The sequence below is a fragment of the Myotis yumanensis genome, unplaced genomic scaffold, assembly GCF_028538775.1.
Source record: "Myotis yumanensis isolate MYYU_CA2020_CCGP unplaced genomic scaffold, mMyoYum1.0.hap1 SCAF_12, whole genome shotgun sequence".
In the NCBI taxonomy this organism is placed as follows: domain Eukaryota; kingdom Metazoa; phylum Chordata; class Mammalia; order Chiroptera; family Vespertilionidae; genus Myotis; species Myotis yumanensis.
Window position 1 is genome coordinate 2,041,593 of NW_027223763.1, and position 104,301 is coordinate 2,145,893.

Here is a 104,301-nt window from a genome sequence, read left to right on the forward strand (position 1 = left end):
GGCGGAGTCGGGCCTCGTGGGCGGGGCCTGTCGCTGGCGGAGGAGGCTGGAGAGCAGTGGGCGGAGTCGGGACTCGTGGGCTGGGCCTGTCGCTGGCGGAGGGGTTGGAGAGCGGTGCGCCGATCCCGGTTCTCCCACCTCATTGTTGGTCCTAGCATTCTATTGACGGTACATTTGTGCAGCTGCTTGTGTACTTGAGCTGTTAGCATTCTCACTCCTGTTAACTGATGCAATTGTTTTTAAATAATTTAGTGCTGTCCTGGGCACACTGTCAGAAATGGGTCCCCACCCACCCCACATCCGGTCCTGCTCCAGTGACACTCTTGGGCGGTTCTGTCCTTCTCGGACCGAAGTGGTGTTGAAACGCTTCCCGCCGGTGCTCATTAGGAAATGACGCGAAGGACGTCCACGGAGCACCGAGCCCGCAGCTGTGGGAGTCATTCTTCACAAGGACACAGAACATTGACAAAAGCCGGCCACGTGCCAGGCCCTGCACCAGTTTCAACACATTTCTAAGCATGTAAATCGTACACAAATAGGTCACAGGAAAGAAAACTAGTCCATAAAACAACAACAAAAACGTAATTAGAAGCCCAGCAGGCATGGCTCAGTGGTTGAGCCTCCACCTATGAACCAGGTGGTCACAGTCCGATTCCCAGTCAGGGCGCATGCCCTGGTTGCGGGCTCCATCCCAGTGTGGGGCGTGCAGGAGGCAGCTGATCCATGATTCTCTCTCATCATTGATATTTCTCTCTCTCTCCCTTCCTCTCTGAAATCAATAAAAATATATCTTTAAAAAATTTAAAGGTGACTTATAACAGAAGCTGTTATAAGCCCCTGTAGCGCCCCTGCAGGCAGAACCTGGGGGTGGGGGGTGTCCAGGAACCCCGCATCAGCAGCCCCGCATCAGCAGCCCAGTTCACCAAGGTGAGTTTGGGGCTGGCTCGCTCATTTATAGGTGGGCAGGTCTCCCGACAGACATACAAATGTTTCTGCTACTTAGTAAGAAAAAGAGACAAACCGATAGTTTTAAAAAGGTAATCAGGAAAATCCACATTAGAACAATGTGAACCACTCACACCCACAAGGAAGTCTCAATGCAAAAACATTGCCCAGACCAAGTGCCAGCGATGGCAAGAGTGTGGGGGCTGGTCACTGCCTTCCACTGCCCGAGGCCATCGGCGGAACCACTTTGGAAAACAACAGCACGTAAACAGGCCACAGGAAAGAAAACTAGTCCATAAAACACGTCATTTCCACTAAACGTGTCCTTTTCCACTAAGTCTGAGGGCTCCCATATCCTGGATCGAGCACTTCCACGCCCAGGGACACATCCAGGAGAGCTGCGTGCACGCACACACTGCCAGGATGCGCAGGTTTTGTGGGGACACAGGGAGCATGATCAGCTCTGTGGGTTAGAAAGGTCACTCTCTCGGGGGCAGGGGGGCTGCAGGGGCCACGTGGGGAAGAGACCCGAAGGCCGTGGTCACGCCGTGGGGAGTGTGACACCGCCCTCAGTGCGCAGACTCACACCAGAGCGTCCGTTCCTCCTCTCCCGGGAACAGGTGAGATGCGCCCGACTCTGAGACAATGGGGGAGAAAACTCCATCGTACGGTCCTTGCTTTCCTCCATGAGCCCATGGGACCCTGACCCACTTCACAGGCCAGAGCACAGAAGACGGCCCAGCCGGTGTGGCTCAGTGGTTGAGCATCGACCCATGAACCAAGAGGTCATGGTTCCATTCCCAGTCAGGGCTCATGTCTGGGTTTCAGGCTTAATCCCCAGTTGGGTGGCGTGTAAGAGGCAGCTGGTCAATGATGTTTCTCTTTCATCACGTTTCTATTTCTCTCTCCCTCTCCCTTCCTCTCTCTCTAGAAATCTAATATAATAATAGAGGAATATGCAAATTACCCAGGACACCATAACGTCATGACTGATCTACAAGCCGTGGAGAGCTACAGGAGGGCAGGGCAGCGAGCTACGAGTGCACAGATTCATGCGCAGGGCTACTAGTCAGTAATAAAAAACACAGAAGACGGCTGGGGGACAGCCCCTCGGCCCCAGTGTGGCAGCAGCCACTGAGCCACGTGAGGCTACGGAATTTTTAATTGCATTTAGTTTTAATTAACTTAAAATGTGATACTCAGTTCAAGGTTGGTCAAACTTGTACATATATTTGGGTCTACTTCTTCAACGATATATTTTGTGACACCTGAGTACACATCCAGTGTGTCTGGTGACATGTGCTCTGAGTGTAAAATACACAGTGGATTTTGGAGACTTTAACCTGAAAAGTGGAGGGTAAACTATCTTGTCAGTAAGTTTCCAGGCTGACTGCACGTTGAAACGACACTATTTCAGATACACTGGATTGAATAAAATGTGTCACTAGGATGGATCCCACTCACCATGAGCCACAACAGGAATAAAGTCCTTGTGGATACTGGACAACATGAGTGAGAAGAGCCAGACACAAGGCCACATGGCATTTGATCCATTTATAGAAACGTCCAGAACAGGCAGCTCCACGGAGACAGACAGGAGCCTGGTGGGCAGGGTGTTGGGGGTGACAGCTAGGGGTGTGGGTATATTGCAGGGTGATGGGCATGTCCCAGGATTCAGGCCACTGGCACTGGGTCCGGCCGGGCAGCAGGGCCAGCGGGCACCTCCCCTCGGCTGTGCCCAGCTTTTGCTCCAGGAAGGGCCCCAGGATGGGCTGCCTCCCGCCAAGGCCAAGGGCAGTACCGACAGCTCTGGGCGGGGCGGGCTGCGGAGTTCTCTGGGTTCTGTGTTCTGACCCCCGAGGGCCTACGCTGCGGGCATCACAGCCAGAGCCCTTGGGTCAGCCACCGGGCACTTGAGAAATGGAAGCCGCCCGGCCGGTGTGGCCCAGTGGTTGAGCATCGACCTATGAACCAGGAGATCACCGTTTAATTCCCAGTTAGGGCACATGCCCGGGCTGTGGGCTCGATCCCCAGTAGGGGGCCTGCAGGAGGCAGCCGATCCATGATTCTCATCATTGGCGTTTCTGTCTCTCCCTCTCTCTTCTCTCTGTAATCAATAAAAACATATTATAAAAATAAAAAAATATTTTTAAAAAAACCAACCCAAAACTGGGACTCAGGGAAGTGCTGTGATTGGCTCAGGACCACACAGTGGGCAGGCTGGGTCTCACGACTTGACGATTCCAGGTGGAGCTGGGCAATGGCACTCAATAGGGGCAGCCAGGTGGCGACAGTGCCTTCCAAAGCCACCAGGGGGCAGCAGAGGGCCGTGCGCATTGTGGGCTGCCTGAGCCTGTGTCCCGGCCCGGGCTCATCATTTAGGTTGGTCCTCTGCCCAGGCAGGAAGGCCAAGGGCAGTGAGGACAGAGGCCCCTTTCTTTTTGGGGGAGCTACCTGTGGGAGAGAGACACGGGCATGTCTGGGGCACCACGGAGTGGGCACCTCGAGGGAGGGGCTGGGGAGCGCGTTCTGCCACAAGCACCGTGCAAAGCCTCTGGGTAATCAGTGCTATTCATTCTCCCCAGGGTTTCCCGCCGGGTGGGTGCTCTCCCTTCTGCAGGGCAGGAGCAGGCATTGCCAGGGCAAGATGGTCGAGCTGGCTCTGGGGGCGGAGGCTGGAGGGGCTGGGGTTCAGGCTCTGGGCCCCGCTTTGCAGTGTCTCGGAGCTGCGATGACACGGTCTGCTTTTGTCTCTGTCAAGGCTGGCGTCTTCCACCCAGAGGCAGATTCCTTCCTGAGCGCGGCCACCATGGTGCCACGCCCGTTTCCTCCGAGGCAGGACGCTGGACAGGAGCGGGGAGCGCCCGGCCCCTCGGCCCCACTCTCCCTCCTCCTCCTCCTCCTCCTCCTCCTCCTCCCCCCCCAATCCTCCTCCTGGGCCCTGTGTGCCCTCAGAGGCCAGCCCCCGCCCCCTCCGGCCCCCAAGCTTCCTCTTTAGTCTGGGAAGGGGCAGGTCTTAGAGCAGAGGGCCCAGGGGACCTCTCTGGTCGGAAATGAAGAGGGGGTGTCACTTTGCCCGGGCGATGCCCATACTGCCCCAGCGGACACAGGCGCAGGGCCAACCACAAGTGTCCAAGGCAGGGGGCCCCTGGACATTGTTCACCCCACACCTGCCTCTCAGAGAGGGGCTCAGACTTGTCCGGGGTGACCCATCCATCAGTGGTGAGGACCCAGGGCTCCTGACAGCTGAGTCAGAACCCACTTCACGGCCAGATGGTCTCTTTATGTCCCCAGGCCCCCCTCCCACAGCCGCAGGAGGCCAGCTTCGGAGGACACGCCCCCCACGCCCCTTCCCATCGTGGCCCAGGGAAGAGTTCAGGGCAGGGTCAGGGGACCCCGCAGCGGGCAGGGGAGGGCGCGGCCCCAGCAGCCCCAGGCCAATTACTTATCTCACATATTCCAGCCCGGACCCCAGGCTTGTCCTCGGGGCAGCTGCGAGTGGCCAGAGCTGGCCTCTGGGTCATCAGGCAGGGAAATCCCTGCCTTTGTGGGGGTCGGAAGGGGGGGCTTCCTGCCGGTCCCCACGCTGGGAGGATGGGAACGGAGCTGTGGGTGCGTCCGCGCACCGCCGGCCTCAAGTCATCCCGCGGGGGCCGCCTGATGGGCCGAGGGGTCCCCTCAGTGTCTGTCCTTCCCGAAGGGCCGCGCGGAGCAGCCCAGCGCGGCCGGGGCCACCGCAGGTTTCCAGGGGCGGAACGAGGAGAAAGCAGAGCAGCGACCGGCCATCGGTCCACCGGCGAGCCCGCTGGCCCCGGGCGCAGAGCTCCCGAAAGTCCGGGTGCAGCTGGCGGGCGGCCGGCCGGCCCCGCGCCCCCGCCCTCCGCAACTTTTTGCGGGCGGCCGCGGGGCAGGAAGTGGAGGGGCGCGGGGGCGGCGCTCGGTCGGGGGAGGGGCCAGGCCCGCGCCCCGCCCCCGCCCCGCCTGGCTGTGGCCGCGCCCCCGCGCCCCCCGCGCCCCCCGCGCCCCCCGCGCCCAGAGCCGCTGCGCCTCGGAGTCGGAGCGCGGGTCGCGGAGCGCGGAGCCCGCAGGCGGCGGGAACAAAGCGGCGGCGGCGAGGCGGCCCAGGCTCGGGACGCGCGGAGCGAGCGACCCGCCGGGCCTTTGTCTCGGGCGGGGCAGGCACGGCGGCGGCCGCGGGGCGCCCCGAGCGCAGAATGCGGCGCGCGGCGGGGCCGATTGCGGAGCGCTGCGGCGGCGGACGGCGTGGAGCCCGGCCCGGGGCCCGCGGGGACGCGTGTGTGTGAACGGGGGACCCGGCGCGCCGCCTGGAGCCCACCCCGCGGCCGCACGTGGGCGGGAGCCGCGGCCCGCGCGGAGCCGGAGGAGGAAGCGGAGGGAGCGCGGCGGAGACCGGGGCGCCCGCTCGAAGCCCCGCCCCGGCCGCCGAGCCCGGCGCGGCCGGGCGGGATGCCCCGGGGCCGCCGCACTTGGGCCCGCGCGCGGCGCTGAGCGGCCGGGGCGCCATGGAGCAGTGGCGGCAGTGCGGCCGCTGGCTCATCGACTGCAAGGTCCTGCCGCCCAACCACCGCGTGGTGTGGCCCTCGGCCGTGGCTTTCGACCTGGCGCAGGCGCTGCGGGACGGGGTGCTGCTGTGCCAGCTGCTGCACAACCTGTCCCCCGGCTCCATCGACCTCAAGGACATCAACTTCCGACCGCAGATGTCCCAGGTGAGGGTCGGGGCGGGAGGGCCGGGTCCCCGGGCGCGCGGGCGCGCAGTCGGAGGTCGCCGCCGCGGGCAGTCCCCGGACGGGGGCCGGGCTCGGGGGCTGGGGAGCGGGGCGCACCCGGTGACTCGGGGCCGGCTCCTCCGAGGGGAGACTGAGGGAGGCGCGAAGTTGGCCGAAGTCCCTCCAGCTGAGGGCGCGCCTCCGCCGCCCGCGGGCACTGCCCCGGGCGAGGAGAGACTCCAGCCGGGCGGGTGGCCCTCCACTGCCGCCCGCGCTCCCGGAGGCGGAGGCGGAGGCCGGCCAGGGTCCCGTCCGACCCCGGGGAGCTCGCTGCGCCTGGGGCCTCGACAGGAGGATCCGGCGCCGCACCGGGGCTGGACGCGGAGGAGGACGGGCGCGCGCGGCGGGGCTGGGGCGCGGCCTGGGGGCCCGCAGGGAGAGGAGCCCGCGGGGCGGGAGGGAGCGGGCGGGTCCGGGGCGCCGCCCCCTCTGGGCCTCCGCCTCCTCCCGGAGCAGCGTGGGCCGAGCCGGCCTCCGGCCCCCAAGCTACTTGGCTGCAGGCAGCCCCTCGCTGCTCCCGTTGGAGCCATCGGTGCGCGCCCTCGGGGTGGCTTTGTGGTGGCCGAGGCCCGCGTGGTCGCTGTTTGGTAGGAAAATGTCTGCTCCGCCGGCAGGAGCTGCCTTTCTTGGCCCTTTGAAGGGAACTTGGCTAAGACTTAAGCGGAATGGAGGCTCTCCCCCGCCCTTCTGGGGTCCTGGAGCCCCCACCCCAGCTTTGAGGGGTCCCCAGCCTGGGCCTGGCCACCCTGTCCTGTCGCCCCTGCCTCATGGCCCAGGGTGAACCCAGGGCGAACCCAGCGGACAAGGGCCATTCACAGTGTGACAGCGGGAAGGGGCCGGGGTGAGTCACTGCTTTTCCAGGCTGGGCTGTGGCCTCTGACCTTTGGCTGCGAATGTGTCTCCACGGAGACGGGGAACCTCCCCCTCCAGGGAGCAGGGTGAGCGGCCTCTGACGGAGCCCTGGGGGGTCCTGCCCCCTCTCAGTCCGTCATCTCCACCCAGGACCACGGAGATGGGCAGCCCGGAGGGAGCCTTGTGGTGCCCGCCCTGCTGCCTGGTCCTCAGAGCTCCCTCGAACCCACCTTAGCACCGTCAGTGCCGCGGCCCGAGGCCCGGGGCCTGGGCCCTGCACAGAGTGTGGTCTCAGATCCAGTCCCCTCCTCTGTCCACACCCCACCCCCCCAAAGAGGAGAAGGAGGGCTGCTGAGGCAGAGCAGGGCCCTGAGTGGGAGGGCCTGCCCCTGGCTAATGGTGGGGCTGCCCAGGCTTGCTGCTCCTGGCGGGTTTCCACCTAAGTGGCTGGGTGACCAGGGCACAGGGCACAGCATGGGGTGGGTGGGTCCACATAGCAGGGCCTGGGTCTGGTGGGCCACTGGGTCCTGGAGCTGCCCCTCCCCAGCTGGGGTTCAGGCGGGATGGGGAGAGGGCGCTGGCGGTGCAGAGGCCTCCCGGGTCTCTGGAGCCGTCGGTGGGCACCCCCCTGCCCCGGCCCGGGTGAAGGGGTGAAGGGGGCTGGGTGGTAGGAGAACCAGGTGGGTGTCTGTGTGTCTTTGTGGCCACATGCTCTGCTTGAAGCCTGACACTGTCACCTCCCAGGTAGGTGACCGGCTTTGAGGCCTCAGTTTCCCCACCTGTATAATGGGGCTAAACTAGTAGCCACCTCACACCACGTTGTGAGGGTTCAGTGAGGGAGGACAGACGTCCTCGGCGCAGTGCTGAGTAAGCGGTACAATCTCAGGACGGTCACCCGGACACTGTGACTACGGTCCCTCGTCGGACGATGAGGGCTGGCCTCTCCGACCTGCCTCAGAGCGTGGGGCTCGTCACACCGATCTCCGCTCGGCTGTTGCAGGCGCAGGGGTGGCTGCAGGTGCTCCGGGAACCTGCGTTTTGGGTCGGGGTTAGATGTGGCTCCGCCTGGGTATTCACAACGAAAGAGACCCTCGTCTTTACCACGAGGGGCTGTGCAGGGACTGGGAGAGGCGCTTGGCGGCCTCTGTGCGGCTGCTCTCCGTCATCTGGGGAGAAGCTGTCCTCTGGGCCCCCGTGGTGGGGTCACGAGAAAAGCCTCAGCTGCCCTTTCTGACGGGTCCTGCGCCCTGTGCGGGGCTGGGCCGGATCCCGAGGGCGTGCCCTCCCTGTTTCACAGACAGGCAGCTACAGCTCAGAGAGGTCGAGTGACTTGCCTCAGGCCACACAGATGGTCAGTGGCAAAACGAACTTGAACTTAGGTCTCCCGTCCAGGACCGTTTAAGCAAATTACGGTTTCCGGGCTGCCCTCGGCGTTTCCAGACTGCCCTGGGCCGTCCTGCTGGCTTTCTGACGGATGTTCCCGGCCTGTTTCTTGGGCTGTTCATGGCGAGCGTCTCTTTCCAGGGGATGGGTGGGTGGGGAGCGCGTGCCTGTTTCCCTTGGGGGCCTGGCTGCTGTGCCGCCGGCATCAGTCTGCAGTCCTGCTCGAAGGCCTCCGTGGTGTCCCTTCTGCTCAGAAGGCCAAGCCGGCTTCCCGTGGTGACATCATCTTTCAGAAGCTAGCTTTTGGAGTGACCCCATCACCCCCCTTGAGTTGATCTCAGCTGGATTATTGGCCCTAAAGGAGCTTAATAGCAACGTGCACTTACTGAGCACCTGCTGTGTACAGGGCCAGGCCCGCGGAGGCTGTCACAGAGGTCCATGCTGCCTCTTTGTCATGCCCTCCTGGGGTTGGCAGGGTCTGCTTTATTTTTTTTTTATTCCAAATGCCTGGCAGCCACCTTGGCTTTAATTAAACTAATTAGGTCTGGCCACAATCTGCTGATCGTAGGAAGGGAGCGCAAGCGGCCGGAGCGGCTTCGGGTGTGTGGTCCCGAGGTTGCTGATGCCAGCAGAGAGCCCTGGCGTTCGGTCCGCCGTCTGAGCCTTCAGGGCACCACCCACCCCGCCTCGTGCCCACACCACCCTGGCGGGTGTCCTGAAGAACAGATTGGGCAGCCGGGCTGTGGGGACGCAGCACAGACAGGGGCCACCGGGTGTTCCTCCGGCCCACGCCTCCAGCACAGTGCGTCCCATCCCCGTGTCCTGGATGCTCCAGCCTGCTCCGCCCCCGCACCTTTTCTGTCCATCGTGTGCTGTGGCCCTTGCTGGAAGGCTGGCCCTCCTCTGAGCCTGTTCTTCCTGGAGGAGCTAGTCTGGAGGCCCCCTCCTCCGGGAAGCCCCCTCTGATTTCCCTCGCTTCCATCCTGCTGGCGAGCCTGCTGTTACCCCTAACCCTGTCCTTCCCCACTGTGGTTCAATTTCCTGACCACTTGGGAGCCATGCTCCTGCTGGATAGATTTCGAGTGAGGGGCGCCAGCACCCGTGGGTGGTTGTCTGTCCCCTCCCTCCCGGCTGAGTCTTCATCTCTGGGTCCCGCAGGGCCTGGCGTCCCTTGGTCCCTTCGCTCCTTGATCCTTCTTTTGAAGGGGTCACTGTGAGGCCCTGTGCTGCCTGGCGAGAGGCCGGGTGGGCCGGGCCCAGGAGCTTCCGGGCCAGCAGGGACCCGCAGCGGGTGCTGGCCAGATGCCTGTTGACCAAAAGAGTGGCCTTCAGGTGGCCAGCGAGTCCCCGAGCGCGAGCAGGAGGCTCCTCGGTCCCGAGGCCGGGGTTTGTGACACTGGGCGGCCGGGAGCGGAGACAGGAGGGCTGATTCCAGGGCAATAAGGAGCCTTCTCTTCTCTTGTAGGCAGATTAAAACAATATGTAGGTTTTCTTTGAACTCAGAGAGGAAGGGAGAGGGAGAGAGAGAAACATCAGTGATGAGAGAGAACCATGGTCGGCTGCCTCCTGCACGCCCCCAAGTGGGGATGGAGCCTGCAGACCGGGCCTGTGTCCCGACCGGGAATCGAACCGTGACCTCCTGGTTCATAGATCGACGCACAACCATTGAGCCACACCAGCCGGGCAACATTGATTTTAAAAATACATTTTGTTATGCCCACGTGCGCTCCGTAGGGGAGTGGAAATCAGCTCTTTGGGGTGAAGAGAATTATTCTTTTTACCGTAAAGCGCAGATGCACCCCGAGTACAGACAGACTGCTGTACGTCTGCGGCATTGAAGTTTCACGCGGGGAGGTGTGTAGGAAGAACGCCCGGAAAAGCTCCTTCGGGGGGCGATACTGAAAAGAAACGGGATTTCCCGGGCATTAGCGTCTCCATGCGGCGCCGAGCGCGCAGCAGCTGCCCGAGTCCCGGGAGCCGCCGGGGCTGGAGTGGGAGAGCAGAGGCTGATGGGCCAGGGTCTGGCTTTAGCACCGACCCATCAGCCGGCCGCCTGGAGCGGCTTGCAGGGCTGTGTGGAGCAGGGCCCCCAGGCGTGGGTCTGGACTCAGCTGCCCAGGTCCCGCAGGGCGGCCCGGCCCTGGTGTGGGGTGGGCTGCTTGTGCGGTGTGTGCGCAGCAATGGCGAGGTCCGGCCGTGCACGGGCCTCGGCTGAAACCGAGAGCGATGCTGCGTTCTGGGTGGGAGGCCTTGGTGAGGGACGGGGTCTGGGCCCGGGAAATGGGCGTCTCTGTGCCGGGACTGGGGGCTCAGCTGGGCCTGGGCCGGGGGTGGGGGCAGAGCCTGGATGGGGGCCTGACAAGGGGAGGAGCCACGGGGAGCCCCCACCCCAGGCCTCATTTGAGCCCTTTCTTGCCACGAGGCCCTCCCTGGAGGAGACCCCCTCCTCCTCCCCGTCCTCCTGTGTTCGGGCTGCGGCTGTGGCCGTGGCTGCCCGAGTCTGCGGGAGGGTCACCCGGGACAAGCCAGTGCTGGTGGGGCTGGTGCGGGGCCCTGATTGAGGCAGGTGCCCAGCCCCCAGCCCTGTGGCTGAGGCCCACCGTGGCCCTCCCTGCTGACTGCCCCTGGGGCCAGCTCCTCCCGCACCCCAGCTGCCACTGCCACCCCTCCCGGAGCGCCCGGCGTGAATCCGTGTCTCAGGCCTTGGGGGCCAGGCGGGCTCTGTCGCAACTGCTCAACCCTGGCCTCACGGTGGGAAGCGGCCGTGGACGGGCTGTGGCCGGTACAATGTGCTTCGGAAAATGAAACTGGAATTTCATATAATTTTTATGTGTCATGAAACACCATTCTTTTGATCTTCCCTCCCCAATCGTTTAAAAAGATGCAAACCTGTCTTGGCCTATGAGCTGTGCTAAGCCAGGGCTCGGTGCGGCCCGGCCCACATCCTCTGTCCTGGTTCCGGGCGCACGGTGGCCCCCCCCTTGCGCCCTGGGACCCCACCTGGGACTCGCTGTCTCACCTGCACGTGACCTTGGGTGCTGTTGCTCAGTGGGGTGGCTGTCAGCTCGTCCCTGGGATGGAGCGGGGTGCAGCCTTGGACCCTCTCAGACCTGGTTCAAGTCCTGCCTCACCTGGCTGTGCAAGCCCCCACCCCCACCCCCGGGCGTGTTAGCTCGTCTATAGAAGGGGGTGTCTGACCGAGGACAGAGGTACGGGGGCCCAAAGCTCCCAGCCCAGTGTCTGGCTCTGATAGGTGCTCGGTGGACGGAGCACCCCCCAACCCCACCGTGGGGTGCTCTCCTCTCCCTGGACACCCTCACTTTGGGCATTTTGGCTCTTCGAAGCCTGGGGCTGCGGCTTCTCCCCGTGAGCGCCCTGAAACATGGCGGGAGGGAGAGACCTGGATGAGCCCCCTGCCCGGGGTCCCTGAACCTCCCGTCTCAGGGCCTCAGGCCAGCAGCCTGGAGCTGCTACGACTGTTTTGGTTTCTGAATCCAAAAGAGAAAGAACAGCAAACACGGGCGCGGCGGGAGGCGGCTGTCCGGGGTGTGGACTGCCAGGTGTGGGGACTGCCAGCCAGGCCGGGGTGGCGGCGCCAAACCAGGCTCCCCACCTGCCGGCCGCAGGTTTTGGGGGTGTCCGCGCTGCTAAGACACAGCATGTCTTTTGTGGGGTTCGCTGTCGTGTACATAGGATTAGCATGATTATTTTTCACGCGCCTACTCCGTGTCTGCCGAGCCAGCGGCAGCTTCTGCTGGCTTGTTTTGTTTGGCTTCAGAGGCAGCGTGCACTCGCGGTGTCGGTGAGAGTGGCTGGGCAGGCGGGGTGCTGGGGACAGCTGCCACCCGTCCTCTGTCCCTCCGTCCCTCCTCGGGGCCTGGACTTGCCCCGCCTTCCCCACGCCAGAGCTCCGGACCCTCAGCTCCGGACCCACACCTGTGCCCCCTGGGGAGGGGCTGGCGGATGGTCCTGGTCCCTCACGCTCATGACACCCACATCCTGAGACCCTCCTCTGACTCTTGGTCTGCCCCCGGTCCCAGAGTCAGGGGCACCTGACTCCCTCCCCCGGGCCGGCCTGCCTGCTGCTGAGACGGGAGAGGAACCCTTGACAGTCACGTGGGCGAGAGACAGGGCCCTTCCAGGTCTGAGCTGCTGCTCCCGCCGGCAGGATCACGGGGTGCAGGTCTCTGTGCCTGCAGCACCTGTCGGCCTTGCTCCTGACACCTGGAGCCCAGCCCCCATCTCTGCAGGCGTGGCCGGGCCGCGGGATGCCTCCGACTTCCTGTCTCCAGGAGGGGGCTGGAGGGGTGATGGGCCAGGAGAGGCCTCCCCTCCAGGCTCTGGACTCGGTGCCGGAACCAGGGCCCGCCCCCTCCCTCCTGTGCGGAGCCAGCACCTGATCCAAGCCTCGCGCCTGCACCTCAGCTGCCCCACCTGCAAAGTCGGCCTCATTTCCGCTCTTGCTGCCTCCAGGGGGGCTGGGAGGAGGGCGGCGGGGTGTCTGCGTGCCCCTTGCAGGCGCAAATGACAGCCCCAGGGCGTCAGGAGGGGAAGCGAGGGGTTTGCGTGTCACGCTCTTGTGGGGAGCGCCTGCCTCTGACTCCGGGGGTCCCTGCGCTCTGGTGACAAGGCCCGTCTCTGGCGCTTCTTTTTAAAAAAAGTTAAAAAAATAGGTTTTTATTGACTTCAGAGAGGAAGGGAGAGGGAGAGAGAGAGAAACATCAATGATGAGAGAGAATCATGGATCGGCTGCCTCCTGCACGCCCCCCACTGGGGATCAAGCCTGCAACCCGGGCCTGTGCCCTGATTGGGAATCGAACCCTGACCTCCTGGTTCCTAGGTCGATGCTCAACCACTGAGCCACTCCGGCCGGGCTTCTGGCCCTTCCTAAGGGGTTGCTTCCCCACACGGCCCAGGGGCTGCACTGTCCCCGGGAACCAGCGCCGAGGCAGCCTCTGCGTTCGGTGAGACGTGGGTTTTCTGCTGTGTCTTTGGGAGAATCTGTTTCCCGACGTGAGCTAACGACGCGTGGCTGCTGAAACCTTCCCCGCCCGCTGCTCCCACCCCGCTGCTCCCACACAGCCTGCCGGCCCGCAGGCTGGAGAGGGAGCCTGCAGACATCCCATGAAGGGCCGAGCGTGGGGCCGGGCGCGTCCCGATGGTGTCGTCAGCAGGAGCTGAGGGCTGGGCAGCGGAGGACAGGTGCCTTGTGTGGGAGTCAGTAATCCCAGGCCATGGCCCTCGCCGTCCACCGTGGGGGTGTGTGCGTGTGTACACGTGTGTGTTCATGTGTGTCCATGTGTATGTCCGTGTGTGTGTGTGTGCGTGTGCGCATGCATGTGTGTTCACCGTCTGCCTGGCCTCTGCGGGGCTGTGCGGCCTGCTTCTCGGCAGCAGGATGGCATCTCATTTCGGGACTTGGTGTATGCGTGACAAATTGGAGTGGACTCGGGGTCAGGCGGCCAGGCGGGGTCTGCTGTCTGTGCTGTGCCCTCGGCCAGAGACCGCCATCTCTGTGCCCGCCCGTGTCCCCGTAAGGCGCCGCCATCAGCTCCTCTGTGCTGTCTGGGGCTGTGTCCACGCTCCTGCAGCGGCTGAAGCCCCGGTGGCCTTGCCCGCAGAGCTCTGTCCACCTGTCTGCTTGGAGAGCCTCGGTCACCTGCCGGCCAGGAGTCAGGACACAGGTGTCCCCCAACAGCAGGCTCTGCTGGTGCCGGGGACCCATGGCTGTGGCTTGAGCCGTGCCCTGGACCGGCTCTTCAGCCCCTGTCCTCTCCCTCCCTCCTGCTTGAGCCTGGGGCTGCGGGTGGTGGTCTCCTTCCGGGTGGGAAATGGGCAGCCCGGCAGAAGGCCAGTGTCACGGCCACATCGCCCCTCGGCCAGCAGCGTGGCTCTGGCCCGCAGCCTTTCTTCTGCGTTGCCGTCGGGTGGCCCGGGGTCACTGCGGGCCAGCACCTGGGCTGCCTGTCGGTGGTGGTGGCCAGCGGGTCCGGCCAGGACAGTTTCTCCTTCGAGGGCGCTCAGCCCCCTCTGCCATTCTTCCTGCACGCGGAGTCCCCTGCCATGCGGTGCCCGCTCCTGGCTGCCCCGCGGCCTGGCGATGCCGAGATGGTCCTCATTAGTCACACCGCTGGAGGCTCCCGGCCCGAAGGTGAGGTGTGGGGGGGGAGGAGTCATTGTCACCCACTTGGACACTGAGGCTGGGAACCGAGCACTGCGGCAGGCGCAGCACCTCGCGGGCGCCGAGGGCTCCTGGGTGCGGATTTGTGTCCCTGCGAACGCTCCCCGGTGGTCCCTGTGCCGGCAGCCACTCTTTCTTCTTCACCCGTGTAATAAGGCATTTTTTCTCGCAGAAAAGGGAAGGTAGAATTTTCGCACTCCACTCCCTTCTCATGCAGATGGGCCCCGGGAGAACCTGACCTGTCATCTCTTCGGGTGTACTTTGTGCTAATTTAGCTGCTTAAACGAAACATCTGTTAGCCAGCCAGGCCCGGGAGGGCAGCGCTGCAGGTGGGACCGGAGGTGGGCAGGCGTGTCTCTCCCGCGGTCACAGACTCGCCCGCAGACCGCCCCCCCCCCCCACCCCGTGCGGAGGGTCACTGGGCACCGAGAGGCCACGCCGCCACCCGGGGTGCAGGGGCGCCCGAGCATTTGTACTTGTCCCCTCGGGCCCCTGAGGACAGCAAGAACTTGCTTGGTTGAGGTTGGACCAGAGGCCAGTGGTGGGCCCCCCAAAAAGGGAGGCACCCGGCCCCTCACTGCCAGTGTTGGGGCTTGGCCACGGCCAGGGCTTAGGGGAGAAGCAGCTTCTGTCTGCACAGCCCCCACGTGCCCAGGGGACCCGGAACCCGAGCCTGTCAGCGTGGTGGGCAGGAGCCAGGCGGGGCCGGGGCCCACTGTGGCCGTGGCTGTGGCTGTGTGGCCCTGAACAAGCTGCTGCTTTTTTTTTTTTTTTTTAATGCATCTTTATTGATTTCAGAGAAGAAGGGAGGAGAGAGACATAGAAACATCAGTGATGAGAGTGAATTATGGATCGGCTGCCTCTTGCACCCCCCACACTGGGGATGGAGCCCGAAGCCCTGGCAGGTGCCTTGACTGGGAATCGAACCGTGACCTCCTGGTTGCTACATAGGTAGATGCTCAGTCACTGAGCCACGCCGGCCGGGCTGACCAAGCTTCTTAGTCACCCCCTCCCCCCAATGCCCAGGTCTCAGTAGCTCCTCTGTGCAGGGGCTGCTGTGTGACCGCTATGGGCCACCCCTGGCTGCCGCGGGCGTGGGCTCCTGCTGGCTGGTTCCCACCCTTCACTCTGGAAACGGCTGCTCTGTGTGGCATGCACTTTGGGGACCAGCAGGCACTGGTTTCTGAGTCGCTGCGTGGTATAAAGGGACCACGCCGGGCACAGGTGGGCTCCTGTGGACACCGGGTCCCAGGGTCACTTCAGTTGTGGTCGGACTCTGGTGTGGGGGAGCTGCCTCTCTTCTCCAGGGCCTGCCTTCCCCACTGCCTTTTGGAGCTGCTTCTTCCTTTAAGGTTGGCCAGGCCTCTCACCTCCCCCAGGGAGGCTTCCAGGATTTCACCAGCTCTCCCTGCAACTCCTATAGGTCCGTCCTCTGGACCTTCCAGTTCTCGAGGAACATTTATTGAGCAACTACTCAGGCGAGGGAAAGATGGGCGAGACCTGGCAATTCCTTTGAGGGGTCCAGAGCCCAGGGTGAGGGAGCAGAAGGGGTCTAGGACCCCTGGAGCAGCTCTCACTGCCAGGGGAGGGGACAGGAACTCGGAATCATGGCTTCCAAAGGCTCTAGGGAAGCAGGGTGGTGGGGGTGGGGGTGGCTTCATCCTGGGGTGCTGAGGAGCCCGGGAAGCGGGTAGAGGACACTGTGTGCTTGGATGTGGCTTCAGGAAGTCCTGAAGCGGCTGTGGTGCTGGGAATGGGTTGGGGGCCGGCCTGGAGTCGGCGTCCGGGCGGCTGGGAGGATGCGGTCACCAGGCAGGAAAGCTGATCAGCCCGCACTGAGGGGCAGGGGGAGCGAGAGGAGCGGCTCCAGGGACGGCCGGGCTCGGCAGAGCTAGCACCCCACCGGGCATGGGCAGTGAGGGGGTGCCCGAGGCTGGGCCGGGGCAGTGGCCCTCCAGCTTCAGCCCTCGGGCTGCGAGTCTGCTGTTGGCCAGGGGCCCAGGGAGGGCGGCCCTCCCAGCTGTCCTCGGGATCCGCCCTGACCGGGAGGAGGGACCCAGCCCCGCCCGCCGTGTCCTCCGTCTGCCTTGGGGCTTCCTGCTGCCTTTCCGGCCTGGGCTGCAGACCGCTGACCCGGCTGTCCCGGCTGGACTCTGCCGAGCGCGGACTTAGCTCCGGCTTTCCCTCCTTTGCTGTCTCCTGGACGCACCCTGACCGGGATGGAACCTGAAACCTGACTGGGAATCAAATCGGTGACCTTTCTGTGTACGGGACGGTGCTCGAGGCAACTGGGTCCTGCCAGCCTGGCCAGCCTGCCCGCTTACAAAGCCTGCGCTGTTGTCCCCGCCACGGGGACGGCCACTCTCAATGCTCCCTGTGGGATGGCCGGCCCAGCTGGCCGACGGCGTGGGGCCCTTTTCCAAGGCCAAGTCTGAGGCAGGGGCCCCTCCCTTGGTGGGCCGGGGCTCAGGAGGCCAGGGCTGTGCTGTCAGGGTCCACCCCGGATCCTCACTGCACGCTGGTCCTCACGCCAGCCCTTCGCCCCCCGCCCCCTTGTGGGTGGTCCGGCCATGCTGGTCAGCTCTGGCCGCTGACTGTGCTGAGGGCTGGGGTCCCCAAGGGGTCAGTGGTGAATGGATGCGCCGTGGGAATGGCTCTTCACCGGGCTCGTGGTGGGGCACCTGTGAAGCTGGCCTCGCCTCCCGTGTCCCCTGGACCTGCAGGTGGAAGGGCCAGCCCTCTGCGTCATCCGGTCCGCGCTCTTTCTGCCCCCAGTGCCAGGGCCTTTGCTCCAGGAAATAAACAGTTGCCTTTAAATAATCCACAGGCTGCTTATCAGTGGGAACGATCAATACAAAAATAAAAGCGGCTGTCGGGCCCGGCTGGTGTGGCCCAGCAGTTGAGCGTCAACTGGGAAACAGGAGGTCCCGGGTTCGATTCCAGTCAAGGTCACATGCCCCGGTTGCAGGCTCGATCCTCAGTAGGGGGTGTACAGAAGGCAGCCAATTGATGGTTCTCTCTCATCCTTGATGTTTCTATCTCTGTCTCCCTTCCTCTCTCTCTAAAAATCAATAAAAACGTATTTTTTTTTTTAAAAGTGGCCATTGGCAGAAGCCAGACACAGGAAAAATAATGGTACTTTGTCATCTAAGCCACAGTGAAGGGAGGCGGGGCGTTCTCCCCACAAGGCCCTCACCCCAATGCAGCGGGACTGCGCTAAGGTCACCAGCTGGAAGGGACCACGGGACAAAGCGAGCAGCCGCCCAGAGGCATGGGTGCAACAGCAAGACCCCTATCGTCTGGGGGTGGGGGGGGTGGGAGGAGGAAGCGCATCAGCGCAGATGGCACAGGGTGAGGGGCCACAGGGTAAAGGAGACACAGGCTGTGGGCAGCCCAGGGTTCCATTTTTATGTTTTTTGTTTGTTTTTTTGTTAATCCTCAGATGAGGATATTTTTCCATTGATTTTTAGGGAGAGTGAGAGAGAGAGAGAAACACATCGATGGGTTGCCTCCTACATGAGCCCCGACCAGGACCCAGGCCGGGGAGGAACCTGCAACCCAGGTACGCGTGCCCTTGACCAGAATCGAACCCGGGACCCTTTGGTCCGCAGGCCGACGCTCTATCCACTGAGTCGCACCGGCCAGGGCCAGGCTCCCATTGTTAGCTCTGCTGTGTGCCCTCGAGGAAGTCGCTTGCCCTCTCTGCGTGCAGTGCCCTCACCTGTGTGATGGGCCACAGCTGCTCCTCGCAGGAGTGCGGGGTGATGGTGTGTGCGCCCCACGAGCTCCCTAGTCAGCGCCCTGCCTCGCCACCCTCCCCTCCCCCAGCCTCCAGGGCCGGCACAGGCCCCTCTGGACCTCTCGCACGGACCCCGGACGGACCCCTGCTCTCCTGTCTCCTTTCCATCCCAGCATCACATCCAGCAGGAGGGGTGGCACACACAGCGATTTTCCGGAAGGACTCTGGCAAAGGGACTGTTGACAGGTGTGAGAGCAGGGCCAGACCAGGGAGGTGGCACCATCCACAGGGGTTCTCAACCTTCTGGCCCTTTAAATACAGTTCCTCATGTTGGGACCCAACCATACAATTATTTTCGTTGCTACTTCATCACTGTCATGTTGCTACTGTGATGAATCGTCATGTAAATATCTGACATGCAGGATGGTCTTAGGCGACCCCTGTGAAAGGGTCGTTCGACCGCCCAAGGGGTCGCGACCCACAGGTTGAGAACTGCTGATCCAAGTTCTCAAGGGGGCGGGGCCACGTGATTGGCCAGAAAGTGCGCACGTGAACAGGGCGGGACCACGTGATGAGCCGGAAGTGTGCACACGAACAGGGGCGGTGCCATGTGATCACCGGAAGTGCGCAGTGAATAGGGGCGGAGCTACGTGATTGGAAGTGTGCATGTGATTCGGTGGGGGGGCACGTGATGGCCGGAAGTGCACCTGTGAACAGAGGCGGGCCACGTGATCAAGCAAGAGGGGGCAGTGAAGGAGGGGGTGGCGCCATGTGACCAAGCGAGGGTGGGCACAGGAACAGGGTGGCGGGGGCCCTGTGAACACGCGCGAGAACGGGAGGACAGAGTCGGGGCGCGTGATCCCCCAGAAGCTGACGAGGCAGGAAGAACGCTCCCTGGAGCCCTCCGGGAGCACAGCACAGGCACCCTGATTTCAGATTCTGGCCCAGGACGGGGAGAGTGCATGTTCCTGTTGGTTGAGGCCAGTCTGCAGCCATCGGAGCAGCAGCCCCAGGACTTGGACCCCTCCCTGCCCCTCCTTTTGGGGCTTTGACTGGGTTCTGGGAACGGCTGAGCCCTGGGTGGCAGGGCGATCCCCGAGACTTCTCGCCGCAGAGCTCCCAGGGAGACCCCTCCCTGTGTCTGTGCCTCGGCCCTGCCTCCTGCTCCCCCGGGCTCCCCGGCAGTGACAGTGCAGTGGGTGCACCAGGCGGGCTGCTGGGTGGGAAGTGCAGGCGCCTTGCGAGCCCCCAGCTGCGGGAAGATGCAGACCCCCCCAGCCCCGCCCGCACCTCCCCGGCCTCCCCCTCATGAGTCCAGCCTGGGCCTCGGCTTCCTGTAGCGCCTGGGCTGACAGGAGCCAGCACCTGGGTTGTGGTGTCCATATTCCAGATGCAAACTGAGGCTCAGAGAGGGGGAGCAGAGGTCTCTATCCCCCAGCCCCCCTCCCCCGTAACTCAGCCCAGCTCACAGGCGGCTCCCCCAGCTGCCGCCTGGTTGCCATGGTGTCGGAGGAGGAGATTTCTGAGAAGCGATCCAAAATACAAACCAGGGCCCCGCCTTCCTCATCCCTCTCCTGCTTCAAAGCCTCCTTTTGTGCAGGTGGGCGGGGCCTCTTCCTGGCCAGGCAGCCGGCAGCAAAGGAGGCCAAGGAGGCAGAGGGTCCAGGTAGAGCAGCGGTTCTCAACCTTGGCTGCACATTAGAATCACCTGGGAGATTTTAAGAAGATTCCCAGGTGATTCTAATGTGCAGCCAAGGTTGAGAACCGCTGAGGTAGAGGGTTCTGTGCCCACCCCCCCCACCCAGGAGGTTTCCTGGACCCGGGCTCCATCGCCCCCACCGTTCCCAGGCCAGGCGGGCTCTGTCCTGCCTCCTGCGCACAGGCAGTTCCCTCCACTTGACCCCAGAGAAGTGGCTCCGATGGAGTGAGCGGCCTCGAGAGCCCCCGGAGGAACCCCAGGAGGACGGGACGGGGCCTGAGCCACGAGTCAGACCCCGCTGCACATTACCAAAGCAGAGAGGATAACTTTAAAAAGAAAACTGAACGTTGGCACAAAAAGTTCACCATCAGACGAGGACTCCGCGAGCTGTTCAAGGCGGCGGGCCCCCCCAGCGTTCGTCCCAAACGGTGTCCAGTGTCTCCCATGGGGGTGAGGTCATCGCTGAGCTGGGGTGTGTGTGTGTGTGTGTGTGTGTGTGCGCGCGCGCGCGCTTGCAGAGGCCCAGCTGGAGCCGCCGGGGTGGGTGGGTGTGCTCCGCTCTGTGGGTGGAGGGATGGGGCAGGAGGGGGCCCGGCAGGAGTCCTGACCTGTTACTCACCTGGCAGCCCAGGTGCCCAGGGGAGGGTGAGTGGCCAGCCCCGCTCTTCAGAGGCCCCGCCGCCCCTGTGCCCCCAGGGGAGGGGGTTCCTTTTTGCTCGCCCCTCTGCCCAGCTGTGTGTTCCGGAGCCTGTGAGGGTCAGAGCGGGGCTGGTGGGCAGTGTCCCAGGACCGGGCTGTCAGGAGATGGGGGTGATGCTGGGGCTCTGCACGCACCCCTGTGGGGTGAGGAGTCGGGGGGGGGGCTTCGGGGGACACCCTTTCCCACTATAGGCCCGGGGGGTGGGTGCCCTGGCACGCTGCTTCAGGCTCGGGGGTTCGTGAGTGGCTTTTGGTGGCCCAATCCCGAGAGCTCGGGGGTGACCTGTCCGCGTCTCTTAGAGGAGGTGCTGCTGGCCGAGAAGTTCCCCAAACGCTCAGCATGGGATGGGAAACAGGAAACGCAACCCGCGCCGCCCTGGCCTGTGGACACCAGCTGCGGGGCCGCCGCGCCCCCCTGGCCACTCTCCTCCCCGCGGCCCTTCGGCTCCGCGTGGGGAAGGGGAGACGCATCGGTGGCCCCTGCCTGGGTGGCGGTCCTGGGGGAGGGGCCGGGCACCGTCCCTGGGTGTCCCCGTCCCGGGTCTCCCGAGGCCGGGCCAGAGCGGATGCGGGTCCCAGGAATTCCATGGGGTCTGAGACCCGGACACCGGCCTCCCAGACCCAGGCTCTGCCAGGGAGACCCAGGCCACCCGCACGAAGCCGTGGGGAGGCCACCGCCCCGTGACAGCGCCGTCTGGGCTCCTCGCCGGGACCCTCGCCGTCCCAGCCGCCGCCCGGCCCAGCAGCCCTGGCCCAGCCGCCTGGACGCACCCGGGGGAGGACGGGGAGGGGCACGTGGGGTGGCTGCTGGGGCGCCGGCTGGGATAGTGATGTCAGCAGGGGGGGGGGGTGATGAGGGGACACGCTTGTCCGCCCCCTGGGGGGCGTCTGTGCTCAGCCTTGGAGCCTGCGGGGCTACCCCACCGGGGGGCTACCCCCTCCTCTGCGCCCCCCAGGCCAGCGGAGCAGCCGCGCGGAGGCCCTGCCCGCTCCCACCCCCTTGGTGCCGCCCGGGAGCTTCACTCCCTGGACTGGCGGTGCAGGCCCCAGGGGCCCGTCTCCCCAGGGAGCAGCAGCTCGCTACCCTCCAGCCCCCCTGGGCCGGACCCCTTTGCTGACCGCGGTGCTGCAGGGTCAGGTGGCCAGTGCCGCGGGCTTAGGGGCGCATCTCCCTGTCAAGCAGCGGGGGAAGCCCCGCCCTCCCCTGGGCCCCGCCCTCTCCTGGCCCCGCCCTCTCCTGGGCCCGCCCATCTCGACCCCGCCCTCTCCTGGCCCCGCCCCTAGGCCCCGCCCTCCCCTCGGCCCCACCCTCTCCTGGCCCCGCCCTCCCCTGGCCCCGCCCCTCTCGGCCCCCGCCCTCCCCTAGCCTGCCCCTCGGACACGTGGGGAGTCACGGGCACTGCTGTGGAGTGGACCCCCCCCCCCAACACACACCCGGGGGCCGCCTCCCCATGTCCCCAGGCGCCCGCCGCTCTGGGCTGTGTCCAGTGACCGAGGCCTCTCCGGGGACAGGGAGGCAGGGAAGTGAGTCCTGAGTTTCTTGTGATTTACGACCTAAATTCCCCACACACCAGAACCTTCTCCCCTCTGAGCTCCCGGCGCACCATGACGCTGGCTTTGAGCAGGCAGGGTCTCCCCGAGAGGCCTCAGAGCACCCCCACCCATTCCTGGGGTTCTTCCCTGGGGTAGAGGAGCAGGGAGCAGTGACCTGCTGAGGAGTGTCTGCAGGTGAGGGCCCAGGGCTGGGTCATGTCTGCTCCCACCACGCATCCATCTCCCCGCCCCCCACCATGCCCTGGAGTGGCCCTAACGAAGTTGCTACAACAGAAATTGTTCTGGAAGCCGGAGTGGAGGAGGGGAGGGTGGAGGTCCAGGCCTTGCTTACTCCAGAGGCTCTCGGAGGGACCCGCTTGCGTTCCTTGGCTTGTGGCCACAGCACTGCAGCTCTGCTCTGTCCTTGGCGGCCTCTTCCTCACTGTGTCTCTCTCCTCCTCTGTCTTTTAGAAAAATACCGTTGCCCTAGACAGTGGTTCTCAACCTTCCTAATGCCTCGATCCTTTAATACAGTTCCTCATGTTGTGACCCCCAACCATAAAATTATTTTCGTTGCTACTTCATAACTGTAATTTTGCTACTGTTATGAATTGTCATGTAAATATCTGATATGCAGGATGTATTTTCATTGCTCGCGACCCACAGGTTGAGAACCGCTGATGGGCTCAGTGGGTAGAGCAGCGGCCTGCGGACTGAAAAGTCCCGGGTTCAAGTCTAGTCAAGGACACCTTGGTTGCAGGCTTGATCCCTGGCCCTGGTCATCGCGTGTGCAGAAGGCAACCAATGGATGTGTCTCTCTCACACCCATGTTTCTCTCTCTGTGTCTCTCCCTTCCACTCTCTCTAAGAATCAATGGGAAAGTATTCTTTGGTGAAGATTAACATAAAAAAAATTAAAAAAAGACACTGCTCTTTGGATGTGGGCCCCCTCGAACACGGGATGATTCCATCTTGAGATCTTTATCTCCATTCCAAGTGCAAAGATTTTTTTTAAATAAAGTCCGATTCTGGAATCCCAGGAGTGGTGATGTGGACATATCTTTGGGTTTTCCTGGGGCGGAGGGGCACTTTAACCCACTGCACCCTCCTTCCTCTCTCTTCTGTCCGGCATTCTCTGGGTGCTTGGTGCCTACTAGCCAGCCTGGGTTCCTGGCGGGGCGGGGCAGGGCGGGGTGTGGGGGTTCGGCCATGCTGAATGGCCGAGCTAGGGGACGGCTTACCACCCTGCTGTGGGCGGTGGGGACGGCGCTGCGTGCTGTTGGACCGGTGGGGTCAGACCGGACCTGGGTTCAGCAGCTCGGTACGTGGGTTCTGGCTAAGAAAGAATTCAGAGCCAAGACTCCGGCTATAAGAGAACATTTATGGGTAAATCACGGGGATAGGAAAAGTGATTCCTAAGAGAAATGGGCTTAGGAAACAAGGTACAGAGGTAGAGGAAGGGCCCTTGGAGCTTGGGAGTCAGGAGGAGAGCTCAGTAGCACAGTCAGCTGTTTCCAGGTGTGTCCATTCAGGGCCTGGTCTCCACTGATTGACTGGCGTCTCCACTGATTGACAGGTGTCTCCACTGATTGACAAGTGTCTCCACTGATTGACAGGCGTCTCCACTGATTGGCAGGCGTCTCCACTGATTGACTGGCAGGCGCCAGGGCAGGGTCATTACAAAATGCAGCTGGTCCTGAGGCAGCGGGGGCTGGTTTAGCTGCTTTTCTGGGCCTGGAGCTGCCCAAAACCGAGGCCTCGATGTTATCTCCGGGGGAAGGTCAGGGGGTCCAAGCCGCAAGGCCAGCCTCGTGCTAGGGGAGAGAGAGTCACCCTGGGCGGGGTCCCACCCTTCAGCCTGCGTTGCTAGGCACCTGGGGCTTTCCACCCCGTGACCTTCCGTCCCGGCCAGTCCGTGTACCTGGCTCTGCTCAGGCCTGTCTGCCTGCCACACCCCGGGGTGGAGCGGTCTCAGCAGTTCAGTTGGGCCGAGGAGGGTGGGCAGGAGGGGGCGGGGGAGCGTGGAGGAGAGGCGGGTGGGGTCTGGACCCCGGCTCCCAGCTGTGCCCCTGGCCGGGCTTTCCACAGGTGGCTGCCTGAGATGGCGCCCGATCCTGGGCGGTCAGCCTGGGTAGTGAGGGCCCATCTGAGGGCCCCGGGGGCAGCAGGGTCTCCCTGGCCCCTGGGTTTGCCACTTCCATCCCCACTCCCCACTGAGGAGGCTCCCCTCGGAGTATTTAGTCCCCGCTGGGGCCGCCTGGGCTGCCCCTGGGTCTGCAGCTGGTGAGCCTCGCTCAGGTTCCCACCCCACCCCACCCCGAGCCGCTCCGCTGCCCTCTCACTTCCCCTGGCCAGCCCTGTCCCTCATCTCGAAAATAACTCGGGGCCGGGGGGGTGGAGGGTGGGGGGCAGGCACGTTGCAGGCTCAGCCAGGGAGCCCCGTGTGATGGCTTCTGTGGAGGGTGCGCAAGGGCAGGCCTCTGCCTTTTTTTTTTTTTTTAATATTTTTTATTTCAGAGAAGAAGGGAAGGGGAGAGAGAGATAGAAACATCAGTGATGAGAGAGAACCATTGATCAGCTGCCTCCCGCACGCCCCCTACTGGGGATCGAGCCTGCAACCCCCGCCGGCATGTGCCCTGACTGGAACCGAACCGTGACCTCCTGTTCATAGGTCGATGCTCAACCCCTGAGCCACGCTGGCCGGGTGCCTCTTCCTTCTTGGTGTCCCGAGGCCTGACAGCTGCGTGAATGAATGGAGAATGAATGAATGAAGGAAGGCGGGTGATGGGTGCCCAGGGCTTTCCGAGGTCCCTGTGGCTCAACCATTTCTACTACAGGGTCCTGTTGGGGCTGAAGGCTCTTGGACTGGGAGAGGGTATCTGGTGGCCCCCACCGCGGGGCCTTGAGCAGAACAAAGCTGGTCACTCTCCTGCAGATGCGATAGTGAAACTGGAAGCTGCCGGAATGCCCGTCGGGAGGGGAGGGGTGAGGGATGCGCGGCCCAGGGCTGGGTGTTATTCCCAGCAGTCAGTTGTCTAAAAAACAAACAAAAAAACCACACAAAAACCCCCCAAAAGAACAAAAACCCCCAAACCTCTGCAGAGTCAAGAAAATGGTAAGTGTTGCTTTAGGGAGGTTTTTATTTGATTCCACCTTCCCCCTTATCTAAAGAGGAGTTTCTACCTGGGGAGAAAAGACAAAGAAAGGTTTTATGCCCTGGGGCGATTCCTGGGCACACCTGCTGTTAAAATCAACAGGGACTGCCCTGGCCGGTGTGTGGCTCAATGGTTAGAGTGTCGGCATGCCCACCGAAGGGTCCAGGGTTCCATCCCCGATCAAGAGCAGGTACCTGGGTTGCCGGTTGGATCCCCAGCCCCAGTCGAGGCACGTGCGCGGGAGGCAACCAATCAATGTGTCTCTCTCACATCGATGTTTCTCTCTCTCCCCCTTCCTTCCTCCCTCCCTCCCTTCCACTCTTTCTAAAAATCAATGGAGTCCGGCCGGTGTGGCCCAGCAGTTGAGCATTGACCCAGGAACCAAGAGGTCACCAGCTCAATTCCCTGTCGATCCTCAGTAGGGGGGTCTCTCCATGTTTTTTATCTCTATCCCTCTCCCTTCCTCTCTAAAAAAAAAAAAAAATTAAAAGAATTTAAAAAATCAGTGGAAATAATAACCTTGGGTGAGGATTAACAAACAAATCAGACCTAACTCGTTGGCAGCTGGTGCAGGGGGAGGCCCCCAGTGCCAGTCTGGGCCCCCGTTCCCCCACCTAGTGAAGTGGTGATTGCTATCCCAGCCCAGGGAGCCCCCGAGGGGCAAGGCCTGGATGGGAAGACCAGACAGACCCCCGGAGACCCCGGCAGCAGGAGCCCCTGCCGCCTGCTGAGCCCTGGGTGCCCCTGTTCCCCTGAGGACTGCCGTCCCCGCACGCTCTGAGCAGGTGGGGCCGGGCTGGGGCCGGAGCTCAGCTCCCCGAGCTGAAATACCAGCTCCGGCTCCGTTTTCTGTGCAAAAACAACTGGGGGTGTTTCCTGCCCCCTCCTCCCCTGGCCCGGCTCTGTCCCCAGGCCCCAGCCCAGCCGCCCTCCCCCGCTTGGCTCCCACCCGGTGGGTGGGGGCGGAGGGCGAGTCTGCAGCTGTGAGCATTCCTGACCTGCGGTTCAGGGGAGAGAACCCAGCTGCTTGCCAGGCAAACAATGGAGCCTGCTCCCCACTCCCCACCCCCCTGCACTGCCCTGGGGCCTGGCGCTGGTTCCGCCGGAATTTCCAGAAAGTGCAGCTTCTCCAGTTGATCTTCACTTTTCTGACTCATTGGAAAAAATAAAAACGTGAAACAACTCAGGACAGGCCAAGTTCCCCGGACCCCGCACCCCGCACCCTGCAGGCCGGCGGCGCCCCTGTGCCCGGCACGGAGGTTGTATTTGCTGCTCCTGCGAGACCAGGGACCCTTCCAGGAGCCCCCGCGCTGGGGGTGTGGTGTGGATGGTGCGGGGGAGTCCGGGATGAATCATAACATGACGTTTATCGTGTTGACCGTTTCAAGTGCACAGTTCAGTGGTTGTTAAATACATTCCCGTCCATCACCACCATCGTCTCCAGAACTTTCTCATCTTCCCAAACCGAAACGGCACCATTAACCAATCACCCACTCCCCTCCCCTCGCCTCCAGCCCTGCAGCCACCGCTCTACTTCCTGTCTCTGTGACTGTGACCAAGCACCTCACAGGAGCAAAATCATACAGAACTGGCCCTTCCGTGACTGGCTGACTAGTCAGCACCCTGCCCTCCGGGCTCATCCACGGGGTAGCAGTTTGGATTTTGTCCCTTTTAAAAAAATATACTTTTATTGATTTCAGAGGAAGGGAGGGGGAGAGAGAGAGACAGAAACATCAGTGATAATCACTGATCGGCTGCCTCCTGCATGCCCCCTGCTGGGGATCGAGCCCACAATCCGAGCATGTGCCCCCAACTGGAATTGAACCTGGGACCCTTTAGTCCGCAGGCCGATGCTCTATCCACTGAGCCATACCAGGTAGGGCATGGATTTTTCTCCCTTTTTAATGCTTTCCACCAATGAGCGGATACCTGCCCCGTCCAATGGGAGCTCTGCATTGAATCCTCATTTGCATATTTATTGACCAATCAAAGCAGCTCCATATTGACCAGTTAGGGCAGTGCTGTTTGGGCCAATCAAATTGTACACGTTTGGATTCCTTATTTGCATGAACATGGACCAATCAGGGGCCAGGGTGGGCACTTCTATATGAATGACCTCCCCGGTGCCTTGAAGGGGGACCTTTGTTTCCTGGGGGGCCGGTGTTTCCCTGGTTTGTAGAGCCTTTACCTGTTAAGTTTCCCCTTTACCGCACCCCAGATTGGGGGCTCCCGTTGGCGCTGGGTGGTGGCGGCGACCTCTCGTTGACAATACGCAGAAGTGGAGCTGGTTTGGAGGTAGCTCTATTTCTTGTTTTTTGAGGCATTTCCACACTCACTGCTTTCCCCAGCGGCGGCACCGTTTTCCATCCCCACCCACGGCGCACGCACGAGGGGTCCCTGTCTCCACATCATCCACGGCACAGGCTGCTTTTTGTCCTTCCCACAGTAGCTGTTCTCATGGGCGGGAGGGGGGGACACGGGGGAGGACGCCCTCCCTCCCCTCTGCCCCCAGGAACTGGGAGGGGTCTGCCTCCTCGGGACTCCCGGGCTGCGTTCAGGTTCACTGACCTGGGGAAACAGGCGCTGAGGGGCAGAGACCCGGTCAGGGTGCCGGAGCTGTGCTCTGAGCAGACGTGTATTCCAGCGTCCCTCTGTCCTGCGTGGCCAGCAAGGCGGGGCCTGGGTTCGGGATAAATTCCTGGGGTGCATTTTACGCAGACGGGGAGCCTGTGGGCAGACAGTTTTGTCCCCACGTGAGTGGGAGGGGAGTGACTTCGGAAGCCAAGCCTGAGATTTCATATTGAAAGGGCGTCCCTGGAGCAGGGGAGGCCCGGGGAGCGGAGAGGAGGGTGGGGGCACCTGGTGTTGGCGTCAGGGCCTGGACCCCCACCCGCCTCCCCAGGGAGGGTGTGGCTCCCCCTGCGGTCCCTGCAACCGGGGACGTAGATGACACCTGGATGCTTGGGGCTCGAGTGAGTGAATATTTGACTGAAGGATTGTGACCCCAAAGGAGTGGGGTCCTGATGGGTTGCAGGAGCCAGAGGAGGGCCCCGGGCGGTGGATTGGCCTCCACCTGGCTCGGCTGGGCTCGGCTGGGCTCGCCAGGTGGCTCCTTGCTGTGTGGATGGCGTTGGGGCAGCGGCGGGAGGAAGTGCCTTCCTCTTTCCTCATCCCGTTAAACGTGCTTTAATGACGCACCACCGCTGTGATGAGCATGAAGTGCAGTTAAAAACAGGAAAGTGTGTTTGCGTCTTACCCGCCCCCTGCTGGGACGTCAGGCCCTTCTCTGGGGCCTGGTCCACCTGCAGGCCTGCCGGCCCCGCTCCTCAGCTTAGTCATCCTGAGACGCACACATGTGCGCACACCTGCACGCCCACATGCACCCCCCCTCCCCCCGCCTTCCTGGAACACCCACCCTTAGGCGCTCAGTTGTTTCTTTAAAAAATATATTTTTATTGATTTCAGAGAGGAAGGAAGAGAGAGAGAGAAAGAAACATCAGTGAGAGAGAGAATCATTGATCGGCTGCCTCCTGCACGACCCCTACTGGGGATCAAGCCTGCAAAACTGGGCATGTGTCCTTGACCGGAATTGAACTTGGGACCCTTCAGTCCGCAGGCCGACACTCTATCCACTGAGACAAACCAGCTAGGGTTTGGTTTAGTCACTCCATTTTCCTGAGCACCTACTATGTGCTTCTCCTTCCTGCCCTGGGCACTTGGGTCCTTCCCAGCATTTGTGCCTGCAGAGCGAGGCAGCCGGAGGCCTCCCCCAGGGAGGATGGCCCAGGCGCTGCAGCCGCCTCCTGCCCCCAGGCGGTGACTCAGCGGGTGGCCTGCAGACAGACTGGCCGGCCTGAGGCGTGTCTGGGGGAGGGGGGAGCCCGCAGTCACTGGGGCCCACGCCCCTTCTCAGAAACCCCCGGGAGCCAGGGGGGTCACTGAACATGACATTTTCTTCTTCTCGAAATGCTGTGACTGGGGGATCCCCACAGCCCCGAGTTTCTGCAGCAGCCCCTGGAGAAGGCTGCTCTCTGTCCCTTGATGTTCCTGGTGATGAGACGTAAAATCGCCACGCGTCATGGGTTGGGTCACCGCACGCACGGGAGGCCGCTTACATGATCAGACTGTAAAGGGCGAGGGCGTCTCGGCCGCCGGCAGGTGCTGGCTCTGGCCGGCAGGTGCGGTGGAGGTGGCCCCATGGAGGGGGGACACCTGGGGTGACCTGATTTTGGGGTGCTCAAGTTGGGCACCTTTCCATAGAGCCACTAGACAGGCCGAGCTGGGGGTCTGAGCCCCGGGTTCACCTGGAGCTGGGGTCACGAGGGGCGGCTCCCAGGGCGGGGGTCAGGGAGGGTGTGAGTGCGAACCCATGTAGCTCCGTGTGAAAGCTGCCTGGGTCTGCCTGAGCCCTCCACCCCAATTCAGGGGCGTCTGAAGCATGAAGGGCCAGAAGCAAGGGGCGACTTCACAGACGGCTTGTGGCCAGGGGAGAGAAGAGGGTGTCGCATCCGTTGCGGATCCTGGGGTGGGGGGGCACCGCGCCAGGCAGCGCCCAGCTAATCCCGCTGAGCCTGCCAGCTGGAGGAGGCCTGGGCAGGCGGTGGGATGGGAGCCCTCGAGCGTCCAGGAGCCGGCTTAGGGGAGGTGGCTGCACAGAGAGACGCCAGGAAAGCAATTTCCTGCTGGCTTTGTAGAAAACCTCTGCTTTGACCCGACCTTGAAGTCTTGATAACTCCTCCGGCTCAGACAGCAGCAGCCGGAGCCTCGGGTCTTTCCAGGGCTGCTGGGAAGTTTCAGGCCTGGTTCTGCCCCGGACGGGGGACGCTGTGGGCTCAGAGGGGTCCCTGCCTCCCCCGGCTGCTCTCTGAGCCCGGGGCCCGGCGGGGCCTGGGCACCCTGGGCACCTACTGAGTGTGTGGGGACCGGGGCGTGAACGGACGCAGAGTTGAGCGTGAAGCGCCCAGCCGCCCCTCACCCCACTTCCAGGCCGTGCTTTTCCACAATTGTTTTTCTTGGCGCGTTTCCCTCCAGCGTCGATGAGGAAGTGCTCCGCGATCAGGACAGGGGTCACCGTTTTGTGGCCGTCACCCGCTTGGCACGGCCTGGCCCTGCGTGGCTGCCAGCGAGCCGCCCTGGTGCCGGAGCACGACCCCTCACCCTTCAGAGCCTGCCTCCGCGGCTCCCTGAGCCCCTCCCAGTGTCGCTGGGAAGCCCCCTCCCATTTCACGATGGCAACTGTCCATAGGGGCGAGCAGATGGCCCCTGGAGCCGTGACCACCTTGGGAGGCCATGTGGTGGGCAGAGGGGGAGCCTGCTGGTGAGCACAGGGCCCTGTGGAGCCGCGGGAACACGGGGCCAGGGCCCCGAGCCCAGCGGAGCCCGTGTCAGCCGTGTCTGCAGCGTCCATACAGCCCGGCCGCCTTCTCAGGAACCGAAGGGGAGAGGGGAGTGGCCGGGCCGAAGGCGGAGGCTCCTGCGAGTTTTCCCGGAATTGGCCAGAGTGCGCCAGAAACCCGTCAGGGCATCCTTGTGGGAGGGGTCCTGGGAGGGGGTCAGGGGTCAGGGGTCTGGAAGCTTGCTGAGGCTGGACTTGTCTGCCTTGGAGGCTGGGTGCCTTTTGAGTCACTCTGGTCGTCAGGGCTGGAGGACAGTCCCCTGGGGGTGGAGGAGGCACCGCCTCGCTGGGGAGCACTTGCCCCGCAGGAGGGCTGGGACCAGAGGGACAGAGCCTGCGGCCCCAGGAGACCCTGACAGCTGTCCCCACCCCACAGCCTGGCTCGGCCTCCTCGGATGTCGGCCCCTGAGGGGGCTTCCCCGTCCGTGGCTTTTGGGGTCTCTCATGGGAGGAGCCTTGCATGGTGGACAAGACCATGAGGACTGGACCAGACCCACCTGGGTTAGAGCTGCGTCCTCCCCCCCTACGTGTCCACGTGGCGGTCCCCAAGCCCTTTTCCCCGCGTGCGAATTGGGATCCGTGATTGTGTTCGAGGAATGAGCCAGGTGTGAGTGCCTGGCGCCGCCCGGGGCTGCTGGTCATTGGGAAAGGGAGGCTGTCGCCTGTCTCAGCCGCCTGCGTGCTCGCGGGCTTGGCTAGAAACCTCACCGATGGGGAAAGGAAGCGCCATGCTGACGCGGTCCTTTCTGGGTGACAAAACCTAGCAGCCTTGGGCTAAGCTGTCTCGTGGCGAGCGGTGGGCACGGTGCTGCCACGCCCGACGTGGCATGGCCCCTGGAACACCAGGCCGCACAAAGAAACCCCCCCCTCCCCAGCAGCCCAGAGGCCGGGGGCCCACCAAGGCGGCTCTCATCCATCAGCGGCTGGCGGCTGGCGCCCGGTCGCGCCCCATCTCTCAGCGCGCGTGCAGCCGGGGAAGTGGCCCGAGTGCAGGAAGCGCTCATGTTCAATTGTCCAGACATAATCGAATCCCAACTCCTCAGATCCCCGCTGGGCTGTGCGCTCCTGCCTGGGGCAGCGGATGGGCGAGCTGGGTCGGTCTCCCCAGGCGCCTCCTGGCGCTCGGCGCCGGGGGCAGTCACCATGGCTTCCGTGGCTCTGGTGCCAGCGTGGAGTTCCAATCCCAGATCCGCCTCCCGAGCCTCGGTTTTCTCACCTGTAGAATGGGTGGTCAAGGACACTGCCGGTGGCGTTGGTACGCCAAGCGGATGGCCCCGACTGGTTGGTGCACCGAGGCCCGAGGACAGGAGTGGGGTTCGTGCCCAAACCCCACGTTCCACCTGCCTGCTTGTTGGTGGAGGAGATGCGTCAGGAAGTGAGGCCTGCCACCCAAGCAGCCGCTGTTCATGGGGACCCGGCACCTCCGAAGCCGTCGTGGGGGACAGGGCCACCCCAGAGATGCCAGCTGGGGGTTCTCCGATACAGCCCTTCCTTCCTCCGTCACTTGCCCGTTCATTCACTCAATCTCAAACCCCTGGGGTGGGCCATTGTCCAGGGTGTTTGGGACGCAGGGGGAGAAGAAGGTCAGAGCCAGCTGGTCACCTCAAGGCCACCTGTTTACCCCAAGGGCCCTGAATTCAAAAGCTTTATTCCGGCCGGCTGCCTCTACTAACTGAGAATGAAGATGTTTTGAATGTCCTTTGGAATCAGCAGGGCATAAACAAGACAAACAATTAATTCACTTTTCCATTTTGATATTGATCACAGACCTGGTCAGCTGCCAGTCCGAGCGGGTGATTGGCAGGCCCGGCAGTGCGGCCCCCGGGGTTCCCGTCACCGTCACCGTCACCGACGGCGTGTGATTGTCGGAGGGAAGCGGGGTTAGTGCCGCTTGTTGACGAAGCTCAAGGACACGTGGGCGTCCGTGGGCGCGTCGGGCCTCTGCTGTCCCTTACGGAGTTCTGATGTGGAGACCCCACCTCTCGGACGCTGCAGAGGTTTTAAGAGAATCCTGTTCTCTCGAGGCTGGGATGCCGCCTGCCCCATCTGTCTCCGGGGCTGTGCGGCCAGGGGTCTCTCCTGAGGCTGGGGGTTAAGGGCGCATGCTGTCACCTCCCCGTTCTCTCGCCGGCTTGGCTGTGAGCAGAGCCTCCGACAGATCTTCTCCCGGGGTCTTTGGTGGCCTGCGGTCTCCCAGCCCAGCCCCCGGGCAGCGCCCTTGAGGAGCAAGGCCGGTAATTAGAGGCCTGCGGAGGTGTGGATGGAGGGCCAGCTCCAGCTGACCGGGCCGGGGTCAGTGCCCCGAGTAAAGATCACAGCCCCCTGCCTGCGCTCTGCCAGGGCGTGATGTCACAGGGGGCTCTGGGGATTTCAGGACCTCGTGGGGGAGGTAGCCCTCGTGTCAACTGTGGCTTCTTAAAGCAGGTGTCTCCCAGCATCCCGGAAGTCAGAGGGCAGAGGTTTCTTCCCCCATTTTACAGATGGAAAAACTGAGGCTCGGAGAGTTGGATCAGGTGCAGCCCCGGGGCCAGCCCAGGGCTCTCACCACCAGGCTTGCCGTCTGCGGGGTCTGGGCTGGAATGTGGAGGGTGTGACTTCAGGCCAGTGGCTTCTCCTCTCTTTGCCTCTGTTTCCCATTTTGCAGCTGCCTCTCCGTGCTGGGGTGTGTGAGGTAGCGTGGGGTGAAGCGTGGCCCTGGTACCCCTGTGTGTATTAGCTGCTGGGGGCCGTGCGCTCCGAGGTGCTCCGCCTAGGCAGGGAGGGGGCCTCAGAGGCGCCCCCTCGGTGGGACAGGCCCCCGTGGCACCTCGAGAGGGGGAGCTGTCCCTGGCAGTGTCTTCCCAATCCGTAGGCGGGCACTATGTGGCCACAATGGCGCCCCCCCCCCCCCACTGTGCCCCCGGGACTCAGGGTCCTGGCTCTGGCGGCAGGCTCCCCGCGGGGCCTCCAGAGCTGAATGACAGCTGACAGAGAGCAGCAGGCCTGGCGGTGCTGCCCGCAGCCCCGGGGAGCTGGGCGCTGGGCACGGAGCCTGAGTCCTCAGCTAATCTCATTTCAGGCCATTAGGGCCGAGGAGGCCGACGTGTCCGGCACCGCCGCGTGCCCCGGGCGCCCGGCCAGGCCTGAACGGGGCCTTGTTTGGGGCCAGGGGCGAAAGGCCTCCCTGTGGGCGGGGGCTGGGGGCGAGGTGGGTGCCCAGGCCCCAGGAGGCCCCTAAACAAGCCCAGTGGGTCTGGCTCAGCCCCGGGCCGCTGGGCAGGGGGCCAGTTTTCTGGAGACAGACGCTCATTGTGGCCACAGCCCGGCTCCCGAGGCCCAGCATCGGCCTCAAGACGCTGGCGAGGCCGTGGCCGCCCTGGTAGGGAGCCCTGCGGGCCAAGGAAAGGGACGGTGCCGCTGCCCCGAAGCCGCAGGGACGCCGCCGGCCGGCCTTTGCCGGCCACAGGACGAGATGGGCAGCTCTGGCCTGGCACTGGCCAGGGTCGGGCTTCACCGCCCTGTCACTCAGCCTGTGGCTGTGCCGTGCCCCACCTGCTTCCCACCTGCGTCCTCTCAGTCCCACCTGCAGGGTCTCCTGGAACCGGCACCCATCCCTCTGGCCTCAGTGTCCCTAACTGCCCCTCCATCTCTGGGCCTCAGTGTCCCTTACTGCCCCCTCCAGCTCTGGGTCTCAGTGTCCCTAACTGCCCCTCCATCTCTGGGCCTCAGTGTCCCTAACTGCCCCCCTCTATCTCTGGGCCTCAGTGTCCCTAACTGCCCCCCTCTATCTCTGGGCCTCAGTGTCCCTAACTGCCCCTCCATCTCTGGGCCTCAGTGTCCCTAACTGCCCCTCTATCTCTGGGCCTCAGTGTCCCTAACTGCCCCTCCATCTCTGGGCCTCAGTGTCCCTAACTGCCCCTCCATCTCTGGGTCTCAGTGTCCCTAACTGCCCCTCCATCTCTGGGCCTCAGTGTCCCTTACTGCCCCCTCCAGCTCTGGGCCTCAGTGTCCCTAACTGCCCCTCTATCTCTGGGCCTCAGTGTCCCTAACTGCCCCTCCATCTCTGGGCCTCAGTGTCCCTAACTGCCCCTCTATCTCTGGGCCTCAGTGTCCCTAACTGCCCCTCCATCTCTGGGCCTCAGTGTCCCTAACTGCCCCCCTCTATCTCTGGGCCTCAGTGTCCCTAACTGCCCCCCTCTATCTCTGGGCCTCAGTGTCCCTAACTGCCCCTCTATCTCTGGGCCTCAGTGTCCCTAACTGCCCCTCCATCTCTGGGCCTCAGTGTCCCTAACTGCCCCTCTATCTCTGGGCCTCAGTGTCCCTAACTGCCCCCCTCTATCTCTGGGCCTCAGTGTCCCTAACTGCCCCTCCAGCTCTGGGCCTCAGTGTCCCTAACTGCCCCTCTATCTCTGGGCCTCAGTGTCCCTAACTGCGGTGAGGGTAGTGACCACATCACTTATGAAAGAAACCAGCCACTTAGGAGATGGAGGGGATGCTGTGGACGGTGCGCAGGACAGGGGACCCGGCTCACGGGCCCCCGGCGACCGTTCTTGCGAGGGGCCTGCACCGCCCGGAAGCACGTGGGTTCCAGCCTCAGCTCCGCCACCTTCTCATTGGGAGCCAGCGTTCTGAACTGTCCGAGCCTCGGTGTCCTGGCGTCGGCGGGCAGAGCTGCAGCCCAGCGCCCAGCGCCCAGGAAACTCCATGAACGGATGCCGTGTGGGCGCGGAGCCGGCTCCTGGCGTCTGGGTTCTCCCTGGACGCGCCGTGTCCCTTCCCCTGAGGCTGGCGGGTCTGTGCGCCCCGCAGAGGCTGGCCCGGGCGGCGGGCGCTGACCACAGCGCTTCTGGAAGGTTAGGGGCCCGGGCGGCCACGGAGGGAGTGGGCCAGGCCGGGCCGACGCTGCGTCCGGCCCTGAGCCCCGAAAGGAAGCCTGGCGTGCGGGCTGCGATTATGGTGAGGCGCTGTGTAATTAACTCTAAAAATGGAGGCCGAGGAGGAATGAAAATAAATGCTTAGTGGAAATTAGAGACGGGCGGCGTGCAGAAAATAGTGGAGCCGCCGGCAGCTGCAGCGTCCGCGGTGGGAGGGGCGGGGCCGAGGGGCCGACACAGGCAGGGAGAGGGCGGCCGGTGCACCCCTCCCCAGCCGTGGCCCACGGACCGGACCGAGGGGTGCTTAAGGCCGCAAAAGCGTCTTCTGTCCCACTCCCGCTCCGCAGGCCGCAGGTCCAAGGTCCAGGTGTGGGCAGGGCCGGCCTTTCTCGGGCTCTGACGGAGAGTCCGGGCCTCGCCCTGGCGGTTCCCTGGCCGCCTCCGCCTTTCTCAGCTCCTGGGAGCAGCACCCTGGTCTCTGCCTCCTCCCTGGGGGCTCATGTCTCTGACTTTATGCGCGCGCACGTGTGTGTGTGTGTGTGTGTGTGTGTGTGTGTGTGTGTATTTATTTATTTGGTTAATCCTCACCCTAGGATATTATTTCCATTGGTTTTTAGAGAAAGTGGAAGGGAGAGGGATGGACAGAAACATCAATAAACATCAATGTGAGAGAGACACATCAATTGGTTGCCTCCAGCACGCACCCCAACTGGGGTCGGGGATTGAGCTTGCAAAGGACTCATGTGCCCTTGACCGGGAATCGAACCTGCGACCCTTCAGCCTGTGGGCCACCACTCTAACCACGGAGCCGCACTGGCTAGGGCCCCTTAATTTTTAAATCAATGTTTTTATCACGGTGAGTTCTATAGAGCGTAACTATTGCCATTTTAGCCATTGCAAGTTACACCAGAGGGTGAAGTAGTTCCCAGGGTTGTGTAACCATCACACTATTCTCTCTAGAACTTTTTCATCTTCCCAAACAGAAAGCCCAGCCCCCCCCCACCCGCTCCCCCCCACCCCCCCCAGCCCCGGCACCGTCGCTCTGCTGCTCTTCCCGTCTGTGAATTTACCTGACCCGGTGCCGCGTACTCGTGGGACCTACAGTGCGTGTCCCCATGTCCGCATTCTTAAAAATGTCAGGTCTTGGGTGAGAGGCGGGGGTCTGCTAGATCCACATGAGGGTACTCCGTTTAAATGAATTAGAGTGAAATGAAGGTAAAGGTGCTGCTTTTCAGCTGGTGTGGCCGCATTTCAGGTGCTCAGCGGGCAGACAGAGGGCATCTCCATTGTTCCAGAAGGTTCCCTGGGCGCTGCTGTTAGGTTCACGGAGACAGACATGGCAGCTACAGGCGCGGGCGCGGTTTTTACTCTGTGCTCTGATGACACCTTGGTTGTCCTTTATGGTGAAGAAATGAAAGCAGGTGCGCGGGAAGGTGGGCACGGGTGGGACCCAGTTCATTTCCCGGTTTGACGTGGGCGCTGGCCTGTGGCGGGGGGGGGGGGGGGTCCTGTTCTTAGGAAATACACTCGGATTCAGGTGTTTGGGGTGCGGGGGGTTGAGTCTGCAGTTTTCTCTTACAGTTCAGAAAAAATGATACACACAGGCCCCCCCGCACCCTCCCCCCAACTCAGACTCAGTCTCCAAGTGACCAGGGACCAGCCCAGGTGGGACGGGAGGAGTGGCCTGAGGCAGGGGCAAGGCCTTGGAAGGTGGGTGGATGGGCAGAGAGTCGGGCTGGGCTGGGCTGGGCGTGAGTGCTGCAGGGTGTTCTCAGGCAGCTTGGTTTTGGGGGGCTGCCGGAGCTCCGATCTGGCCTGTCCTTCACCTGAACCGGCCATTGGTCTGAATTCCGGGGAGCAGGCTGGCTCTTTGCAGCTCTGGGCATGGAGCCATTGGGCGCCTAGTGAGCGGTTACCAGGGAGGATGACTGAGACCCTGTTGTTCTCCGCTGTGTGTGGCGTCTCGCCCGTGGGCACCCACGCGGAGCTTGACGGGGTGAACGTGGTGGGCCGGGGGCTCCCATACACCGAGCACCACCCATGCCCTTAGGACACAAAGTTAACCCAGTGAGGGGCTTCATGTTAGGAGCCAGGTCTCGGGGGCCGAGCCACTCCCCCTGGTCCCGCAGGTCAGGATCAGCGACGGTGCCACCAGGGCCAGTGACTGGGCTGAGCTCCGGCCACCTCGCCTGCCGCCCTAAGTTCCCACCGGCTCCTCCTCTCAGGGCTGCAAGCCGGCGACCCCTCCCCCCATGCCTCCTCCCCCATTGCGGAGCCATGCCCAGTGCAGGCTGGAAGCCCAGATGTTGGGGTACGGGGCGGGGTGAAGGGGGAGGAGCCGCCTGGATGTTGATCTGGGGGTTCTGGCCTCTGTGCCGGCTCCGCCCCTACTGTGGCGGCCTGTGCTGCTCTGTTTATGGGGTGCTTCCCGGCTGTCGGCTTTGTCGCTTGTAAAGTAACTGTGGCCAGTCTGTGCCCAGGAAGGTGCAGATGTGTGTACCTGTGCACGTGTATGTGTGTGAGCTCGTGCATGCATGCATGTGTGTGTGCGTGTGCACACTCCATCCTTGCTCACTCAAGGCCAGCATCTTTGTTCCAGTCAAGATGGTCAGGTTGAAATGTGCTGCGTCCCCTTGGGCGGGGGTTGGGCATATGGTGGTGAGAGGCCGAGGGCTGGGCCGTCTGTGACTCTGGGCGGTGGGACGTTCACGGTGCGTCTCCTGAGCAGGACTGTGCTGGCCCCGGGGCCGCGGAATCTGCCGTCGGCCCCAGGGTTCACGCTTTCCCTTCTCTCCCCAGTTCCTGTGCCTGAAGAACATCCGCACGTTCCTCAAGGTCTGCCACGACAAGTTTGGGCTGAGGAACAGCGAGCTGTTTGACCCCTTCGACCTCTTCGATGTCCGAGACTTCGGGAAGGTGAGTGACCTCCTCCCGTCTCCGTCCCCCAGGTTGGTGGCCGAGGGCCGGCTCGGCGGCCGGGGGGCCAGGTAACCAGACGGGCCCGGCCCTGCAAAGCCGAGGAGCGGGCTGTCCGTCCCCCGTCCGGCAGGTGCAGGCGGGACTGTGTGCCAACAGGAGGGGCGAGTCGGGGGCCGGGACAGCAGGCCAGCCCGTGCTCAGACCATTCGGGGTGAGGCCAGGAGGTGGAGGGACCGCAGGGTGTGGACAAGGACAGAACCGGTGGAGCCCTGGCCCTGCCTGTCCAGCTGGGGACCCGAGAGTTTACTTCCTGCCCCAGGTCTTCGTTCTCCAAGGGAGAGAGGGCTGCTGCCCGGCCCCGCACCTTAGGAGCCAGCAGGGGTGGCGCTGGGTGGGAGGGGCTCCCTCAGTGACCTTGAAACAGCTCCGGCAGGTGTGAGGCAAGGAGGGGTGACCACCTGAACCCCAAGGGTCCCCTGGGTCCATGCCTCGGGGAAGTCTCTCTGGCAGCTGTCCTGGGAGCCTGGCTGGCACGGGGAGGGGACCCGAGGCCGGGCCGTCCAAAGGCTGATTCCCGGCTTCCTGGTGAGCCCGGGTTCGGGGTGCACGTGCCAGCAGGTAGCACCACAGGGCCAAGGTCACCCCTTGTAAATCGCTGGGTCAGGACCAGGACAACCCCTGGGTGGCCCGGGGCTGCGTGCGGGGCTGAGTACAGACCTGGTGCGGTGCTGCCCGAGGCCCAGGTGGCCCGTGTCCCCTCCAGCGCCTGCAGGATCCCCAGGCCGGCCCTGCCCTCCGCCGCTGGCACGGGCTCTGCGGGACCGAGCTTCCCGGACGGCCTGGAGGGCGGCCCCACCTCTGATGGGAACTCTGGGAGGCGTTTATTGCCGTTATCTGAGGACCAGGGTCAGGGCTGGGGCTCGGGGAGTGGCCGTCGCCGGCGCATGGTTTATGCGGGGCAGTGACAGATGCTGAGAACTGAAGGGCTGAGAGGCGTCCGGTTGGCATCGAGGCCAGGACTTTCCCATCAGCCACCTGGGCTTGACGGTATTCCTTCTTCCTGAGATTCTCCAGAGAGGAGGTCCCGGGCCTGTTCAAGAGCCCGTCGATTTGTGCAACCACCTGGGTCTCTGACTCAGCGACGTCCGCTGGTGGCCCCCCCGGGACTCGGAGGTACCCCCTCCCCGCTGCCCAGGGGCGCGTCTGCCGGCACAGCCGCTGCAGCTGGACCAGAGCCACGTGGGTTCCTGGCCCGTCAGAACTCCTCAGTCCCCACGGGTCTGCTCTCAGGTGGATGGAAGCTCCGCTCTCTCTCCTCGAACCGCAGTGCCTGGGCAGGGAGCAGCCGCGTGGGAGGGCAGCCCTGTGGTGGCGGGTTCTCTCTGCACCCCCCCCCCCCCCCCCCCCGGCTCAGGGCTCCTGGGAGACCCTTGGCATAGGCGTGGGGGGCAGCAGGCAGGTGGCCCCTGAGGGTGCAGCCAGACACCGGGTGAGCGGCCTCATCGCCAGGGAAGCTGCCGGCCGGCTGCTCCACCGCGCCGGCATTCATTCTGTGGGAGGGAGGGATGGGGCGGGAGAGGGGCTTCGGTCACTAGACCTGGAGTGAGGCCTGCGGAGCTGACCACCCTGCCAGCAGCTGTCACTTGGCCTAGGGCAGGGGCCCGGCAGGACACGCCGCCAGCAGGACCTGACTGACCCCCAGTTCCACCCTCACTGAGGGACCGAGTGTGACTCGCCTTCCTTGTAGGCCTGGGTTTCCTTCCTCCCTCCTTCCCCTCCCCCCGCTCCCTCCCTCCCTCCTTCCTGAGGTCCCTGGCCGAGGCCGGGGCTTGTGGACCGAGGGCACCTGTCTGTCTGCCTGGACATGGATCTCATGGGAGGAGCGGGGAGGGGCCCTCGGTGGGTCAGGAGGCTCCGGCTGGCCCAGCCGCCTTGCCGGGCCTGGGGAGACTGGACATCCTGGGCCCCCCCGCCCCCCCAGGTCAGGGACCCGTTCCAGGGAGGCCCCAGCTGCTCCCCTGCATGGCCCAGCCAGGCTGCCCTGCTCCAGGGACCCGCCGGGTCCTGGGCTCACGGTCGCCTCCATTTCGGGCAGAATTAACCCGAGAGGAAGGCCCCGCGGCTGTGTCTGCGTGTGAGTGAAAGAGCGGCGCACAGCCTCTGGTGAAGGGCTTAACGCTCCTATTTATTATTCATTAAACATTTTGCCGGCTCAGAACCTCTGAAGCGGCGAACCTGGCCGTGAGCAGGGCGGGGCGACCGACAGGCGTGTAGTCATTTAGCGCGAAGAGGCCGCGCAGCCCGTTCACCCGAGTGCACGTCCGTCCGCCGCCTCCGGCCTCCCCTCCACCCACAGCGCTCAGTGTGGGCTCCCTGCGCTGTGTGCGGGCTCTTGGTGCCCACAAGCCCTTCAGGGACGAAGGAAGGAAGGAAGGGAGGGAGGGAGGAAGGGAAGGAGGGAGGGAGGGAGGGAGGGAAGGAGGGAGGGAGGGAGGGAGGAAGGGAGGAAGGAAGGAAGGGAAGGAGGGAGGGAGGGAGGAAAGAGAAGGCAGGTCTCTCTCATGCCCCACAGCGACAGTGGAACTGGGGGTCCCGTCGGGTCCTGCCGACGGCAGAGGTGGAGTCTCGTGTTCGGCTATGCCCCCGCCCTCGGCCAGGTGGGCAGCTGTCGGCAGGGACAGGCACGGTCAGCACGTGGCTCTCCCATCACTGGGAAGCGAGGAGGAGGCCAGTGTGGAGCCCTGCCCTCCCGCGGACACCCCCCCCAAACCCCCCCACCATCCCCGACGTCTTGAGGCAGCTGGTGCTTCTGGAAGTGACAGTGGCCAGACAGTGGCGGGTTGAGACCCTTTAGGGGCTCAGGACAGAATGTGACGCTGGGAGCGGGCGAGTCAGTACCAGACGGCACTGGCTGGGCCCTTGGTCCCGGTCCCCTCCCTCTGGGGCGTCTGTAGAGGCCTCTGAGGACGGCTGGAGGGTCTAAGGCGGTGCGCTGTGCTTGGCCATGCCCTCGGGCGGTGGCCTGGAGGCCCTGCACTGAGCAGTGGGCGTGGCCTTGGCTGTGGGTCGGTGCCGCGGGACGCCGCCTGACCAGCCTCCGGTCCCACCTGACCTGCGTGGAGCTGTCACCCATCAGGCCATTGCTTTCCCGAGCATGCGCATCACGGGCATCGCTGGGCCGTCCCGGCTCGCTCTGGGCCGGGAGGAAGGGAGTGCAGCCTCGGGCGTGGATCCGACCCGTGTGTGTCCCCCGCCCGCGGCCTGTGTTTGCTCTTGTGTTTGCTCGCCTCCCTTAATGTTTGCTCATCCGCTGGCTGAGTGGACGCCTTGGCTCTGGAGGCCTCGCTGCTCCCGGCTGACGGCTCAGAGCTGCCGCCGCGGGAGCGTTGGCTCATGATGCAGCGGAGACGCTCGCTCCCCTCGCAGCCGCCCCTGCTAATGGCTTATTCCAGCGGGGCCGGGCCGGGGCCGGGCCTGGCCGGCAGCCTCCAGGGCCCACAGGCTGGCTCGGCCTCTGAGCTTCTTCACAGCGCGTCCTCCTTCCATCTGCTCCTTGTCACTCGAGGGCACTGTCAGCCACCCGCTCTCAGAAGGACCGACAACCAGGCACACGTATGCACACAAGCACCTGCAGACATGTACACAGTCCACACGTGCACCGCACACACATGTACACAGTCCACACGTACACCGCACACACATGTACACAGTCCAATGTACACTGCACACACATGTACACAGTCCACCACACACACATGTACACACCAACGTGCAAACACCTGCACACGTGTACACAACACACACATGCACACACATACATGTGTCTGTACACGTGCGCGCGCACACCAGCACACATGCACACACATACATATGCCTGCACACCTGTGTACATAGTCCACCCACATCTGCCCACACATGTACACAGCCTGCATCCATGTGCACACACGTGTACATAACCTGCACACACACTTGCACACACACACGCACATGCACACACATGCACAGAGTCAGATAAGCCCGTGAGCGCTGACCTGCCATTTTCCAGGTGTTCTGTCTGCGCCCTCTCCCCGGAACCGTGGCCATCAGCAGGCCTTCCCAGTGGACGGTGGTGGAGGAGGCCATGGGTTTCAGTAGCCGGGTCCCTGCAGACCTGAGGAGCTGAGCGCCGGGCGCTGTGGGCCTCCCTCCCGTGTGGGGTGCGCACAGCGTGTGTGTGAGGCCGGGGAGCCTCGGGGGCTCTGTTTTGGTGCCTCAGTACCCCTCGGTGGGCCCCAGGGACGTGGTGATTCCCAGACCCGGGTCAGGCCTGAGGGGCTGTTGGCCCAGGAGGTGAGTCCCTGACCCCTGGGGAGCGATCATACCCGTCTTCTCCCTTCTCGCTTCCGATTGATTCCTGGGGAGAAGGGACTCGGGCCTGGGGTGCAGCCCTCACGCTGGTGGAGAAGCCTGGGATGGAGGTGACGGGGCAGGCGGGGTGCGTCCAGGCTCGGCTTCTGCTACTGGTCCGCACCGCACAGGCAGGTCACGCTCACCTCGCCAGGCCTCAGTTTCCCGTCTGTCAGCTGAAGGACTGGCTGGGTGGCCTCTTGATGGCGGCCGTCAGGGGCGCCTCTCTTGTCCCCATGGGCTCACATCTTTGCCACCTCTCTCTTCCGTGTCCTTCACCCTGCGGGTCCCACTCAGGTGGCTGGGAGCTTGCATTTTCCCAACTCGACCTGGTGTGAGCATGCTTTAATTTTTTTTTTTTTTTTTGTGCTGTGTCCACAGTTAATTAAATTTTAATGGCTAATTGTTTCTCCCCAGGCCCCAAGACATTAATGGTTTCTATTGAAGCCTGGCAATTTGATGTTTGTTGCAAAAAAGGCGGGGAGGGGAGAGGAAACTAGGAAGGGGAGAGGAAACAAATACCAAAATGTAACGAGTGCATCGCAGCTAGCGTCCTTTCATGGCGCCTGGAGGCCGGGTGCTCGGTGGGGGCAGCCCCTCCGCATCACAGGGTGCAGCTGTGACGTCGTGGGGCGGGGGAGGCCCTGCTGCAGGTCAGAAAGCCTCTCCCAGGCCCTCCGAGCCCCCTCTGCCTGCAGCTCAGGTTCGGGAGTTTGGGCGGGAGCCCTGGAATGTTTATCCTGGGGGATCCTTTTTTGACTTTCATGAAAAAACAATTATTGTGATAAAATGGAGATAACCTAATAGTGATCATTTTAACCCTGGAAAAGTGTGTACAGTTCAGTGTCGTTCACTGTATTTATTCGGTGTTGCTCAGCCCTCACCACTGTCTAGTAGTTCCACAATTTAAAAAAATATATTTTTATTGATTTCAGAGAGGAAGTGAGAGGCAGAGAGAGAGAGAAACATCAATGATGAGAGAGAGAATCATCGATCAGCTGTCTCCCGCCTGCCCCCTACTGGGGATCGAGCCCACAACCCAGGGATATGCCCTTGGCTGGACTCGAACCCGGGACCCTTCAGTCCGCAGGCCAGTGCTCTATCCGCCCAGCCAAACCGGCCAGGGCTAGTTCCACACTGTTCATCCCCCAGAAGGAGAGCTGTTTCTTCTCTCCCACCCCCAGCCCCTGGCAGCCCTTCACTTGTTTCCCTTCCATGCGCGGACCTGGGCCTCGTGCACACGGAGTCACAGAGCAGGCGGCCTGCGGGGCGGCTTCTCTCCTGAGCACGTGTGTTCGTGTGTTCGAGGCTCACCGTGTTGCCGCACGGGTCCGAGTCGCACTCCTTTTCCTGGCGGGCTCATGTTCCGTGTGCGCTGGACCCGGTGGGTTAATCCATCACCCGCTGGCGGACGGTGCGGCAGTTTCTACCCTTGGGCTGTTGGGGTAGCACTGCTGTGGACGTGCGCGCGCGCGCGGGGGAGGCTTTGTTTGCTGGCTTTAGAAAATACGTATGTTTTTATTGATATTAGAGAGGAAGGGAGAGGGATCGAGAGCTGGAAACATCGATGATGAGAGCAGCATCATTGATTGGCTGCCTCCTGCACGCCCCCTACTGGGGATGGAGCTTACAACCTGGGCATGTGCCCTGAACTGGGACCTCCTGGTTCATAGGTCGACGCTCAACCACACCTGAGCTTAAAGCCGAGAGCGAGACCCAGCTTCCCCCCTGGACATTCAGTGGTCTGAAGGAGACGCTGCTCATTCATTCATTCATTCATTCATTCAACAGACACTGTGAGGTGCCCTGGGGGCCACGTGCAGGGGACAGAGTGGTGAGCAGACAGACCCCGGCCCCTGCTCTCGATGGGAGTGGGGCACCTCTCCTGCGTGTCAGCCTGGGGGCTGAGGGCTGAGGTCTTGGGGAGCCTGCCGAATCTGCACCCCAGCTGTGGCCCTCACGGACCCTCTTACATACCCTCCCCTCTCCTCTTAGGACTGCCCGTTCTCAAAGATTACTCGTATGAAACCAAGGACATTTATTAGGTAATTAGTCTTCCCATCTTTAATTAATCAAGGACTAATTATGAGTTACTTCTCCAATTAGCACTTCCTATCCATCCACACCTGACAATGGTTCGCCCACACAGGAGGCTCACTCACCGAGAGGGCCGGCAGCGAGCTGAGCTGCGTGTGTTCAGTTTGGGTGAGTTCAGGGCACTTGGCGACCTCTGGGATGACCGTCACCTGGGACGATGACCTTCGAGGACCCCAGTTCGGGTACCTTGCACTGTGGTCACCGACAGGCGGTGTGGTGGGCAGGTGGCACCTGCCTGCTGTGGGAGGCGGCAGAGGGAGCCAGAGTGCGACAGGCAGCACCCCAATCCCAAGCCGGCCCAGGGCTTTTCTGTGCTGTGGGGCTGGGGAGGGTCAGCCATCAATTGGGGCGCTCAGAGGGCGGGCATCTGGGGAGGAATGACCCCCTCCCGCCCCCATTCACTGGTGAGTGTGAGGAGCTGCAGCCTTGGGGCCCAGGCCTCGCCGGCTGGTGAGCAGGCAGAGGGGACACTGGGCATCTCTGCCCAGCCCCCCTGACCGCCCCAGCAGCAGTCAGCCCACTGCCTCCTCCTCTGAAGCTGCTCTGGTGGCCCAGGCCTACAGGTTCAGGAATGGGGGGCCTTGGCCATCTTCCAGTCGGAACCCTTGTTGTGCTGGGGGGACACGGAGGCCTGAGGGGGCCACGGAGGCCTGGCAGGACTGGGCCTGTTTTGTGGCTTCTCTCCAGGCCCCTGAAGCCGGGCCCCAGGTGACGGTCGGCCGAGCATGGCCTGGGGTTGACCAGCCTGAGGCTCTGGGCTCAGCCCCAGACGGCAGCCCTGCCCTGTCTGAGCGCCTGCTTTCACTTCGGGGTGATGGTGTGGAGGCAGATAGTAGGGAGGATGCACAGCAGCACCTCTGCCCGGCGCTGTGGCCTTCTCCAGGGCCGGGCACAGCACCAGGCCCAGGGCGGAGCGCCCAGGTGCCAGCAGTGCCCGGCAGAGCAGGCCGAGCACAGTAAGCGCCGCCCCGGGGCTGGGGCCGGCAGCTCTCAGGGCTGCGACGAGGGACGGAGGACGCAGGGAGAGGGTGGACAGGCCCTTCTCTGCTCCGCCCGTGGACGCCAGGAGCAGGCTGTTTGGCCTCCCTGGCCACATCCGTCTGTCTCCGGCTTCGGTGCCGTTTCCGGCTCGCATTCCTCTTGGGTCTGAGACGGACATATTTTGCTCACTAGTAGCTGGTGGCAGAGATGGCTTGGAGCCCCTTCTCCCTCCCGAGACCGGAGGAAAGTCCGGCATCTGGTGCCTTCCCTCCCCGAGGGCAGCTTTGACCGGGACGTCGGCCGGCCGTGCTGGCCATGGGACAGCAGGGCCCTGGGCCGGGGGTCTGGGTGCCGGGTTCCAGGAGCCTCCTGGCCAGGGCTGTGCGGCGTCAGGGCGGGTACCCCCCGGATCGCCGAGTCCCGGAGCCCTAGGCTCAGAGCCCCGCTGGGTCCGCCCTCTTTGCCACCCGGAGCCGTGCCCGTTAGCACCAGCTTCTCAGGTGGGTCTGGGAACCCGGGGGAGGGGTGGCCATGTGCTCGGGGTGGCTCTGCCCTTCAGCGGGCAGTGGGGCACGTGTCAGAAGTGCAGGGCCGAGGCCTGAGGGAGGCCTGAGGGGTGGACAGTCCAGTCTACACCAGGGAGCGTGGCCAGGTCAGGGCGAGGGCAAAGGTGAGGCAGGGGCTGGCAGTGCCCGGCAGTGTGGCTGTTGACCTCCGTGGTTGCGGGGCCCGGGGGCCGGTTTGACTCCGCCTCTGAGCTTATTGAACCCGTGACCTTGGTGCGGCTCCACGCCCTCCAGGACCCCAATCGTCTCATCTGCAACACAAGCATCGGGCATCGGAATTACAGCAATTACGTCAGCCTGGCGGAGCTGTGAAGGGCGCCCGTCCCGTTCCGACCACAGTGCCCGGGGCAGGGCGCCCTCTAGGGGCTGGCCTCTGGCCTGGATGCCTGGACGCTTCCCAGTCCCGGTGGGTCCGGGTGGCCACTGGACGTGCACCAGAGACTTTCTGCCCTGCTAAGAGCACGCTCCCCTCTGGTTTTTGGTTTTGTTTATTAATCCTCGCCTGAGGATATTTCCCCACTGATTTTTAGGGAGAGTGGAAGGGAGAGAGAGAGACAAACATCGATGTGAGAGAAACGCATCGATGGGTTGCGTCCTGCACGTACTCCGACCATGGCCTGGGCCGGGGAGGAGCCTGCAACCAAGGTACATGCCCTTGACCAGAATCGAGCCCAGGACCCTCTGGTCTGCAGGCTGACGCTCTATGCACTGAGCCACGCCGGCCAGGGCTCCCCTCCATTTAAAGACAGCCCGTCGCTGAGCTGGAGGCACCCCTATTAATTTAACTGCAGAAACTCACCCGCATATCTTCCAAGCGGAAAAGGAGCTGTCCTGACACCGTGGGCATATCATCGGGGAAAGCAAATTAAATCGTTCTCGATGGCGGAGACTCTCAGTCGCTCTGGGGAAGGGAGTCGGTGAAGCAGGGAAATGAGAAATTGCAGACGTCCTTGGGCGGGAGGTCGGGGAAGGGGGTCTGGGAGCCCTTGTCGGGTAGGCGATGGGGCAGGGACGGGGTCTCGGTGGCCGAGGCGGGCAGCCGGTGGGACCCGGCGTGCTCCCAGTGTCCCACGAGTTCTCTCGCCGCCCGGTCACTGCCTGCAGGCTTCCGGCCGCCCTGGACGGAGTGCTGTGTCCCCAACAATTCACGTGCCGAAGCCTTCGCCTCCGTGTGAGGGGTCACGGGTGAGCCCTTTGCAGAAGGTTTCTGTCATGAGGCCAGAGCGTCATGGATGCGATCAGTGACTTTATTTTAACTTTTTTATTTATTTGAGAAAGGAGGGGAGAGGGAGAGAGAGAGAAACATCAGGGATGAGAGAGAATCATTGATCACCTGCCTCTTTTATGCCCTACTCTGGGGATCGAGCCCATACCCCGGGCATGTGCCCTGACCGGGAAGTGAACTGTGACCTGACTCATAGGTCAACGCTCAACCACTGAGCCCCGCCGGCCGGGCCCTCCTCTTTAATTCCGAATGAGCAGTGGCTTTGCACCCGCCTCGAAGCTTGGGCGGCTGTGGGACAGGACCCCAGGCCCCGGCGGTGGAGGGACCGGCTCCCGTCGCACAGACGGCGCCGTCGGTTGGAGAGCAGGGCCCTTCACCGGGCTCTCCCTTCCGGCCCCACCCGGCCTGCCTGTCTGCACGCGGGAGGCGCCCAGTCAGTGCTTTCGGCTTGACTGCGTGCTTTGCGGGCGGTGGACAAAGCTGTGGCCGCTCTAGGAAGTCCAGCCGTGGCCAGAGACGGGGCTCCCGCTGCCGGCCGTGGGGTTCCCCTCCTGAGAGAGAGACAGGCAGACACATCGATATGCGAGAGGCACAGCAGTGGGTTGCCTCCCACACGCACCCGGACCTGGGCCTGGGATTCAACCTGCAACCCAGGTACATGCTGCCAGAGCTCAACCTCAACTTGTAACAAAACACTCCAACATATGTTGTTTTTGATGCTGTTTTTAAACGAGAATAATGCAAAGCCAGAATGAAAGAAAACTTCAAATTTGAGACATAGGCACTCACTCCCCCATCCCATGCTCCAGTGAACCAATCACGGGAAAAACTTGGGTCAGGAATAGGTAACAATGAACGGGTTCTCCCGCTGCCCCCTCTCTTCCTCCTCTCTCTCCACCCTCCTCCGCCCTCTCCCTCGGGCATGAGGCTCCCCCTCACCCACTGCTCCCTCTCACAGGCCGTCCTCCCCATGACACGCCGCCCACCCCCAGCTCGGCGCCTCCGTGGCTCAGCTGACAGCTCTGAGCGGCCGGTGGGCACGTTCTGGCGGGTCCCGGGCGCGCCCTGCCAGGCCACGCCCGGCCTTTGTTGGCGGCGCCTGCCACCTCGCCCCTGCACAGGCCTTTCTCCCGGGAGATTTTCCGAAGGCATCCCTGTCAGTTAGCATTCAGCCCAAGCGTGGGCTCGGCCGGCAATTCATCTTGTCTTTTCTTCCCTCTTATCTCCGTGGACCAAGCCTGGTGCCGGCTGCCTCTGGCCTCCTCCACGGAGCAGGTGCCCCCCGGGAGGAGCAGAGAGGCGTCTGGAAAAGACCCCTTTCCCCTCCTCCCGTGGGCCGGCGTGGCCTGTGCCCACCTGCCAGGCTCGGGAAGGGAAGAGGGGGCGTGCCTCTGTGTGTGGAGTGCCTGCCAACAGCCTGCGGGCGCGGGGCTTGGGGTGGACCCGACAGGCGGTGTGCTCCTCCCGCAGGCAGGTCCCGGGCCGGCCTCCTGGGCTGCGGGTGGATTTCGTCCCCGTGGTGGCAGGAGCCGGAGGCACGAGTGGTCACCTGGCTGACATTCAGTGAGGGCGACTCGTGTGGCCCAGAGCTAGGCAGCATTGTCAGGCCCCACAGACACCCGTGGCCGTGGACCAGCCGGCAGAACATGCCCGGAGGGGAGGCACGCCACTTCCTGCGCCCACCCTCCACGCTCACCGCACAGTCATCCGCCCGGCTGTGCCCCACCCTCGGCCAAGTCAAGAACGAGAAATGCGGGGGGGGGGGGGGGGGTGCGGGGGGCGCGGAGGTCTTGCTGGTCTGGCGGTCTGTCTGCCTGACCCGTGGGGCAGGAGAGGAAACGGAGGCTCGGAGGTTGCCCGTTGCCCGCGGTCACACAGCTCAGCAGTGGAGGAACGGGGTCTTGGACCCGATGCTGGGCTCCGGCTCAAACCCAGGCAGGTGAGGGGCTCTGAGGCCAGAACTCTGAAGAGGCGCCCACGCCCCACCCCGTCCCAGGAGGCAGACGCGGAAGCCAGCCCAGCCTCCCGAGCCAGCGGGGCCCCTGCCCCAGCCCAGCCTCCCGTGCCAGCGGCCCCCCCCCCCCCCAGAGACACTGCGTTGGAATCAATAACCGCTTTCACAGGCGCTCCCTGCGGGAGGGGCGGCAGGTTGGTGGCGCAGCCGATCGCAGCCGCCGCCTGGATCCGGGCCAGCGCTGCAGTGTGTGACTCCGAGTTCTTTTCCTTCTGTTTCTGTTTTGTTTTTCAGGGAGGGGAGAGACAGAGAGAGAAAAACACATCGACGTGAGAGACACATTGATTGGTTGCCTCCCGCACACACCTCGCCCGGGGCAGGGATTGACGTAAGTGACCTTGATCGGAATCGAACCCTCGACCCTTCAGTCCCAGGGCTGACGCTCTGACCTCTGAGCAAACCAGCGAGGGCGCCGAGTTCATGTTGTGACCCCGATGCTCCTACCAGGTCCCCGCAGGCTCCTCTACTCCCGTGCCCCTCCCCTGGGGAAGGCGTGTGAGCGCTCGTCTTGGGGTCCGAGTGGAGCTCCTTGGCCAGCCCTGCTGGGCTGCGGTGACCTCGCCTCCGGCACCTGCCAGGGCTGGGCCCCCCACACATGGTGCCCTCGGAGCTGTGGGGGCGGCGAAGTCCACGTGGGCGAGTGGCGTGCTCCCGCTGCCCGACGTGCGCTCTGCTCCCACCACGCGTGTGGGTGTCAGAGGGCCCAGGACTGGGAGAGGCGCCCTGTGCTCCCCCCACCCCCCAGGGCTGCAGAACCCCCTGCAGCTGCCTCCACCCGCCGTCCTGGGCCTTCAAAGCTTCCAAACTCTTCTTCCTTTTTATTTAAAAAAAATATTTTTACTGATTTCAGAGAGGAAGGGAGAGGGATAGAAACATCATAGACTGGAGATAAACATCGATTGGCTGCTTCCTGTACGCCCGCCGTCCCACCCCTCCACCCCCCAATTGGGAACGAGCCACAATCCGGGCATATGCCCTGACCGGGAATCCAACCGTGACCTCCTGGTTCATACATCGATGCTCAACCACTGAGCCACGCTGGCTGGGCTGGCACCCATCTCTGAGGGCCACTGGGTGCCCGGCTCTGGGGGAGAGGCCGACTTGGCTGTGCCCGCAGAGTCCGGAGTTTGCATCCTGGTGGCACCAGCCCCGCCGGGATGTGCTCTGTGTGTGGCCCCGCCCCCTGCTTCCCCTCGGCCCAGCCTGCATCCTGGGGCCTGTCCTCTGTCCCCGAGGCAGCCTGCCTCCCAGCAGCTCATTCTGCGCTGGCGGCTCCCTCGGCTCGGACACCCAGGACAGCAGACCCTCAGCAGCCCTGTGCCCGGCCCGGCCTCAGCCGGCGGCGACCCTCTGCGTTTGGCGTTGGTGACGGGGGCCCACTCACTGGTGGCGTGACTTCATTCCATCCCGCGCGAGCGTGTTTACGGACTATGGTGTGAGGGTCCCAAAAGCGTGCCCGCTTCCCTCCACTCGGCCGCCTGCCCGGTTCCTCTGCTTGTGAGCTGGACGGCCTTGAATCCAAGCTGCACGGCCCCGAGACGCACCCCAAGACGCACCCCAAGACGCGGGCTCTCCGTGGCCCCCTGAGACGGGCCAGGCGGCGCCCCCCTCGGATGCTCTGGCACGTGCAGGGGCTCTGCGGCTGGCTCCTGCGTGGCGCCCGCAGGGACACACTCCGACCGTCACATATTTAAAGGCTCGGGTGTGCCTCCTTGTGAAGGACTCACCGTCGCACCAGGCCGGCGTCCTTCCATCAGGAGAGGTCCCTTTGGCTTGTGCTGGGGAAAAGCATCACCTGTGTGTGTGGTTAATCTTGCCAGTGGCGGCCTCCGGGCTGCGCGCCCGAAGCAGCTGACGGAGGGGACGGTGCCCTCGGAGCAAATCAGTCAGCCCCGACCGACCGGGATGCTGACGCCCTGACCCTGGGAGGGACGGCGTGGCCTCATGTGGCCGCAGCAAGGCTGGGGCTCGAGATGTGAGGCCCCAGAGCCTGCCTTGGTCTCCCGGATGGGACGGACAGATGGATGGATGCCGTGGTTCCTATGGGAACCGCTCTGGGCGACTCGGCCGGTCGCAGCGGGCCCACCCGGGCCGTCGGGAAGCGGGCGAGCGCCTCCCGGCCTGTGTGCCAAGGGCCGATGGCTTGGATGCGAGGGCGATCTGGCTGCGACATCTGTCACCCATTGATGGCCAGGGTTGATTCGGCTGATGGGGCCGGCTAGGCGGTGTCCCCCTCCTCCCTCACCGACCCACGTGCGTCGCTCCTGAAGCTGCGCGCTCGGTGGAAGAGGTGGAGGAGGGGGACCTTCCCCCCAGAGGGAGGACCGGTCTTCGGTCAAGGGGTACGAGTAGCTGCGCTCCCCTGCTCGAACCTCCCAGCAAGCTCTCGAAGGGCCGAGGGCAGGCCCCGTGTGTGTTCCCTCAGAGCGGCCTGTTTTTATTTTGGTAAAACACCCGTAGCATCACTCACCTGCTAACCCTTAGCACACCACCGTGTCGTGCAGCCACCCCGTCTGTCCAGGCAAAACCAGAGCTGGAGGAGTTGCTGCGGGACAAGCGGGCTGTGCGGGGCGCTAGGACTGGTGGGGTATTGATGAGCACGCCCTGGCGCCATCGCGGGCAGGGGTGGGGTCCAGGAGCAGTCGCCTCCCCTCCAGCCTCCACTCCCCCATCTTCCAGCCGGGGCTCGTCCCACCTCCCCAGCCGGGGGTGGGGGTGGGGCACATGGGAGGGTGAGGAGGGCTGGCAGGCCGTGCCACACACCCACGGTGCCCTGGTCAGTGCTCGCTGCCGAGTCCCAGCACTCTCCTGCCGTTGGGGTCCCGGGGTCCCGGGGGTCTCAGTTGGTCTTCAGCAGGTGAGTGGGCTCCTGGCCCCTCCTGGGGTTGTGGTCTGGGAGGGGTCTGGTGGGACTAGGGGTGCTGCTGTTTGTGGAGAGGTGGGTTCACAGGACCCGGATCCTCTCCTGAGCCCAGCTGTCCGCATCTCTGAAAAGCCGGCTCCTCCCGGCGCCCGTCCTTGGGAATGGTGGGTGGTGGGCTCCCCGAAGCTGAGGCTGCTTTGTTCCCCATTCCCAGGGGCCTGTGGGGCCTCGCTGTCCCCGCCACCATATCCCTGCGGCATCATTTACATCCAGGGAGGCCCCCAGGGCTCTGGTGCGTGTGTGTGTGTGTGTGTGTGTGAGAGTGAAGGTCACTTCCCACAGAACAGGCCTGGCAGATGGCCCGTCCTGCCCCACCCCACAGGGGGCTCCGCTTGTGGTGGAACCTGCTGTCTTGGGGCCGTGCAGGCGGCTGGCTCTGCCCTCTGAGTGGGCCTGAGCCCAGGGAACCCTCTAAGGATCACACCCCCTCCAGGAGACCCCCACTCCGCAGAAGAGAGGAGACCTGGTGCCTCAGCATCTTCCTCAGTCCCACCTGGAGCCCTGGGGTTCCCCGGCTGCAGCCGGAGCTCGCGTAGCCTGGGGGGTAGGGAGGGCAGAGTCGGCCTGAACCAGCTCGGTGGCTTGGACACCGAGCACACCCGAGCGCCCTGCCCGGGGCAGGTGGTTTTCCGGGGAGCGGCTTAGGGGAGCCTGGCAGGCAAGCGGCGGTTGTGCCGGCTGAACCCGCTGCTCTCCGTGACCGGAAGCTTGACCTCTGTTGGTGGAACCGCCGGGTCGGTTGCCCGGTCGGTGTCGGGGGTGTTCCAGCGGAGAGCTGAGTTATTGGGGAGCTGTCAGTGAGGGCCCCAGGTTCAGGGCCTGTGTGGTTCCCTTGTCTCCAGTAGGAGGAGGGGCTGGCGCCCACCAGACCCTGACACGGGCCCAGGCGCCCGGGGAGAGAGGGCGCACCTCAGGTCGGGGGCTGCCCCTTCCGTGTCTCCTTATAAAGACAGGGGCTCCACTCACAGGACACAGGATCACCCACAGCGCCACGCTCCCCCTCACCTGCTGCCCATGAGACAGGCCGGGGAGAAAACACACACGGGCGTGGGTGCCGGAGGCTCCTGGGGCTCCGGGCGCTCCGGCCTCAGCCAGCTCCCCGTGGGCCAGGAGCAGGGAGCTGAGCTAGCGGGAGAGGTTCCCGCCCTCGTGCGCCTGGGCTGTACTTGCCCGTAAAAGCCGGGTCCCTAAGCCATCGCGTCAGAGACAAGGGTGCCGACTGAGAGTTACTGCCGAGAGCTGAGATACAGTTTTTGTTCCCCTTCCCATGAAAGCGGCCATCAGTCAGGGAGGGCGATGAAGCAGCTCTGAAACCCATCCGCCTCCCCAGGCGGTGGCTGCTGTCGCTCTCCTATTAGCAAGCCGGCTTGACGGATAGGGCCGCCCGGAGCCTGGAGCGGCTGCGCCAGAAATGCCGCGGGAGGGGGCTCGGGGGAGAAGCTTAGCCAGGAGGCTGAACTGTTCTTCCGGCCACTTCCCCTTGAAGGGCACTTGGTGCTAGTCAGACCATCCAGGTTCTCAGCCCTCTCTGCTGCTGTGGGCAGGTGACCACTCTGACCCTCGGTATCTTTGTCTGACAAGTGACAGTGCCAGGCTCACGGTCAGAGTTCGGGCTCGAGGTCAGAGTTCAGGCTGAAGGTCAGGGCTCAGGCTCAAGGTCAGGGCTCAGGCTCAAGGTCACTTCAGCTCAGTTCACTCAGGGAGGTTCCTGGCGGGCCTGGTGCTCTGAGGGCTGCTCCGGGCTCTGACCCGGGGGGATTGCCAGTCTGGCCAGTAAATGGTTGTGTGCCCAGGGCTGCGGGTCCCCAGCAGCTGGGGGCTGTGGCTTGGCTGTTCTCTGGCGGATTGCCGTGGGGGGTGGGGGTGGGGGGAAAACAGAATCCACCCCGTCTCTGGCATCTTTTCACGTCTTCGGGAGGCTTTCACTCCTCAGTGAAGATGCAGACGATGCCCGAGAAAGGGCTGGGCCAGAAGGCTGGGCTCAGTTTCCTCACCTGGGAAATGGGAGGATGGTCCTGACCCCACACGCTGAGTCAGGAATCAGCGTGCCAGGCAGAGGCGGGCTGGGCTGGGGCGGCCGGGCCCACTCGGGAGCCAGCTGTGTGGACCCTGGTTCAGTGTCCCCTACAGGGAGAGGGGAGGGCCACGTGTTGTCGGGCCTCTGGGAGCGGGGAGGCTTCAGGTGGGCCTGGGGCCCCGCCCCGCCCCGTCTGCACTGCCCGTTTAGTACCCCAGGCCTGGGCGTGGGCCACGGGGCTGCTTTTGGGATGCTTGTACCTTCGGGGCTGTGACTCACCGCTGGGCAGCAGACCTGTGTCTGGTTAGAGGCTGCCACTGGGTCCGAGAAGAGACGAGCTGCTGCTTGTCTGCATCCCGGGGTTGAGACGCCTCCTGTACTTTAACACCTTTATCCCACCCACCTTTTCACCTGCCGTGGGGGAGGGGCGTCCCCAGGCAGGCAGCCAGCCTGGCACAGCTGCTGGAGGGAACGGGGAGGGGGGGGGCAGGAGTGAGGTGCAGTCACAGCAGGCTCCCCAGTGTGGGGTGGGCCTCCAGGGCCCCACTTAGCCCTGCTCCTGATGCCTGAGGGTGAGGTTTGTGGTCCCGTCGCCACCATCAGCCTCATCCAGAGTGGAAGCCGGCCTTGCCGGGGCCGGGCCAGGTGGGCAGGCGGCTGGGTTCGCCTGGGCCTGTCCCTGTGGGCCTCCGTTCCTCCCCAGGAAATGGGAGGGCGGCCGCAGGGCCCCGTGGGGGTTCGAGGGGATAACATGCAACGGAGCTGACAGCTGGGCAGGCGGGAGGCCCAGGCGGACGGTTGCTGTAGATGCTGATGGAGCGTCCAGAGCGACAGCCTGGGCCCCAGTGCCCCGGCCCCGCGTGGGCTCTGCCTGGGAGTCGCGGGGTGGCCTCGGCAGACCCCTCCCACCTCCCTGGCTCTTCGCTTTCTCGCCGGCACAGGGAGAACGTGGCGGGAGGGTCGCCAGCCCCTCCACCAAGTCTCACTCCTGCCAGCCTTCCTGGGCGGGCACGGCTCCCGCTCCCGCTCCGGCTCCCGCTGGCTTCCCGGCCTGTGCCCCGCACTTCCCCTCGAGGTCCCTCCTTTGGTTTGAGTGACATGTTTTAATGCTGAGACTTCGGGGAGAGGCTGGCCCTGGGAGCGGACACCGCAGACGGCTCCTCTCTAGCACATCCCCCACCGTGCGCGCGTGTTCGCTGCAGGAAAACGGGAAAGAAAAGGAGCCGTGCCGCCCACGCTGACATTTCACGTGTTACCTGCCGGTCCTTTTAACGAGCTAATGTTTTTAAAAATTAGGCCCCCTCTCCTACGTGTTTTACAGCCTGTTTTTTCCTGATGGTGTTTGTGGATGTGTTGTAGCAGTAAGTCCCTCCTACGACACCAGCTCAGGAGTCGCTGTGTGGGCGCGCCTTCCTCTCTCCGTCTCTGTGTTTCTCCACTGGGCCGCTGCCAAACGCTCGCCTGTTTGTAAACTGCAGTGAACGCGTCTGGAACTAAATTGTTCGCGCACCCTGAGTGGGAACGCGACATCGTCTTTGATGCCTTCCTAAGGCTCCGCCTGCAGAGCGCCCCCAGCTGATCCGTCAGAGTCCCGCAGGTCAGGGTCCCGCAGCGCACGGCCCCTGCAGCACGCCGCCTGGAACCGCCTGGCGGAGCTCCCTCCAGCGGGCACCCCACGGACTGCTCCGCAGCCTTCCTTGGCCCCGGACCCTCTGAGCGGTGCTGAACGATGCGGCCTCCGGAATGTTCTCTGGCACCTCCACAGAGGTTGGCAGCCGGTGTTCAGGCCCGCACAGCCCCAGGGCCCCTGGAGCTGGCCCTGAGCCCTGACCCAGGACAAGGGGGGACCTTAAGGCTGAGGCTTCAGGGCTGGACCCCGAGCTCCACAACCTGCACCTCTGGCTTGGGGGGTGGGGGGCTGTTCCCCTGGCCTTCCCGCCTGTCCCCATGCCCCTCGCACACACGGCCCTTTGCTGGCCCAGGAATGAAGCTCCGTGGGCCCAGGGGTGCGGGTCCCGGGGGGTGGGGGTGGGGGCGCGGTGTGTCTCCATTTCATTCATTGACTGTGGGAAGATGAGACGTGGAGATAAAGTGGGAAAATGTCATCCTTTGACATTTACGTTTTTGGAGGCATTGGCAGGCGGTGGGGGAGGTTTAGATCCTCTCCCTGAGCGGCGGCTCCAGGGAAGCCGGGCGCCCTGCCAGGAGGTGCTCCCAGCTCCGGGTCCTTTCACGAGAGGCCACACTCTGCCTCAGCGTACCCCCGTGGCGCTGTCGGGCCCCCGTTTGCCCCCAGCCTCTCTGGCCCTCGGCCCCGGCCCCGGAGCAGGGTTTCCTGTGGCTCCAGGAAGCACACAGCCCCGCGGAGCGAGGGACAGGCCTCGGGTGGAGCCGGGCACCTGAACCCCGTTTAAGGAGCTGCCTGTCTGGATGGGAACCCCGAGCCGAGCCCTTTACGAACCGCCAGGGACCAGTCCAGCCTGGAGCAGTGGCCGTGAAGCCAGGGCTGAGGCTGCTGTGGTCACAACCGCTGGGGAAGCCATCCTGGGCCCCGGGACCACGGGCACCGGGATGCGCAGAGCGTCTCCCGTCCGCGGCTCAAGCTCTGCGGCAGCTCCTCCCCGTGCGAAGCTGCGCCTTTGCACTGATCCAGGTCGGGAAATGGCCTTGTCTCCCGTGTGCATGCTGACCGAGGGCTGGTGCCCGGGCTGCTCTGTGGGGGGTGCCCAGCTTGCGTCTGGCTCCTCGGGGAGGAGTGTGCCAGTTGATTAGTGATGTCTGCCCGGCGGGCATCGGAGGGGGGCGGTTCGCATACCGATGGTCTCCAGGCCCCATAGCCCGCCAGCCCTCCCAGCTCTGACACCCAGCTTCTGTCGGATAACCGGAAGCGCATGCAACAATATTGCTCTGATTCTGTTCTCTGTAAATATTTGGACGTCTTAAAGCCAAGAAAAACAGCCAAAGCCACGTTGCTTGTGAAAGATCCCTCAGAGCTCCGGGCCGGGAGCCGGCTGGGCGGCTGCATAATGCGAGATTGAGTCTTGTCTGAGAGCACAGACGGGGCCTGTCACCCCCAGGTCCACGGCTTCTGCGCGCCCCGGCCCCTGAAACAGAACCACCTCCGGAAGGTGGGCTGCCGCCTCGCAGGCTGAGAAGGGCCCTTCTGTACGGTTTCGGGGTGTCCCCGAGCCTTTAAAGAATTGCTGCCAGCAGACCAGCCGGAAAGGACGCCGGAGGGATGTGTCCCAGCCGCGGGGCCTTGGGTGGGGGCCCTGCCTTCGGTTTTCCTGTCTCCCAGAGAGCACGGCAGTTCAGGCCTTGGGGGGGCGGAGGGTTCCCCAGGGCGGGGCACCTAGAGGCCTTTTGGGCTCCGTTCCTGGGACACCCAGCACCCAGTGAATTTAGCAACCGGCCACCAGGGGTCGTGTTCAGGTTCCCTTTCCCCAGATACACTCATGTGTGCGTGCGCACACACATGCACACACTCACATACATGAACACACTTCAGTTCTTATGCACACTCAAGCTCATGCTCACAGAAGCATGCACGCACCCATGAACATACATGCACACACTCGCATACATGAACACACACTTCAGCTCTTATGCCCACTCAAGCACGCGCACATGAGCACACACAGGTGAACTCGTGCTCGCACAATGGCGTCTCCAAGGTGAGGCCGCCACCCCGCCTCCCTGGCGCCTGGTGAATCCTGGACCAAATCGTGAGCAGCTTCTTGCTGTGCTGGTGTGTGTTACACTCTGTGCTCCAGGGTCAGCCACCTCCCTCTCCCGGCCTCAGTTTCCGCACGATCAGTGCGGAGCCCGATGCCCGCTAGCCACCCGTCGTGTTGAAGAGCGTGGAATAACTGCGCTGGGACTTGCGGAGCCGGGGTGGGTGGTAGCTGTGTGTCTGGCCAGGCTGGCCGGGAATCAGGGCGGGGCCCCCGGGGAGGAGTGTCCATGGTCGTCCGGAGCCGGTCACAGCGTCCTTTCTGACGGCTGCTGGTCTGGGGCACCGCCAGGACCCCTCACACTCTGAACCTGCCCCGGCCGCCGGGCGCCCGCGGAGATCAGTGCACCCAAACGACCCATTCTGCGCGATAATTACAAAACAGGTGTCGGCCTCAGCACCAGTTTGCTGTCCCCGCAAGGTGAAGTGTGCGCGTGAACAGTCCTCTGCTTCTACAAGACCTTGCATTGCCGCTTTATTTTATTTTACCCTAAATATATATATTTTTATTGATTTCAGAGAGGAAGGGAGAGGGAGAGAGAGATAGAAACATCAGTATGAGTGAGAGTCATTGATTGGCTGCCTCCTGCACGCCCCCTCCTGGGGATGGAACCCGGGCATGTGTCCCTGACGGGAATTGAACCCGGGACCTTTCAGTCTGCGGGCTGAGGCTCTATCCACTGAGCAACACTGGCAGGGCTGCATTACCGCTTCCCAGTGACTTCTGTTTCCTTGTGACTGACAGGAGCCTCTTTCCGTCTTCCCCCAGGTCATCTCTGCCGTGTCCAGACTGTCCCTGCACAATGTGGCCCAGAACAAAGGGATCAGGTAAGCCCTCCACACAGGCCCCGCCCTCCACCTGCCCCACAGCCTGGGCCCAGCCCTGCAGTTCCAGGCCTGTGTCTGGGTCGTGAATCTTCAGCGTGTTCCGAGTTCCGAGTCACCTGTTGGCCGCGGCTGGCAGAGCGGGAGGAGGGGGAGGCGTCAGCCCGCACCAGGAGAATCTCGTAGGCGTGCGGCTGATGGCTACAAAATCAGTTTCGATTTAGGCAATCAGATGAGCAAATTAGTCCTTTCACAGATCATTGCCCGCGTGCGTGCGCTCTGCACGCGCCCGGAGCGGTGGCTCCGTGGGAATGAAGGAGCTGGCGGTTGTCGGTAGTGACGGGGGACCGCCCACCCGGGCCTCAGGTCTCCTGGCAGGATCGTTTCTGCTTGTGTCCGTTCTGCTCAGCATCCTGTCGTGTCCCCCCCCCCCCCCCCCCCCCCCGCATCTGGCGTCTCACCTCTGACACATGGAGGGGCCCACGGGGAAGGGGGAAGGGCAGCCCCACATGGCAGCTGCTCATGGCGGGTTCCGGCCCACAAATCAGGGTCCGAGAGATGGCGGCATGGAGACCGGGTTCCGGATCGAAAGGGATGGGCCCTTTTTGAATCCCGGGAGGACAGGGGTCAGCGGGGGCTGGGGGGCGGGGGTGACAGGCCTGGGAAGTGGGAACAGTTCCCCTCACTTGAGGCTGGTGGGACTCTGGGAGGGGCCTTTTCCTGGTGTTGTCTGTGGGGGACACCGCCCCCCTGCAGGCCGGGGGTCCCAGAACCATGGCTCGGGGGGACCTGGGCCAGCACAGCTGCCCCTCAGTGGGGCTGTTTGCCCAGGGTCAGCGTCACACAGATGTTAGGGCGCAGGATCTCAGGGGACTTAGACATCCCATTGACTTGAGGATTTTTGCTTTTTGTTTTTTTAAAATCTGTTTCTATTGATTTCAGAGAGAGGAAGGGAGAGGGAGAGAGAAACATCAAAGATGAGAGAATCATGGATCGGCTGCCTCCTACACGCCCCACACTGGGGATGGAGCCTGTAACCCGGGCACGTGCCCTGACCAGGAATCGAACCCTGACCTCCTGGTTCATAGGTCGATGCTCAACCCCAAGCCACACCGGCCGGGCTGTTTTCGTTGTTAATGTCAGGCATGGGCTAGGCCGTGTCACAGTGTTTCTAAACGAGAGAGTAAACACATACCAGAGACCACCTGATGCCTCAGGGCGGGAAGGCAACAGCGTCAGGAACCCTCCACCCGCACCCGCTCCCGCGCTGGAGCGTCGCCGATACCGTGAGGCCCCGGCCGCCTGGCTGGTTTCCTTCGTGCCGTCCGAGGTCTGTCGTTGAAAGATGTTTCGTTAGAAAAGCGTGTCCTTCCTGGGGGCAGAGGCAGCACGCGGTTCTGATGTTTTGTTTTTCCCAGAAACGACTGTCTGTTCTCGTCCCGCTGGCCCGTGACGAGTGTGGGCTGCGGTTGCACTGCTCAGCCGTTTCCAGCAAATTCCTTATCTAGTCCGAGTTGCGTCCGCCGGCAGGAGCGAAGCTCAGGCACTTCACGGACTCTTCCCCGTGGTGCTAGAATGGGATCTCTAAGTTCTGCAGCCTGCTCCCCGCACCGGCCGGGGCCGGGGACCCCATTATGTTCCAGGGGGCGGCGCAGCCGGCCTGACGTTGCACGGACGTGGTTGCGCTGCGGCCTCGGCCACCTCGGTGCTGTTCCAGGCTCCCCCTCCCCCTCCCCCCCTCGAGGCCCAGGCTGTCCCCACCCCGTCTGCAGCTCCCAGGCCCCTTTCCCGGGGGCTTTGCCGCCGGCGATGAGACCCTGGGTGGCGTAGAGAGAGGTGAAGGACTCCATAGCTGTCCTGCGTCTGTCCCAGCGCGTGTCCTGCCCTCCGATGAGCATAGAGGCCCCTGGAATTGGGTGGTGCCCTCGCTCCTGGTCTTCCTGCCTCTGCTGCCCCCTCTCCCGTGGCCCCTGCACCCCGACGGCCCTGTGCTCCCAGCCAGAGCTGCCCTCGGATGCAGGTGCTTCACCAGCCGTGGGTGGAGGCAGGCAGGCAGCCCTGCCCCCTGGCCCTGGCCCCTGAGCCGGCAGATGAAGTCCCCTGTGCCCGCAGCCCCTGGGACAGGCCCTCCGCCACCTCACAGCCCGCCCTGTGAGCTCGGGCCAGCGGCACTGCTCTGCGCTGCCCCCGCAGCACAGCAGGAGGAGTCCGGATCAGCGTCCGGGGGGCGGAGAGGTGTCCACAGGCCACCGGACACCCTGGGGCCCCAGCACCTTGCCGAGCGCCCGCGGGGCTCGCCTGTTAAGAGCCTTCTGCGGGGGAGAGGTGTCCACAGGCCACCGGACACCCTGGGGCCCCAGCATCTTGCCGAGCGCCCACGGGGCTCACCCGTTAAGAGCCTTCTGCGGGGCCACTCATTAGCGAAAGGTCTGACTTCAGCCAAACCCACACCCCGGCCCATAGCCCGGCCGGATCGCTGCTCCTTCCTCTCGCGGCTGGATGGGAGCCCAACGCGCTCCTTGAAAAAAATGATCATTTTCCCAACACTTGTGCTTTGCATAATGAGCTGGTTTTCCATCAAAGCCCAGTTGTCCTTCTCAGGGGTGATGAATGGGAGACTTGATCTGAGAGTCCCACCCTGGTGCCGCCGGGGGGGGGGGGGGGGGGTGTCAGCGGTGAGGTGGGGGCGGCCCGGGTCAACCCGTCCGGCCCCGCGTGTGGGATGCAGGTCCCTGTGGCAGCCGGAGCTGGTCCTGCAGACGGAGGGACGGCCTCACCCGTGACAGCGCCGAGGGCCGGGGAGGGAGGGCATGGCCGGGGGGGGGCTGGGCGTGAGGATGAGCGGTGAGGCCAGGAGCCCTCACCCAGGGACCTTGGGCAGGGAGGCTCTGGGGGCCGTGAGAGTGGCCGGGCCCCTGTGGCGATCTTGAGCGACACCTGTCGTCTGGCGGAGGCCGGGGTTAGCGGTGAGAGACTGGACTCCCCAGCCCCCAGTGACCGGGACTCCCTCTTCCAATTTGAAGTGAATTCTCAGCATGTCAGACGCACCCAGGTGCACATCTGAGCACAGCAGCACCTCTGGGATGGACAGGGACAGCCTCCGTCCTGGGCTGGCCACAGAGACCACCCTGGTCTTCCCGCTGCCAGAGGTGGGGCGCCTTCACCCCTGAGACGCCCGTGGGTGACAGACCGAATGGTGAAGCAGCTTCGGGGATTAGTCAGCCTGTGGCCTGGGGGAGTCCCCTCGTTTAGCCCCCGACAGGCTTGCCCTTGTCTCCAGGGGCGGGGGGCACAGACGCCCCAGCAGAGAGCGAGGAAAACCATCCACAGGTGGGGGTGCGCCCTGACCTCCACCCCAGGCCCTGCGCCTCCCCGAGTCACCTGAATGTGCCGAGTAGCTCTGAAGCCAGATGACTCCGTCCTGTGTCTCCATCGGAGGGTCTGGGGTGCCTTTGGGGTATCCGGGACTCAAAGGCTCCCCCCCCACCCCAGGGCAGGTCATGTCCCGCCCGGGGCCCAGCCTCTCCTGCGTCTTCCCCGCGTTTGCAGACCTTGCCCGCGGCTCCAGAGTCCTCTCTCGGGCTCAGGTCCCGTTCTCGCCCGTTTCCTGTTCGGGCTGACGCTGCCCCTCTCCCGCCCGGTGCCGCCTGGCGAATTCCAGGCCATTGGACCGAGCAGGAGAGAGGCGACTGGGACGGGGAGTGGACCGAGCAGGAGAGAGGCGACTGGGACGGGGAGTGGACCGAGCAGGAGAGAGGCGACTGGGACGGGGAGTGGACCGAGCAGGAGAGAGGCGACTGGGACGGGGAGTGGACCGAGCAGGAGAGAGGCGACTGGGACAGGAAGTGGCGATTTTCACGTGCTCATTAGCCCCTTGTCCTGCCAGCAAGGTGGTTTTAATCGGCCCGCCTGGTCGCATCAGTGTCCTGGCCACCTGTCTTCGGCGGGTTCCCGCGGGTGGAGGGGAGCAGAGCGGGCCTTCCTCTGGCTGCGACGGGCTGTGGCCGGCAGTGTGGGCGCAGGTTTCGATGGCACAGAGTCCAGCACAGTCCCTTCTGCGAGGGCAGCAGCGAGGCACCAGTGGTTCCGGTTAACACTGAGGCCTGGAGCCCAGCCTGGAGGCTTGGCTGGGCCCTTAGGCCTGGACTCCAAGGTGAGCGAGCGCAGGCCTGGGCTGCTGGCCCCTGCCCAGCCACCCCCCGGGCCGCCTCAGCTGCTGGCTGGCGCCGTCCAGAGGGCCAAGGTCCAGGACTCTGCTCCCAGGGCCAAGCCGGACCCCCCGGTGCACGGTGGGAGGGCTGCAGACCGGCCCGTCCTCACGCAGGCTCAGGATGCCCACAGCCACAACACGCAGCATGCAGCACTCAGCCCCCCTCTGTCCTGGGAGGGTGGGAGGGTGCTGCTTCCCCACGTGGCTGCTTCCCCACGTGGCCCTCTTGGGAGCAGTCCTGGCTCCAGGCCGGCTCTGCCACTTCCTGTCTGGTCTCCTGGGGCCACTGTCTCCCCCTCTCTGAGCATTGGTGCCCATCTTGTGGGCGGTTGCTGTCACTCACTGGAGGAAACCTGGGTAACCACCTGCCCCCCATCCTGAATCCTTCCCCGACCCCTCCTTTGTGAATCCGGGGGAGGCTTGGCTTTCCCTCGTGTCCTGCCATCTGGGTGTGTGCCCCACCCTCACCCTGGACCCCAGCCAGGGGCGGAGGCTTGACCACCTACTGACCCCACCTCTGGGCAGCAGGTGCCGAGTGGGGGGGCTGCCCAGAGCGCCCCGGGCAGCTGGCCGCTTTTCTCACCGGGGTCCACCGATCTGCCTTGCGCCTGGAGCGCGATGCCAGAGGCCACAGAGACCACCGCGATCGATCAGCAATGCTGCTGCCAGAGGGCTGGGGTGGGGGTGGGGGGGTGCAGGCAGGCCCTGGTTTGCCCCCATGTCCTGGTGGATCCAGGCCTTCGGACTCCGGGAATGGGGCTGCCGTGTGACACTTCATCTCCCAGGAGACGGAGGGACGTCAGGGCAGGGAGAAGGGGCCTCTGGTGCTGGGTCATCCCGCACTCCCTGCACCGCACAGAACCCCGCTGGCCCCCCAGGACCCTGAGCAGGGTCCTGCCGTGTCCCCAGATGCTGTGCGTATTCAGATCTGCTTTCGACACGTTTCCGTCTGGAGCCAGCAGTGAGAACTGGACGCCCGCGACACATTCGAGCGCCTGACTCACTCCTGTGTCCGATGGAAAGGCGGCTGAGCCCCAGCGCCGCCGGCTGTGTGATTGGGGAGCAGGGGGGTCGGGGAGCAGCCGGGGCCCTGCTCTGCCACTACCCCGCCTCACTGGGCCCCGGGGCCATTCCGGGAGCGGACAGCTTGGACAAGGAGGAAGGAAGTGAAGGGCCTTTGCTTCCAGTAGCTGCCCGAGTGCCCGGGCTGTGGTGTCAGCTCACGCTCACGACTGCCTGTGGGAGCGGTCTGGGGCCTCAGGGGCACCCTTGGGGCAGAGTGGGGGGCTGCGGGCAGGAGGCGGCCTTCCGCCCCGTGGCTGGCGGCTCCGGAACCTGTGGCAGAGCTGCCATCGGCCTGTGTCCACCCATCCCTGTGTCCGTTTCCTCGAGGGTCAGCGTCACTCTCCCCGCCCGGCACACCGAGCTCGGCTCCGTAACCCGGGCCAGGGCTGGGGGGCACATGGGGGCTCTGCCCGTCACAGACCGTTTGGAAGCCTGTTGTGCAGGGAGCGTGCAGTGGTTTTCTGTTGGTGGAAATGGGGGGACACGAGGCTCAGGCTGGGGGCTGGGGGAAGCTGTGTGGGGCGCTGGCTGGACACACACAGGGAGCCCGCTGGCCCGAGTGGCCTTCCTCAGGCCGGGGTGAGTGCTGTGACGCTTCCTGTCCCCTGGGGCAGGTGTTCCGCGCGTCTGTCCGGGAAGAGCCTTTCAGGCCACGGGGGTTCCTGCCTGGCCCGGGCAGTGTCCCCTGGGCAGAGGCCAAGACGGTGGGGAAGGGAGCACCGAGGGCTTCGGGGCTGGGTCGCTCGGGGGACAGCCGTGCCCACGCCGGCTTTCCCACTCCACACTCTGCTGTTCCGAGAAACGCGCAGAGAGTCACAAATACGCTCGCTTCCCGGCGGCTGGAAGTGCCGCTCTGCTCTGGGCAGCCGCGCCAGGCCCGCGCCCGGCACATCGATGGCAGGGACCAGCCGATCCCTCCTGCCCTGAGGTCCGCGCCTCCTCCACCCTGTGGGGCCCAGACTGGGGGAAGGAACAGCCTGGCTGGGATTTGGGGGACCCTGGGTTTCTCCTCTGGGGGGGACACTTTCCATCTCCTTGCTCAGGAGCCGCGCCCCCACCCCCTCCCCCCACATCTGCTGTACCCACCTCTGCAGACATCGGGGTCCCGCCAGGGTCGTGGCAGTGGCTTCACCTCCGTCTCCCCACCTTTCAACCTCTACCCCACAGGGGCAGAGACCCTCCCCTCCCTGCAGACTGTGTTGTGGTGTGAGATCTGGGCGGTACAGGCCGGCCCACCCGCCAGTCCCCGGCCTCCATGGACTCCTGCCCCACCTGGCCCGTCAGCTTTCTCCCCGCTCAGCCCAGCCTCGCTGAGCCCCGACGCCCCTGGGGTGCCAGGCGTGGGCACCTCTGCCAGGGCTGCCACATCCAGAGTCGCCGTGTCCTTCCTCCTCAGTGCCAGGCCTGGGGGCAGCGCGTCCTCAGCACCTGTGAGGCGGGTGGCTTCTCCCCATTTTACAGACGCGTTAACTGAGGTTGTCGGAGGCCCACAGCCCTGGGCGAGCTCCTGGCCAGGAAGCCGAGTGGCCGCTTCTCCTCCCCTCTGCCTGACACGAGGCTCTGGTCCTGAACCTGGAGTAACACCCCCCCCCCCCCCCCGCCGCCGGTTCCCCAGGCCTGTCTGGGTCCCACCCAGAGCCTTTCTCTGCTCTCCGAGCCCAGGGGCTCCCTGCCCCCTCTGCCCCAGGGGCCTGCATGTGGGTGTGGGTCCCCGCCTCTCTGACTCAGGGCGATCCTGAGCTGGGTGTGGGCGCGGGTGGGGTGTCTGGCCTGGTGCTGCACCCCCCCCCCCCCCATGATGGCCGTCTGCCCTGGGCGGGGTGGGGGCTGAGAAAGAAAGGGGATCTGTGGGCGTGTTTGGACAGTCGGGGCAGGAGCAGGAGAGCATTTTTTAATCAGTGAACCCCCGGGTGCCAAGGGCTCCCTGCCAGTTAGCAGGCGGCACCCAGGTGACTCCTTCAGTAACTAAACGGGCGGATGTGCCTTCAAGGTGAGCCTGGCTGCTTCCCTGGCGAGCTGGGCGCAGGGGTACTGGGCTGGGCTCTCACGCCCCCCCCCCCCCCCCCCCCCCCCCCGGCATCTCTCCCTGCGCCTGGCCCGTCACACCCGCTGAGATGCAGCTGAGCCTGATTGTGCCTGGTGCCAAGACCTCCCCCAGGGTCCCAGCCCCCAGGGTCACACAGCCCCCCAGGATCCCAGCTCCCAAGGTCACACAGCCCCCAGGGTCACACAGTCCCCAGGGTCACACAGCCCCAGGGTCACACAGCCCCCAGGGTCACACAGGCCCCAGGGTCACACAGGCCCCAGGGTCACACAGCCCCCAGGGTCACACAGCCCCAGGGTCACACAGCCCCCAGGGTCACACAGGCCCCAGGGTCACACAGCCCCCAGGGTCACACAGGCCCCAGGGTCACACAGCCCCCAGGGTCACACAGGCCCCAGGGTCACACAGCCCCCAGGGTCACAAAGGCCCCAGGGTCCCACAGGGAGCTGAGCAGGAGCAGAGCCGGGGGTTGAACCCGGATCTGTGACCTGCAGAGGCCTTGCTCTTAGCTGCCCCCAGAGGTCTCCCCTTAGATCAGCGGTTCTCAACCTGTGGGTCGCGACCCCTTTGGGGGTCGAACGACCCTTTCACAGGGGTCGCCTAAGACCATCGGAAAACACAGATATAATTACATATTGTTTTTGTGATTAATCACTATGCTTTAATTATGTTCAATTTGTAACAATGAAAATACATCCTGCATATCAGATATTTACATGACGATTCATAACAGTAGCAACATTACAGTTATGAAGTAGCAACGAGAATAATGTTATGGTTGGGGGTCACCACAACATGAGGAACTGTATGAAAGGGTCGCGGCATTAGGAAGGTTGAGAACCACTGCCTTAGATGAAGGCGTCGGAGGAGGAGGAGGCAGCAGTGGGGTCTCTGTTGGCTTCTGGCCAGCGATCTCTCCGGGTCTGGGGGGACGGAGCGGGGGGCAGCAGGCTGGGTCCCAGGCAAGGCGTCTGCAGACACTCAGTGAGGGGATTGCACGGGGCTTCCTGCCCGGGGTGGAGGGACCGCAGGGGAGCAGGCCGAGCCCCACGCAGCCTGGGCTGGGGTCACAGTGCCCGGAGGCTGCTGCAGCTGCTGGCGGGTCAGCCAGCTGAGCGCAGCCGGAGCCGGGGCTGCAGTGCAGGGGAGAGCAGGGGAGGTGACGGGATTGAGCAAAATCAGAGCCTCACAGACACAGGCCAGCCCGGCTGGTTCCGTGACACACGAGTGTGTCCTTCCCCGAGAAGCAGACAGAGCCCGTTAGCTCCTCCCGGGAGAGCCCAGCGGGGCTCCCATTCCCGGCTCACTCCTCTCTCTCCTCCCGCAGGCCCTTCCCCTCGGAGGAGACGGCGGAGAACGACGATGACGTCTACCGCAGCCTGGAGGAGCTGGCCGAGTAAGCACCCAGGAGAGGACTGGACAGCAGGGGGGGGGGGGGGTGCACGAGGGCCGGGGGGGGGGGGGGGGAGGACGGGGGCAGGGATGCCCGCTGAGGCCTCAGAGCCCCGCCAGGGCACCTGTCAGTCCTGAGGGCTGTGGTGAGGGTCCCCCCAGCAGAGTGGGAGGTGAGGGTGAGGGTCTGTTCTCTCAGACATGAGCCTGTCTGCACCTCACACCCCCTCGTTCTCGAAGGCCCCGACGTGTTTGGAGGTGACATGGAGGGGTCTTCCTCCCAGGCCTCTTGTCGGGGAGCCTCTTTTTTCAGAGCCGCAGAGAGAGCTGGGCCGCTCTGGACGGGCTGGGCTGGGAGGTTCTTAGCCCGGTGCTGTGTTGGGGGATGTGGGCGTCCCTGGAGCCCGGGCCACAGTGCAGGCAGTGGGTGGGTCCAGCATTGCCTCTGGCCCATCAGGGCGGGCGCGGGGCTGAGACCAGGCCACCTGAGGCCACAGGGTCCCCCTTCTCTGGGTGGCCCGTCCTTGTGGCTCTGCGTCTACTTCCTTCCTCTCTCTGAGGGCTTCCTCTGCGTCCACACGCAGCCCCGGCCTGGCCATCATCCTGGACTGGTTCACCCTACAGTCCCGGCCTCCCCCCCGCCCCCCCCAGGGGGACCAATAGGAGCCTGAAGAGGTCGGCTGGCTCTGTGGGGTTGCTGTGGCAGGGGTGGGACTGTGTGGCCTGCTCTCAGGGCCAGGCCGCTTCCCTGGGGGGGCAGTGGCTAGAGGAGGGAGGAGGGAGGAGGGAGGGTGCCCACCCTGCAGGAGGGAGCCTGAGCCCTGGGGGGGCCCTGGTGGCTCCTGAGCCGGCTGGCACTGCCTCTAGGCCAGACGGGGAACCCCACACGCTTCCTGCGACAAGATCCTCCTTCCTGCTTGGTCCGGGATAAACCGCGGTTCCTGTGGGAAGACTCTCTGTCTCTTTCTCTCCACCTGCAGCACAGGCGGGGGGTGGGGGGGGGAGGGAGGGACAGCCTTGGCCGCCCACCCCACATCCCCGCTGCCTCCAGGGTGTGGGGCCCGTCTCTTTAAAGCAACACGAGTCACTCAAAACTCAGATGCCAGCTTTGTGCTGGCGGCCAAGGTCCTGTGATGACGGGAATGAAACACCAGTGGGAGTGGCTGCCACAGCCCATGCTCCTGAGCCTGGGCGGGCCGGGCCCTGCAGCGACCCCACTGGGAGGCATGGAGCTCTTCGGGGCGTCTGGTCGGCCCCATGTGGGGGAGAGGGCGGGAGAGCAGCCTGGGGGGAGAAATGGGCCTGGGGTCCATGCGAGTCACAGCCAGGCCGAGCAGCCCACCCGGATGCAGTGCCAGGAGTCAGAGAGGGTCTTAGAAATGACTGTGAGAGGATCAGCCCAGCGCTGGCCCTTAGGGGTGGGGCTGAGTGAGGAGCTGCTCACCCCCCTGCAGGGAGGAGGAAACGGGCTCAGAGAGGCTCAGCTGGAAGGCTGTCCCGCCCGCCCCCCTGTCCCCCCTCCTGCGGGCTGAGCCCAGGTTGGACTGCTTCCCGCCCCTTCCCAGCCTTTTCCACCTTGGAGACCCCTCCTCATCTGCCAAATCCGGGTCTGAGTGTCTCCCCCTTGGAACACCCTCCGGTCCACCCATCCAGCCAGCACCACCGCCCATCCCCCACCAGCAGAGCACCCCACCCTTCGCGGCTGTCCATGGGGTGCACGAGCACCCCGCTCAGGCCCCCTAGCAGCGCGGGCGTGGGCGCACGGCAGCGGAAGTCCTGGGTGACCGTGACGGAGCCTGCACGGGCGGGACTGCTGGGACCTCACCTGCGATGTCCCCTCGCCCCAGCTGCTTTGTGAGGTCTGTCTGCAGGCGTCCCCATTTTACAGACAAGAAAACTGAGGCCTAGAGAGGGGGAGCCCCGGTCCATGTCGCTCAGCTTTGACTCCACGTCTGTGCCCTCACCTCCCTGCCATGTGCCGTTGAAGCCCCCCCTCCCCCCAGAGCCCGGGGCGCCCCTGTCCAAGGGTGAGGGCCATCGAGATCTGCCACTTCTCCCAGGTCACCAACCTGAGGTGTCAGCCGGCCCAGGGCTCCGTGTGCAGCCGGGATGTGGCAGGAAGTGCCTCCTCAGAACCAGCCAGAGCCCCCTCCCGCCTCAGCTGCCACCCGGGTTCCTGCCTGTCCCCAGTGGCTTGTGGGCGCGGTCAGTTTGGGGGGTTTCTATGCGGTGAGTCAGACAGTGGCGACCCGGGTGCCCATGCCCCCCTTCTCTGCCCCTTCCCGTGTGACTGGGCCCTCGAACCGCAACACGGGATGTGACTCCTCTCGGGTGAGAAGCCAGTCGGGGCCCGTGGCTTCGCACAGCTCAGTGGCGTCGTTCCGTGGCATGAAGAGCGAGCCTTGATCCAGCGGTTCCTTACGGCGCCGTTATTGCAAACATAAATCATGAGTTGTAGGGACGGGATGAATGTGAGTCTTTAACTTGCGATTTGGTCCCAGCGGCTCCAGTTTAATAAATTTTTCAAGCTTCCCCCTCCTTCTCCTTCCATGAGAAGCACATCCCTCGCATCCTGTCCCCGTGGACCTGGGGTGATATTATCCATTAGGGCAGCTTACAAGGCAAACAGGGAGGCCATTTCTCACCCGGCTGCCTGCGGGGCAGAGAGGAAGCTGTGCGAGTCGAGGTGGAGCTGGGGCAGTGGCTCAGCCTCATCAGGGCAGCTGGAGCGAGGGAGCCCCACTTCCTCTGGGGCGGCCGGGAGCGAGGGAGCCCCACTTCCTCTGGGCGGCCGGGAGCTAGGGAGCCCCACTTCCTCTGGGCGGCCGGGAGCTAGGGAGCCCCACTTCCTCTGGGCGGCCGGGAGCGAGGGAGCCCCACTTCCTCTGGGCGGCCGGGAGCGAGCAGCGACAGTTTGAGCAGAACCTGCTCATTCTTTCCTTTGGGCTCTCGGCCAGGTGTCGGAAGCTGCCTGGGCCTGATGCTCCACAGCTGGATCCCCCTCAAACACGCAGCCCTGTGCCGCTCTCTCCCACACAGGGAACCTGGGGGGGACCGACATGGCGAGCGCCCCGATGTTGGCTTCCATTCATTCATTCATTCAGTCGTGTACTCGTTCAGTTGCCAACTGGATACTAAGCTCTTTCTGTGTTCCCAGGAGCTGGGACTATAAAGGGGAGTGAGACCCCTGCCCCCCAGGCCCCTGTGCTCCAGGCAGGGGTGGGGCTGGCTGCAAGAGGGGCGAGCGCTGGAGGAGAGGCGTGGGTCCCCCATGTGGACCCTCCTCTGAGAGGCCGTTCTGCCTGGGGTGTCCCCCACTGTCACCCCAGCCTAGCGGGTGGTGGAGGCCCCCCAGCCTCTGCCCACCAGACACAGCTCCTCAGTGGAGGCCGCCTCCCACCACCCAGTGCAGGAGTCTGTCTGTCCACTCCCGCCACGCCGGCTCCCAAGCCACAGGGCTGTCTTGTGGGACAAGCCCAGGACCTGGCTCTGTCGTGTCCTGTTTGTGTGGCCTCTGACAGGTTTCCCACCTTGCGTGCCTCGGTTTCCCGGGTGTGACACGCAGTGTCTGTATCTGCTTTGGGGACCGGCTGGGAAGGTCGCCAGTGACGTTGTGGGCGGCACAGCCCAGAGATCACACCGCGGGTGCTCAGCAGGGACGGTGGCTCCCGACCCGTTTCACCCCGAATGTGGCCTTTCTTCTCTGATTCCGAATGGCTGTGGCTGTGCCGCCCGGAGAATGGCACACGGGCCACACGTGGGACTGTGAGTTCTCTAGTAGCCACACCAAACCAACAACAAAACACGAAGCAGGAAGAAAACACAACACAGGCAGGTGAATGTTCAGAATGTATTTTTGTTTAACCCAACATCCAAAATCCAGTGGCACCTGGTTCCTGGAACCGAACTCGTTCCGGAGGGCTGTTCGGAACCGGGTCATCTGTTCCCATTGGAAGACGTGTAAATGGAAGGACTCGTCCCAGACCCTCCCGTGGTCCCGCTTCACCCTCTCTGACAGGCAGGCCAGGCTCTTGTCCTGTTTAACTGTGAGTGAGCACGAGGAAAGCAGAAGGGACATGGAAGGTAAATGGAGATTTAACAAACAGGAAAGGGAATGCACAGTAAGATGAAAATTTAACAGTAATTATAGGCAGCAACCAAAGCAAAACACAAAACGTGAAGATGTTCGGGCACAATATCCTGAGATGTGAACCGTGGGAAACCGACTCAGATCGCGCAGCCTCTCCTGTGAGAGGCGCCTGACGATCACACAGGCATCGGCGTGAAAGGGCTGTCGGTCCGAGGGGGGAGGTGTCGGGGAAGCGGGGTCCCACTGGATTACTTAGTTTGACGCGACGCAGGAGCCCACGTGCTCTGCGGAACCGCGGGCACAGCCCAGTGGGACTCCCCGCGTTGGGAGCTCACAGCCGCAGCGGGTAGCGGCCCAGGTGGGCAGCGGGGTCTCGGGTCAGAACGTGACCCGGGAGCTCAGAAGCCCGTGCGTCTGACACAGCGCTGGGCTGGGATGATGGCCTTGGGGGCTCCGAGCTCGCTGTCGAGGCCACTGAATCATGTATAATTGAACAGGACAGCAGCTGGTTGAAAAAATTAACACAAGATACTGCCACTTAAAAACGCTTCATCCAGCAAACGGGGAGGTCTGTTTTGAAATTGCTCTCACGATGAATGCCTTGCGTTTGCATATGGCTTCTCCCTCCCTGAGAGCCCCTCTTCTTCCTGGGGCGCTCCGGGGAGCCTGGGGGTGCGGCTCCTCCTGTCTCAGACCTGCCCGAGTCCTGGGCCGGACTGGGGTGACGTGCCTGAACTGGGGGAATCCCTCGCCCAGGGCTGGAAGGGAGTTTGCACACAAGCACCACCCATGGGCGCCCAGATTGGGGCTGGGTTAATACCAGCCCAGAAATCCTGGAGGGCTCCTCAGAAGAGGTGGCCACTGGGTCTTGGAGCCCAAGTAGGAGAGCCGTGGGCGCCATGGGCGTGCGTGGGGCAGTGAGGAGGTTGCATCTCGAGCACCGAGTCCCGTGGGGGCGCTGCAGGGAGGTCCTGGCGGGGCAGGATCCCGAGCGGGTGGGACAGCGCGGGGATCAACTGGAATGTCCCCCAAACATGGGAGGAGAAGGCGGCTCTCATGCTGGTCCCTGCACCAGTGACCTGGAGGCCCCTTTCTGGGCCTATTTCCCGTTCTCTTTATTAATGTCATTTGTTCCTAAAATGTATAGCTGCCCGGGCCTCCCTCCACTGGCCCCGCGGCCTCGCCTGCCTCTGATGGAGCAGCCTGTGGCGTCCCCTCTCCTCTGTCCCACGCGGCCACAGTTTCGACGCTGGCCTCGTCACCAGGCCCGCTCTGCTGTGGGACAGGAGCCGGGCACCGGCGCCTGCAGGGCCTGCCTGGACCTCGGGCACCGGCGGGCAGGGCCTCGGGCTCTGTTTCCTTGGGGGCAGCGTCTGCAGGGACAGGGAGGCCGAGTGCTCGGCTGCAGGTGCCAGGCCTGGCCGTGGCGAGGGCATGGGGCCGGGGGCAGGAGCCCGGGCGTCGGAGCTGGGCACCGCCTGACTGGCCTGCGAAGACTCCCGCGGGGTCCCCCCTGGGCCTCCCCGTGTCCTGGCGGTTAGTGAGGGGCTGGGGAGTTGGGGCTCTGTCTCGGGTCCTTCTGAAGCACGGCAGGCAAAGCAGGAGCTGGGCTCTGCACGCTGCCCGGTCTAAACTACACCTGGGAGGCAGGTGCCCACCCTTAGGCCCCTCTGACCGCTCCCTCCCCGCAGCGAGCACGACGTGGGGGAGGACATCTACGACTGCGTCCCGTGTGAGGATGAGGGGGACGACATCTACGAGGACATCATCAAGGTGGAGGTGCAGCAGCCCATGGTAAGCGCCCCCCCCCCTCCCCCCTGGGCCCGCGCCCACACGCCCTCTTCCTCACCCGCACGGGTTTTTAGACTTGGCGGAGCAGTCTGCCCTTTTATTTTTATTTTATTTTATTTTTTATTTTTATTTTTTTAAAATATATTTTATTGATTTTTCACAGAGAGGAAGGGAGAGGGATAGAGAGTTAGAAACATCGATCAGCTGCCTCCTGCACACCTCCCACTGGAGACGTGCCCGCAACCAACGTATATGCCCTTGGCCGGAATCGAACCTGGGACCTTTCAGTCCGCAGGCCGACACTCTATCCACTGAGCCAAACCAGTTAGGGCAGTCTGCCCTTTTAAAACATATATATATACACTATTGATTTCGGAGAGAAAGGGAGAGGGAGGGAGAGAGAGAAACACCAGTGATAAGAGAATCACTGATCGGCTGCCTCCTGCACGCCCCACGCTGGGGATCGAGCCCGAAACCCGGGCCTGTGCCCTGACCAGGAATCAAACTGTGACCTCCTGGTTCATAGGTCGACGCTCAACCACTGAGGCCTGCTGGCCGGGCTGATTCTGGCCCTTTCTTTAAAAATGAGCCGGCCCCGGTCCGGGCCACTGAGGGGGAGCTGGTCCGGTGTGGAAGGAGCTGCAGAGGCTGCCCCTGTCCTCCCCACCCCGGTTCCTCCCCCTTCCTGGGCCCAGCCTGCTGCAGGCCCCCCGTCCCTGCGAAGTCTCCTCAGGAGGCTGGGATATGACGCGCCCTTCCCGCGTAGCCCTGGGATTCTCGAAGGCTGTGCGGGGCTCGGAGTCCCTCCCACCCGGGAGCCGCCAGCTCTCAGTGGGAGCCCCGCTCACACCACACGTGTCAGCTCACACTGCACGCACCGGCCTCTCTGGGCAGCGCGATCATCCCAGTCAGCCAGCTGAGCGTCCTCTGTGTGCGAGGGTGTCTGTTTCCGCCGGGAGGCTGACAGCCTGGGTCGCCCGTGGGCTGCAGTGCGGGGTTAATGCCCACAGCTGCTGTGGGGAGGCGGGTCCTGCCGGCCGGGCCGGGCTGGGCCGGGGAGATGGGGACCTGGCCCCAGCCCCTCGGGCCCCCACACAGGGGCATGGAGGTGCCACTTGCCCCCTCAGGAGGCTTTTGATGCCATTTGCTTTCACACAAGAAATGGGGGAACGTCTCAGAAAGGGAATTCGGGGTCCACGTGGGAGTGAGCAGTGGCGGCGAACACACGAAGCGGGGAGCCGCTCCCCCGGCCTTTCAGAGAGGCTTTCCCGCTCTGGGCGCCTGCGGCCCCTCCGGCATCACGCGGGGGAGACGGGACATGCTGGGCGCGGCGCTCGCCACCCCGAAACTGCCCTGAAGGGTGTGGTGGGTTCCCTTCCCCTCAGTAACCAGGTCTCACTCTGTGAGTCTGCTGTGGGGCCGTGGCCTTGGGCGATCCTGCCCCCCAGGGGGGTGTTGGGGGCTGGAAGGCCACCCTCGCCTGTTGCTGGAGGTCTCTGCTTCCCCGCCCCCAGCTGCCCAGGAGCCTGGCCGGCCTCTGGGCTCCCCTAGCCCTTAGGGAGCCGGTGTCCTCTGGAGCGAGGACAGGACCGGAGCCCAGGTCACAGGCTCCCGAGACCCCCCACGGTGCTTGGCCTGCGAGACCTGGAGAGGGTGCTCCCCAAGCTCTCTCTGTCCCTGGCGCTGAACCCCATACAGCGGGACCTGGGGCTGTTGGCAGGGTCTGGGGGCTGAGACGATGTCCCCTCGCCCCCCATATCCTGGGGATAAGCTGGCGCCCCCTGCCCTGCTCTGCTCAGTGTCCTAACGCCCGGGCTGGTGCTCACAGGCCGCCGTGTCCATCCTGGGTAGGTGGGCCTCCTGCCACGCCCTCTGGGACCCATGGCTGGTGTATCTCATCCCCTGCCATCCCCTGCCACGGCTGGGCCCCCCCCCCCCACAGTCCCAGTGGAGGTCATGGGGACAGTGCTTTTGTGAAGGAAGATAAAACCAGAGATTGGCAGGTGGTTCTCAGCCCAGATGTGGGAAGACCAGCCATGTGCTCGGTCCCGGGCCTGTCCCTCCCACCCGCCCAGCAGCGGGCACCCCTGCAGCTGTGGGCTAAATGCGTGGGCCTCCCTGACCCCCACGTGCAGCTGGGTGCTAACTGGGTCTCTGTCTGTTTCCATGCTCTCAGATCAGGTACATGCAGGTAAGCGCTGCCCGCGGCGTCTCCCCATCGCGGGCCCTGCCCTGGGAGACACTGTCGGCCTGTTTTTATGCAGTTTTAGGGGGACCACTCAGCATCCCCATGGAGCCCCGAGAGTAACAGTGCAGTCCCCTGGCTGAGCAGGGCTGTCACCCTGGCCCTGGGGCATGTGCCCTGCGCGGCCCTCGGAGCTGCGGCCCCGGCGGAGCCCAGCAGGGCCTGGCCTTCCTGGAGGAGGAGGACGGTCAGGGCACACGGGGTCCGAACGTCATGCCATGGGTCCCAGCTCCTTCTCCCGGGGCCTCGCTCACGGGCACATACGGCTCAGCTGAGGGGCCCGAGAGCGTGGCTGCCTCTGTAGTCACATCACCCCCCTTCCTCGCCCTGTGACCACAGTCTTGGTCAGCCCGCCCCCCGTCCCGGTCCCCCTAGAGGTGGGGGCAGGCTCTGCCACGGTGGCGTGTCCCCAGGGGCCCTGCTTGCAGCCCATGGGCGCTGGGAAGGGCCAGCTTGTGAGGAATCCGTGTCCTTCTCTGAGGCACCAGCTGAGGAACCAGTTGGCAGACACGGGTCCTCAGGGAGCTGGTCAGAGGCTCTCCTGTGCACACAGTAGGTGCTTTAAGCACCTCACACGTGCTGTCTATGCCAGAGGTGGCTTGTGTGGGGCTTGCCCTGGCCTGGAAGCCGCGCTCCCTTGGCACTGCTGCCCGTTCTCAGGTTCCCGCCACAGCCCCTCCACGTGCCTCAGTTTCCTCATCTGCAAGAGGGGAGGGGGAGGAAGGCCTGGGCCCTTCTGTCTCCCATCCGGCCCCATGTTGGCCAAGCGGGCGGTGAGCGGGTGGCAGGCCTGGTGGGCGTCCCTGCTCACGCCCGTGTCCGCCCGTAGAAAATGGGCATGACGGAGGACGACAAGAGGACGTGCTGCCTGCTGGAGATCCAGGAGACCGAGGCCAAGTACTACCGCACGCTGGAGGACATCGAGAAGGTGGGCTCGGCCCCTGCGCGCCGGCTCCAGCTCCCCGGGGCTCGGCCTTCCAGGGCAGGGGCCACCCCTGCCTGGTGCGTCCGGGTGGTGTTGGGGGCCTCAGCCAGGGCGTGCCGTGTGCTTTGGGGGGTAACCATGTTTACAGGCCGCCCCTCCCCATTCGAGGTCGGTGTGCTCCCCCCGAGTCAGACAGGCCAGGGCAGCCTGTCCATGTGGACAGTTCCTCCTGCTCCGTCCCGTGGCCGGGAGAGGTGGGGACAGGCCCTCTGGGGAGAAGGGGCCGGAGAGGAGAAGCACGAGTCCTCCCCGGGCGGGAGGGGCGTTTGCACCTGTGAGAACCGAGGCAGCTCGGGCACTGCCTGCCTCGCGGAGCTTCTGGGCGTGGAGAGCCTCTCCTGGCAGGTTCAGGGCGCAGGCGGGGACCGTGGCCCTGTCACCGTCCAGAGGTGCATGAGGGTGACGCCCTCCCCGCCCTGCCCGGGCCTCAGTTTCCTCATGTTTCAAACGCTAGCCGTGCTCCGTGGTGGCTGTGGGTTTGTGTCCAGCGCATGCGAGTGCCCCCAGGGAGCAGGTGTGTGCTCGGCCCGCGCTCAGGCCCCACTTGCCTGCCCCGCGCAGCAGAGCCGGGCCTCCCAGATGCTCTGCAGCGAGTACTGAGCGCCGGCCTGGCCAGGCCTGGGGGCCGCCTGCAGGGAGCCCCTGACCTCGGCGGGGTTGTCAGAGCCCCTCGGGCCGCGCTGTGGCCTGGAAGGTGGCTGCCCCCCGCGCTGAGACAGCATCGGGCTCTGTCTTCCAGAACTACATGGGCCCCCTGAGGCTGGTGCTGAGCCCGGCGGACATGGCGGCTGTCTTCATCAACCTGGAGGTGAGGCCCTGTGCGCCTGCCGGCGGGCTCTGTTCCGGGTCCCGGGCTGCGCCCCCCTGCAGGCTCTGTCCCAGGTCCCGGGCTGCGCCCCCCCTGTAGGCTCTGTCCCAGGTCCCAGCTATGCCCACCTGCGGGCTCTGTCCCGGGTCCCGGGCTGCGCTGCATCCCTGCCCAGGGCTTGGTGGGTCCTGGCTAAGGGGTGTTTTGTGGCTGGCAGATGAGAGGAGGGACTTGGTTTCGGGGACTTGGGTGTGCTCAGGCCTCCTTGGGCGGCCAGCCCCATAGCCCTCCTGGCTGGGTTACACCCACACTTCTGTGGGACGCACCCCCATGCCCGGGCCTCTCCGTCCGAGAGCGAACAGGGACCCGTGGCCCCTCTGGCTGGTGCCGCTCACGTGCCGACGGCTTTCCCTCCAGGACCTGATCAGGGTGCACCACAGCTTCCTGCGGGCCATCGACGTGGCCATGATGGCGGGCGGCGGCACGCTGGCCAAGGTCTTCCTGGAGTTCAAGGAGAGGTGGGTGGCGGCCCCTCCCGGCTGCGGGGCCTCGGGGGTGCCTGGGCTCCTCTCTGGGGCTGGGCAGGACAGTGCAGAGCTGACCAGCGGCTTCACTGGGCCAGGTCCTCTGGCTGTGTGCCGCCCGCGGCAGGGGGCATGTGTGCGTCTGTGCATGTGCATGTGTGTGCACGTGTGTGCACACATGTGAACCTACATGTCCGCATGTGCATGCCCAGGCTCCTGATCTACGGGGAGTACTGCAGCCACATGGAGCACGCTCAGAACACGCTGAACCAGCTCCTCGCCAGCCGGGAGGACTTCAGGCTGAAGGTGGAGGTAACAGTGGCTCCCGGCCCGGCCCCTGGCTCATCCCCCTGAGGCTGCAGCTCCATGGCCTCCTGCTCACCCCGTTGTGGGAAGGTGGGGATGGGGTAGTGATATACCTTTTTCTTTTTAAAATTTTTATTGATTTCAGAGAGGAAGGGAGAGGGAGAGAGAGATAGAAACATCAATGATGAGAGAGAATTATGGATCGGCTGCCTCCTGCACACCCCCACTGGGGATCGAGCCCGCAACCCGGGCCTGTGCCCTGATGGGGAATCGAACCATGACCTCCTGGTTCATAGGTCGATGCTCAACCCCTGAGCCACGCCGGCCGGGCTGATAGGACCTTTTTGTGTGGATTTTAGCAGGTGGTTTTTCCTCTGTGGGTGGGCAGAGAGCAGGTGGAGGTCACTGTCCTGGGACAAAAGATGGCCTGAGCCCCTGGGTGCAGGTGAGGTAGGCCCCAAGGACCGGATCTGGCTCAGTGTGGGGCTGTGACCGACCCCTGACCCTGGCCGACGTGAACCCCAAGGGGGCCCCAGTGACGGATGTTTGCTGGGAGCTGTGGAGCCTCCCCCGGCTCCCATCTCGCCCGGGCTCAGGGCCGGTCTCCTTGGGGTTTCCCACATGAGCCCCACTCAGGACCCTGTCCTTGTTCCCCTCCTCGGGGTGCCAGGCTGCTCCCCGGCTGGGTTCCCGTCAGATCCTGTTTCCGGAGTGGGTCCCGGTGCTGGGCCCCTTTGCTCAGCAGTGCGGGGATGCCTGGTGTCCAGACAATGAGGGGGAGCCCCTGGTTCTGCAGGTGGTCCCCTAATATGAGCCGGTTCCCCGAGGGTGTTGAGGCAGGCCCAGTGGGCGCCAGCCCCTGAATTGCAGTCCTCGTGTGGCCACTGCGGACCCGAGGCTGTGAGAGGCGGCAGCCCCGCACCTGGCGATGTGGGAGGGGGTTCTGGAAGCCAGGCCAGACAAGGACGGGACGCCCGGGCCCCAGTTCCGGCCTCAGGTCTGCCCCCGGCCGGGGTGTGGGAGCGTCGGGGTCCAGCGTCCCCGGGCAAGGACGCCCCTCATCGCCTTGCTGCCCCGACGCCCAGGAATGCACGCTGAAGGTCCAGGACGGGAAGTTCAAGCTGCAGGACCTGCTGGTGGTGCCCATGCAGCGGGTGCTCAAGTACCACCTCCTCCTGAAGGTGAGCCCTCGGCCTCTGCGCTGGGCCGGGCGGAGCCACGGGGAGGCTAGAGCCAGCAGACACATTCGACGCCGTGCTAGTGCACAGAGCGCCAGGGGCACTGGGAGCTGCTCTCTGTGCCGTTTGCCCAGTAACTGTACGAAGGAGAACTAGGATGAAGTGGGCAAGCGAGCAGAGGAAGTGGGAGAGATGGGACGCCTCCCCCGGCCAGGAGAGAGCGTTCCCGTGGCTACGCCTTAGCCGCCATGAGCTCCCGGCAGCCACGGGGAATGGGAATAGGGAGTCCTGGGCAGGAGGGCCGGGGGCAACACTGGTTCCGGAAGGTGCAGAGGGAGGCTCTTGCGTGAACCAACCTGTTCCCTGGGGGCTCAGCACCCACCTTTGTGCTGCTAGCGCCCCTCCTGTTATCCACAGGACTTGGGGACACCCTCCCTGAAGCAGTGTGTGGCCTGGGTGGGGGCCCGCTCTCTGCTGGAGGGGGCGGCTGAGCCCGTCTGTCTCAGGAGGCCTCACTCTGTGCCCACACGCTGTGCCCGGTGGGGGCGAGGGCAGAGGCCAGGACCCCCTGAGGGGTGACCCATGGCTCCCTTCTCACCTCCTCAGGAACTTCTCAGCCATTCCACCGACCGGCCCGAGAGGCAGCAGCTGAAGGAAGCACTGGAAGCCATGCAGGTGGGTGGGTAAACTGAGGCAGGGAGAGGCCGGGCTGGCCTGGGGCTTAGAGAACAAGCCTGTGACCCTAGATGTAGCGTTTCCTGGGGAGCAGGGAACAGAGCAGGGCACGGGGTGGTGGGGGAGACCCATCGACGGGCAGAGGGTCGGGGCCAGGGGCGCTGCAGGCTTTCCCGCCGTCCACTGGGGCCTCAGATTCCCAGGCCCTGGACTCAGTTCTGGGCATCTGGCCTGTGCTGCCTGCTGCCCAGCCTGGGACTTCCGCTTCTGACATGCCCGCCCCCCGCCAACCCTGAGCCGTGCCACCTCCCCCGCCTCCCGGGCCTGTGCCAACCCACTGGCAGCTACACCTCCCCGCTGCCCCGAGACCTCCTGTGGCCCCACTGCCCATCGGGCACGGGCTCAGAGTGCAGGGCCTCCAGGGCCTGGGTGCTCTGCGGTGCTTGCCACGGGCCTGAATCCCAGGCAGCTTGGCCACGCCAGGCCCTGAACACCCTCCATCCTTTCCCCGCTCTGAGTGCTGGCAGCCCCCCCCCCCCCCCGCTGTGTCCCCAGTCTTTGCAGGGTGGTCGTTTCCCGGGAGGGTGGCCCCTGGATTCCGTTCCCTGTTGCGCATGCTCCGCGCGGAGAGCGCCTCTGAGCAGCCCTGTGCTCCTGGGGACTTCACTCCACGCCCGTGTGGGCCTGTGGCCTGTGCCGTGCGGCTGCAGTGGTCGCACAGCTGCCCGGCCGTCTTGTGGCCTTTCTGCCTCGGGTCTGGTTCTGCCGCTGGGCTCCTCGCGGGGACGGGCAGGAGATCTGTGGGGAGGCCGGACCGGCTTGCGGCTTCACCCACGGCAGCCTGCGCTCCTGCTGGGCAGGGGCTGTGGCACCCTCCTGGTTTTCCGGGGTGGGCCGGGTCCCCTGGCTCTCCTAAGTGCCGGGTGCTCTGCCCAGTCGCTCTGCCCTCTGGATTGCAGTGGGCACTGCCCCCTGGTGGCTAGCAGGAGGCTGCATGACATGGCCAGCTGGTGAGGTTCGCCCTGGTGCAGCCAAGGGTCCGGAGATGGTGGCCTTTGGGGTGTCCACTCCCCAGGGCTCAGACAGGGCTGATCCGAGTCTAGTTGGCTGTTGATTATCTACTCTCACCTGGGGGCTCAGGAGGCAGGGGCTTGGGGTTCTTGGCCCACTGATTGGAGTGTGGTTTGGGGTTGGTTTTACCTTGTCTTCCTGAGTTTCTTTATTTGTCAAGTGGGGTTGGCCCTTCTCACTACCTTGCTGCCTTGAGAGCCAGCCACTTCGGGCACATGGTGGAAGGTGCTTTTTAAAAAACATATATTTTTTAAATTGATGTCAGAGAGGAAGGGAGAGGGAGAGAGACAGAAACATCAATGATGAGAGAGAGTCATTGATGGGCTGCCTCCTGCACGCCCCTCGCTGGGGATTCAGCCCGTAACCCGGGCCTGTGCCCCGACCAGGACTTGAAACGTGACCTCCTGGCTCACAGGTCAACGCTCAACCACTGAGCCGCGCTGGCTGGGCTGCATGCAGGTGCTTTGAAAGTGCCCGGCCCTGGGCGGTGCGGGATGGGGTGGGGCTGAGCCCCTCGCCCCGCCGGCCGGGCCTGCTAACCCCGCCCACACTGCTGTTTCCCAGGACTTGGCAATGTACATAAATGAAGTGAAGCGGGACAAAGAGACCCTGAAGAAAATCAGCGAGTTCCAGAGCTCCATAGAGAACCTGGTAAGTGCCAGCTCTCCAAGGAATGGAGATTGTTCTTCTAAATGTATTTTTACTGATTTCAGAGAGAGAGAGAGAGAGAGAGAGAGAGAGAGAGAGAGAGAGAGAGAGAGGTGAGAATCATGGATCGGCTGCCTTCTGCACGCCCTCCACGGGATCCAGCCCACAACCCGGGCCTGTGCCCTGACAGGAATCGAACCGTTACCTTTGGTGCATGGGACAACACTCACCCAACCGAGCCACGCCGGCCGGGGCCAGAGAGTGACGATTAATCATGTCCACGTGCTACATGCATTTTTAAAATGCCTTTCACGATCTCCATATTGAATAAGCGGAAGTGTGAGAACACCCTTGTCCGGCCGGGTCCTAGGTCCTGGGAGCTGGTGCAGCCCTGACATTCCGCCATGCCAGCCAGCCCGGCGCCCAGTGCTCACAGGTGGTGCTGCCCAGGGGCAGGCCCGAGGGAGACGGCACCAGCCACCCCTCCCCCTCCGGCCTGGACCGAGGACTCTCTTGGTCCAAGAGGCTGTGGCTCCCAGGGGGCCTGAGGGTCCTGTTTCCTGGACCCTGGCCCACCCTCGCCCCCACTGGCCCCTGGGGGACAATGGAGCGTGTGTCCACGCTGCCTGGGAGCTGCCCTTGGGTTCTCCCCTCCCCCTGGGCGTCAGGCAGGCACCTCACGGGACCCCCTCAGAGTCACCCTTGGGCGTTGGGTGCCACTGTGACCTGCGGGAGAGGAGCTGGGCCATCAGAAGCGGGCACCCCTGCTTGTCCCAGCCGACGTCTCGCCAACCTGCCAGTGTGTCCCCAGCGCCCCTCCACTTTCTCTCTGTCGACACGTGGGGCGCATCCTTCTTTGCTGGGGGTCTGTCCTGTGCATTGCAAATGGCCCAGTAGATGCCCGTAGCACCCCCACCTTGGGGGGCCCAGTGATGACCACGCACGTCTCCCGGTGGCCCCTGGGCACAGAACTGGCCCTGGCTCAGAGCCGCCGGCCTGCACGACGCGCTCTCGTCCCTGAACTCGCCGGTCCCGCTGAGTCTGTGGAAGTCAAATCCGTGCAGAAGCTTTGGGCAGAGGAAGCTCCCGGGTGCCCTGGCCCCACCTGGTGCCCGTTGCCCATTCCTCATCCCCGGGGTCGAGAGAGCCCAAGGGGGACCCCCTGTGCACACGCGCCTGAGGACGCTCGTACCGTGTCCGGGTGAAGGAAAGCCGTCCCCACGCAGGGTTAGGGTACAGCTCCGTTTTCCTTCCTTTAGAACAAAATCGAGCGCCCGGGGCAGGGGGCAGGGACAGGGCCCGGACTGGGGTGCAGTGCCTTCGGCGCCTGGCGGAGCGGGCCCGGCAGGGTCCCCGGCAGCAGCATTTCCTCGATGCCCCATGATGCACGGCATCACTTTTACATGAAAAAAGACGGGTTTTGTTGGTTAGTTAACCATTTTCGTGTAGCGTCTGAGTTACACTTGTTCCTGAAGAAACAAAACTACGGCCCGGCGGCGAGCAGGTGCCCCGCGCAGCCGCTCTCTCTCCGGAGCCCCGTCCCCCGGGCGGGCAGCGGCTCGTCCTGCACGTTAGAGGCGAGACGTGGAGGCTCCGAGGGAGTCGCTGTGCAGGGTGCTCAGCCCTCCCTCTGGGACACGAGCCGCTGTGCTCTGAGACTGGCCCTGGCAGCTTCTGGAAAATTCCGAGAGTTCAGAAGAAGATGCTGAGACCCGTCCATTGGAGCACCATGCGGACACGGCCTCCTCAAGGTTGGGGAGGCCAAGGAGGGCTTCCTGGAGGAGTCGTATCTGAGCAGCTGAGGGTCAGCATTCGTGCTGGAGCCAGGCAGAGGCAGGGCTCAGCCTCCCTGTCTGCGTGGACCACACAGGACCGTGTCCAGAGACCATCTCTGAACCAGAGCAGAGCAGCCGAGATACAAGCCTCACGGAAAACGGGAACGGAACCTCCGCAAAGCAGAGCGGGTGTGACGGAAGCCTGTGCCGTGGAAGACGAGCTGCTGGCAGGACCAACACCCGCCCGCCCTCCGTCTGTCACACGCCCTTTGTTCCCTTGAACTTGGTTTTTGGGCTGGGCGTCTGGCCTTTCCTACCGGGTCCCTGCTTGGCACCGCACCGCGGCGGCCTGGGGCGCCGCCCACCGTGAATGGCTCTTTGTTCCTGGGAGATGAAGGCAGGCCCGGCGGGCTGGGCACAGGAGCCTGCAGGCCCGTTCCTCCGGCACCCGCTGTCCCTTGTTCTAAGCACCAGCCAGGACCCACCGGGTTCTTTCGCTGGGTTTCCGCCTCCGTGGGATCGGCCCCTTGGGCTGGTGCACACCAGGCCTGCCTCCGGGCAGGGGATGGGACGGGCCTGCCCTGGCACAGCTGACAGCTGACAGCCTTCCCGTCTTTTCAGCAAGTGAAGCTGGAGGAGTTTGGGCGGCCGAAGATCGACGGGGAGCTGAAGGTCCGGTCCATCGTCAACCACACCAAGCAGGACAGGTGAGCGGGGCGGGCGTCCCGGGCGGTGGCACCAGCCCAGCCAGGCGCCCACCCCCACAGCGTGGAAACGGCTTTTCTGCTGGAAAGAGCTGCCTGCCCGCTCGGCCTTGTGTTGCTCCGTTTTAATTGCTTCCTTCCTTCTCGGCAAGAGCGTTGGTGAGCCACGTCAGCCAGCGGCCACCACGCCCCTGGGGCTGCCCTGCCCGTGGCCGGCACTGGGCTGGGCTGGGCTGGGCTGGGGGGCAGCCAGAGGCCGTGGCCGGCGAGCTCCCAGGCTCCCAGCAGCTAGGCAGACAGCGTAGCCTCATGAGCCTTTGCCAAAAGACCGAGGGAGCGCCCAGGCGGGCGACAGGACGGCTCTGGCTGAGCTGGCACGGCAGCTGTTCAGTCCTCCGTGCACTCCTACTGTGTGCGAGGCCTGGTCCGAGGCTGGGGTCACAGCACACACGGGTTCGGCTCCCGCGGGGCTCCCAGTCTAGTTAGTGGGAGATGGAGCTGGGGGATGGAGGAGTCCATATGCACCTTGGGCCATGGGTGAGGTCAAGGAGGGCTTCCTGGAGGAGTCGTACCTGAGCAGCTGAGACCTGGCCGAGGGTCAGGTGAGTGGGTCAGCCAGGCAGAGGGCAGGGCTTGGGCTCCATCCCACGGCGGGAGCACGGTGCACGGGCCATGCTGACGCCCCGCCGTGCCCTGGGCAGGTACCTGTTCCTATTCGACAAGGTGGTCATCGTCTGCAAGAGGAGGGGCTACAGCTACGAGCTGAAGGAGGTCATCGAGCTGCTCTCCCACAAGGTGACCGACGACCCCATGAACAACAAGGATGTCAAGAAGGTGGGTCCCGGTCCTGGGGGGGACGGTGGGGCAGCGGGGCGCACAGGCCAGGGGCCGGGGTGATGCACCACTGAGGGGTGTCACGGAGTGGCCCCGGGAAAGGGTGGGCTGCAGTGGGGCAGGGCTTCCCTTGTCAGTCATCGTCTTGTCACTGTGCCTCCTGCTGAAGGCGCCCCTCTGTGCCGGCCCAGCCCAGCCCTGGCTTTCATCTCTGAGTCTTTCCAGGAGCGGGAGTGGCCAGGATCGCAGTGCCCAAGTGAGGGATGAGCAGAGGGACCCAGCCAAGTGCTCGGGTGGGAGTCGGGCCTTAGACCTTGGCTCCCGACGCCAGTCCACATTGGTCCTGCAGGAAGCAGTCCTTCCTGCCCCTGCCCACCCTGCCAAGGAGGGCCCTGGGTGGGCCTGGCATCAGCTGTCAGACTGCTGCCCAGTCAGTAGGCCATGCTGCTGGGGGTGGGACCATGGCTATTGGGGATGGGGCCATGGCTGCTGGAGTTGGGGCATGGCTGCTGGGGGTGGGGCCATGGCTGCAGGGGTGGGGCCATGGCTGCTGGGGGTGGGGTCATGGCTATTGGGGATGGGGCCATGGCTATTAGGGGTGGGGTCATGGCTATTGGGGATGGGGCCATGGCTATTGGGGGTGGGGCCATGGCTGCTGGGGGTGGGGCCATGGCTATTAGGGGTGGAGCCATGGCTGCTGGATGTGGCTGCCCTGCTCTCTCCATTCAGTCCTGCTTCTGCAGAGGCCTCTGCACCCAGAGCTCGGGCACTTACTGTGCAGCCCTGAGCTGCTGTGGGGCCAGGAGCCAGGGTGCTAAAGACCCAGATCCTGGGCTTCAGAGCTTACAGTGTAGAATGCGGGTGCCGCCTGGAAGAGCTGTTGGGGGGACCCACCTAACCCTGAGGTCCAAGACAGGCTACTGGGTGCAGAGGTGGTGGGCTGAGGCCATGCCCCAGGCTCCGGGCTGATGCTCCCCCAGGTCCCAGCCCCTGGCCCTTCCCCTGAGGGAGGAAGGCCCGGCTGCCCCCCAACCCCCCGGCTCTCGGCAGTGGTCAGTGTCCTGGGCTGTGAGCCCCGTCATGACCTCGCCCCCCTTTCCTCTCCTCTCCTCATGCTGCCTAGTCTCATGGGAAAATGGTAAGCACCTGGCGCCCCTCATGCCTCCTCACCTCCGGCCGACGCGGCACTTCCCACCGAGCCGGGAGTGGGGGCCCCAGGGCCTGAGGAGGGCGGCTCATGGCTTTCTTCCTCCTCGTCTAGTTTCTTAATCATGACGATGATGTGTGTGCAGGAGAAAGGGTTTGCCTCCTACAGAGGGTTCAAGTGAGGTCGGCCTGCCCTGCCTGGTCCCCCGCTGCTCCCTTCCCTGGAGGTTAAGGCCACGGCTGGTCAGGGGTTTGCCTAGTGTCCCTCTGTCACCCTCTGTCTTTCCTCCCCCTCCCTCCCTCTCTTCCTCCCTTCCTCCCTCCCCCCACCTTCCCCTCTGCCTCTCTGGTCCCCCCTCCCTTCCTTGCCTTCCATCATCTCTAACACCTGGGCGCGGGGTTTCCACACTCCTCTTCCTGGGCCCCTTTGGCAGCCCCTGAGGTGCCAGGCCTGGGGGCGGCCGACGGGTGGGCAGCCGTGTGGGGCTTTGTCGTGGGCGCCCCAGACCCATGGCCTTTCCCTCCCTGTTCCTTTCGGGTGATTTGCCTCAGAGCAGGGAGTTTCTTTAGCATCACATTTAGGAAGTGAGAGGAGGTGGGCGGTGATGGAAGGCCCGGGGCCAGTTCCCGAACACGGGCTCCCCGGGGACCCCGCTCAGTCATTAGGGACCCGGCTGCACCAGCGGAGTTCAGCTGAGGGCACACCGTGGAGGGGGTGGGAGGGGGTCCCAGGAAGTCCTGAGAGGGGTGTGCACATGCACGTATGTACACGTGTGCAGGCACAGACATGAGTGCACTGTATACACGCACCTGTGCATACACATATGCACATGCACACACATGTCCACACCCCCACACGAGTGCACTGTACACATACACATATGTACACACAGGCACAAACATGCACGTGAGTGCACTGTACCCGTGCACATGCAGGCGTAGACATGCATAGGAGTGCACTGTACACGTGTGCACACACGTACTCTCCCCCCCCCGCAGTGGTCCTATGGCTTCTACCTGATCCACCTGCAAGGCAAGCAGGGCTTCCAGTTCTTCTGCAAAACCGAGGACACGAAGCGGAAGTGGATGGAGCAGTTTGAGATGGCCATGTGAGTCCAGGGGGCAGCGTCGGGGCTCGGGAATCCTGGGGGGACGGCCATGGGAGTCCAGGGGGCAGCGTGGGGGCTCGGGAGCCCCAGCGGGGGGGGCTCTGTCCAGTGGATGGAGCAGTTGGGGATGGCCATGTGAGTCCAGGGGGCAGCGTGGGGGCTCAGGAATCCTGGGGGGACGGCTATGTGAGTCCAGGGGTCAGTGTGGGGGGCTCTGGAGTCCCGAGGGGACTCTGTCCAGTGGATGGAGCAATTGGGGATGGCCATGTGAGTCCAGGGGGCAGCATCGGGGCTTGGGAATCCTGGGGGGACTCTGTCCATGACTCTCCCAGGGGAGGGTGAGGGCAGATGCCCAGAGACTGAGACGGACTTCGTCACCCCCAGTCCCACGTTGGTGGCATCCTAGCTGTTTCACAATCTCCTTAGCAAGAGGGCCCTCCCTCTGGCCCAGCCTGGCCCAGGTGGGCTCCGCTGCCCGCTGCCCCGAGGCTGAGCCCTGCACGGCTGTCTGGCAGGGCATTGCGTGGCCAGCAGTGGTCGCGATGCCAGATGGACCCCTGGTGACCGCTTCCTCAGGGCCCCAGGCTGTGACTCTCACCTTCTGTGGAAGCCACAGAACTATTCCATGAAATCTAGGAGGAGCCCGGTATGTCCAGCAGAGAAAGGTGATCAGTGGGTCACTGGGGACCCCAGGCACGTTGGACCCGAGGACCGAGTGGCAGGTCCTGTGCCCTCAGACCCTGCGGTCAGACGGGCAGGTGCGCCCACTCCGGGCCTTTTCCTCCCGGTGAGCGAGCGGTGAAAGGTGGGCGGTTAGGGGTTTGTTAGGGGGTCGAATGGGGACACGGAACGAATGACCGCCCGGCCGGCGGGGCTCAGTGGCTGAGCGTCGACCTGTGAGCTAGAAGATAGGGGCTCGATTCCCGGTCGAGACACAGGCCCAGGTTGCAGGCTCCATCCCCAGTGGGGGGCGTGCAGGAGGCAGCTGATCCATGATTCTCATCGTTGATGTTTCTCTCTCTCCCTCTCCCTTCCTCTCTGAAATCAATAAAAATGTATTTAAAAAAAAAGGAATAGGTAGATGATGTCTCCTCCACATCTGCCCCCGGCTCTCAGGCTGTAGCTTCTCCCTGGTGCCCTCTTAGGAACACTTCCCATCCCGCCTGCTGGCTTTGCCGCGAGCCCCAGGCCTCGCGCCGTCTGACAGGGGACGTACCTCCGGTGAATAGACGCAGCTCGCGCCCCCTCGATGCCCAGGGTGCCTGCTGGGAGTTCAGTTCACTGTTTATTCTGAGGTTTTCGTTGCTAACTCGTCCCCGGGATGAGTTCCCCTACGAGCTCCTCTGCTCAGTCTTGACCAGTGCCTGCGCCTGCCCCACCCAAACCCTGTCAGGGGTAGCCGTGACCTGCACCCAGGCCTCTAGTGCCCGTGCAGCACCCCGTCGAGCCGGGGTGTCGGGCAGACCGGGCTCCGTCCCGGCCCAGCCCGGCTGGCGTGGGGCTCAGGGAACCTGCCGCCTCCCTCCCACCAGGTCCAACATCAAGCCCGACAAAGCCAACGCCAACCACCACAGCTTCCAGATGTACACGTTCGACAAGACCACCAACTGCAAGGCCTGCAGGATGTTCCTCCGGTGAGGGCCGCCCCCTGCCCCAAGGGGGCCCTTGTACCCACCGCCTCTGACCACCTCCTCCACCGCCCTGGGCTGGGCCATCAGCTCAGATCCAGCCGGGAGGGGCGGGGACTGTCCCTGTGGATGCCAAGGGCGTGTGGTGTGGGCGGCAGAGCAAGGTGGGGCTGTCCTTGGGGAGAGTGGGACGGGGTCTCAGAGGCCCAGGGCTGGGAGGGATGGGCGCTCTGTGGGGACAGCGGGGTGGGCCTGGTGCTCTGTGGGCCCTGCCTGCGGCTGCCGGCTGTGGGGACCTGGGCAGTGCCTCACCTCCCCCCGCCCCCCGGCACAGGGGCACCTTCTACCAGGGCTACCTGTGCACCAAGTGTGGCGTCGGGGCGCACAAGGAGTGTCTGGAGGTGACGCCTCCCTGCAAGATCAGTGAGTACCGCCGCCCCCCCAGCCATGCACCCCGCGGGCCGGTCCTCGGGCCACACCTGACATCCCAGCCGAACCCGTGCTGCTGCCAGCGCAGCCCCCTCCTGCTGTGAGCGCGCACCTGCCCCTCAGCCCGCCGGCTTTGCCGTGGTCATTGCATCTGTAGTTGGGGTCTCACCAGACGGGCAGTTTCCCACCTTTTGAAGCCGGTGTCAGACACGCACGGCCTTGAAGCGCACCCCGCCCGCTGCGGCGAGCGCCGGTCCCCGTGCCGGGGGCTCGCCCTCTGAGGCCTGATGCTTCCTTTCCAGGTTCGCCTGCTGACGCGGTGAGTCCGCCACGCTGTCCTCCTGCTGCCTGCAGCCCACGCCCTCTGTGGCAGCCAGGCCCGCGGTGCCAGCTCTCGGCACTCCTGGGCCGCGCCGGCGAGACAGCCACTGCGGTCGTGAGGGCCCTGGTGGCTGCCGCCCTCGCCACCTGCCCGCTGGCTGGCTCGCGGCCATGGGTGCCCGGCTTGGTCACCTGCATCTGCCCACCTGCCCCCCTGGCTCACAGCCCTCTGTTTAGCTGCCCTGAGGACGTAGTCCTGGAGGTCACTGTGGTGTGGGCATCGGGTCCTGTCCCAGCTGTGGGGTCCGGTCAAGTTAACCAGCACTGAAGCGTGCTCACTAGGCCTGCTTGGGGTGCGAAGTCGCTCTCCTGGAGGAGGGGAGGCGTCTAGGCGAATGCAGCGGGACTTGTCCCAGGCAACAAACCAGGCTCAGATCAGGGAGGCTCCAGGGCTGGGGTGGTCAGGGCGGGCTCCCTGGAGGAGGTGGGAGTTAAGGGTAAAGATGGGAGAGGGAAGGGGTGGATGTCCCAGGGCTGTAGAGGGGCACAAAGGTGGAAGAGATAGTAGAAATAGTGGGGGGCTGTCACATAGGGGAGCAGGAATCTAGGATGTGTCCCTGTCCCGCCCGCTCCCTGCCTTGACCCTTCTCCCTGGGGGTGGGGGAGTGTCGGACATGGGGCCGCCTCCTTCAGCCCTGTCGTCTGTCCTTGCCCTCACAGGACGCCTCTGGAGCGGGACCAGGTGAGTGCGGGCTCGGGCCCTCTCGTCTTCGTCCTTGTCAGCGGTCACCCTGGGCCCTCCGCTTGGGCCCCAAGCTGAGCAGACAGGGGAGCACGGCTGCTTTCCCGTGTTCTGTCTCCTCTTCCTACCACATGCACACGCCATGCACATGCCACATACACACACACACACACACACACACACACATACCCCCCTGCGCTGCATCACAGGAACGTGGCTTTCTTTAAAAAAAAATTGATTGATTTTAGAGCAGTGGTTCTCAACCTTGGCTGCACATTAGAATCCCCTGGGAACCTTTTTAAAATCCTGATTTCTGGGCCTCATCCGGAAATTCTGTTTCTTTGTTACTCATGTTGTGGCCCCACCCCATAACAAAGAAACAGAATTTCCGGAGGATGAGGCCCAGAAATCAGGATTTTAAAAAGATTCCCAGGGGATTCTAACGTGCAAGGTTGAGAACCACTGCCTTAGAGAGAGAGGATGAGAGACAGACAGAGAGACCCATCTGTCGTTCTGTTTATGCATCGTTGGTTGGTTCTTGCATAACCGGGGCTGAGCCTGCCACCTTGGCGTGTCAGGTGCTGCTCCAACCAACGGAGCCACCCGGCCGGGGACCGGGACGTGGATTTTCAGTGTTGAGCGTTGAGAGTACCGTGTGCTGGGACGCAGCGTCGGGCCCGGGCCTGGCGGACAGGCCCACGCGGGGCGGCCGGGCCAGAGCAGGGCCTGTCTAGTCACGGCCTGCAGGTCTAGGGGGTTCCGCCAGGACCCCATGGCAGCCCCAGAGCTGCCTACCAGTGAGCGGCCCACCCTCTCACCCAGGGAGCTCGCCGCCTGCAGGTGCCGCTGTTGGTCCCAGGAGGGGAGGCGTGTAAGGAAAACACGGCAAGTGCCATTTGAGAATTCGGCCCCCAGCCCAGTGATGGCGAACCTTTTGAGCTCGGCGTGTCAGCATTTTGAAAAACCCTAACTTAACTCTGGTGCCGTGTCACATATAGAAATTTTTTGATATTTGCAACCATAATAAAACAAAGATTTATATTTTTGATATTTATTTTATATATTTAAATGCCATTTAACAAAGAAAAATCAACCCAAAAAAATGAGTTCGCGTGTCACCTCTGACACGCGTGTCATAGGTTCACCATCACACACACACACACACACACACGCACACGTAGTGGACATGCGGGAGTCCGGGCAGCATGGCGTCCCTGAGCCACCCCCATCCCCTGTCCCCCCAGGTCCCAAGATGGTGGCTGTGCAGAATTACCACGGCAACCCCGCTCCCCCCGGGAAGCCGGTGCTGACCTTCCAGACGGGCGACGTGATTGAGCTGCTAAGAGGGGACCCCGAGTCTCCGTGGTGGGAGGTGGGTCCTGGGCTGGAAGGTGGAGGCCCCTGCACCCCAGGCAGGGCGGGTGGGGTGAGCGGCAGGGGTGGAGGGAAGAGGGCGGTGTCTGTTCCCTGGGAGGGGGGCGGCGCCCTCACAGGAGGCCGTCCTGGCGTCCCGTCCGCCTGCTGCCTCCCCGTGTCCTGCACACCCTCCCGGGTGTGACCAGGGCCGTCAGCGTCGGTGGCCTTGCAGGGACGCGTTGCTGCTGTGCCAGCGCAGGGCCAGGGGGCAGCTGCCAGGGGCCTGGGGCAGCTCCTCAGGCAGAGGGGACGGGGAGGGCGAGGCTGAGCTGCCCCCGCCCTGGCCTCCCAGACGGGGTCTGCGTGGATGAGAGGGAGCAGCTGCCAGGAGGCGGGGGCCTATCCCAGCTGGGAGCAAGCCGCCTGCCTTCCGTGGGCTCAGCGTTCTCCTCTGTGACGTGGGGAGGCCCCCCTCCTGCCCAGAAGGTTTAGGAGGTCAGCGGAGGTCACAGCGGGAGGTGATGCCGGCACATGCGTCTTGGGAATGGCCTTCCCCGTCCCTGTCCCTGGGGGACAGTGAGCACCCCCCGCCCAGCCAGGCCCTCAGCCCTGACCGTGCCCTTCCCTCTGCTCCAGGGGCGGCTGGTGCAGACCAGGAAGTCCGGCTGCTTCCCCAGCGCGTCCGTGAAGCCCTGCCCCGTGGATGGACGGGTGAGCGTGGTGGGAGCTCTGCAGCCTGGGCAGGGGCCGTCCTCGCTCGGGGCCGCCTTGCTGACGGCCGTGAGCTGGCCCTGGAGCACTCTGCACCCAGAGAAGACGGGTGGGCCCAGGGCAGGGTGCTCTCCTGTTTGAAGGACCCGGCCAGCGGGGGTTGCATTCCATCATGGGTGTTAGAAACCCGGAAAGGGCCCGGCACCAGGAGCTGCTCCAGTGCCCGCCTGGCCCCTAGCGCCCCTGCCCTGCACGCAGCATCTGTGCGGCCTCCCTGCCCAGGGGACGGAGGGCGCAGGAGGACACCTGGGGTCTGGGACCGGCTTTGCTGGCAAGTCAAGGGCACTGCACGGCAGAGGAGGACGTGTCGCTAACACCGGGTGGCCTGGGCCGGTCTTGTCCCCATTCTGGGCCTCAGTTTCCCCATCTGCACAGTGAAGGGGTGGGAAGGGGATAGATAGTCTGAGGCTTTGCCCATCCTGTGGCCCAGCCAGGGGCAGTCGGGGGCTCCGGCCAGGGAGGCCCCACGAGGGGTCACATGCCTACGTGCAGCTGCCCCCTGGAGACCATGATGCCTGCCCTGGGGCCTCGGGCTGAGCTGAGAGCTGTGGGGGTGTTCATGGACCCCGAGAAGTTCTGCAGCCTTTGTCACCCTCCTGGGAATGGGTGCCTGGTGGCTGGTTGCTACTCCTTCATTCATTCACTTAACCAATCATCACTAATCCATTCATTCACTCATTCAAACCGACTGAGTCACTCAGAGGTGGTGAGTCCTGGTCACTGCCCTCAGGGACCCCGTAGTCCAGTGGCTCCGGGGCCCAAGGGTCAGGTCATTGCCGACAAGCGCCCTTTACCCCCACTGTGTGGATGGCCTCTTCGGGGGGCATTAACCCCCGTGTTCTCTTTTGCCAGCCACCCATCGGCCGGCTGCCGTCCCGGGAGATCGACTACAGTGCTTACCCCTGGTGAGCCAACCAGCGTGGCCCTGGGTTGTGGGTGGCCCCTGGGCTGTTGGAGTGGCCCCTGGGCTGTGGGTAGCCCCTGGGCTGTGGGTGGCCCTTGGATTGTGGGGGGCATCTCTGGGCTGTGAGGGTGGCCCACAAACCCCTGAGCAGGCCGGGTCTGGGTTCTCCAGGCAGCGGAGCCCAGCTGCCCGCCCTGGTCCGTCCGCGGCCCTGATTGCCTGGGTCTGGGCGTCTCCCCCACCCCTGGCAGCAGCCTCCTTTGCCAGAGCCGGTCATCAGGGGGCACAGTTGGGAGAATGAAGTCCCCTCTTACACTCTCTGCATGAAGAGTCGCTACAACATGTGAGAGTGGTGTATTTAAGGCCAGGTTTAGCCGCGTGCTTACACGTGCAGCAGCTCGCTGGGAGCAGTGGGATGTTTGCGATACTATAGGCATGAAGGTGGCACTCTAGGTGTGAGCCACAGGTGCAGGCGGCCCGGGGTCCGGCTTTCGTCTCGGCCTGCAGGTCCCCAGGCTGCCTCGAGAGTGACTGCCCGCGGTGGCCGCAGCAGGGGCAGCTGCAGTGCGGGGGCCCTCACTCCTCACAGGCTTGTTCTGCAGATGAGAGCTGCTGTCTCGGGCGGGATGCGGTCACAGGCCGTCAGTGTGACCACCTTGCTTCCTCCGTCGCTCTAGGTTCGCAGGCAACATGGAGCGGCAGCAGACGGACAACCTGCTCAAATCCCACGCCAGCGGGACCTACCTGGTCCGGGAGCGGCCGGCCGAGGCGGAGCGCTTCGCCATCAGCATCAAGTATGTGTCCCCGAGGCCGTTCGGACCTCAGGGCCCACGTCCCCTGCAGGTCAACGTTGGGTTGGGCGGCCATGGCATGTAGCGCCCAAACCTGGACACGCTCGAGGTGAAAGGGTGTCCACGGGTCCGCACCCCTCACTGGCCCGGGACCGGCGTGAGCATCCTGGCTGCCGTCGGCCCACCGCTGCCCTGCGAGCTCGGCCGGACGTTTCTAGGTTCCAGGGACTGGACGAGCTCGGCCGCAGAGCAGGCAGGGATGCTGGGAGGGTCAGGGGCCGCCAGCTCGGCCGCAGAGCAGGCAGGGATGCTGGGAGGGTCAGGGGCTCCCAGTTCGGCCGCAGAGCAGGCAGGGATGCTGGGAGGGTCAGGGGCTGCCAGCTCGGCCGCAGAGCAGGCAGGGATGCTGGGAGGGTCAGGGGCCCCCAGCTCGGCCGCAGAGCAGGCAGGGATGCTGGGAGGGTCAGGGGCTGCCAGCTCGGCCGCAGAGCAGGCAGGGATGCTGGGAGGGTCAGGGGCTGCCCAGCGCCCCACAGGGGACCTCAGAGCAGGAGGGTCACGCGGCTGCCATCTTGCAGCTCCCGCCAGTGGTCTTCAGTCGGGGTGCCCTCCTGCCCAGAGCTGTCCCCCCGCCCCCCCACCCCGGGTCTGCTGTCACTTCTCCAAGAGACAGAATCTGATTGGTGGTTGGTCACCATTGGCATCGAACACCCACTGGACAGGAGCCTTGGGCCAGGCGCGAGGCCAGGGATTAGGGGCCTGCTGTCAGCGGGACGGGGTGAGAGCCCCAGGCAGGGCTCCTGTGTCACCGTCCTCGCCTCCCTGGGATCCCACGTGGCTGTGGGTGATGTCCGTCGTATGCGCGGGGCTTGGTAGACGTCGGTGTGGAGAGATCCGGTGGTTGAAGGTTCAGCATCTGCAGTCGTAAGGGGTGTTGGTGGGCATTTTCTTCCTTGTGGGTCTTTGTCTGGGGTTGGTGTCAGCTGCAGGGTGCATGGCACCTGAGGGGGCGGGGGGAGGAGGCTCACCAGTAAGGCCACATTGGATCTGAGACCTGAGGACACAGGGCATGGAGAGGATGGCAGAGGGGCAGCCAGTGCCGGCCCGGCGGGCATGTGCTTGGCATGTCTGAGGAAGAGCCGGGCCGGGCCGGGCGGCTGGAGTGGACCAGGGTGTGGAGTGGGAGAATATTAGGAGATGGTGTCAAAGCTGGGGCGGGGCTGCCTCCTCAGGCCCCGGGCACGGTCAGGCCTTTGACCTACCACCTTGGCTGCGCAGGCCTGGCGGGCGCTGGGGAAACGGGAGGCGGAGGGTCCCGGGCAGGGAGGGTGAGCAGGACGCCGAGTCAGGAAGTGGCTGGGGGAGGCGGTGCAGGCCGGGCTGGGGGCTTGGAGCTCAGGCAGGAGAGGCGGACAGACAGACAGACAAGCCGTCGGAGGCAGGCCCGGAGCAGGTGGGGCGGGGGCAGGACTGAAAGGAAGGGGCTGGAGAGCAGGTGTGAGCTGAGGGCCCAGGTGGGGCTCGGCTCCCGAGTCTGGCCCCCGAGGGGCAGGGCCGGGTGGCCCGTCAGTGACCGCCGCGCCCTGTACTTTGCCAGGTTCAACGACGAGGTGAAGCACATTAAGGTGGTGGAGAAAGACAGCTGGATTCACATCACGGAAGCCAAGAAGTTTGAAAGCCTCTTGGTACGCGGTTCTGCGGCTCCCGCCAGCCTGGCCCCGGGGTTGGGGGACACCCTGGCCCCCATGCTGCCACTCCAAGCAGGAGAGGCCTCCTGCACCAGGCGCCTTGGGGCAGTGGGGGCCCCTGAGTCAGGACTGTCCCCCAAGTCCCCCAAAGGGCCAGGCGGGTTGACCGTGGTGGACAGTGACAGGGAGGGCCCAGCCGATCCTCCTGCTGGAGCCGGAAACCATGGCCCAGTGAGGCCTGGTGTGGGCCAACCTCGCCCCCGGCTGCTCCCCACAGCACCCCTGCCCCGCCGGCCCCTCTCCCCGCCTCCCCACTGCGCGGTCACAGCCCAGCCGACGCAGCTCACGGCATCGTCCTCCTTGAGGTGACTTTAAGGCTGGACCCCTTCATTCTCCTACTTCACGCGGTCCATGTACCGAGACCGTCTGAGCTCTTAGACCCACAGCGGCCACAGAGAAGCGCCAAGTAAACAAAGCCCCACACTGCCGCCCCTGAACCCCACGCACCGCCCAGGAGAGCTTCGCTGTGGCTTATGGCATGTTTTCAAACAGAACCGTTGGCCGGGCGGTGCCGTGCCCCCGGCCTGCTCTCCGGCAGGCGTAGTGAAAAACGTGCCAGTCAGTCCACGCCCCCTTTTCCTGGCTGGTGCCCGCGTGGCCTCGGCCACTGGACAAGCTGTTACTTCTAGAAGCATTTCCCTGCTGTTGGGCACGTGGGTTCCCGCTTTCCTCCATATAAAGGGTTGCAGGAGCACCCCCGCCCCCGCCCTCAGCATTTCACGGGCTTTTCCTTTAGAAACGTTTGCGAGAGAAATGACCGGCCCAGAGGTCCTTGGGGTGCCGGCCACCCGCCCTGGGCCTGGTGCTGGGGGGAGAGGAGGAGGGTGGCTCTCGAGGGCCCGGGAGAGGAGTCCCCTGTGTGAACCTGAGGAGATGGCAGAGGGCGGCCGGGGCACCCGGGAGGCCTGCCTGGAGGCGGCGGCAGTCAGTGGGCATGTCCTGCAGGAGCTGGTGGAGTACTACCAGTGCCACTCTCTGAAGGAGAGCTTCAAGCAGCTGGACACCACGCTCAAGTACCCCTACAAGTCCCGGGAACGTGCGGCCTCCAGGACCTCCAGCCGGTCCCCAGGTAGTGCCCGGCCCCCGGCACACCAGTGCTCCCAGAGCGGTTCCTTCTGCCCCGGTTCCCACGGCCCAGGCCCCACTGCCCACCGGCCCTCAGGAAGGCTTCCATGGGCCACGCTGACCTAGGCCCAGAGCAGTGGCCCTGGCACCCCAGCCCGTCACGAGCACCCTCCCCAGCCGGTGCCCCGGGGGTCTTGGGTGTCGGGTGAGGACTGCCGCTCTGAGCTGCTGCTCTGAGCCTGGCTGCCTTTGCCGAGGCCAGCATGGGGAGAGAACAGGATGGGACCCGCGTGTCCTCGGATCCCTCGCTGTGCCCTAGCCCCCAGGGGCCCCGCTGTGCAGGAGCCAGGCCAGCACCTCTGTGCAGACCGGGCCCTGTGGCCCAGGCCGGGGTCTTGGGGGGGCCCTGGAGTGGGGGGCAGGCTGGCCCGCGCATTTGGCATCCAGCCCAGGACTCACCCTGAGCCACCCGCTTCCCCCAGCCTGCAGGACCTGCCGAGCCGTGGGTCTACCCGGGCAGAGCAGGCCAGGAGAGGCATGGCGGGCCTTTAGTGAGCACCTACTGTGTGCTGGGCAAGGGGCCGCCCCTGGGAGAGGCGGCCCGATTTGTTCTCTGGGGGCAGGTGCAGAGAGCTGAACTGGAGGGAGGGCGCCACAGAGGTGGCCACTGCGTCTGTGCCCGGGTGGACCTTGAGGCCGCCCCCCCCCCCCATGCCCCCAGCTCCTAGGACAGCCTGGGCCCCACCCCTGCCGTCTGCGACCGTGTGCGGTGGGTCCCGTGGCCGCGCCTCTGCCCCCTTTCACGTTCTCTCTCGCCTCTTTGCAGCTTCCTGCGCCTCCTACAACTTTTCTTTTCTCAGTCCTCAGGGCCTCAGCTTTGCTTCTCAGGGCTCCTCCGCTCCCTTCTGGTCAGGTACCGCTGCCCTCGGGGTGTGGGGGGCCTGGCACGGGCTGCCTGCTGGCCCACCCCTGCCTGCAGGTGTCCCAGCGGTGGGGGGCAGGGGGGGCAGGCGGGGCTGCTGCACCCGAGGACCCCGGCAGGCTTGGCGCTGCCCTCACTGCTGTCACCCTTCAGCACGCTCACCCGATGGCCACTCCCCAGCTGCTCAGCCATCGTCCGCGTTGCTCACTGAGAGCTCTGCCTCTGGTAGCGGCTGACAGCCAGGCGGCCACCCTTGGAGGGGGGAGCAGACCCGGACGGCCCCACTCAGCGCTGTCGGAGGGGTGGTGGGACTTGGGGGGCGGGGTCTCGGTGGCCGACCACACGGCCTTCCCTCCGCCGCCAGAGCCAGAGCCCTCCCAGCTGCTGTGCCTGCTTCCCCCTCTGTCGCGGTCACTGTCACCTGCCCATCAGGACTCCTGGGTCCTGGGGGAGCGGGTCCAGCTGGGTTTCCAGTTTGGGGCCCTGGAAGGGGGGCCTGAGGGAGGCGGGCACCGTGCCCTGGGGTCTCATCAGGGCGCTCCATCGGAGTAAGGGCTGGGAGCCGGGAGCTGTCCCCTGGCCTGTGGCGCCCGTGCACCGGACCCACGGGGGGCACCTCGCAGGTGCTGTGATGGTCAGAGCACGGCCTGTCCCTGTCCCCGTGGCAGCGCGGTCATGGCCTGCGATGGCTCCCGGGGTGGGTGGTGCCCGCTCTGGTTCCCTCCACAGGGATCTCAGACCACAGAGGAGCGAGGGGCCCTGGGCCTGGGGCCTGGGGCCTGGCTGTCCCTCCGGAGCCTTTATGCCACCTGGCCTCCCCGCCAGGGATGGGCTAGACGCCTGGGGGGAGAGAGCCACTCGGCCTGAGGGCCCCCCCACCCCCCCGCCCTGGCTGGGCCCGGCCCGCAGCCCGGTGACGCCGCCCATCTCCCCACCAGTGTTCACGCCCCGCGTCATCGGCACGGCCGTGGCCAGGTACAACTTCGCGGCCCGGGACCTGCGGGAGCTCTCGCTGCGGGAAGGCGACGTGGTGAAGATCTACAGCCGCATCGGCGGGGACCAGGGCTGGTGGCGGGGCGAGACCAACGGCCGGGTGAGTGGCTGCCCCAGCCGCCTCCCCTGCTGAGGGCCATCTTCCCGACAACGAAGGCCTCAGTCTTTGACTATCCACTCCCCCCCCCCCCGCCCCCCGCAGCCCCCCAGCTTTGGGGAAGGTGTTGTCATGTATCTTTTAAAACATTTTTTTATTTTTAAATATATTTTTATTGATTTCAGAGAGGAAGGGAGAGGGAGAAAGAAACACCCATCAGTGATGAGAGAGAATCATGGACCGGCTGCCTCCTACACGCCCCCTACTGGGGATGGAGCCTACCACCCGGGCCTGTGCTCTGACCGGGAATCGAACCGTGACCTCCTGGTTCCTGGGTCACCGCTCAACCCCTGAGCCATGCCGGCCGCATGTATCTTATTCTACATATTTTAACCCCATAGCACGTGGCTTGCTTTAGGCAGTGAGTACTCATTTAGATTCACTTTTCCCGGGTCCTCCCGGCGTGGCGTCCTCGTATTTCCGCCCAAGACCAGTTCCCGCTGCCTGCACGCCCTCCTCCTGGGCTGTGCTCCGTGCGAGTCTGTCTGTAAGTCCTTAGTATTTGTTGGATGGGGACACGTCTTCATTCCACTCTCTTTTTTAGCACCGGCCGGCGTAGCTCGGTGGTTGAGCATCAACCCATGAAGGAGGAGGTCAGGGTTCGATTCCCGGTCAGGGCACATGCCTAGGTTTTGGGCTCGATCCTCAGTGGGGGGTGTGCAGGAGGCAGCCGACCCATGATGCTCTCTCATCATTGATGTCTCTCCCACTCCTTCTCCCTTCCTCTCTGACATCAATGAAAACAATTTTGTTATGAAAGGAAAGTTGCTGTAGGAGAGGCTCTGGCTAATAAGGCGATGTTTATTTTCCTGGCGGCAGCTGGAGAGGGCGGGCTCGGCGTGCACGGCTCAGGGCTGTGCCTTTCGGGGCCCCACCTACCAGGGCCAGGGCTGCACCCGGCTCTCAGCCTCTTCTCCAGGCTGGCATCGCCGTTGGAAGGACCCCCACCTCCACAGCCCGTTCTCGCCCTGTCCCAGCACGCATGGCGCGCGTGCACACGCACACACACACACGCACACACACACACACACACACACACGCGCGCGCGCATGCACTGCTAGTGAACCGCTGTCTCTTTCTTTTCAGATCGGCTGGTTTCCTTCAACCTACGTGGAAGAGGAGGGCATCCAGTGACAGGGACGCAGGCGGGACTCGGGGACTGTCGTGGGCGTCCGTGTCCAGTGCTGGGACCCAGAGGGGGACACGCCTGCCGACCTTCCATCTCCAACAGCCCGCGGGGATGGGGAGGGTGTTCAGAGTCCTAACCGCACACCGCGCCCGCCCGTCTGCCCTCGGTGGCCTGTCCTGGGTTCGCCGCTTGTACATAGAGGAATCCGGGCGGCCTGTGTGGCTGCCCCGCCGGAGCGCCAAGGAGGGAGCGCCCGGGCCGAGTGGGCCAGCGCCGGGCGGCAGCCGAGGGTGGAGCTCGTCTTGCCCCTGTCCTGTCCGGGCGGCATTCAGATGCCGTGGGGTGGGGGTGGGGGGGTGGCTTCCCCCACTTTGCTCAGCCCTGGACTCAGCCCTCCTGCTTCCTGCTGCTCCCAGGGTGACTCGGGCGTAGGAGAGGGCATTGGAGGGGTCTGGCCGTCCCCTGACCTCCCCGTGTCCCTCTGCCCCAGGGCATGCGGAGAACGGCCCCCCCCCCCCCCAGTCCCCCGCCGGCCCCTCTCAGGAAGGTGCCCTGGGAGCGAGGGAGCTGCCCCCTGCCCCCAGCCCCCTGGTCGATGGTACTGTCTTTGCCCGAACCCGAGGCTGTCTGTCCTGCCTGCTGCCGGGAGACGTCTGGAAACCCCGATGCGGGCGGGAAGAACACGGCGTCCCCTCGCTGTCCCTGCTGCTCACATTCCTGTCCAGGAGGGGGCGCCACGCTCCCGTGCGGGGTGCCCTCGGGGTCTCCTGTGTCCTGCAAGGGGGTCTCACCCTGGGCGGGTCTTCCTTCCGGGAGCTCCCATAGCTCGTGAATGGGCCCCAAAATAAGTGCTCTTGGGGGGGCTCTTCTCTGTGGCGCCCCCTCCTGCCTCCCCTGGCCTTGGTCTCTGGCTGCTCGGCCAGACCCTTCTCTGCCTGGATGTTGCATGAGACCTAGTGACACGCTCCCTCCGAGCCCCGTGCCAGGGCTGCCCGGGGCCTGGGCTCCATGGTCCCCTCCTCCGTTTGGTCAGCTGCACGGCCCTGTGCCGGGAGCAGGGCCAGGCTGGGCCTCGTCCTCCACGCTGCACCCGGGGGTCCTCGGAGGTCAGCTTTGTAGCCTGCCGGCTGGGCTCCCGCAGCCCCGGGCGTGGGGAGGAGGCGGGGGTCCCTGGTGGCGAGCAGCGGAGAAGAGAGAAGGCAGCCGGCAGGGGCTGGAGACGGGGTGAGCATCGCGGTCGGGGCGGTGAGCAAGCGGGGGAGGAACCCCGCCACCAGGGCGCACCCCGCGGAGGGGAGACCAGCCCCTTTCTGTTTACTGCTGTCGGAAGGTTTTGTTGTCTGTTTGGCTTGTTTGCTTTTTAAGGGAAAAAGAAGTTTGTAATTATTTCGTCCAAAGCTCCTGTTTGTGTCTGTGAATATAAGGAAGAGATTTTATAAGAGCGGGAAAGTGTGTGTATCTGAGGCCACCACGAAGCCACCTTGGGGCCACTGGGGAGGCGGACTCAGGTCCGGGCTCCTGCGATGGTTGTGTCTGTCTGTTTTGAAACACGGGCTTGCTTTGGTTGGTTTGGGACAGGAGGGGAGGAGGGCCAGGCGCAGGCGGGGATGGGCCGGTTCCGGTTCCGGTTCTGGCTCCTTAGGCAGGAGGCAGGCGCCCTCTGGAGGGGCTGCGGGCAGGGCCTGGGATTGGCTGTGAACATGGAGCCCCATGCATGTGGGTCAGAAGCCCGGGGTCCCACGGCTGGGGGCGACCCCAGATGGAACACAGACTGTACATTTGCCAGTAGGTTTTTTTCAGACACGGTTTTTACTGCAAATAAACCCAAGTTCTTTCCTGCGGGAGTGGCTTTCCTGCAGGAGGGGCGTGGCCGCACTCCTGGATCCCGGGGTCTGTCTCCCGGGACATGCCTGGGGCAGGCACAGGCCTTGGGGTGGCCCAGCCTCGGGCAGATGCCAGGGCCACCAACCGGGCACCTCCTCCGGCTGGCACAGCGCCCAGCTTCTGGGGGACCCGTCGCTGTCCTCTCTCTGGGTGGACTCGAACCCCGGCCCTGCCCCGAGTGTGCCTTTGCCCTCCCAGCCCGCGTCTCCACGTGCCGGAGAGAATGACTGCTCTCCTGGGGCTGGGGCTGGGCTAGGACAGAGGAGGCAGCAGGCGGAGACCTTTCTCCCTCTCGGGGAGCAGCCAGAGGCTTGGAGCCCCCCACACCCTGTCTCCCACTCACCACCTGCACTGCCCTCACTCCCGTCCTGTCCCAAGGTGGCTGCTGGAGCTCCTGCCACCGAGGCCACGGGCAGAGCGGACCCGGCACAGTGTGCCCCTCCCCTCCTCACCTGGAGCCGGGGCACCGGCCGCTGCTGGCTGTGAGGGCCGGACATACCCCTGGGGAGCGTGGGCCTATTACTGAGGAGCCGGGAGTGTGGCTGTGGGGCGGCGGGCGGCCGCAGGACCCGGCTCACAGGGTCCTGAGGATCAGCTGAGCCCGGACCTGGTTCACAGCTGGCGCTCGGCAGGTGTCAGACTTGGTTACGAAGGAGGGAGGTGGGTTCGGATAGTTGAGATGACACAGGCCGCCCCCTCCCTGGGAATTTCTCAGCCTGAGCCACCTCGGGCCTGTTGGTTCCCACACCAGCTCCGGAGAGCCGAGCCGGCGGGAGCAGAGAGCCGGTGGCCTGAGGGGAAGCTGCTGCGTCCACAGGCGGCCGCTGGGGGGCGGGCATCAGAGCATCTGCTGTGGGTTCAGACCCAAGGATGGTGGGTGCCCGTCTGTTGGAGGGCCTGAGTGTGGACGGGGTGGCGTCGGCAGGGACGAGGGGTCTGCCGGCCCAGGGTGGCCCGGGACACGGGAGGCAGATGGCAGCCGGGCGCTCCCGGTCAGTGAGGGTGAGGGCTGGCCGCCCGGGCACCAGGCACCACGGCCCCGAATGCCGACAGCTGCGGGTCCCCGGGGCCGGGCCTCCGGAGCCTGTGTCCCGAGCTGTAGCGACGCCCCTGGATGGAAGTCCACCAGCTGAGCCGCCGGCCAGGGCTCCATGTGCTGCCTCACTTTCCAGAAACAGGATGGGAAGCAGCCCGTGCCCGGGACAAACTCACGTGACGGTTCACCTGGACTTGGAAGAGGAAGGACATGAGCCCTGGCCGGCGGCTCGCTGGGTAGTGTTCTCCAGGGACACCAAGGCTGTTTGGGTCCCATCCCTGGTCAGGGCACATACGAGACCCACCCAGTGGATGCGTGGATCAGTGGAACAACAAATCGATGTTCCTCCTTCCCTCTCTCCATCTCTCAAGTCAATAAATTAAAAAAAAAAAGATGAAATAAAACCCCACTTGGCGTCAAGCACGACGAGCAGGTGCCTCTGGGAGAGCCGGTCGGGAGCTCCCTGCGGAGAAGGTGTGTGAACTGGCTGGGCCTACGCTGCCCCTCCCAGTGTGGGTCCCTCTGGGCTGGTCTTAGGGTCCCTCCTGGGGTCAGCTCTCCCAGGTGTTGTACTCACATGTGGCCACCAGGGGGAGGTGTTCCCTGCAAAGGCTCAGCCTCCCCCTCTGTCATTGCAAGACCCGCCTCCACTAGGGTCCCCTCTGGGGGTGCTCCTGCCCCTGGAGCCGGAGAGAGGAAGCTGTCTCTGCCCCCTCCCCCACCCCAGTGGCTGGGGCCTGGCCAGCTGGACCCTATGGGCCCCATCTGAGTGTGTGTGGCCAGGGTGTGGCCCAGCTTTATAGGCGAAGCTGGGAAGTCTGGGTTTTCATAGGAGGTCTCTGGGCACCTCCCACAAACGTAGCCACAGCCGGGGAGGCCAGCGTGGGGGCCCGGAGGGCTCGGCTGACCGAGCTGGGGC

The 104,301-nt window shown here is 64.3% G+C and overlaps 1 protein-coding gene across 6 annotated transcripts; it reads left to right on the top strand.

The window, feature by feature from the left end:
* The first annotated feature begins 5,096 nt into the window (after positions 1–5,096).
* On the top strand, positions 5,097–102,297 carry VAV2 (vav guanine nucleotide exchange factor 2). Of its 6 annotated transcripts, none has more exons than XR_011473341.1 (29): positions 5,098–5,672; positions 38,020–38,136; positions 58,851–58,909; positions 67,553–67,621; positions 73,399–73,501; positions 75,675–75,689; positions 76,573–76,671; positions 77,468–77,536; positions 77,954–78,054; positions 78,273–78,372; positions 79,452–79,547; positions 80,151–80,219; positions 81,855–81,941; positions 84,335–84,420; positions 85,119–85,251; positions 87,397–87,506; positions 89,039–89,140; positions 89,469–89,557; positions 89,866–89,882; positions 90,605–90,626; positions 91,871–91,998; positions 92,619–92,693; positions 93,606–93,658; positions 94,335–94,451; positions 96,046–96,133; positions 97,142–97,265; positions 98,122–98,174; positions 99,122–99,276; positions 100,420–102,297. XR_011473341.1 is itself a non-coding variant. In XM_070430336.1 (29 exons), the coding sequence occupies exons 1-29, from the start codon at positions 5,469–5,471 to the stop codon at positions 100,465–100,467; spliced, it is 2,622 nt and encodes an 873-aa protein (XP_070286437.1). In that variant the 5' UTR covers positions 5,098–5,468; the 3' UTR covers positions 100,468–102,297. The 6 variants fall into 6 exon arrangements, 4 of the variants coding, with proteins under 4 accessions (XP_070286437.1, XP_070286439.1, XP_070286438.1 ...); XM_070430336.1 differs by having other exon boundaries at positions 98,088–98,174; XM_070430338.1 differs by lacking the exon at positions 98,122–98,174 and having other exon boundaries at positions 5,099–5,672.
* The last annotated feature ends 2,004 nt before the right edge of the window (positions 102,298–104,301 follow it).

Coding starts and splice junctions, on each gene's coding strand:
- VAV2 (XM_070430336.1), top strand. CDS start 5,469: ATGGAGCAGTGGCGGCAGTGCGGCCGCTGGCTCATCGACTGCAAGGTC. Junction 81,942..84,334: donor AGAGCTCCATAGAGAACCTG/GTAAGTGCCAGC, acceptor CCGTCTTTTCAG/CAAGTGAAGCTGGAGGAGTT. Junction 89,141..89,468: donor GCCTGCAGGATGTTCCTCCG/GTGAGGGCCGCC, acceptor CCCCCGGCACAG/GGGCACCTTCTACCAGGGCT.